At 63.4% G+C, this 125,234-nt stretch overlaps 1 protein-coding gene across 3 annotated transcripts; it reads right to left on the bottom strand.

Annotated features, from left to right (window-relative positions):
- Positions 1-5,098: 5,098 nt before the first annotated feature.
- On the bottom strand, positions 5,099-75,414 carry ADGRB1 (adhesion G protein-coupled receptor B1). Of its 3 annotated transcripts, none has more exons than XM_068525520.1 (30): positions 74,643-75,414; positions 63,960-64,121; positions 62,899-63,009; positions 62,394-62,558; positions 62,096-62,260; positions 61,568-61,732; positions 61,094-61,258; positions 60,779-60,880; positions 59,072-59,178; positions 58,666-58,860; positions 58,430-58,498; positions 57,641-57,749; positions 53,000-53,143; positions 52,484-52,559; positions 52,277-52,379; positions 51,347-51,390; positions 32,911-33,052; positions 26,690-26,793; positions 25,326-25,428; positions 24,507-24,657; positions 23,990-24,059; positions 22,479-22,545; positions 20,194-20,279; positions 14,866-15,037; positions 11,799-11,894; positions 10,118-10,157; positions 7,318-8,006; positions 6,149-6,184; positions 5,863-5,967; positions 5,099-5,296 (listed from the first exon to the last, which is right to left on the bottom strand). In XM_068525520.1, exons 1-30 carry the CDS (start codon positions 75,412-75,414, stop codon positions 5,099-5,101), a joined length of 4,713 nt encoding a protein of 1,570 aa, XP_068381621.1. The 3 variants fall into 3 exon arrangements, with proteins under 3 accessions (XP_068381621.1, XP_068381620.1, XP_068381622.1); XM_068525519.1 differs by having other exon boundaries at positions 61,568-61,743; positions 62,098-62,260; XM_068525521.1 differs by having other exon boundaries at positions 24,008-24,059; positions 61,568-61,743; positions 62,098-62,260.
- Positions 75,415-125,234: the final 49,820 nt, after the last annotated feature.

Genomic DNA, 125,234 nt, shown 5'->3' with positions numbered 1-125,234 from the left:
CTGAGCAGACCCGGCCAGGGGCACGGACGCCCCAGTGGGCAGGGGTGCAGCAAGCGGGGACATATCGGAGGAGGTCCTGCAAGGGCCAGAATCACCCCCACCATCTCCTGTGGGTCTGCAGGGAGGGGGCTGCGGAACCCCCACTCTGCAGGGCGTGAGAGACCTCCCCGGCCGCAGACGGCAGGTGGCAGAGCTGAATGTAGGCGGGGGGCCTGTGAGCCCTCCCTTCCCTGACTGGTGCACTCTGAGGTCTGCGGGCAGCTCCAGGCAGGGCCTTGATGCCCTCCCCAGGGCCTGGGAGTGAGAGGATAATGCCTTGAGGCAGGACACTTGTTGGGGCCTGGGGTGGATGGCAGGCAGCTCAGGCCCCCCAATTTTACATTTATCAGAAAGGGCGGCCTGGTCACCTCCCAGGGCAGCACGATGGCCGAGATGTGGCGCTTTCTGGGCTTCTTAAGTAGGACCCCAGCTGCCTTGTCACCTCGGGGTGTCACACAGCGAAGGTGCAGGGAGGTGGCAGCTCTCCCGGTCCTACGTTCTCCGACACAGGGCCTGGTTTCAGGAGGTCACAGTGAGCTGGGGGCGGATGGAGCAGGGCTGGGAAGGACACTCCCAGCTAGTGGAAGATTCTGGAACAAGTCCCGGAGCGTGAAGCACGTGGTGGATTTGCTGTGGGAAGCCTGGGGGTTCTGTCTTTCCTCTTGAAGGAGACCTAGAGGAGCCAGCAGAGGCTGCGGGGTGCCCTACTGGTGGTCACGGAGCAGCCCAGACGGCACTGAGGGAGTGGTTGCCAGGCTGGGGGGAGAGTGAGAACTGAGTGCATGTCATCTAACGGGGACAGGAAGCTTTCCCACTGCGGCATGAATTTAGACCACAGGAAGGACTTCCCGACAGAGAGCGTGTTTGCGACCGGGTTGGGGCCAGGAAGTAGGGTGGGAGAGGCGGTTGACCAGGCTTGGCCAGAAAATGCCTCTACCTGCCTGGAGGGAGGGCCGCCCCAGGGAAGGGTGGGGGACTTCTTGGGTCTCCCTCTGCTCCTGCACTGTTGGCCTTGGTGACAGGAAAGGGAGAGAGCAGGTGGAAGCCAGGTGAGGAGGAGCTGCCTCCCATCTCAGGAGTGTGGGTGCTGATGAAATGCCAGCACCTGGCAGCTGCCGCTCCTGGTGGCTCCACCCCCAGGTGACTCAGAGGCTCTAGTGGCTGTCCTTATGCAGCCCTCCTTCCCTCTATCAACCCGTTCACCCTCCACATGCTCCCAGTCTGTGAGCGCTGGGGACAAGGTGACCTGGTGAGATCCTGTTTTCAATCCCAGACGCCCCACCATCAGCAACATAGATCATGGTGGCTGCCGTCTTAGGCATAATCAGCACCAAAATTACTCTCCAGCACCATCACTACTTCCATCTGCAGCTCCACCAGCACCACCAGCATCAACACCATCACCACCACCACCATCACCACCATCACCACCACCACCACCACCGTCACCACCATCATCACCATCACCACCACTACCACCATCACCACCATCACCATCACCACCATCACCATCACCACCACCACCACCACCACCACCATCACCACCACCACCGTCACCACCATCACCACCATCACCGTCACCACCATCACCACCATCACCATCATCACCATCACCACCACCACCATCACCACCATCACCACCACCACCACCACCACCACCACCATCAACACCATCACCATCACCACCACTACCACCATCACCACCATCACCACCACCACCACCACCACCATCACCACCATCACCACCACCACCACCACCACCACCACCACCATCACCACCATCAACACCATCACCATCACCACCACTACCACCATAATCGCCATCACCACCACCACCTCCATCACCACCACTACCATCACCACCACCACCACCACCACCAACACCACCAACACCACCACCATCAACACCGTCACCACCATCACCATCACCACCACTACCACCATCAGCAGCATCACCACCACCATCATGACCACCTAGACCTCCAGCTCCGTCCACAAAACTGTTACCACCACCCTGGGCTGCCCATGTTCCTGCTCGTCATGGTAACCACCACCATACTCAGCCCCCCCCCCCCTTGGGCATGGTGGTGCTGCTGATGACAGATGAAAGGTAGCAGAGGAGGTGTTCTCAGCTTCACCAGTGACAGGTGGCATGGCTGCCCTTGGGTAATCTACCCATGGAGGGGAGGATCCAGGAATTAGAACCAAGAGAGCTGGGTTCAGACGCAGTCCCCCCCTCACTACACGTGAAGCATCCCTTCGCCACCATGAGTTTCAGTTTCCTCATCTGCAGATGCCACCAGGACCAATGCTCTTGTCCCGCGTCGGGAACCCAGCAGTCTGAACAGCTGGATGAATACAGAGGCAAACCTAAACCCGCAGTGGTCCCTGCCCCAGCTATGAGCACCTCACGGTCTCTGGCCCGAAACTCTGGCCAGCACAGGGCTCACCTCCAGAAGGCGATGGAGGACCCGAGGCAGGGCCCGAGGGTTTTGGCAAGTCTTGTGGGAACATCCCTGGCAGGCTTCTTGCAGTGAGAGCAAGGGAGCAGAGAGCAACTTCTGTGACTGGTCACCATGCCAGGCTGTCACAGAGCATCGAACCGCTGTGAACGTGGGGCCCAGGCAGAACAAGGTGTGTGGCCTATCTCAGAAAAACACAGCCTTCTTGGAAAGAGGACCTAGGATGGAGGGGAATTTGGAGTCTGGTCACAGGATGATTCTGACCTGGTCACACACTAAACCCTGACCCTGGTCACACCCTGAGCCCTGACCCCGGTCCCACTCTGAGCCCTGACCCTGGTCCCACTCTGAGCCCTGACCCTGGTCACATGCTGACCCTGACTTTTGTTACATGCTGAGCCCTGACCCTGGGCATATACTGAACCCTGAGCCTGGCCTCTCACTAAATCCTGACCCTGGTCCCACGCCAAGCCCTGACACCAGCGGTTCACACCACCTGAGTCACTCCTTTTGTATGCAGGGAGTGTGTGGTTTGGGTGCGTCTTGTCTTTTTTGTTTTTCTTTCAGTTTTTCTTTTGCATGTGGTGCTGGGCATGAACAGGACAAGGGAGGTCAGGGAGCTGGCAAGACCTCGCACGGGTCACTCCACAAGGACGGTGGTGAGCCCTCTGCAGAAACCCAGCCTTCCAGACCCTGGCCTGGTGCTCTGTGCTACCTTTAGCAGGGGGCGTCGCTGGGGGCTCGGGACTTTGTTCACCTGGACCCTCTGCTCCTCGGTACCCTCTGGCTTCCTTCTGTAACAGCCAGAGGATGAGGAAGCCAGCACAGGCCACGGCCCTCATCTGAATACCCCAGGCCAGATGGGCTTGGAATTCGGGACTCCCTGGGTTTAGAGCTAGTACAGTGCATGGGTGAGATTTCACTGAACACCCCAGGGGGAACGCGCTAAAATGTGCATACGTGCATTTAGTGGTTCAAATGAGCTATAACAAGCTTCAGTTTGGGTCAGGTCTTGCTGCCAAATCTCACCAGTTTTGGCTTTTTGAAGTGTTGAGAATTGGACTCAGACACTATGTGCCCTGGTGAGGCGCTGGTTCCCGAGCGCTGGCCGTGTGTGACCGGAGGGCTTAGTGCTACATCCTGATGCTGCTGCTGTGGCCACACTTCCCTCCCTCGCTGTTGTCCATTCATGTAGGGCCACTTGCGGTCACTCACGGTCACGGTCACTCAGCCCCTCCCAGCCATGCGTGGTCACCAGTGTCTCTCTCCATCCTCGGTCATTCGTGATCACCCATGGTCACTGCGGTCACTCACACAGAGGCAGCACCCACCAAGCCCCTCCCCCGTCCCATCTCCACCTGCTGGTGAGGACTCTGGATGGGGGGTGGGTCACAGGCACATCCACGCCCGGTGAGATTCCCACAAGCTGAGCCCTGAATGGGGAGAGCAAGGCCGCCATGGGAACCCCATGCCAGGCAGTGCCCCCGGCCTTTCAGCTGGGCCTGCCATTGTTTTCATCTTGGATCACATGGTTGGGGGCCCATAATCTCGGGGTGCTGGGGTCTCCAAATGGCCCACCTGCACACCTCCTCTTTGGACAGGCGACCTCTGTCTGTTGCCTCTCAGGGCCCAGGGGTTCTGTCTGGCGGCTGAGGTCCTGGGGCTCCCCGGGGTGGGGCGCACAGCCTGGGGGGAGGGGATCTGCATAGCCGCCCTCCACCCCCCAGCTTGGCAGTTCCCCAGCCAGCTCCCTGCGGCGGCTTCGGCTGCCCCCTGCTGGAAGCACGGAGGAGAGGCGGGACTCCGCACTTGCACTCTCTGGGCGAGCATTTCAGAGCTCAGGCTCAGAAACGGGCCTGACCGCAGGCGGGGCGCGGTGCCCACTAGGCCTCCCCAGCCCTCCCCGACCCAGGTGGACGGACCGAGGTCAGCAAAGACCACCCCCAGCCCGCCAGGGTGCTGGCTTGCGTGCTGCACAGAGGAGGGCCACACAGTGAGGACGTGGGTTTTTAATTCTTTTTATTGAAGAAAAGAAAAGGAGAGAAAAAATAGATTCCCCACCCCTGCTTCTTCCCGGAGTGGGCTTCTGGTCCTGCCCCTGGGGCGGCGTAGGTGGGAAGGCTGTGCTCTCCGCCTGGGTCTGGGGAGGGGCCCCTGGGCCCTGGGAGGGTGTGGGGGGCTGGCTGCTTCCCGAGGGGTGGGGGGGGGTCTAAAAAACGGTGCCAGGCTGGCCAGGCCAAGCAGGCTGGTCCTCTGCTGCAGCAGCTCAGGTGGGCATCCCAGGGATGCTGGCCACACCCGGCCTGGCCATTGTCCACGACTGCCTGCCCGCCCGCCGGGGCCGGGCCGGAGGAGGGCAGAGTCTGAGGCACCTTCGGGCCTCTGCAGCCCTGTGCCCACCGGGGCCGCTGCCTCCTGTCCCGTCTGGCTCTGGTCCCAGCACTGCGGGCCTCTGCCTGGCCGCCGTCCGAGCGCCCTGAGGCCGGGGCGCGGGCCTTGCCCGCCGCCCGTGAGCGTGTCTGTGCCCATCCTGTGGCGGGAGCGGGCAGAGCAGCATCCCTCCTCCGTGGCCCGGTGCGTGGCCGCCGCCCGCCCACTCAGACCTCGGTCTGGAGGTCGATGATGTCCTGACCCACCAGCGGGATGGTGGCGCCCGACTTCTCCCACTCCACGCTCCGCAGCTCTAGCGGCGATGGCGGCAGCGGCTCCAGCTCTTTCTTCACCCACGCGGGTGGCCCGTGCGCTTTTCGGAGGCTCTCCCAGGGCCGCTTGTTGGGCGTCTGCTGCTTTTCTGGCTGCTGGCCGGCGGGCAGTGGAGGGGGTGAGGGCCCCGACGTAGAGACACAGAGCAGAACAGATGGGGAGTGGAGAAAAGAAGGCGGACAGTGAGGAAGGGACCAGACAGGCAGGTGCGGGCGGCAAGGAGACCCGGCACAGACGGGTGAGCGTGGGCGCAGAGTTTTTCCTGGACCGCGCGAGGGTTGCGACCCCTGCCGTTGGGTGAGTCGGGGTGGCCTGCAGGGAAGGGCAGCTGGAGGCCCCTTCCCACCCAGCACCCCTCGCTTGGCTGCTGCCCGCCGCTGGGGGGCGGCCTTACCCAGGCTCCTCCAGCCCAGCCACAACCCAGCTTCTAGATGGCCCCCTGGGACAGACCCATCCACCTGCCCTGTCCCTCCAGGGTCTAGCATGGGCTGGGTCAGGCCAGTCCTTGGGAAAGGTTGAGTGAAGGAACAAACGAATGAATGAAGTAGGGCCGGAGGAAGGAGAGAAGAGCTTACCTAAGGGCTGTCCCACAGCCCCGCCCAGGCTCCGCCCCTGAGACCCTGCCCCCCCTCCCCCCCCTCAGCCCCGCCCTCCAGACCTTGCTGTCCGGGCCCGGCGCATCCTTGTCCTTCTCGGCGTGCTGCAACTTCCGGTTCAGGTCCTGGAACATGTCCTGGTGCCGCTTCCGGGTGTGCATGATTTTCTGCAGGGGGAGGAGGGGCAGTGGTCCTGAGCCAGGAGGGGGGCTGCCCTGCCCCGCCCCCACCCAGCGTAGGCTCTGGGGACTGGCCTCCCCGTCAGGACGGGGTCCTCCTCCCCAGCCCCTCCCTGCCTGTTGGAAGGCCTGGGCCCAGGTAATTGGGACAGGGGACACCAGGACCCACCTCAAAGTCCAGTTCCGCATAGCGCGATTTCCGCCGCTGTGGGGAGAAGGGGTTTGTGCACGTTCGCAAGCAGTTCCCCCAAATCCCCCAGACCACGAGTTCCTGCCTGAGGATTAGGGAGGCCAGGGACCCCCTCACCCCTGCCCAAGCCCTGGGAGACACACCTCTGACTACACTGAAGCTATCAGTCTCAGTGCCCAAGCCCCTTGGAGGCCACCCCTGCCCGGAGACACCGGGAGCCCAGCCGGGGGCCCTGGAGGAAGAGGGTGGATAGAAAGAAGGGCCACTGGACGTAAGGAAACAGAAGCCCAAGGACCCAGAAGGCAGGGGCAGGCTGTGGGTGAGCCCTCATTCACCTTCTGTGCCACCTTGAGGCCAGTGCCAGGGCTGGGCAAGGGTGTCCAGCTCAGGCGGCCCAGGACACGCTCCCAAGGACAAGGAGACCTGGACACAGGGCCATGGCACTGCTGGCTGGCCACAGAACTGGTACCCCGGGCTGCATTCATCAGAGGCCATGAGCCAGGAGGTGGGAGCCCGGCCTGGGGAGGGTGGGGCTCCCCGCGGGTGCTGGGCCTGGCTGCTCCCCACCCCTGCCGTCTCTGAGCCCCTGTGCTACAGGCTGAGCAGGGCTCGGGGGTCAACTGCAGGTTTTAGGTTGGTCTAAGGGGGCCTTGCTGCCTTGAGTGCCCAACCATGGAAGGAACTAGACTCAAGCCACTTCAAGTCCAGCTCCGTATCCAGGCCGAAAGCTCTCGAGCCCTTATGTGATGGGTGAGACCACCACCGAGGGCGACCACCTGACAAGTGGCCATTTCAGCACAAGCGCAAGCTCCCGGTCACGGTGGCCCAGCAGGCCCAGGGGTGCGGGGACCATGGCTGGAGGACAGGTAGATGCTGCCCCCTCCAGGCAGAGCCCTGCCACTCGCCCGCAGGGGCAGGGGCAGGGGCAGGGGAAGGGGAAGAGGAAGGCAAGCCCTCCCCCGCACAGGCCTCAGGTTCCCTTCCTGCCAACAGGACTCATTCCAACAGGGGTGATGCCGGCCCCCGGGCTTCCCAGGCCTGGGCTCCCTGAGGCTGGCTGCCAGCCCCACCTGTGGAGCCACCGCCCAAACCCGCAGTGCCCACAACGCACCTGTCGCTTGTCCGCTAGCCCCCCAGGCTGCCCTTACCTCCAGGGAGCTCACAGACAAGGTGGAGACGTTCTCATTCTTCGTCCCGGCCCCCGTGCTGGGCCCCGGGTGGGCAGCGGGCTCCCCGGGCTCCCCCAGGCTGGGGGGCGCCGACTCCAGGGTGGGGGGCGGGGGCAGGGGCTGCTGAGGGGGCGGGGGCGGCGGGGGCGGGGGCGGGGGGGGCTGGGCGGGGGGCGCCTCGGGGGGCTGGCGGGAGGGCGGGCTGCGGGCGGGGAGGCCGGCGTCGGGCGCCATGTTGAGGTGGATGAGGCGAGTCTGGGGCATCTGGTCGATGTGGATGCTGTACTTGGGCTCCTCCTGGGGCTTGGGCCGCAGCACGGCTGCAGCCGTGGGCAGGATCACGTAGCTCGTGTCCAGAGCCTTCTCCTGGGCTCGGCTCAGCTCCGAGTCCAGCTTCCTGAAGATGTCCCCGTCGCCGACGAAGGACGACTTGGGCGCCCTGTCCTTCTTGAGGGTCAGCGAGTGGTTGGGGAAGTCGGGCAGGGGGCCGCCCGGGCAGCGGGGCGAGCCGTGCAGGTGCAGCTTGGACACGTTGGCCGGCAGGCTGTTGAAATTGGGGGGCGCCTTGGCGTGGGCCAGCTTCAGCTTCTCTTCCTCGGGCAGCGACGGTCGCTTGAGCGTGCCCGTGATGGTAGCCGTGCGGCAGGCTGCAATGTCTTTGTTCAGCACTGCGGGGACAGGCGAGGGCGGTCAGGGCGGCCGGAGGCGGAGGGGGCTCCGGGTCCCGCTGGGTCTGACCGGCTGGCGGATCTGGGCACCCGCCCTGTGCTCGGTGCTGCAGCAGCTGGTGCTTCTCTGTCCTTTCAAACAAGGCTGGGACGCAGGGGTGCCTCTCTGTCCTCCCCACAAGAGGACAAATGACCTCCACCCACAGTAGCTGGGAAGGGCAAGTGAAAGGCGGCCCGGGCCGCCTGGAAGTGTGGGGACCCAGCCCCTCGCTGCGGGCGGGACAGCCGTTCCTGGGGGCCCAGCCTCTCTTCTGTTCAGCAATGGGGACCAGGCTGCCTGGACCTCCGACCTGGGCTCAGGCTTGCCCACCGCCCGGCTCGCCCCTGCCCGTCAGTTCAGCCTCCACTGGCCTGCAGAGGGCCCGGAGCTGCAGCCCACAGTCCACTCAGGGCTGATCCTCTGGAACCCCTCCCCACGCGGGCACTGCTGGGTGGACAGGCTCCCACGTCACAGCCTCGCCCGGCCTCCAGCGCTCATCAGCTGCTCCCCGCAGCCCACCTCCTCAGCACACACCCTCTGAGCTGCCCAGGCCGCTGGTCACTTGCCCGCCCTGGTCCTCCTCCTCCGCCTCCCCGATGGCCAGGGGTCTCGGGTCCCTTCTCTGCTCCACCCTCCGGATGCCAACACCAGCACCCAGGTCTGCAGTTCTGCTCTGCCCCCAGTCCCCGTGGCCCAACGAACCTACCATCTTCCCTGCCAAACCTGCTTCCCGCCCCTCGCATCAGGGTCAGGGTCAGGGTCAGGAAAGGCTGCCTCCCTCGCTGCCTCTCCCTTGTGTGTCCCTTCCCTCCGGCTGTCTACGTCAAAGCCAGCGTTGAGGACTGTGGGCCTTCCCTGCTCAGATCCAGCTGCAGGCCTCCTGTGCACTCGCCGGGGCCCCCAGCTGCCCTGTGCTGGTCCCTGCCCTCTGTCCACCCAGCACCTGGCTGTGTCTGTGGTCCCCACCCACAGCTGCCGGCCGCTCGCTCCTCTCGAGGCCAAGGGCCAGGCTGGGCCATGTTACTAATGAGGAAGGAACTGGAGGCTCAGAGAGGCCGGTACTACACAGGGCTGGGCCCAAGCCCCCAAAGGCCCCTAAGTCTTGGGGTCACCTCTCCTCTCAGGGAGGTTGGCTAGAGCACACAAGACTAAGATGGGGCAGAAAGGATGCTCTGTTCACCTCTTGTCCAGCCCAAGCCAGAGGTCACCTCCTCAAGGAAGGCTTCCTGGGGTCCACCTGGCAGCAGCAGACACTCCCCACCCAGGGCTGTAAGCCCCTCCCCGTGGTCATCTCTAGAAAAGATACTCCACAAATATCTGACAGACCAGAGGAACCAAAACCAGTTAGTCGTCCACAGCCCCAGACGCTGCCTTTCACTGCCCCAAACACCTGACTCATAAAAAAATGATGCCTGGACAGCTTCCTTTTATTAGGCAATTGATTCCCTTTTTGCACTTGCTTCCAGGAAGCTCATGGCTAGCCTAGGGCTCAGCAATGGGTCCTTCTCACTGTTTTCCTCCTGCTTCCACTAACGGCCCCCAATCTGAAAGCTCGACCAACCCCTCCTCCATGGTTGGAGTAACAGAGAAGAAAAGGAGGCAACACAGAACATGGGCCCTTGAAGGAGGGCAGGCAGGGTGGGGGAGGGGTGGAGGAGGGGCAGGGGGGCAGGGCAGCTCCGGGACTCACAGAGCTGGCCCAGCCTCACTGCCCCTACAAGGAGGCTGGAGGGCTGAGGGCTAGGGGCGCGCTGAGGGAGAGGAGCGGGCCAGGGCTGGGGCGGGGGAGGCCCCAGGTGGTTCCTTCCAGTGCTAAGGTCTCCACCACCACTGGATGTCCCGCGCACCTGCCAGGCCTGAGCCCCAGGACAGTCTTCTGGAGGCTTCTGCTCCTGCCCCACAGACCTGCCGGCAGCCTCAGGGGAGCGGCTGGGGGATGGGGGGCATGGAGGTGGTTGGCGGGGGTGGGATGAGGACGAACAAGCAGACAAGCAGACAGACGCACGGAGAAAAGAAAAGGCAGTGGGCCCGGGGAAGGGCCACCTGTCGCTCTCACCTGTCAGGCGCTCACCTGATCTACAGGCCAGATCCACGTCCTTCTCAAAGTCGGTCTGCAAGGCAGAGACGGGGCAGAGTGAGCCCGAAGGCGAGCGGGCAGGGCTGGGCTGCTGCCCCGCGCACCACGCTGCCTGCAGGCTGCGGGCAAGGGCCGCCCTGGAGCTGCAGCCACACCTCGGAGAGGCGCGTGTGATGCCGTGTGTGTGCGCACACGCGCACGCTCCTGAGGGCCAAGGGTGTCCACAGGCTCAAGGGTGCCCGTGGGCTGACGTGTTCACCCAAAGCGAACCCCTACGTGCCCCCGTGCGCCGCGTGTGCACAGCTGTGGGCATGTGAATGTGCACGCCCGTGTGAGCACGCTCTCCCTCCGGTGCATCCGTGGATTAGGCACAGCTCACTCATGCCCTTGGCCTCAAGTCCCTCCAATGGGACACACAGAGGGCCCCACGCCAGAGCCCCTGCTGCCCAGGCCACCACCCACTGATGTGCCGGGAGGGGGGCCTGTCCCACGTCACCCCTTTGGTCCTCACCACAGCCCTGGGGACGAGGAAATGGAGGCCAGCTGGCCCAGCAGAGGCAGAGTGGGGTCGGGACGCAGATGTTCAGTGCCAGGGCGGGACCAGCTGCCCCTGGAGCAGGGCCCGTGGTCCCTGCTGCAGCACCTGCCCTGTCCCAGGCTAGGAGCTGGGGGAGGCGGAAGTGGGTGACCTCGGCCCCGCCCTCAGGGAGCTCGGCCGGTTGGGGAACCCAGCTCGGGCCGCCCCAGGCTGGGCGGTGGCCTTCTCCAGGGACTGTGGGGCCTCAGGGGATGGCAGGGCCCTTAGTCAAGCCTGGAAGTTCCTTCCTGGCAAACGCAGACGTCAGGTTGTTGGGAAGATCGCAAGATCTTTGCCCAGAGGTCAGGGATCAGGCCAGGGTTAAGTGTCAGGAGGTCCAGAACCTGGCTTCCTCCCACCGTGGGCCCCTGCCTCACCCCTGAAAACGCTTCCCTGAGCCTGGCCGCTGGCTTCTGCCAAGGCCCTGCCTGTGACCCTTACAACCATCATGAGGTGGCCAGCACCCTAAAGACTGAAGGAGCACCTCCCACCTGCCAGGGGGCACCCAGCGGGCGGCAGGCACCAAATGACAGCACAGGGAATTCCCCCAGGAAGTTACCAAGATCTGAACAGGTGGCCTGATGGGGGTCAGGGAGGGCTGCCTGGAGGAGGTGACACCTACAAAGTGGGCAGCAGGAGCAGACAAGGGTGTGCAGTACCCGGGGCTGGACAGTGTGTGTAATGCCAGAAGACCAGGGAGTCAGGTCCTTAGAGGATCTGGTTGAGGACAAGACCACGGTGGGGTGGGGGGTGAGTGGACAGGCTAGGGCCCGTCCCAGGTGGAGGGCAATGAGAAGTGTGGAAGACATACAGAGGGGGGAAGGAGCCGAGATGAGGGCCGGACACCCAGAGAGTGGTGTCTGGCCAAAGGGCACAGCTGGTACCAGGGGGTAAGCTTGGGGTAGATGCCAGCCCCGTCCAGATCCCTTGTCAACTGGACCCTGTCCATCCCCAAACCCTGGACTGGGGACTTCACCTCGGCGAGCCTCCGTTTCCCCAACCTTAAACTGGGCTCGGAGGTCCTCCTAATTGGGCTGCTGGAGACACCCAGTGGGGGTGCCAAGCAGGGGCAGCCTGTGTCCCGGCCCCGAGCCCTACCATGAGCTGGGCGTGGCCATTCTGGAAGGAGCCCCCCGAGTCCCCGTTGCCCTCCTCCTGGCGATCCACCACGCGGCACTTCACAGCGTCCTGGACCTGGGGAGGGAGAGCAGAGGCGGTCGACGGCCAGCCCGCCCCCCATGACCGCGATGCCAGGAAGGTGAGGCCGAGTCCCACCAGGGCGGCATTTCAGCGAGGGGCAGCCCTGCCCCGGATGCACACGGGCCCACGTGCCGTGGGGAAGGGCCTGCAGTGGGGGAGGGGGTGCTCCCAAGGGCACAGGCTCATCTGCGAGCTGGAAAAGGGACAGCGGCTCGGGGCAGCCTTGTCAGCAGCCAGCCTTGGGGCCCAGCCTCTCCTCTGACCTCTGAGATCCTCTCTATGCCCGTTTTGGGTGAAAACTCAAAAACATGGAGCTCTGGGCCCCTGAGAATACACTGCAGGCCCTCCTGGCCGGAATCTGTCGTTAAGAGCCCGCCGTTGGCCTAAGTGGGTCACCTGGTGTCCAGACCTGTCCTGAGTCACCGTGACCTGCACATCCCTGAATGTCCGGGGCAAGCTGGGGTCAGGCCCCCACTCCCTTATCACTGAGAGCGGCGTGCTCCATCAAAGGGAAATGAACAATCATGGCCTCGGACTTTTCAGAGGGGACAGTAAGGGAGGCTCCAAGCGAGGGGCCAAGCGAGCAGCCAGCCCAGAGCTGGTCAACAGAAAGGAGCCGCCAGAGGAGGAGGAGGAGGAGGAGGAGGAGGAGGAGGAGGAGGAGGAGGAGGAGGAGGAGACCCGCTTATCCAGGGATGCTGCTGGTTAATGTGGGCAAGAGCCACGGGCGGCACCTCCACCTGCCATGGACAGCGCCAGGCACCGGGGGCAGCAGTGAGCAAAGTGCCTGTCCTTGGGGAGCCCATGCTTCAGAGGTCACCGAGGGAAGCAAAGGGAATAAACGAAGGTGCAGGCTGCTAAAGCATGGAGGGTGGGGTGGGCTGAGCACAGAGGGCTTCCTGGAGGAGGCGTCCTGAGTGAAGGTGGGGAGAGCTGAGAGGAGGGCTCCCAGTAGACCCACCATGGACCCCCGGACTTGTTCCCACTCACCCCGGCCACTGAGCCTGTGCTGCTGTGAGGGACTTGGTCAGAGGCAGGGCCAGGGTCTTGCTGGCCTCAGAGCCCCAGACACTCAGAGCACACCCACCACAGGCGTGCCTTCCTCCCATCCTTGCACTCGCTGACCCGGCCGGCAAACACCTGCTAAGCCCTGCCACGTACCCAGCAGGGGTGGGCCTCCACCCAGGGGACGGCAGACATGAAAGCACGTCCTCCGCTGGCCTGAACAGCAGCTGGGGTTCCCCGATGCCTAGTGTCCCCACTCTGCCCCCCTCAGGACATCCAGGCTCTTCTGGCGCAGACGAGGACCCTGCTTCTCCACCTGCTGGAATGGTCCGTGCCCACGGGGCCAGCTTCTGTCTGCCCCTCCTGGCCCATCTTCCCCAGCACGGCCGAGCCGGCCCAGGTGGCAGGGCCCCTGAGCGCGGCCCCTGTACACAGGACCCTGGAGCTCATAGAGGGCAGACGGAGAAGTCTGGCCCGCGTGTCCTCTGGCCCAGCCCCCGCGGGCGTGCTTGGGGTCTTTAGCCCAACCCCACCTTCTCGTTTCCCGATGGAGTGGCCCGGTGCTCCAGACACCCCCGCGTCCATGCTGGCGCCCGGCAAGCCCTCCCTCTGCACCTCCTGTTCTCGCTCGGGGCTCCTTCACCCGGCTCCACCTTCTAATCGCTTTCTGATTTCCACCTTCCCTCCTTTCAGGGACACGGCCTCTGTTTGCCCTGTCTACTGAGCATTTCCATTTCTGCTCTTGTAATTCCTACAGGCTCTCTTTCCGTTCTCGGGGTGTCCTTTTGTCCCAGCTACCGGTCTTGCTTCACAGAAGCGAGGCAGCCGAGAACCCCGAGCCTGGGTCAGCCCCCCTCCCGCCCCGTCTGTCCAAGGGGAGCAGGCAGTAGCTGCTTCGGGGGGCTGTCCTGAGACTCCCTAATGCGAGGAGGTCGGGGGCCGGGGGCACGAGGGTGCTGGGCCGGGGTCTTGACGGCGTCAACGTGGGTCTGTGAGGTCGCCTCCTCCTGGGTCGTCTCCGTGGCTCCGGTGCTGGCGGATCCGCGGCTTTCCCGGGGAGACTCTCCTCAGGTCCTCAGGACTTGAGAGTGGACGCTCGGGACCGACTGGACGTTTGCAGGTGGTGGAAACGCTGTTTCCACATGAGAAACGTCAGGTCTTCACTCCTCCTGTCCTTCCTGCAATGGGAGCCCCTGGAGAGGGGTGGCCCGTCTCGCCCAGGTGTGAGCCGGGGGGCCTCAGCTGTTCCCAGCGTGGCAGCCCCATCTCCAGCTGTGCAGGCCCCCCGGCCAGGGCCCTGGTGTCCACCCCCTGGACGGGAAGTTCCAGGTGGGGGAGGCTGGGTGGGCAGCGCCGCCTCAGCAGACAGATGACCAGTCGTCCACTCCAGACTCTCCCTCAGCACCCAGGGACGCTCCGGCCTCATGCCCCTCGGCTGCCCCGTGCTCCCCCCTGCTCTCCCCACGACCCTGAAGAGGGCTCCCACGCGCCAACATCCAGAGACATGGTTTTTCACATTCCCACCCGCCTCAGATAGGGGCCCATCCCGAGTCTCTGCTACCGGCCAGGGGGCAGTCGGGATGGTTTGGTAAAAACCTTCTCTTGCACCTCCTGGAGAAGCCCAGAAAACGCCAGAACGGGAGTCTCAGCTGCCCCGAGAGCTGTTCCCACCTCCGGCGGCTCCCATGCCCCTGGGCCCCGGGAGGACAGAGCCTACCCACTACCTCGGTCTGAGCCAGCGCGGGGCACCAGGGCGTCTTCTAGAAGCTGTCACCTAAACGAGTGACCATTCCCAGCAGCCCTGGCCGCGTGCTGGACCCCAGTCCAGCCTTGCGGAAGAGTCCCGGGCAAGGAAGCGGCCCCTCCCCGCTAGCCGGCCTCCTCCCAGAACCTTCCCGCCGCGGCACGTGGGGAGGTGGCGCCTGGAGCAGGCTGACTGCCCGCCCGCCCGCCGGCCCACCTCTCTCCGCAGGATGCAGTGCACCATCACGATGACGAAGCCCTCCAGCGAGTCGAAGACGGCGAAGAGGATCTGGAAGAGGGCGGATCGGCGGTCGGTGACAGCAAGCACGGCCGACATCCAGGTCAGTGCCAGCAGCGGCAGCACCACGCAGGAGCTCCACAGCGATGCCCTGCGGACGGGACGGCGGGCGGGCGGCATCAGGGCTGCCCTGGGCCCTGCCGCCCACGCCCTGCCCCTGGGAGGGGCCACCCAGGCCGGGACCTGGCCTCAGCCCAACTCCCTCACCGGGGCCGGGGCCAGGCTGCCCGTCCCACCTGGGGCGCGTCTCCCTTGGGGCCCCACGGGGCCTTCCCTGCCCTGGGCTGCATCCTCTCCTCCCCATCCCCTCAGAGACCTTCTCCCACTCAGCCCCGACGCCGCCTCTCCTGGGGAGCGGAGTTCCGCCCCAACACCCCCAGCCCGAGGGCTCCCAGGGCGGCTGGGGACTCAGGACGGCGGTCCCAGTGGGCTGGGCAACAGTGAGGGCGGGGGCAAGATCTCTGGAACACGAAGGTTCCTGACTGTCCAGGAGGCCCCAGGGAGCAAGGCACAGTGGAGGGAGGGGGAGAGCTGGGGGAAGGGGAAGAGGTTTCTCCTCCCAGAGCCCTCAGGCCCCCAGCCGGGGTCCAGGGCCAGACTGCAAGATGGCCCCAGGGGAGGGCGTTTGGTGAGGCCTCTGGACAGAGAGAAGGGGGGGGTGGGTGGGTGGGTGGGGGAAACCAGAGAACTCCTCAGGGAGAAGGAGGAAACCTGTGAGGAAAGAAGATAGATGACAGACAGACAGGGCCAGGCGGGGAGGGCATGGGGCGGACAGACAGACAGACAGGAACAGAGACGACAGGTGCTTCCTCCTCTTGGCGGGCCCTGCTCTGCCCTCCCCAGGGGAGGACCTGCCCTTGCTCCGAAGCCTTCGCCCCTTCTTCCAAGGAGTCCTCCAGGAGCACCCCCAAGGCAGGCATGGCCCTCTGCAGCCGGCCCCTCCCTGCACCACCTACACACGTGGCCACCCTGAGCCTGTCTCCTGGTCCGCACAGCAGGGACACTACGCCAGTCAAGGGGCTGCGTGGGGACAGAACGCAGCAGCAGGAGGCCTGGAGTACAGTGTCAGGAAACCTGCCTGACCCACCCCAACCCCGTCCCCGCCGCTACCACCACTCTCAGGGCCACTGCGGCCTGAGGACCGCAGCCAGGGTCAGCTCTGCCCCCCGGGCCAGTGACTGCCTGCAGGGGCTCCCGGCCTTCCTGCCACTACCACCAGGGGCGGGGGCATCAGGACCCCCTCCTCCCTCACGGATCACCCTGGTCACAAGGAGAGGCAGGAGCAGGCGGGGCAGAACCTCGGGGAGGCCACCAGGAAGGAGCTGGGGGCACCGGGGCTGGGGGGAGACAGGCTGGGGTCCGGCCAGATCAAGGAACCCCCCAAACCAGCGGGGCCTTGACGAGGTCCCCCCCCAGACAGTACACTCTGTTTCTCCACCCTCTCCGGCCTGGCTCAGCCACTGAAGCCACTCCACCCCTGCAACTGGACCTGCAAGGGGCCCAGCCCCGCGGGGAACTTCTGCCCTCGTGCCCCCTAGGCAGGGCCCTGGGCCTCACGTCCTCCTCCATCTCCTCCTCAGCTCGTCTCTGTGACCGGGGCCCCCCACCCCAGGGCCAGCCCCGTATCTCCTCCAGGACGCAGCCTCTAGCCCTGCCCCTCCCAAGGCCTGCCCCCGCTCAGGGGATGGCTCTCCGGCCCCCTGCCCGGCGGCTCAGGCCAGAGCCAAGGGTCACCCTGAAGCACCCACACGCCTCTTCCCTGGGCACAGCACGGGCTCCAGAACTAGACCTCGGACCGCTCTCCTCGCCTCCCCTCCCAGGGCCCTGCTGCCCCCCGGCACTGAGGACAGGTGAGCCAGGCGGAGGCCTCCTGGGGGGAGGGTACCTGCACCTGCGGGCGTTCTCCCCTCCATACCTGCTGTGCCGCAGCTGGCACAGGGCCTGAGAGGAGGGGGCCTTCCCGTGGCGGCAGCCCGGGCCTCAGTGCCCCCACCATGGCAGGTGGGGCGCTGCAGTCTGTCTCCTCCCTTCCAAAGCAGGCCTGCTCTGGCCAGAGCCCTGGACACAGCTCCCCATGTTCCGAGCAAGAGGCGCAGGCCTCCCCCAGCGCAACTTCTCATCCCGGCGTGAGGCACCTTCCCCTGGGCCGAGGCCTGGCATTTACTGCCTGATGCTGCAGCAGGCTGGCAGATGGCCGGGGCTTGGGGGCCCGCAAATTACTCAAATTCTTGCAGCCCAGCCTCTGCAGTTTCTGGAACATTTCTGCAGAGGGCCTCGTGGAGGGGTCACGCAGGTCCAGGCGTGACTGCTGGGGAGGACAGGAGGCGGGCGGGGGAGAGCCCGGCAGCTGCACCACCTGCCCCCCTTTGGAAACTCAGATGCCTCTGGGGGAGGGGCTTTGAGTGTGGATGGGGGCGGGGGGCGGGGGGCGGGCAGGGCCTCTGGGAGGCTGTGTCCTCCACCCCACAGGCCTGCGTGTGTAACAAAGGAGACCCAGGGCGTCTGGGCCGTGGACCCCAGCGTGGAGGAGCAGCCCGCCCTCCCGGAGGTTTCTGGCTCCACCGGACGAGTCCCCACCCCGGAACCGTGTCCACCTCTGCTCACTCGTTCCCCGCGGCCAGGAGTGCCCTCGCCACGGGGCTCCTGAATCCCAGGAAGCAAACAGGAGGGTCCCAGGGGATCTGTGTGTCTGGGTACAAGACGACCACTCGCAGGTCATCTGAGCCAAGGTCCCTCCGGATTTGGCATCCACCCTGGACCCCAGGCCGCACTGGCCCTGCCCCGCTCACAGACCCCTAGTGGCGGCCCGGGGTCAGCGAACAAGCCAGCTGCCCCAGCAGGTCCTGTTTCCAAGGCCGCGCCTGCCTCTCGCACTCACGTTCAAATTCATGACCGACACGCACACGCACACATGCCACACTCCTGCACGCTCACGCAGGGCGCTGAGACCCCAGCGTGACCACACGCTGACGACGGCCACCAGCTGACCGTGTTCTCGCGGCCCGAGGCCTGGCCCGGCTCCCTGCCCTCCGGTCAGTCTGGTACCGCAAGGCCCCGGAGGATGGAAGGGGGCAGCCTGGCCGGGGAGGGGTGGGGGCAGGGCAGGAAACGAGGTGCCAGAGCATGGGGAGGGCGGGCAGGGGCTGCCGAGGCCCCCCAGGGTGGATGGCAGAGATGACAGAAATGACAGAAAAAGCTCAAAACAAACAAAATTAACTGAGGCGAGCAGAGCCCGGCGGGCGGGTGGGCGGACGGGCGAGGAGCGGCACTAACATGGCGTTACTGGCGGCTTCGGAGGTGGCGTCGGCCGCAGAGAGGGCTCCACACTCGGCACATTTGAGGGCGCGCCCGAGGGGGGCCCGGGGCAGCTGACTGCAAGTGAAATTAAAAGACTGAAACGAAAGCAAAACTTCTCGCAGACACTCGGGGGAGGGGGGGGGGGCTGGGGGCGGGGACAGCAAAAGCAACCAGGTGGCCTCCAGCCCGAGCCTCCCCGGCCGGGGACGGGGTCCCGGGGCGCTGCGGGCGGGGACGGGGTCCTCGGGCCTCTTTGCACCTGACGCACCCGGAGCCCGGCGGGGGCAGGGGTGGAGAGCGGGGTGCCGGCTCTGTGGCTGGACGCGGCTGGCCTGAGGGCAGGGCAGGGCTGGGACCGTGTGCGTCCACGTCCAGCGGGAGGGTGGGGTGACACTATCCGCCCACATTCACACAAAAAAGCAGGACACCTCGGCGCAGCCACTGTCCCTTCCCTCTGGTCCGCCCACATCCGGTCTGACCAGGCACTGCCCCCGCCAAGGAGCGAGGGATTCGCCAGACGGTTAACAGGGGCGTCTGTGAGCTACCTGGGCAGTGGCCTCCCCGCCAGCCCTGAGCGTGTGTGCCCGTGCGTGTGGGCACAGAGAGCGCGGGGTGCCTCCTGTCTGGGTGGGGGCAGGGCTGCTGCAGCCTCACGGGCGGGTCCGCGCGAGCTTCCGAGCCGTGGCACCGCTGCACCTGGGGAAGGGGCCCGGCGGGGCAGGCGGCCGCCCGGACACACTGGGCTCTAATTCAGCAGCCCAGCCCTGCTCCACCAGCCACTCCCAGGCCTCAGCCTCGGTCTGCTCAGCTGTGAAGTGGGAACAAGACAGCAGGCCCTGCCTCAAGAGTTACTGCAGGGAGCAAATGAGACAGTGCTGCAGGGTGGGCGCACCACGCACCCCGGGGCCTCCTCCGTGTGTGACCCACTGTTCCGGGAGCACGTGTGGGTGGCAGTGTGTGCTGGGCTGGGCTGGGGGGGTGAGCCTGCCAATCCCCACTTCACAGACTCAGAGAAGAGGCCCAGAGAGTGTAGGACCCAGGCCCAGAGACGGCCAGGACAGGCTCCCAGCCACTGCAGGCTCTCCAGGGTCACACTCCTCCCACAGAGCAAGTTTCTAACCAGGACAGAACCCACCAGGGACCCAAGGGGAAGGATTCCAGAAGCTTTTGTTCAGGGGGGAAAGCAAGAGCAGGAAGGAGGGGGAGGGAGAGAGACAATGAGAGAGACAGAGACCGAGCAGGACTGGCACAGAGGGGAGGTGGAGGAGGGGGTGCGGACCCCCACGCAGACACCAGCCAGGGCAGAGGGACAGACAGAGCAGCGGGCAGAGGCGAGGTGAGGATGGCTCAGTGCTGGGGTAGGAGAGAGGGGGCCTGTCCCAGCCCACAGTTGGCCCCCATCCGTGATGGCAGGGCTGCCGAGACCAGGGGGCTCCTGTCCCCCGGCAGCCAGAGGAGAAGCACCCTTCCAAGCCTGCTCCTCCCCCAGGGCTGGGCACCCAGCCACTCAGGACCGCCCACCTGGTGCTGTGTGCCCTCTGGCCAGGCACTGCCCTCTCTGAGCTCAGGCTCCCAGGTAGGAGAAACATCCGGCCCGGCCCCTGCATTGTCCCCATGCTGAAGGCATCACAAGGATGGGCAGGCCACGTCCTGATTCAGGGTCACCCAACCCCACGGTGGGGAAGGGAGAAGCCCGGGGCACCCTCCCACCACTCTGGTGGGCCTGGGGTCTCCAAAAGCAATCAGTTTCACTGTTTCTCAGAACTTACGGAGTCCCTGCTCTGTCACGGGGCAGATGGGGAAACTGAGGCGCAGAGCAAGGCGGGGCTGGCCACGCAGCTCTCTGCGCCTCCATTTCCTACTTGCTTGGGAGGGGTGTGGGGCTCGAGGGTAGCTGGGCTCTGGGTCGTTTCGACCCCGGGTGGGGAGTGGCGTGGCGGCCGGTCCTACCCTGCCCGCTCCTTCAGCTTCTTGTCAGTGATGCCGTCCTTGGACACGAGCTTGTTAAACACCAGGATCCCGATGACCATGTTCACCTGCAGGGCAGGGAGGAGCGGCTGTGGGGGGGGGCCCCGGGTCAGGAGATGGGCTCCAGGGAGGAGGCAAAGCCCCTCGGGCGCTCTGCCGGCTGCCCTCACACTCGTCCCTTTACCCCGCCGTCTCCTTCCAGAGCCCCAGCCGCTAGGTGGGGTTCTCCGTGCCACACGGTCCCCCCACCACCCCGCCCAGGGCTGGGCACTGCGGCTCGAGCCTCCCACGTTGACGGGTCCCCAGGCCCATGGCCATCCCCACTGGGGTCGGCAGTTTATGAAGCTGGGATTCCATCTGGGATGGAGTCCAGAGGTCAGAGGCCGGGCTGGGGTCACCGTGAGCCTGCCCCTGCCCAGAGTGGGACTGACCAGGGCAGTCAAACACGCAAGCGGGCTGGCCGAGCCGCACTGCTGGGGCACTTGGCCCACTCAGACCACAGGAGGGACCTCAGGGGACCTCCAGTCCAGCCGCTGCCCACGCCCAGGCCCGCCCCGCGTCCCCTCCTTAGCGTCCCTGCGACTCGTGCACCTTCCGCACACGAGCTCGCCCAGCTCAAGCTGGACCTGACGCCACCTCAGGACACCTCCTGCCTGGCTCTGCCTGAACCACATGCTCTCCGCACCGCGCAGCCCTTTAGGGACCTTACTCAGGGCCGCCACCCCACAAGTGTCTTCCCTCAACCCCCCCCCCGCCCGCTGGGCACCTGCCCCTGGAAGTGCTTCTGGGTGTTGAGGCTAGTCTCCGGCTGCTCAGACTGCCGCCTCCGACAAAGAGAGGCTGTCCCCAGCGTCCCAGCCATCCACCTCCTCCACGGCCCGCAGGCGCTGGTCTCCCCTCCCCTCTGGCCTCCTCGCCTGGGCGGAGGCGGCTCCCAGCTCACATCCTCGCTCCCCTAGGGCTTCCACTCTGCAGAGAGGCTGCCTGACCCCCAGCCACGTTCCTGCGTTGCAGGCGGGGACTGGGACTCCATGGATCCCTGGACCCGGAGGTCTGGGGAGGCCAACTCCCCGCAGCCCCACAGAGCCAAGCTCGTGGCCGAACACACGCCCCAGCCCTGCCTCCCGCCGTCTGGGTGAAAGCAGCTTTCCCGGGTGACAGCGCTGGGGCGGGAGAGGGCAGGACACCAGTGGCCACCGCCCCGCCTGCAGCAGGCTCTGTGCCTGCCTTTCCCTGCGTGTCCCCATGTTACAGGAGGAGCCCCGGGCAGGAGCGCACGGCGGGTCAGGACCGGCCCTGCCCTCCAGATGCTTTGTGGGAAGGGACGTGGGGGGGCTCCTGCCTCTGACATCCCCCCTCCTGGGGCACCTGCCCTTAGAAGGCCCGGCCCACTGCCTAGTGGCCTTCAAATGCCTGGCACGCTGCTGCTTCCCTGCCCGCTGTCTTCTAGGAATAAAGGAGCTGGTTCTGGCTGGGGCTGGCCCACGGATTCTGCCCACTAACTCCACCCCCCCGCTGGCTCCCCCAACTCGTGCCCCCTGCAGGCTCAGCCTCCCCTGGGTGCCCTGGGCTTCACTTTCCTCTGCCCTGTCCAGCCTGCGCCTGAGCCTGGCTCGGATATGACAACAAGGAGGTGTGGCCCTGCCTGGAGAGCAGGACTCTGCAGACGCGATGCCCTTTCCTGGGGGCAGGCGGGAGGGGAGGGCGAGATGGGCTCCGAGCCAGGCCCGGCAGAAGCCACTGATCTCGGGATACCCCCTGAGCAGCCTCCCCCTGCTCATCCGTGACCGGGGGACAATAGCCCTGTGTGCATGTGGCACTGTCTCTCAACCCTCACCAAGCGGACGTGGGCACAGCAGAAAAAAAAAACACTGAGGGTCAAGCAAGGGGAGGTGCTTCCCTCCTCCAGGGGGTGACGGGCTGGCCCCATCGAGGGAAAAGCCCCAGGCCTAGCCACGCCCCCTGCTGCCCCGGTCATCCGTCTGTCTGCCTTCCCCGCCCTATGGTCACTCGCTCATCAAATCCACAAGACCTCCTGGCAGGTACACAGCCGGTGCCCAGCAATCAGGCAAAATGTGCTCAGAGAAACAAAAGGCCGCCAGCCCAGCCCCGCCTCTGCACCCCTGCGGCAGGTCAGGGGGCTGATCTGTGGACACCACCCACCCCTGGTGACCAGGGCAACCCTGATGGGGCAGCAGGTAAAACCCAAGTCCGACCCAGGAAGAGGCGAGGGGCTCAGCCTGGGATGTCGGGATGGGGGTCAGTACCAGCACGACGGCCGCGGCCGGTCCCACGAAGGCATACAGCAGTCCCCCCTCCAGGGAGAGCCAGCAGCTGGGGAGGGAGACAGGCTGGTTAGCGGCCAGGCGTGAGCCCCCATCCGGTCACACGCTGGGCACCACCAGCTTCCCAGGAGGGCAGTGTGACGCTGAGAAGTGGCAGAAGGAAGCCAGGTGACCGCACATTCTTTAGCTTCAGAACCCACGGGAGCCCCCAGGCAGCTGACAGACAAAAGTTTACGGATGAAGGAGCAGGTCCAGAGCAGGGGACCACACAGCAGAGGGCCAGGCCGCCAGAGGAAGGTACCCTGACTGTCCCCCTCCCCCGACTCTCCCCCCAGGGCTGGGCTCCCCGACTTGCCTCACAGACCCTCCCCAATCTCACGTGCAGACCCTCTTTCCTGACATGATGCCAAAATGTTGGGCTGGGTCCCCGGCCTGGACTTCTATCCACCCACTCAACCCAGGCCCTCTGCATCAGGCCCCCTGCTCACACGATGACCTGGGCCCTCCACCAAGCTCGGTCACCAGCCCCAGCCTTACTTCCCCAAATCTCCTGGACACCACCCAGGGCGGTCCACAGGAGCCCTGAGCCCAGTGAAGGCCGCTCTGCCTCCTGCACGTGCTGTGTCCTCTGCCCCGAGTTCTCTGTGCCATGCCACGTGCCAAACGCACAGCTTTCCAACCTTCAGAACCCCGCTGCGACACCCCATCTCCTCCTGATCCATCCCCGAGCCCGGCAGGCTGGGTGTTCCTTCCTCTCAGCTCTGGGGTTGGTGTTCATACTTCCTTCCCAGTACTCACCCCGCGGGTTCTCATTCGAGTGCAGGGCGGTGCCTCAGGGCCTGGTCACGTCCTGTCCCCCTGGGGCTCTGCAGTGAGCCAGGCCTGCACAGCCCCGTCAGCCCCTCCTCCTGCCTCTCGCTGCCCCGTTCTTCCCCACATCCACAGCCACGGCCCTCCAGGCCTTGGTTCCTCTCCCCCCACCTTGGGAAGCCACACGGCCTCCAGGATAACCCCGAGCTTCCTGGCTTGGCATTCAAGGCCCCTGGACCTGGCCCAGCCGACCCTTCAGGGCCTCAGTGACTTCATCTGTGAAATAGGCACCCCTACCTGCCCTGCCCTGCCCAGGGGCCATACAGCCCCCCTTATCCCCACACTGGCGCAGGGGTGCATCCCCTATCGTGCGGATGGGGAAACTGAGGCTCTGAGAGGCTAAGGCACCTGTCCAAGGCCACGGAAGGAGGAAGTGAGGGCTCCAACCGCCCCAAGCCCTGTTTCTCTCGACCCCGCTGCCCACTGCTGGGAGGAGCTGGCTGATGGGAGGCAGGGCGCCTCCCCAGGGCCCGGCCTCCAGCTCCCGGGGCCCTCAGTCTCGCCCAGCCTTGACTTTCTCATCTGTGAGATGGGTGCCCAGCCAGCCCTCACCTTCTAGGGCAGTGGGAGGGTCTGGGGGAGCCGTGCGGCCTCCACCACTTCCCCACCCCACCCCGACTCACTAGTTCATGGTGCTGTACCCTCTGGCCTTGGTAAATCCCACAGAAATGGCCACGACCAGCGCAGGGAGCCCTAGGGGAGGAGCAGAAAGAAAGGGCGTCGGTCCCCCCACCGTCCAAGGCCCCACCCGTCTCAGGAGGGGGACCAAAACGCACCTCTGAAGCCCCTGAACAGAGGGCGACACTGAGCGTGTGAGAAAGGGGACAGGAGGTGGACGAGGATGAGGACCCACAGAAATGGGGGGCGGCGCCGGAGCAGCACGTAACACGGGACGCCCAGCCACGGCTGAACTCCAGGTAAAGGAAGGAAGAACTTTCTATCGTGAGTATAGCCCAAATACTGGATGGGACGTCCTCATACCACAGAGTTACTCCCTCACTTCACATTCAAACACAATGAGGCAACCCCCTGGGGTGGAGGCCTGGAGGGAATCTCAGAGGAGAGAGAGCTGCCAGGGGCCAGGAGGAGGGCCGGGTCACAGAGGGGTGCCCCGCCGCCCGCCGGCCCCGTGGCGCTCACCCCAGCCCAGGCACAGGAAGCGCTTGCGGACGAGGCGGTTCCGGAGGCGGCCCGTCACAGCCATGTAGGACTGCCAGGCCTCGGTGAGCACCCAGCAGAAGGACGACAGGAAGAAGAAGTGCAGGAAGGCGGCCACCAGCGTGCACACCACCTGCGCGGGCGGGAGAGGCGGAGAGGCGCTCGCTCCCCGGACCCCGCCTGCCCCCCAGACCCCGCCTGCCCCGGCGAGGGCCCGAGCCCAGCGTCCCCGCAGTGACCAGATCAACTCCCCAGGCAGGACACCGGCCAGCGCCCACCCGCTCCACCACCCTGAGACGGGCTGTGGTACATCGCGGCCCTGGTGGGTGCTTGCGCGACTCCACCCACAAACTGCCAGGGACAGACACCCCTCTCCCCGGCTTCCTCCCCCACTCACACGTGCACCAAACGCCGCAGGAGCCCACCCAAAAGCCCCGGCCTGAGCCCACCCGCTCAGCAGCTGGTCACCGGAGGCCACACGGCGAGGTACAGACAAGCTCAGCCAGCCCGGTACCAATGGTGGGCCAGGGCCGGGGCTTGAGCTGGTTCATCTCAAAGCACCAGTCCAGCTGGAGACGCCAGACACCAAGCCCCCATGCCCTGGCCAGGTGACAGCCCCCTCCAGACTGAGCCACGTGGCTGCCGCGGCCAAAGGGCGGCAAAGGGGTCTGCACAGCTCTGGCACCCTCCTCCCTAAGCTTCCCAGGGTCGAGCCTTCTGCCACGGGCCTTCACCACCACCGCCATCAGCGCCCCCCAACCTGGACGCTGGGACGCGCGCGGCACAGCGCAGGCCGCTTACCTTATTGCGGGTCTGGGTCTGCCCAATGAGGATGAGGGCGTTGGAGGAGATGATGGACAGACAGAAGTTGATGAGGATGACGGACCGCTCTGAGCGGATGTACCTGCGGGAGAGGGTGGGCGGCTGCGATCAGCGCCCAAAAGGGTCTCAGCTTCACAAGACCCGGGGTGCTGTGGCCGCTAAGGCCAGCGCCACCTCCGCCCTGCAGGCACCGCGGCCGGCACCAGCACCGTCGTCATCCCCACCATCTCCAGCTCCATCACCACCACGTTCCCTCTCTGGGTCGCCAGCTCCATGGGGTCCTGAACACAGCTCACAGGGAAGGAGGTGCTTTGAAGACCGTGGGCCAAAACCTCAGAACCACAGCGGCCTCGGGGGAGGGCCTGGGCCAGGGGGCCAAGCACGCCTCCAGGGGATTCAGGACAGATGGTCTGGGCGGGGGCTGGTGGGAGGGGCACTGGATGTTTCCGGGTCGCTGACCCTCCGGTGCCTCTGCCCTTGGGCAGGATGGGGTGGTGGGGGGCAGGAAAGCACGGGCGTCCCTCCCCCGATGGCCACATCGACCCCTCCGCGCTGGCCTCTGGCTGACATCGTGCTGCCCTTGGAGCTGACGCACTAGGAATCTGGCTGGGCCCAGCGGGTGCTGCTGGGCAGGTGACCTTGGCTTGACCCTCCCTGTCCTACTGTCCCAAACCCCTGCTCCTCCGGGCCCAAAGAGGGACGCTGGGGGAAGGGAGTCTATGCACACGTGTCCCTCGCCCCAGGGCTGGTGACCGGCCGGGACGGGGTCGCCCCACATCCCAGGGGCCAACACTGGTCAGACCGCACACAGGGCACAGGGGTCTGTGAAGACGCCTTGTGGCCTGGGGGAGGGGGTGGGGGGCAGGCGGCCCAGCAGAGGCCCCCATCCTGACACTTGACCCCAGGCTTGGGGAGTGACCTTGCACGTCCACGTGACAGAACAGACAACAGGCAGGGAAGTCGTGATCTTGGGGCCCCCGTGGTCACGGGCCAGGGTGCTCAGCTGGGGAGTGGGCTCGGGGCGCACCTGCCAGCACCTGTGAGCGGCGGTGCGGGCACAGCGCCAGGCAGGAGCAGGCAGGCCTGGCATCCCTGGCCTGCACCTGTGCCCCCACCATCAGTGCCACGCAGCGTCCACGGAACGGCCGCCGGGGAGGGCGGGGTGGTGGTGACGACGGAGTGACAGGTGCTGCTGAGGGGGAAGCTGGGGAGGAAGGATGCTGGGTCCCCGCCCCCCACGGCTGCCCTCGATGGGAGAAGGGATAAGGCTCGACCCCAGTCACCCCCTTCCCGGGAGCTGTGTGCACCGTCCGCTCCCGCCCCGGCCCCGCCGGAAGCAGCACCTCCACACGGAGACGTAGATGATGATGAGCATGAGCAGGGTCAGGGACGACACGCCGCAGCCCACGACGAGCGTCACCGACGGCACGGCTGCCTTCTCCATGTTCTGGCGGGTTCCGGGGCGGGGGACAGAGAACAGGGTGAGGGGGCCCAGCCAGACGTGCAGACTGAGGGCCCTGCAGGCTGCGGGGGGCGCCGGGGGAGCCTTCCCTCTCCCCCCCTGCATCCTCCGTAGGCGCCCCTGCCCCGCAGCCCTCGGCTGCCCTCCTGCAGCGCTCTGAGCAGCCCCCAACGCCAGCACCTTCCGGCCTGGGCTGTGCCCGGTGAGGGGTGTCATCTCCTGCTGAGGGCAGGGTCTCTGTCTGTGCCCCGCCCCGGCCCCACTGGTAGAATTAGAGTCGTGTGCCCAGCCTGGCAATACGCCCCCCACCAATCCCAGGGAAGGACTCCCCCACCCTGAGTCACAGGTGAGGTCACGGAGGCAGCAGGCCCAGCGCCCCGCCACGGACAGCTCTCCCTGGCTCCGTGGCTCTGCAGTTCCAGCCGCGGGCAGAAGCCATCGCTCTCTGAAAGGGGCCCAAAGCTCCAGCTGCATCTAACGGGGCACTCAGCGCCCACCCCCCCAAGACCTGGCCCCTCCCTGACACCCGCTCCACCCACAGCCTGCACCAGGCGCTCGACCACCTCCTCCCTCCGCCAGGCCCCTTCCATCTGGGCTGGCCCTCTGCCCTCCACGCCCCCAGGCCAGCCCCCGGGCTCTTCCCCAAGCAGCGGCCACTCTCAGAGTCTCCCATGCCACCCCACCACGGCCCAAGCTGTGTCTGAAGGCCCCAAAGGCCACCAGGCCTGGCCCTGCCCCCCTTCAGCTCGTGAGACCACCCCCCCCCGCACTGGGCTGTCCCCTCGTTCCCACTCAGCGCCTGGCTCAGCCATTCCCTCTGCCAGGATGCCCTGCCCAGCCGTCACGTGGCAGTGCCTCGGGCCATTCTGGTCTTCACTTGTCCCCTCTCAGAGGGGCCAACGGACCCCACCGCTCCCCACCACGTGGCCCAGCGCAGCCCTAAGCACCGGCTGGTCCTTGCTTACGCATCCCTGTGTGTCCCCCGACGTGACCGCGCGAACCACGGCCACACCACAGCCCAGTGCCCAGCACACACGGCAGGCAGACCGCGTGTACTTGCTGAGGAACGACCCAGGTCCCTCTGCATCCAAAACCCAAAGACAAATGGAGGGACTGGAGAGAGTGAGCACCCACGGCTTCCAGGGCTGGAGAGGACAGGAAAGCTCGGCCAGGGGACGAGGGGCTTCTCATGGGCTCCCCATCCCAGAGCTGGCACCCTCCTGCCCGTCCCAAGTCTAACTCGGCCGACACCCTTCAGACCCCTGCTGACCCCAGCACGTGGCAGAACGAGACTCCCACCCACTTCCTAAAGCCACGGTGGCCCTTTCCGCCCTCAGATGGGACCTTCCACCTTCCCTGGGAGCCTAAGGTCCCGGGGCCCCTGCACAGGGCACCCCAGGGCCCACCCCACTTGACACAGCTGCCCCCCCACCCCCACGGTGACCGTGCTGTGCTCTCCATCCGAGGCCTGGACTGCCCTTCCCCACACTGAAGGCACCACCTCCCGCCCCCAGGCCCCTCTGCTGTCCCTCTGTCCCACCCAGCCCTGTCCCATGGCTGGGGGTGCCTGTCTGTCCCTGCAGCCCAGTCTCCTCGTGTCTGTGAGCCCCCTCGGCCCGGCCTAGCATGGACGCTTGGTCAATGTGACTGGCTGGATGAACGGAGACCAGGAAGGCAGGTTCTGGAAAAATCGAGAAAGTCGTTCAAGGTCACCCAGGCAGTCAGCGATCCCTGGGGGCCTGGCCCGGGTGAGGCTCCAGCAGAAACTTCTGTGTTTCCATACAGGCAGTTGGAGGGCCCCGGGGAAGGAGGGGGACTCCGGGCTGCGGCCAGCACCCCTGAACTCACCAGGTAACCTCGGAGCCCCGGCCAGCCACGCAAGTCATGGGTGGCCGAGTAAGTGGCTCAGGCCTGCTTCGTGGCTGGCTCCGGCCCCGACCTCCGTGGCCATCTGCCTCCATCTGCCCTCATTAGGCCTGGCAGCCACATGCCCGCCAGCTCGCCCACCTGCCCTCCCGTGCCCTCCTCCTCCTCTCCGCCTGGCTCATCCGTCACTTCTGACAGCCCTAGCCCTGCAGGTTCTCAACAATGTGGGGAGGGAACAGGTAACAGAACTGTGGGCAGGGGTGTCAGGGATCTCAAGGTCTTGTTGGGAGGGCTGGACCGGAGACCTTAAGGGTGAGAGACTGGGCCCAATCTACACAGAGAGCAGGCAGAAGCAGGCCAGCCTCCTGCTGGAGACTGGCTCCCCAGCCAGGCTCCGTGCCACCCCAGGGCCTTTGCACATGCTGGTCCTGCCACCCAGTGCTCTTCCCCTGACCTTCACACGGCTGGCTCTTCTCTCGGCTTGGCTGTCTCCTCCGCACAGAGGCTCTCGCTGGACATTCAATCTGAGCCAGCCCCTCATCTCTCTGCCCGTCACCTTGTCTTGAGTCTCTTCAGGGCACCGGCCCCTCCCCCCCCACCTTTACTTGTCATTTACGTGGTTGTTGTTAGTTTCCACCACGTGAACACCCTACCTGCAATCTTCTCCCAACTCTTACACGTCTCATGCGCCCTCAACACTGATTTCCTTGCTATGGCACTGTCTTTATCCCGTCTCCGCTCCAACACCACACGTGGCTCACAGCTACCCACGCGAACGAGCCCTACTCCAACGTTGCCTGATCCCTGATCCCGGTCACACGCTGAGCCTTGATTCTGGTCAGATCAGTAGTCCAGTTTCGGGCACATCACCGAAGCGACGCCACCAACAACGACGCCTTACAGACTGTTTACTACACGCCAGGCTGTGTGGATGCTGTAAATACCTCACCAGGTTCAGTCCCCACCAGGCTCTGAGGCAGGTGGCCTCGCCCCCTCAGATGTGACTCAGAGCAGTTACTCAACCCTCCGTGGTCACAGGCCTGCAGCGGCACAGCCAGGACCTGACACTCTGGCTGCACGCAAGGGGGAGGGTGACTGGGTCTCATCTTCCTTCACTCCATGCCCCCCGGGATCTAACCCCTCCCTGGCTCCTGGGGTGTGACCACAGCACCCCTTCTCTTCCGTCCCCTCTGGGGGCCTTGCTCTGGACTCCGGTCCCGAGACCACGCCATACCCCGAGATGCCAGCAGCCTCTGCCCGCTCAGACCGAATCCCCACGCCCCACGCACACACCCAACTCCGCGGGTGGAGACAGGCAGCCTCCACCCCCACCCTCAGCCCAGCTCTCCGCTGCCACCACCCCACCTGCTGGTGGGTTATTCCGCCCTCACACCTGCTGGGATCCCTCCAGGACCCAAGCCCACCACCTCCCAGCCACCCAGCTCCACTGACCTCGGGCTGAAGCTCTAGCTCGCCCGGGCCCCGGCCTCGCTGCAGCGCCCGCGCCCCAGCCCTGCCTGCCCTCTGAGCTCCACCCGATCTCCCGCTTGCTTCTTGCCTTTCTCACCCTCCCTGGGGCGACCATCACTCCTCCCCACCGAGCCTGCTGGGAACTCCTGCTCACCCCTCAGGGCCCTACTCCACACCTCCTCCTTGTGCCCGTCTCCCAAGCTACCCCTGGAAGGAAGGAGGCTGGTGCTGAGCCCCCAGAGCGCCTCCTCCCTCCAGCCTGGGCTTGTCTCCCCGTCAGACCCCGTGTCCCTCGAGGGCCCAGCTGCAGGCACTCAGAGGGGTCGGCACAGCGTGATGGGGGGCAGGACAGCAGTCTCCCTCTCCCTCTCGGCCCTTGCCCACTCAGCATCTCTGGGGCCAGAGCTGGCTGGGAAAAGGGAGGAAGGTGGCGATAGATCTGAGAGCAGGTGAGCACAGGGGAGCAACCAAGCACAGGCCAAGCCCCCCTCCTCGACCCCGCGCCCTCCCAGCCTGCTCCTCTGAGCCACGCCCAGGCCTTCAGGGGGTCACAGGATCAGCCAGAGCCCACTACTATGCCATCTGACAGAGGAGGAAACTGGGGCTCCCAGCGGCCAGGCAACCTGCCCTTGGTCCCACGGCCACTGACAGCTCCCGAACCCTCGGACTCAGCTGCCTCCTCTGGGATGTGGGGATGGGGTGCCCCGACCTGCCAGCCTGCGTCTCACCCTCCTGTGCAGATCAGGCTGACACCAGATGCTCCTCTGACTGCAGCTGCTGACCCCCCCTCCTAAACAAAGCCTTGAACCCTTCAGAGACCAAAGCTCTGCCTGCCGAGCCTGGCACAGGGCTCCCGTCCGCTCACCCTCAGAGGCACCAGTACAGGTCAGCTCTTCCTAGAAAGGCCCCCTGGGCATCCCACTCCTCCGCCCCCGGAGTTCCACCGGCGTCAGCTGCCCACCCCTCACCCAACACGCTCTCCATGCCAGGTGGCCCAGGGCTCAGCCCCTGAGCGGGATGCCACGTTTCGTGGATGCAGTGGCCCTGCCACGCTCCAGGCCCCGTCCAGGAGGGTCCCTGTCAACCGGCAAGCCCTCGCAGCCACCTGGAGCAGCACGCGGCCATTTCCGTTTTACAGGTGAAAAAACCGAGGCTCAGAGAGACTGAAGGCCAGTCTAGGGTCACCGTGTGTAAGGGACAAGCCTGCATTTCAAGATTCCACTGGCACTGACCTCCTACAGGCCAGACCCTGGGCTGGGAGAGGGGATCTGGGCATGTGTCCCGCTCTGGAGCCCCCCCCTGCCCCCCAAGGAAGGGCAGCCCCCAAGGTGGGCCCTGCCCTGCTTGCTCCGGCCTCGCAGGGGACCCAGGAAGTCCCAGCCCCATTGGTTTCTCGCCTGTACAGAAAGCCATTTCTTCCGGGGAGCCCCCAGCATGGCCCCGGCTGCTGCCTTCAGGGGCCTGCCCCCAGAATCAGCAACACCAACAGTCCTGTCACAGGGACAGCCTGAGGGGGAGGGCACACTGGGATCAGGGCCAAGACCACAGATCCCTGTCCAGCAGAGTCACCCCAAGACTTTGAGCAAGCCCCCCACCCCAAGCCTCGATTTCCCTGTTGATAGAAGGGTTAGTGGCAATGACCTCGAAGGTCCTGTCCAGCTCTGACCCTCCAGGGGATCCTGGCTGACAATATCGCTCTCTCTCCCCACGTCTCAGAGGACAAAGGAGGGGGGCAGACTGTTCTCAGAGAGGCCTGGAACCATCTTCCACATGGAAACTGGGGTTCCATGAGCAGAGAGCTGCGCCACCCCCATCTGACGAGGGCCAGCCACCCCAAACGCCCCCACATCGGTGTCCCGCTCCCGGTCCGTCCTCCATATCTGCTGCCTGAGGACCCTTTCACACCAGGCCGGGGCCAGGGGGCTCAGTGAGCAAAGACCCCTACCCTTTCCCTCCTCAGGGGGCCTAGTGACCCAGCTGGGGGATCCGGCTTTCCTAGGTCCAGCGAGTGCAGCTTGGCCCTGGGCAAGAGCGCCCACCAGCCCCAGTTGGCCGGCCCCAGCCAGCAAGCTGGCCCCAGCCAGCAAGCTGGCCCCAGATGCTGTCGCCATAGAAACTGGCAGCCCCCACAAGAATCACGAGAACAAAAAGGAGGCCCCTGAGATGATGGGGCCTTCCTGGGGAGGGCTGCCAACCTGGGCCAAGCCCAGCACCCTCTCCACCCCCGGGACCCCTACTTGGGGACGCAGCTGCCTCCAGAGACCACCGTCCACTTGGGGTGGGTGGGGAAGGACTCCAAGGAAGGTGGCAGCTCCTCCCCCTCCCTCTCCCAGGCAGGCCAGGAGCCTGCCGCCGGCTGGGGAAAGGAACCCCACCAAGTGAAGGTGTCTACCCGGCTCTGCCAGGCCAAGCCTTCCTACAGCCCCTAGGGCCCGGGGCCCAGACTGCCCGGCTCCCCTGAGGACCGGCTCCCTCCAGGGTCCTAGGCCCCCAAAGAGAGTGGAGGGGGACTCACTCACCCATCAGTCACTCTCGGGGCCCCGGCCCGGCTCCTCCCAGGTCAGTCCCCAACTCCACACCGCCACCCACTCAGCTCCCACCCGCCCTCTCTAGAGGCCCGGGCCCCGCCGGCCAGGCCACGGGGGACGGCGGGGCGCAGCCCCCCTTCCCCGAGCCGGCCCGGAGGCGACAGTCGGCCCCGGAAGCCCCCGCCCCGCGCGCCCCCGCCCGCCCGCCCGCCCGCCGCGCGCCCGGCTGGGGTCTCACCGCGTCGGCGCTGAGCTGGGCTAAGATGGCGAAGGTGGAGAGCCGGTCACAGAGGCAGCGCGTCCGGAGGGCGTCGAGGGGCACCGTGCGGCAGCCGCGCCACGACCAGGGCCCGAGCTGCGGGGGGGCGGGGGAGGAGGGTCTGGGGGGCGGGACACACGGGGGGAGGGGAGACAGGGGCGGCGTGAGCGGCTGCCGGCCGCGCCCGGGCCCCGCGTCCCCGGCCCGCGCCCGCACCTGCGCCCGCCGCCGCGCGCGCCCCGCCGGCCCCCGGAGCCCCGCGCCCCATGGCCGCCGCCGAGCCACGGGAGAGCGACTCGCGGGAGCGCGGGCCTGCGGGGCCGGCGGGGTGCCGAGCCCTGGCCTCGCGCCCGGAGAGCGCCCCGCCCCAGCGCCGGGCCGGGAGGGGCGCGTGGGCGCACGTGGAGCCGGGCGCCAGCTGGGGGGCGCGGCGGCCTGCGGTGCGCGCGCGGGCCGGGGCGGGATGAGGGGCGCCTCTGCGCCTTCGCCCCCGGACCCCGCGTCGCGCTGGTGACCTTGGGACCGCCCCGCTCCTACAGCCACCTCCCCCGGCCCCGGCCCCGATAGGCCTTCCCCACGGGGTCGGGGTCGGGGAAGCAGCCTGAGCGTGCGCCCTGCCATCTGACCCAGGGCCCTCTTGCTGTCTGCCGCTCGGGTGGCTCTGGTTCCCTTGAAACCAGCGCTTGTTAGGGCCTCAGTGCGCCGGACTGAACTACTCTGCGAACCAGTCGCTGTTGATCTAAGTCCCCCACCCCCATGCCGGCCCACTTGTCTGGCAGCGTCCAGCCAGGCACGCCCGCAAAAGGTGCCCATGGAGTGCCCTCCCCAGGGCCCTGGACCTGGAGGCTGGAGGGCTCCAGGCTGAAGAGTCGAGACTGAAACCGCCGTTAGGGAGCCCCAGCTGGGAGTGGTCTCCTTCTGACCCCCAGGGCCGAAAAAGCCCCCTCGCCCCCCAGATAACTCGGACCCGGTGTCTGCCCCGGGACTTTGGGGGGGAAATTCCAGGTCTCTGCGGCAAGGGTCCACCCCCGGCCCACCCTAGATCCCTCAGCCCCAGCCCCAGAAGGAGGGAGCGGCAAGGTGCCTTCCAAAGCCTTCAGCCTGTCTCCCCCATCCCAGCCCCTCTGTATGGAAGGCGGGCTGGGGGCTGAGTGGCTCCCACCCTGTGCACTCCCAGGGGATCCCTGAGCCCCACGCACTGAGCAGACGTCTGCTTAACACCTGGATTTGCAAGCAACCATCCTGGGCTACCTCCTGGCTGTGTCACCTGGGAAGTCAGCTACCAGCCCTAGCTTCAGTTTCCTCATCTCTAAAACGGGGAGGAGACGGTCGGGAGGATGACGTGGGACACCGTCAAGGCCCCCCCCTCCCCGCCCCAGCCCAGCCCAGCAAGAACGTCTTTAGGAAAGCTTAGGGTCTCAGCTTCGGGCATCCCAGAACCCAGAGCTGCTTCTGTTGAATTTGAGATGTTATACAATCTCCTTTCTGAGCTTCAGGCCCCAGGGGAGAAGGGACACACTCTGGGCCCGCTGGATGCCCTCGAGTCTGCTTTTCTCTCTTCATTTTCCCCCCATGGGGAAGGGCCTGCCCCTGTTTTACAGAGGAGGAGAACTGAGGCCCAAGGTGACAGCTAGGCAGAGGCTAGGCCCTGGCTCCGCGGGGTGCATCAGGGCTCTGTGGCCTCAGAAGACCCCGTCCCCCACGCCTGTCTGCTACTCTCTGAAGTGCAGCAAGAGGAGGGGACAGCCCTCTCACTAGCACTGGCCCCTGAGCCCATGGGGGCCAGGGTTTGGGGGGCCCAAAGCTCATCCATCTTAGGGGCCCTCATAAAGAATGCCTGGGAGGGCCCCCGGATGACCACGCCTCCACCTGAGCCTTCCCAGCTTGGCCCACCTGAACCCGTGCTGGCCCGGGAGGAGCCGAGGTGTGCCTGACGACACAGCACAGCAGGGCCCAGGCAGGGCCAGGGCCAAGGCCACAGCCTTGACCGCAGCCCCTGGGATGGAGGCCAGGGGCTCGGCTGCCTGTGTGGTCCCACCTCCCGGGCCGCCATCCCGCACACCCGGCGTCCCTGGCGTGGAGTGGAGCAGAAGTCAAGACCTATTAAGGCCCTGGTAGAGACCTCTTCTCCCCTTCCTTCCTCTAGAAAAGAAGACCCCGATAACCACAGAACCAGAAACAAGACCTGGGGGATGGAAGGATCAGGAAAGGGAGTGCGGGGCCCTGGAGAGGCCTGGGAGATCCAGCCTGGTCCTCCCGCACCCTCAGCGGGGGTTTATCAAGGCCTCACTCAGCCGTGCTGGGCACGTCACACTCCTCTATCTCCCCTCATCCCCCAGCACCACGCAGAATGGGCACAGAGTGCTGAGCCCCAGCTGCCCTCAGTCCCTCCCAGCCCCAGAGCACCCCATCCTCACGCCTGGGGTGCGCGTGCAAGTCACGGACCAGACGCCGAGACGGCCAAGGAAGTGCAGGCCAGAAGTCCCCAAGACCCAGGACCTGCGGGGAGGAGGCCGGCGGGCTGTTCCGGCCTGGAGACAGCGCCTGCCTCTCGCTCAGGCTTGCCCACGACGCTGGCTGCGTGCCCGCTCCTAAGCGCAGGAGTCTGTGGCCGGCCGGTCCTGGGTTCAAGTCTCAGCTCTAGTTTTCACAGATCAAGGCACGGACGCTGCCTCAGCCCTCCTGCTCTGAGTCGGGGGGGGGACCCCGAACCCATCTTTTCCGCCTGCTGAAGGCTGCTGGGAGGGTTGGGAAGGGACAGCACCCCGAGGCCCGGGGTGAGGGGAGCCAGGCTGGCTGGGGCCGGCAGGCTGGCAGGTTCCCAGGCAGTGCTGGCGGGTCTGCAGGGCGCCAGGCTGACAGCGGCTGGCCACCTCCTGGGAGAAGGCCAGCCCAGGCTGCTGGTTAGCCCCACAGGACTCCTGCTATGGGCACTAATTAGCTTATCAGCCTCCCAGAGGAGGGGACGACGAGGAGCACTGCCCACTCTGCTGATGGGTCCGGCCAGGGCTTGCCCCTGCAGCCTCAGGCCACGGAGGGCACGAGGAGGCCTCCGCCCCTGGTCCAGAGAACCAGCTGCTGGGGCTGGCAGCCTGGGAGGTGGGCAGCTTCTGGGCTCACCCAGACCCTGCACGACCTCAGTGCAGGCTCCCTGGCCTTGGCCTCTCCCCACTCCACTGTCCCCATGGCTCTGGCAGGCCACTGACAGGCGACACAGGGACAGGGACCCTCTCCTCGTCCCCTCCCCCACCTCAATATTAATAGCTTCCTGTGCATTTTATCATTTAATCTTTGCAATAATCCTCAACTCAGCTGTGTAGATGTAGAAACTGAGGCTCAGAGGAGTGGTATGATTGCCCGAGGCCACACAGCAAGACAGCAGGAGGGCCAGGATTCCAGTTTTTTATCTGTCTGACCAACCTACAAGGCCTACAGTATTTGAGCCACTGAACTCCGAGGAGCAAATCTGAAAGGGACCCTCAAGGATGGCCCAAGGCCCAGACCAGGCGGAGGGCGGCCTGCCTAAGGCCCGTCCCACACCAGGGCAGAGCTCGGTCAGTGGAGGTTTCCCAGGCCATTAGCTGAGCTTCCTGTGTTGCGCTGGACATCAGTTGAGGGCTGGCTGGAGCAGGACAGGGGGGCGGTGGTCCCTAACAGGTGGACCCTCGCTTGCATCTTAGGCACACCCTGAACTGGGAAAGGTCAGGGGACCCTCAGCCCTCTTTCTTCAACAAAACCTCCAGGACGTATCCTCTTATACCCACAACATCTGGAAGTTCTTCACCATGTCTGACCGAAATCCTTCCTGCTGCAGGTGACACCTGTTACCATCTCTGCAACACAGGCAGGTCGTTCCCTCCTCACACACACTCCCACATGTGGGAGACCATTGGTCGCCTCCTGACTGAGCTTCAGAAACTTGGAATATCTGGGTCACAGAGCCACGCCCCCCCTCCCAGGCCCAGGCCCGAGGAATCTGGGTCAGTGACACCCACCTGCGCCTCCCCATCCCCCAGGTCCAGGGCGAGAGGAGGAGCTGGAGCCGGGGCCCCTGCCAGCACCAGGAGGGCGGGAGCCCCTCCCTGCCTGAGTTGAGGGGAGGTTGCAGGGGGCCCTGGGCCCCTCAGATCAGAGCTCCCAGAGAAAGGCTGTGCCTCCCCCATCGACCAGGGCCCCCAGGAAGGTCCAGCCACTGCCCACCCCTCTGCAGGCCACCGGTCCCTCACCACAGGCTCCTCCCACCCTGCTCCTACCAAAGCCCCCAAGTCACCAAACCCAAGGGACAATTTCCCGTCCCTTTTACTCCACTTCTGAGCTCTGAGCCGGCACCCCTCCACACGGGCCCCCACTGTGCGTCCTGACCCTGAGCTGAGACCTGAGTCTCCTCTGCCGCCCCCACCCCTTGGACGCCTTGGGGTCGGCCCTGAGTACACCGTGTGTCCTCCATTCACCACCACGCCACCCTCATCCACCCCCTCGCTCCCTGGGCAGCTGCCTCCTGCTCCCGCCTCCCCGGCCCCAGGTGCTCCTTGAGAAAGTGTTAGGCCAGTCCCTGCCACGGTGAACGCGGCCCCTCCGGTGGCTGTCGTGCCCTGCACACCGACCAGCTGGGCCCGGCCTGGACAGCTCTGCCTCCACGGCCACAGCCACGGGCCAGCCAGCGCCCTGGCTCTCACGGCGAGGCCGTCCCTGACCCGTGGCCTCCATCCGCGGGTCCTCCCGCCTCGGCCCGGTTCTCCCGCCACATGTGATGGCCTGATGCTCCCACCTGCGTCCTCCTCTGGGAGGGCAGGACCGGGGCCTGGCTGGCTCACCCCGCTGCCCGCACCCCAGTGGGGTCGGAGTGCTCAGCCAGGACTTGCTATGGGTGGACAAGCAAGGCCCCTCTTTGCCACTCCAACCTGGTGGCGGCGGCCTCCAGGACCCTCCCTCCCTCCTTCCTTCTCATACCTACAGACCCATCAGCAACTGACCTTCCTTGCAAAATGCACTGAGAGTCTCACTTCTGCTCCCCACGCTGTGGCTACCACCCTGGTGGGACCCACCACTGCCAGCCTCCGCCCTGCCCTCCACCGCCTGTCCCCGCGCCACCAGCTGAAATATGCCAGGACATATCATCCTCTGCTCAAGACCTTCCCCGGCTCCCTCCTCACTCAGGGACCCACAGCCCCTGGGGACTGGCCACCCCCTCCCTGAGCCTCCCCGCTCTCCCCCTTGAGCCTCCCCTCCAGCCACACTCAGACCGTGAGCCCCGGCTCCGCGCAACTCCCGCCCGGTGCAGACCCGCCTCACTCAGCACCTGTGCCAGAGCCACAACCTTATCCCGGTGCCCAGGTGAGGTGGCTCAGAGAAGGCAGCCTGGCCCCCACCCAGCTCAGGAGACCCCGCAGGGGACCTCCCCCGGGGCCCAGGGTGGGTGGGAGCCACGGCATGTCGGAGGCCCTGGGAGGAGGCTCGGCCTATGGCACCCCTCCGTCCCAGTCCCTGCCGTGCCCGGACGTGCTCGTCCGTCCCCGCCCCGGGAGGAGGAACTGGGCACCCGAGGCCTGTTCCCACCTCTGGGCCAATTCCTTATCGGCCACTCAGAGCTGAGCTGCCTGCCTTATGAAGTGGGCATAAATCCTCCCCGACATGCTGTGGGGAGACCATAGGGACACAATGCCCAGCACAGGTCCCGGCACACTCGTGGGACATCAGGGGACAGTAACAGAGGGTGCGTGGAGAGCCCCCCGCCGGCCCGCTGAGCCAGGGCCTTCGCTGCATTCAGGATGCCTCCTGCCGGCCCACGAAGCAGGTGCTATTATGGGACGGTGTGCATCAGGGTCCCCTGGGGTTTGATGGGCTAATTCACAGTGGAGTGTGAATGACTCACAGGTGTCCCCCCACACAGCAGAGAGAAGCCAGAGTGGGCACAGCTCACCCCAATGAGGGAACAGGGAGTGGGCAAGGTGTCTCTGCAGGCAGGGGCTTCTAGGAGCCCCTGAAAACTCCTCAGACTGGCCGTCGTGCTCCCCAAACCATGCATTCCAGGCACAAGCCCTGCTGAATCACGCTTCACACATCCAGGGTGCCTACCTCCCACCTCCGCCTACTGACCTCTGACCCACAGACCAAGGCTTGTGCTGAGCCTCCTCTTCCAGGGAGCCTGCCTGGATAAGCCGTGAGTTCCTGAGCGTTGCACCTGGCTCCTCCAACAGGTCCTACCCTGCTGCCGTGCTGGGGCTCCGTTCTTGGGTCCTACCTCACCCAGCGGCTGGAGCTCATCATGACTCCCAAGCACCCCGTCACCCCCACTATCCCAGCCCTGGCAGCCCTGCCTGCATGTGCCAGCCCAGAGGAACCACCGGTGACTCAGAACACAGGCGCCCTCTCCTGCCTCCAGGCCTTGATCTTGACCAGTCCCTCTGACCACACACCCGCCTGTACCCTGGCTGACTCAGCCTCGTCCTTCAGGGCTCCCCCGAGGCACTGTCATCTCCAGGAAGCCTCCTCAACCTCCTGCTCTGTGCCCAACCCCCATCTGGTCACTGGCCTGTGAGAACCCCCAGGGCAAGCCCAGGTCAGCTCCATCCCCTCTTGGCTCAGGGCCTGGGGGCAATGCTTGTGGCCCTGGGGACCCTGGGGGATGGATATCTGCCTGACCTGGGTCTTGCTGAGTGCATCGCCAGGTGAGACCCATGCCCCCTCAGGCCTGCGTCCCTGCCCGCGTGGGGCTGGCTCTCGCGGCACTGATAGTGTCTCAGGCTGGCTCAGCACCCGTGGGGCTGTGACCAGGGCCTCCAGGGCTTCTCACATTCCCCACGATGCCACGATGCCAATCTCCTGGCTCCCACCTGGCACCAGCCACGCTCTGAGTCAGGGCTTCCGGCCGCAGGCCTGCCCCCAGGCTAGAAACCTGGCCATCCTCAGGGCTCAGCAGCTCTTCGCCTGACCCACCCCACCCACCTGCGCAAGGCCACCGGGGCCCCTGGAGAGGCTGGGACCCTGAGCTCCCCGCCTCGCAAGGAAGTCATCTGGCCTGGGAGCGCCAGGGTCCCGCTAAACCCCAGCCTACCTGCCAACTCCTCCCATCTCAGAGCCCTGCACCCCAGGAACCCTACCTGAGCCCTTTGCCCCTCACTCAGACCTTCGCCTGGTGCACCTCTGGCCCAGCTCTGTCCAGCCTGTCACCTACCCCTACCAGCTGAGGGGCCAGCGCCTCGACACCCCACCCCCTCACGCTCCAGCCGCTGGTGCACCTGGGGGTCAGGCTGGTCCATCACTCACTCATTCAGCAAGCACGTCCCTCGCCCGCCTGCTCAGGCCCTGTGCTGGGCACTGGGCACCTCCACAGGCACTTCCCTGGCTCCAGGAGATCCCAAACCTCACCACCCTCAGCTGGCCCAGCTCTGTTTCCTCCAAGACACCCTCCCAGACTGCGTGGCCTCGTGAGCGCTCCCCTCTGCCCTCCACCCCACCCTCTCATCTCCTCGGGCTGGCGTCTGACCCTGTCTGCTGCAGTCTACCTCCAAAACTGTGCCATGGGAGCGTCCTGGTTCCCATGGGGGGGGGCTTCAAATCCCCCAAAGAGCTGAGACCACCACCACCTTAACTGTCACCACAGCCTCCACCCTCATGGCTCTCACTGAAACTACCACCAACATCAATAACATCACCATCACCATCACCACCAACACCATCAACAGCAATACCAGCACTACGTATCAGAGAAATACAAATCGAAACTACAGTGAGGTATCACCTCACACCAGTCCGAATGGCCATCATCAAAAAATCTATAAACAATAAATGCTGGAGAGGGTGTGGAGAAAAGGGAACCCTCTTGCACTGTTGGTGGGAATGTAAATTGATACAGCCACTATGGAGAACAGTATAGAGGGTCCTTAAAAAACTAAAAATAGAACTACCATATGACACAGCAATCCCACTCCTGGGCACATACCTGGAGAAAACCATAATTCAAAAAGACACATGCACCCCAATGTTCACTGCAGCATGATTTACAATAGCCAGGACATGGAAGCAACCTAAATGTCCATCAACAGAGGAATGGATAAAGAAGATGTGGCACATATATACAATGGAATATTACTTAACCATAGAAAGGAACAAAATAGGGCCGTTTGCAGAGATGTGGATAGACCGAGAGACTGTCATACAGAGTGAAGTAAGTCAGAAAGAAAAAAACAAATATCATATAATATTGCTTATATGTGGAATCTAGAAAAATGGTCCAGATGAACTTACTTGCAAAAACAGAAGTAGAGACACAGGTGTCCAGAACAAACTTATGGGAACCAAGGGGGAAAGAGGGGGTGGGATGAATTGGGAGATTGGGATTGACATATACACACTACTATGTCTAAAATAGATAACTAATGAGAACCTACTGTATAGCACAGGGAACTCTACTCAGTGCTCTGTGGTGACCTAAATGGGAAGGAAATCTAAAAAAGAGGGGATATATGTACATATAACTGATTCACTTTGCTGTACAGCAGAAACTAACACAACAGTATAAAGCAACTATACTCCGATAAAAATTAATACAAAAATACAATTACTACATTGAAAAAGAAACAGCATTACATTATCAACAGCCCCACCACCAGCATCAAGAATGACACAATAATACCACCACCAACATCATCAGACCATCATTACCACTACATCACCACCATTGCCACCACCAACACCACCAATATCATCAATACCACTACCATTTCCACTCCATCGCCACCATCCCCACTACCAACACCACCACCGTCACCACCACCAACACCATCAACACCATCAGCACCACCATTACCACCCTGTCACCATCATCAGCAACATCAACAGCACAATCATTACTACCACCATCACCACCAACATCATCAGTACTGTCATTACCACCACATCACTGCCATCACCACTACCAACACAATCAACTTCAACACCACTATTATATTATCAACAGCACCACCATCGTCAGCATCAAGAATGACACAATCATACTACCACCATCACCATCATCACCACCACCACCACCATCACCACATCCCCGTCATCACCAACATTAATACCACCACCATCATCACTAACACAGTCATTACTCCCACCATCACCACTACCAACACCATCAATATCATCATAAATACCACTACCATTTCCACTCCATCACCACTATCCCCACTACCAGCAACACCGTCAACACCACCACCACCACCACCACCATTATGTTATCAACAGCGTCATCATTACTACCACCCTCACCATCATCTCCACTACCAACGCCATCACCATTACCAACACTAACAGCAGCAACAATAACACGACCATTATTACCACCATTGCCACCACCACCAACAATCACACCATCAGCAGCAACACGACCATTGCACCAACATTATCATCACCACCACCATCACCATCATCACTACCATCAACAACACATCATTTCCAATGCTATCACTCTCACCACCAATACTACCACCATCAACAGCACAATCATCACTACCATGTCACCACCATTTCTCCATCTTTTTGGTCACCACAATTACATGATCACCATGGTCACCAGCATCACCTCCGCTGTTAGCAATATCACCATGACTGCCATCACCTCTGAGCCAGCACCATGTCTGTGGACCGACACTAGCTGGTAACTCTCATCACCAACATTCAACTCGCCATGTCCAGGACACTGTGTAGGCGGAACCCGTCTTGCAGGAGGCCTCACCACCAACCCCATCAACCATGATGGGCTGAACCCAGGCAACCACGCCATCACCATTATCCATCACACCCCTGACCACACCCCACCCTCCAGGCATCTCCTAGTTCACCTGCCTCCCAAGATGAACCTCAAGTTTGTTTCATCATCCCCCATTTCCAGGTGCCTCTGCACCAAGGCCAAGAAAGGATAATGGACACCCACGGTCACCCTGCCCTCCCTGCCAAGTTTTCCTGTATCTACCCCACATCTTGCCCTCCCGCATTCCTAGTCAGCTTCCTGCAGAGATGAGGACATTAGTCCCTGCCCTCCCAATACCATACCAGCAAACCACTGAGCCGCCTGGCAAGCTGGGGTTTTGATTAAGACTTTTCTGCCTCAGGAAACTAGCAACTGCACACCCCGAGCGGAGGGAAGCAAGTGTCTTGAGGGAGGAGGGTCACCGTGCGCCCTCCAGGCCCACCCCAGTGGCAGGGACCCCACAATCCCCCAGCCCTGTCCTCACCAAGCCTCTTCAAGATCACTGGGGCCATCCAAGTTCAGGGCTTTGCAGGGTCAGGACCCGCGAGCTGGCTGTGTGACCCGCGCAAGCCTCTCCACCACTCTGAGCCTCAGGCTTCTTGTATGAGGTCTGGGGCCTGGTCTGAACTTGGAATGAGCTTTTGGCAGAAGGACCAGGCCCAGAGCAGGTGCCCAGGAAGTGTCGCTCTGTCCTTCCAAAACCCAGTCCCATTCTGCCTGTGCTTGATTACCTCAAGGCCAGAGAGCTCACCCCTCTCTGCTCCTAAAAAGAGGAGCTGGCGGAGGCCCCCAGCCCACCTCTCACCCCTTGTACCCCAGCACCCCAAATGCCTTGGTGCCTTTGCACATACTGTGCCTTGGGCTTGGGGGGCCTCTACTACCCTCCTGCCCCAGGACTCCAGCTCCCCCTCCCCAGGAAGCCCACTCCTAGAGGTGGTCCCTTATTCCCAGCACGTGGGGCAGCCGTGCCCCATCCCCCTGCCCCCCGAGGGCACGTGCTTTGCCTGAGCGGCTCACTGCTGTCCCCCCGCAGGCTTCTTGGAACAGGGTAGGGGGAGGTAATGATGGCGTCTACTTGCTGAGCATTTCCTGGTCCAGCTCCTTAACACATCATCTTGTCAAGGAATCACAGCCGCCCCTTGGACAGATGAGGAAACTGAGGCTCAGGGAGGCTAAAGGGCTTGCCCACAGTCACCCGTCAGTGAGAACAGGGCCAGGATTGGCATCCAGGCTGGAGGTCAGAGCTCTGCTCCGCCCCCCATGTCACACAGGGCCCGGAACATGTGCCAGGTGAAGCACCTCCCCATTTGACACGACCGTGCAGGGCGCAGATGGAACGACGCTGTGACACTGTGGGAAGAGCGGGGGCAAAGGCCTGGCAGCCCGGGGCGTGCGGGCCTGGGGAGCGGCGAGCGGGACTCCGGGAGCATGCGAGGCAGACGGGGGCCCTGCGGGGGTGGCAGGGCCTGGGCAGGGGCAGCCCCCGCACTGACCCCTCCTCCTGGGAGGACGAAGGGGGCCCAAGTGCTGGGCGTGGGTGAGTGCTCAACCGAGGGCTGACGTCACTATGAAGACACAGAGCTCGGGAACATCGAAAACAGAAGGACAGACAGACAGATGAAATCCCTGTCAGGAGTGGCCTGAAGTACCTCTGTCTCCAGCCAGGCCTGGTCCTTCCCGGAGAGCCCCTGCTCTGTCCTCACCTGCGCCCTCCCTGCACCAAGTGGCCCCACGAAGCAGCTGTCCCCCTCCCCCTAGGCGGCCCCTCTTGGAGCCCCCAGGTCTCAGTGGAGGAGGGAAGTGAGTACCCTCCCCCCTTCCTGGCACTGCCCCGTGTGCTCAGGGCCCGGCACTGACCTCGCCGTGGGCGCCCCCTCCTCCCTGAGGGCAACTCTAGGCTCTCCTCCTTGTCCCCCCCCAATGCCGCCATCACCAGCGCGGGCACAGGAGGCAAGGAGGAGGCGAGGCCTTGAAGGGGCCCCGCCCAGCCCCAGGCCCCGGCGGTGCCACACTCCGCTGACCCCTCGGCCACTTGACCAGGGACAGACAACATGGTTGACTCAACCTGCCCCCGCCCGCAGCTGCCCTGCGCACCCCTGGCACCCTCCCAACACTGAGCCGCCCAGCACTGCCCGGCGTGGCCCCCGCTCCCATCCAGCAGCCCCCGGGGGCTCAGGGCTGCCCACGTCCTGTGCCTCCCCTGACCCGTCAGCCCCGGACCCTCACCCTCGAGTCTCCATGGACACCACACTCATAAGGGCGCACACCCACACCACTGACACAGGGGCACCCAGACACACGGGGCCCCGCAGAGGTGGGAAAGCACCGGGACGGGATGCAGCTGGACACACCCAGCGGGAGACTCGTGGGCCCTGACTCCGCCCCAGAAAGCCCCCCACGCTCAGGCACCCCCCAGACCCTCGAGCACATGTCTGTGACGCCCCCAGCCTGCTCCTGGCACCGAACCCTGCCCCCTTCCCCAGACGCGCCTCACTGGGGCGCCACTGGCCAAGCAGTGCTCTTTCCAGCAGGAAGAAAAAGAGGGCGAGAGGGCAGGGGCCATTAGAATAAGCCCTCCTGAGGGCTTCCTGTGTACCCGGCGTGGGGGGAGGTGGCACGCTGGATGAGGAGACCCAGGCCCTGCGCACGGCGGGCCTCACACTCTGCTGGGGGAACAAACATGCGGATACACGGAGTTGCTGCAAATGGGGGTCAGAGCTGGGAGGAAGGGGACAGGGTTGGGGATGTAGAAAAACAGGCAGAAAGGCCTCCAGGAGCAGGTGGCTTTTGAGGCTGGAGAAGAGGGCATGGGGACCATGGACAAAGGCGCCAAGTGTTCCAGCTGGCACCAAAGAGGGGAGTGGCGAGGGGGCCCACGGGGCGGCCGGCAGTGGCTGCGGGAGCTGGGCTGCCAGCAGGGCAGTGGGGACGCTCACTGCCCCAGGTTCAGAGCACAGCTGCTGCCCCTGGGCCATGACCTCATGGCTGTCTGTCCCTTCCAGCTCCCAAACCCGGCAGGGGACAGGCAGGCCCGGGGCTCAGGCGCCCCTGGAAGAGAGGGCAGGCCCACCGTGGGCCTCTGCCAGACCCCTGCTCCCCAAGGACGAAGTAGGGGGCGGCTCAGAGAAGGGACGGGCGCTGGGGAAGGGGCTGGGCTGAGTCCAGAGCAGAGGCTAGGACGGGTGGGTGGTCTCGCCTCTGAGAGCAGCTCTGCACCCCTCCCCCAGCCCCAGCCCCCATCCAGGTGGGGGGAGCAGAGCATGTCCCCCCACCTCCCTCCCGTGCTCACTGATGACGTGGATCCCGAGGCCCTACCCCGGCCACCAGGGAGGCCTTCTGTGTCTAGCCCGTCTCCTACCCCATCCCCCTCCTTGTCCCCCTCAGCCGGCCTCCTCTGCCCCCATCAGGAACCAGCCGGCGGCGTGGGAGAAATTGGGCTGGCAACCGGTCGCTGACAGCGACCTGGGGACCCTGCCAAGACTCCCTTCCTCTTGCCCCCCTCGGCCTGGCCCCTCACTGCCCTCTCCAAGGAAACCAAGGATGGGGGAGGGGCAAGGCTCTTAAAGGGACCAGGACACGTACTTGGGCAAGGACCCCAGAGAGGGGGCTGGCCCTGGGTCCTCAGCGTCCCCCAGGACAGCTGCACCCAGCAGGGCTGGGGGTCGGCACGGGCAGGGAGAGAGCGCAGACTCGCACGACCCACAGGGCGACCCTGGGCTTGTCACTCTGGGCCCCGGTCCTCAGCCGGACTGAGGAAGCTTGTGTGAGTGAATCAGAGGGTTCTAAAGGTGCCTGGAGCGGGCTCAGGCTTCGGGAAAGGACCCCACAGACTCTGCGGGAACATCACGCCCTCCACCAGCCTGTCCCAGCTTCTGCTCTGCCGGCTCAAGTTACAGAGTAAGGGTGCCAAGTGCCCCAACCCGACTGAAGGGGAGGCTGCTGCAGGACTTCTCAGAGCCTTTATAGCTGACTCGAGTGTGGACGCAGGAGCACAAGACACAGTGCGCATAGAACCCTGCCCTCCCTGGAGCCCACGTGGGACTGGTATCGGGCAAAACACCTCCCAAAAGAAACGCTGGCGTAGCAGGACGAGCACCATGGAGCGCGTCTGGCCCAGGCCTGGCCTGTCCTGACGTCCCCACACTGGGCCTCAGCTGCACCATTTTCAAGTGAGGGCAGAGCAAATGATTTCTGAGGATCTTGCCAGCTCTGACTTTTATGCTCTATGTAATTCTTGTTTGTTTTTAAAAAGGAAACCGCAAAACATTTGCAGCTTCTACGAGTGAAAGATCCAGGGAGCTGTCCTTTCAGAACCACAGAACTTAACTCCAGGGATGTGCTCCTGGCCTTCATCAACCCCCGTCACCCACCAGCCCATCCTCCCTGCACCCATCCTCCACCCACCCACCCATCCACCCTCCATCCATCCATCCACCTACCGACCCACCCATCCTCCACCCCCCCGTCTACCCACCCATCCTCCATCCCCCTAAACATTTGAGAATTCTGCAAAGTCCCCCTTTCCCTCCTTAACAGCCCTGCTCCCAAGGCCCTCACTGCCACTGGTCAGGCTGGCGTAGGTGTGCGGGGGTGAGGGGGGGCGGCCTTGAGCCTCGCTGTGAGCAGTCGCCTCAGCTGTAGATGTTGAGTCCGTGTGTGCGTATAACTGGGGGCGAGGCAGTAGAGGGTCTGCCCTGTGGGTGGAAGCCTCTGACTCAGACTTTCCAAGACGACTGTGTCACATGGTTGACTGTTACGTGTGGCTGGAAGAGGAGGCAGCCCTCCACGCACATGACACGTGCACGACTACATGTGAACATGCACGAGTGACTCCAGATGAGACACGGGGTAGGGCTCAGCGTGGGACCAGGCTCAGGGCTGAGACTGTGACCAGGGTCAGGGCTCAGTGTGTGACCAGGCTCAGGGCTCAGACTGTGACCAGGGTCAGGGCTCAGTGTGTGACCAGGGTCAGGGCTGACACTGTGACCAGAGTCAGGGCTGAGAGTGGGACCAGGCTCAGGGCTGAGAGTGTGACCAGAGTCAGGGCTGAGAGTGTGACCAGGGTCAGGGCTCATCATGTAACCAGGGTCAGGGCTCAGCATGGGACCACGACAAGGGCTCAGTCTGGGATCGGGAATCTAGGCTCCTTCAGTGACCAGGGCCCAGTTATGGGTCAGAAGGTCACTACTTCTCAGCTGATGGTCACTGATGGCTCTCACCCCCCACTGGCACCTCCCCCCCACACACACAATTCTGCAGACACGTGAGACCCTTTCTCATCCAAACACACACAAACACAAGCCCACACCAGCACAGACCTGATCTCTGGGCACACTGGTGGAAACAGACCTGGGGCCCTGTCCCTGGTCCCCATTTCAGGTCACCTGGGAAACCCTTGGCTCCTCTGAGCCCATTTATGTGAGACGTGGCCCCGCCCTGCGGTGGAAGGAGGTGCTGTCCCGCACAGAGCAGAGGGGGGAGGGTGGGGGAGGGGACAGAGCCAGCCACCTTCTCCCCGTGGCCCCCCTCCCCCAGTGTCAGCCTCTGGGTCCCAGGCTGTCCAGCTCTGGATCAGATGCCTCAGTCCCCACTCTGAGCTGGACCACAGTCCTTCTGGAGCCTCAGATTCCCCAGAGGTAATAGGCACAGTCAGCAGGGCTCCCAGGGCTGCACCCAGGACTGCACAGGGAGCTTGCGGGCAAAATGCGTTTCAGGGGGCTTCAAACAGCACAGCTGTTGTCACCTTCCCACTGTCCTCGGGGCCCTGAACCGAGGTGCAGAGACCGTAACGATCCCATCTATCCAGAGGTGACCGGCGGTGGGCAAAGCAGGCCTGGGGCGGTGGGTGGGCTCCCCACACCTGAGAGCGGAAGGGCAAGTGGAGGCCACGGCCAGGGGTTAGCACCCGTGGACCTGGCCGCTGTCCTTTCCCCACTCTGCTCTCACACGCAAGCAGGCAGACTCCGCCACGGGGATGGAAGGCTGAGGCTTCTGGAGGGTGGAATCTGCCCCAGACCATCAGCCCCAAAGGACAGTGAACTTGACACTGGGCTGGCCAGACCTCTCACAACCTGCTGCCCTGGGAGAGCAAAGGGGATGGGTCCACCTCTCTGGAAAGCAATTCACTACCAAGACCTCGGAACGGTCTGGGGGACTCAAAGCCAAGGGCACGACCAGAAATGTGAGCAGCGCTGTCCAAGCGAGGATGCTGGGCCGCTGCGTGAACCGGGCACCGCCAGGGAGCTGCGGGCAGCCTTTGAACAGCCTGTTGGGAGGGTTTCTGGGCTGTGGGGAGGGGCTTGTGCTGACATCAGGGATGGACTGCAGCCGCTGCACAACCTCTCACGATGGCCAGGGGGGCCAGCCTGGGTACTGTGAGAACATGGGCCCTCTTTCTTGTTTTTTCTCTTTTCACCCTTTTCTGATACCCCGTTTTGTACAAAGAGTTTATGCCGCTTGCGAAATCCAGAGAAAAACAGTCGACAGCAACCAAAGCCAGAGGGCCAGTTTCCCAGGGTTACAGGGTCCGCCCCAGCTCTCCCCCAGCCCAGCTCCCGGCCCCAGACCCTGTCCTCACACCCTCAGAGCCAGAGTGGGAAAGGGCAGTGCAGTCTGCCCTACGGCCCTGCACACTCCCTGCACACACGGGGCCTTTGCACTGCCTGTTCCTTCTGCCAAAATGCTTGTCCCCAGACACCCACGTGTACAGTGCCGTGTCAGGCCTCTGCTCAAACACCACCCTAGAGAGGCTTCTGTGAACCTGCTCTGAAAGGCACCTCGCCCCACCTGCCACTAGATCCACTGCCTCCACTTCTTGGCATGTGGCACGCCCTGACAGTTTCACAGGGATCTATACGTTCCTAATTTCCTGTTCCTACTCATCAGGCATAGGAGGAGGCTGAGGGCCAGGACCTTGTAGAGGAGTGCCTTGTCAGTGGTCAGTAATCACTGGGGGATAGGTGGGTGGGCAGGTAGGTAGATGGGTAGATTGGTGGGTGGGTGGGTGGATGGATGGGTGGATGGATGGATGGATGGCGGGGTGGATGGGTGGATGAGTGAGTAGGTGGGTAGATAGGTGGGTGGGTGGATGGATGGATGGACGGGTGGGTGGATGGATGGGGGGATGAGTGAGTGGGTGGGTAGATAGGTGGGTGGGTGGATGGATGGATGGATAGTTGGATGGATGGGGGGGTGGATGGGTGGATGAGTGAATGGATAGGTAGGTAAGTGGGTAGATAGACGGATAGAAGGGTGGGTGGGTGGGTGGATGGATAGATGATTGGGGGATGGATGGATGGATGGGTGGATGGATGAGGGGGTGAATGGGTGGATGAGTGAATGGGTGGGTAGATAGGTGGGTGGGTGGATGGATAGATGGATGGATGGATGGGTGGTGTGGATGGGTGGATGAGTGAATGGATAGGTAGATAGGTGGGTGGGAGGATAGGTAAGTGGGTAGATAGACGGATAGAAGGGTGGGTGGGTGGATGGATAGATGAATGGGGGATGGATGGATGGATGGATACACGATGATCACGTCCCTCCCCAGGTTCCCATGGTTCCTGGCACACTGCCCCTACAAACTGGCCCCATGGCCCCTGCAGCCTCCCCGCACCCCTGCGCCTCTCTAGCTACCTGCTCTTCCTGGCCACGCCTCATGTTCCTCCTGTACCTTCCGGCCTCCACACTTTTGCTCAAACGGTGCTTCTGCCCGAGACCCCTCCCTCACGTTCTCTGCAGGGAAAACGTGTCCTCCTTGAGTGTCAGCCACTCCGGGAGCCTCCCCTGATCTCCCAGGATGCACCTCCATCACTGCACTGCCCATAGTATGAGGGACTCGCCGCATGTACCCCCTGGCCCGGGTGCTGGCCTGGGGACTGGCGGTGCCAGGGCTGAGCGAGGCGGGTGGTAACAATGACACGCAGCTCTCTGACCACCCCCTCCTCAACGGATACCAAACCCCTTGCGGGGAAGGCCCAGCCCTCCCCAGGCCCACCTGGCCCATCAGGATCCAGACATTAAGCTCTCTCCTGCCCAGTCTCCCCAGATTCTGACCCTCCTCACCGCTGAGGGCCGCCCCCACTTTAGGGCCTTTGCACAAACTCTTCCCTGTGACTACACGAGACCCCACCCACCTTTCCCTTCGCCTCCTTGGGTCTGGGAGGACACCCTGCTCTGGGTGCCCACACGGCCCTGTGACCCCGAATCACAGCCCGGCCAGTCCAGACCAATGCCCCGCGCCCACCTGTACTCGCCGCGCTGCGGCTCAGGCTGGCGTCACGTGCTGGACAGGGAACTGGGCCCGGGGCCCCAGAAGCCCCCGCCTCTGCTTCCTCTCTGATCCCTCTGGGTCTCACCCAGCTGCCCCAGCCCGTGGCGGTGCTGCTGCCTGTCACCTGGCCCAGGGGACCCCCACGCCCCTCGGGACCTCCACACCCCTCGGGACCCCTGACGGTGGACTTCCCTGGGAGGAGTGCGAGGCCGGCTGGGTGCGCGCCCTGCTGCCTCAGAGCCTGAACTAGGCAGGGAGAGACCGTCCTTGACAGACGGGGTCGGGGGGACGGTCGGAGGCCCTGAACCCGAAGCCCATGTCCCTCCCCTACTGGGTCAGCCTCCTCCCCCATCCCCCCACCAAGTCAGCCCCGAGGGCCCGAGGCCACAAAGCCCAGATGAACTTACACATCCGTCTCATCCCACAGGATACAGGTCTGGTTGGTGGTGCCCTGGAGAGAGGGGAGGGGTCAGGCCACCTGCCGCCCTATGAGCCGCACCCGAGGGTCACTGTGGGGTCCACCCGTGGGCGTGCCAGGCGCCCTCCCTCCGCTGTTCCCCAGAGACAGAGTTTGAGGAGGAGGAACTTAGGCCCAGAGCAGGGGGGGACTGGCTCGGCCCCTACCCCTGCTGTGTGGCTTTGGGTATCTTCTGTCCCCTCTCTGAGCAGGGCCGGACAGCAGCGGCCGAAGCCCAACTCTAGATGCCCAGGTGACCAGTGCAGCTGGACGCAAAATGGGCTAACACGGAAAGCCTGGGGTCAGGGGGCACAGGTGGGGCTCAGCAGACACCCCTGTCCCGAGGGCTGCGGTGTCGTAACAGCAGCGTTCCCACTTGGTAAGGGAGGGAGCCAAGGCAGAGAGAGGCTGAGCAAGGCCCAAGGCCTCACAGCGGGAAAGGAAGGCCCGGCTCTTCCCACAGCCTGGCCTGGCGCTGCCCTGTCCTGGCTGGGTAACCGGGGCGGCTCCTGGCTCTCGGCTGGTCGGAGGGCTTCGTGGCGCCGGCTGCTCTGAGGCCCGAGGGAAAGCGCCAAGGAGCAGGGTGTAGAGGGTCCGCGAGGCCGGGGCAGATGCGTTTCTCATAAGAGCATGGCTCTCTCTTCCCCGAGGGAACAGCCAGGCCGACGGGGCGGGGTTGAGCCTCAGCTCCCACACGGCCCTGCTGGGTGACCCTGGGCAAGTCCCCGCAGCTCTGCCAGCCTGTATCCCCACCTGTCACTCGGGAGTAAGGGAGCTCTCTCTCAAGGCTGACGCGAGGTGGAGACGTGTGAGCACACACCACACGTGGGATCAGGCAGAGGGGCACGCGCACGCAGACGTGCACACGGAGGGCACTCACGTTGTACATGTGGGCGAACTCGATCTCCAAGGGTGTGAGCAGGGAGCGGGGAGGGGGCTTCACGGTCACCGAGATGACCTTGGAGTTCAGGACGGTCGTGTTCCTGGGGGAGAGCCGGCGGGCCGTGTCGGGGTCGGGAGCTCTGCGCCCTCACCTCCCCCAGGCCTGGCCTCCCTGACCCCCACCCCGTGTGCCCGCGGCACCCACCTCTGCAGGGCCAGGAAGCTGCCCAGGTTTCTGTAGAGCACGGTGCCCACCACGAACACGGACGAGTCATCAGCCTCTGGAAGACAGCACTGCGGTCACCCTCCTCCCGGCCACCCACAAACCGGGACCCTGCTTGGGCAAGGGGAGTGTATGTCCCCCCCGACTGCGGACGCAGCACTGCCTGGGTCCCCCTGAGTGACTCCTGAGACCCGGGGACTGGCAGGGCACTGTTCATCTTCCTGGGAACCAGAGTCACCTGCTGTGTGACTCCAGGCAAGACCCTCTCCCTCCCTGCGGTGAGGGGGTGCATTGGTCCATTCAGCCAAGATTGCCTGGGAGCCTCCCAACACAGGGAGGGCAGGGAGGGCTTCCTGGAGGAGGGGGCAACCCGGGGAACACTGAGAAGAGACGGATGCCACCCTAGCCCTTGAAGCAGCAGGCCAGACTCCAGAAGGAACTTCCTGGGGGGGAGCCTCAGACTCTGGGGGGCCCCTCCCACACCCCGAGGCTCCTCACCTGCCAGCCCCGTGGAGAAGACGCTCTTGGACACAGTGACCCTGTCCTCTGGCACCTTGGCCCAGTCGCCCGTGGCCCGCCAGCCCTTCATAGGGAAGCTGATGTCCGTGGCTCCACTGGCCGGGAGCTTATGGATGCTGAGGACTGGGGTTCGGGAGGCAGCAAGAGGCGACAGAGACAAAGGGAGACAGAGACGGTGAGACGCAAAGCCGGCTCACGAGAGGAGCCTTGGCCCTGGGACGGGGAGTGGGCCCCGGAGCCCAGGACCACGACACGGGGGTGCTCCTGGCTCAGAGTGGGTGCAGCGCGCACGGGGCCACCCAGCCAGGCGGGAGCCTGACACCAGCCTCCCCATGAGGTCCAGGGCCCGGGCGACTTCCTGGTACCTTCCAAGCCCTCAAATGACACTCCCACCCCAGCAGGAGCCCCATGGCCCTTATGAGGACCCAGGCCTGGACCCAGTCCCCGTGGCCCCAGAGGTGCCAGAGACGGGTTCTGCGGGCAGGTCTGCGGCCACAGAGGGACCCACAGGGCGTGGTGTCCACCTTGGTGCCCCTCCCTGGGACACTGGAGCCCAGCCCTCCCCCTTTGGGCTCTGCTCTGTAACAGGGACAGGGACAGATCCCTCCTCACAGGGCCGGGACTGTAAAGGGGCCAACGGATGGACCAAGGTGGAGAGGGGACCCGGGAAGGAAGGTGCTGGGTGTGGGGAAGGGCTCCACTCAGGGTGGAGGGGGATGGGCTGCGGGGACACAGCACATTCGGGGAGAGGCCAGGGCAGGGAGAGCTGGCAGCCTGTAGCCGTTTCTCCTGAGCTCTCCCTGTGGGCGCCTGGCAGGCCTCCTGAAGACACCAGCCCTGGTGGGCTCCGTCCAGCCCCGCCCCAGGCTTCCCAGAGATGAAGCGGCAGATGGGCCTGGGAGGACAGGAAGGGGCGGAGTGGGGTCCCATCGTCTCTGAGTCCCTTCATTCCAGGCCCACCCACTCCAGGCAGACACTGCTCCCCTCACCCAGCACCCACGGCCTGGGTTGGGGTCTGCACCGGGGTGGCCTTAGGTGTAGGGGGAAGGGGTAGGGGCTTAGGAACCAACAGCCTCGCCTGCCCGGCTCTCACCTGGCCTTCCCCCACCCCTGGGGTCTCTTCCCCAGCAAAACCCCACTGACCAGCTGATGCCCACCTCCATAACTTTGCTGGTGCAGCGCCTGCCTGCACTCTTGTGCCCCTCCAGGCCTGGCTTACCCGGCCGTGCCCCCCTCCCCCACCGGCCGTGCCCTCCCTGCACCTGTGTGGTCAGCTCTGGGGCCCAGGGCACCTTCCCTGCAAGAGGGACGGGCGCCCCTGTCTGGGTGCCCAGCCCAGCACACGGCTGGCCCTCTGTGGCTGAGGCCCTCCCCAAGGACAGAACGAATAAGCAAATTCATCCGCGCCACACGCTTCCGAACCCCAACCATGTGCCTGGGACTGTTCTAACGCTGAGGATGCAGAGGAAAGCAAGACCCTCTCCCAGAGCCGACAGGGAGCGGGGGAGACAGACAGTGGCCCAAGCAGAGAAGAAACAGGTGGACTGTGGCCTGCTGGGCAGCGCTGACCCCTGGGCGGGGCACCTCCAAGCAGGGTGGCCAGGAAGCCCTCCCTGAGGAGGTGGCCTCTGGATAAAGACCTGGAGGGGGTCAGGCTGTTTGGATTCCTGGGGCGAGTGTTCCAGCAGCAGGGCGTAGGGAGTGTATGATGTGTAGGCTGCGTGGGGTGTACAGGGCGTATGGGTGCACAGGGTACATGGGGTGTGTGAGTATATGCGTGGGGTATAGGGGGTGAATGGGGGTGCATGGGTGCATGGAGTGCACGGTGTGCGGGGTGCATGGGGCACACAGGGTGTAGGGTACATGGGTGTGTGAGTATATGCGTGGGGTATAGGGGGTGAATGGGGGTGCATGGGTGCATGGGGCGCATGGGGTATAGGGTACATGGGTGTGTGAGTATATGCGTGGGGTATAGGGGGTGAATGGGGGTGCATGGGTGCATGGGGCACACAGGGTGTAGGGTACATGGGTGTGTGAGTATATGCGTGGGGTATAGGGGGTGAATGGGGGTGTATGGGTGCATGGGGCACACAGGGTGTAGGGTACATGGGTGTGTGAGTGTATGTGTGGGGTATAGGGGGTGAATGGGGGTGTATGGGTGCATGGGGCGCACGGGGTGTAGGGTACATGGGTGTGTGAGCATATGCGTGGGGTATAGGGGGTGAATGGGGGTGCATGGGTGCATGGAGTGCACGGTGTGCGGGGTGCATGGGGCACACAGGGTGTAGGGTACATGGGTGTGTGAGTATATGCGTGGGGTATAGGGGGTGAATGGGGGTGCATGGGTGCATGGGGCGCACGGGGTGTAGGATACATGGGTGTGTGAGTATATGTGTGGGGTATAGGGGGTGCATGGGGGTGCATGGGTGCATGGGGCACACAGGGTGTGGGGTACATGGGTGTGTGAGTATATGCGTGGGGTATAGGGGGTGCATGGGGGTGTATGGGTGCATGGGGCGCACGGGGTGTAGGGTACATGGGTGTGTGAGTGTATGTGTGGGGTATAGGGGGTGAATGGGGGTGTATGGGTGCATGGGGCGCACGGGGTGTAGGGTACATGGGTGTGTGAGTGTATGTGTGGGGTATAGGGGGTGAATGGGGGTGTATGGGTGCATGGGGCGCACGGGGTGTAGGGTACATGGATGTGTGAGTATACGCGTGGGGTATAGGGGGTGAATGGGGGTGTATGGGTGCATGGGGCGCACGGGGTGTAGGGTACATGGATGTGTGAGTATACGCGTGGGGTATAGGGGGTGAATGGGGGTGTATGGGTGCATGGGGCGCATGGGGTGTAGGGTACATGGGTGTGTGAGTATATGCGTGGGGTATAGGGGGTGAATGGGGGTGTATGGGTGCATGGGGCGCACGGGGTGTAGGGTACATGGGTGTGTGAGTATACGCGTGGGGTATAGGGGGTGAATGGGGGTGTATGGGTGCATGGGGCGCACGGGGTGTAGGGTACATGGGTGTGTGAGTATATGCGTGGGGTATAGGGGGTGAATGGGGGTGTATGGGTGCATGGGGCGCACGGGGTGTAGGGTACATGGGTATGTGAGTGTATGAGGGGTGTAGGGGGTGAATTGGGGGTCTAGGGTGCACAGGGTGCATGGGGTGTATGGGTGCATGGGGCACACAGCGTGTAGGGTGTGTAGGCGTGTAGGGTACACGGGTGTGTGAGTATATGGGGGGCTAGGGGGTGACTGGGGGTGTGAGGGTGCGTGGGGTGGGATGGCTAATGAGGACTAATGGGAAGGAGTCCAGGGCCTCCTTTGGTGACAAAGGGTGGGCCCTGAGCGCCCCTCCAGGGGCCATGGGCGGGGTTAGGCAGCTGGGGAACCAGCCTCCACAGTGAGGTCCTGGGCCAGGGGGGCTGAGAGCTGCAGCAGCTACCCGGTCCCATGCCCGCTCACGCACGGCTGCATAAAAGCTCTCCCCTCTCTGGGCCACTCCCATCTCACCGTGAAGAAAGGCCCAGTCAGCCCAGCGAGGAAGGGAAGGAAGGCCCAGCCGGCCTGGTGCCACCACTGATCTCACCTGCCAGGTGACCTCCATTAGCACCTGACCCCCAGGCCCGAGTCTCCCCACCTGTGAGATGACGGCTGTCCCCGATCCCCTGGCCTCAGAGGTCTCCCCAGCTCTGGGGTCCTGAGCTCTAAGGCAGAAAGGCAGGGCCAGCCAGTACTCTGGGAACCTCCAGCTTAGCGAACGTTTGTCCCGGCCCAGGCAGGTCCCCAGGTTGTGCTAACGCAGCACAGCTGACCTAGGATATGTCACTAGAGGCCCGAGTGTCTCTGCAAGGGATGTGACAATCTCCCTCCTTGGTGCTGTTAGGACCACAGCCGGGTCCAGCGCCCACTCCTGGGTTCCCCACTGTGAGGAGGAACCCTGACAATGGAGATTATCTGGGGAGGTGCCCCAAAACAGGGAGGACTTGACAAATGTGGCCCAAGAGAGCTATTTAAGGGGACGTTGATGACAATCGTTAAATGTAACTGTGTAGTATTTGTGCTGACAGTCACCACTGAGCTCTCAGGTCCCAGGCCCATCTACTGCTCCTCCTGACCCCACAAGGCCAGCGCTCCTGCCTTCCCATTTTAGAGAGTCGGTCAACACCATGGAGCTGGGTGGAGCCAGGCCCCTCTGACAAGCCACTTCTGGGAGCGGAGGACTACGTAGTCCTGCCTTCAAGGTCCCTGCACAGAGAGGGCACCGGGGGGGTGAGGACAAGTCCAGGTGGGCCCCCAGCCCCAGGGAGGTGGAAGCAAGGGGCTGGCTGTGGCTGGGACTTCCTGGTGTGCCCCACGATTCAGGGTCTCCAGGACCTTGTCTGGGTCTGAAAGCCCCTACGCCGACCCCCTCCCGGGGTCACATCAGACCATCGTCAGAAGACTCGGGTCTGTGCACCTGAGGATACAGAGATCATCTTAGAACCCGGCCCGGGGGTCCTGCAGGAGGCATCTGGCGCTGCTTGTTTATAGACAAGGAAACTGAGGCCGAAGCACCCTGCCCAGGGCTGCGGGGCAGGGGCCTGGAGGTCGGCGCAGCGAGGGCTGGGCTTACCCAGGTTGTCTGTCACCTGGTACGCGTCCCGCAAGTCCTTCATGCGGAAGCCGATGACGTCCACGAAGTCCTCCACCAGCCGGAACAGCTCCTTGGCGTTGGGGCCCATCTGGAGGGGAGGCGGGGGTCAGGAGATGGTGGGGAGCAGCCCCGCCGAGAACACCGACCACCGGAGCTCAGGGTCCCCGAAGGGACCCTCCGCCGGCCTCCTTCCCTCATCTGTTCCCTCCTTATCAGGGTCCTGTCGGTCACTCCCTAGCCCCACAGGGCTCTGGACCTGACTTGGGAAGCAGATGGGGACCTGAGTCTCCATCGCCACTGTGTGGACGAGAACACTGAGCCCAGAGGGGCTGCTGCGCTCCAGCCCGGTGGCCAGGGGTCCAGCTGGGAGGAGAGCAGAGGGTCTCTGGCCGCTGCAGTCCCCACTCCGGGTGCTGCCCTGGGCACAGGAGTGTTGGCAGGTTCCAGGTCAGCCTGGGAGGAAGGGAGGCGGGCCAATTTCTCCAGATGAGAAAGAACCGCCACGTCCTGGTGTGTACCCCACGGCCAACACGTTTTCTCACACCCCTCCCTGAGCACCACGTGGTGAGCCACTGCCCTCCGACGGGCGGGGAAGCCGAGGTTCAGAAGGATAAGTGACTTCCTCAAAGCCACGAGACTGGCAGAGGCTGTGCTGGGATTTGAACCCAAGATCCCACCCTGAGCTGGCCTGGGGCTCAGGGAGCCACCAGAGACGCCCGCGCCCATCCTGCTGCTCTGACCGCAAGGGTCCCAGGCTGGCGTCCCTACCAGCTGGGCCTCCTCCCACTTGTCCCGGTTCTCCTCCGCCAGCAGGTTGCTGATGATCTGGACAAAGTTCTGAAAGGAAGAGGAAGAGAGGCCAGTGAGCAGAGAATAAGGCACCAGAATCACGGCTCAGAATGTGACCAGGGTCAGGGCTCAGCGTGGGACCAGGGTCAGAGCTCTATCTGAGGTCAGGGCTCCGTCTAAGGCTGGGGTGGAGGACAGCCCTCCTGGGCGCCCACCTGTACATCCCCTGGGGTGGGGCTGTAGTACGCCCTCCGGAAGATCTCTGTCATGTTCCTCAGGACATCGATGGTGGAGAGCAGGTCCCCGCTGTAGCTGGTCCCATCCTGGGAGATCTCTACCAGTGTCTGGATGACCTCGGAGACCCCCTCTCCGGGCAGCCCGCGCTGAGCCTTTGCCAGGTGCTCCCGGGTCTGGGGAGGTGGAGGGTGTGGGTGCCATGATTCTGCAGGTACCAAGGACCTCCCACGCCCAGAGGGTCCTCTGCAGCCCGCAGCCAGTGGCCATGGCTGACTCACGTCCACAGAGTGTGCCACTGGGGACACAGGGTTATGTCTGAGGACGGAGGGCAGAGGTGAGCCCTGGAGTGATGGGTGGGGCGGGAGACCCCGGGGCCGGCCTCACCATCATCTGGATGTTTCGGTAGTCGATGGAGACACAGCGGATGTAGGTGGGGGGCTCCCAGTAGGCGATGCCCTCCTCGTCCAGCTCACAGCGTCGCAGGATGAGGCCTGGGGACACGGTGGGTCAGCTCTGTCTCCCACTTCTCTGGTAGATGCCCACGTCCGGGGTGGGAGTCCCATCCCCGGCTCCCAGGCACAAGCCCCTCTGGATGAGACCCTACAGCCCTAGAAGCAGGCACTCGCCTGTGGCCTCATTCCAAGAGCAGAGCTGGCGTGGGGGCCAGGCCTCCCTTGGTTTCTTTCACTCAAAACATTTCTTTTGTTTTATGTTTGTTTGTTTGTTGCTTTTGTTTTGTTTTGTTTTGTTTGGCCGCGTGGCTTGTGGGATTTTAGTTCCCCAAGCAGGGATTGAACCCTGGCCCTCATCAATGAGAGCTCGGAGTCCTAACCGTTGGACCGCCAGGGAATTCCCTCACTCAAAGCATTTCTGCGCAGACGCCACAGGCCAAGCACTGGAACCTGGCAGGAGCCAAACCTGCAGGCAGCCCGCCGGCGTGGAGGCAGAGCCCTGGGCCGAGTGAGGGGCTTCAGTGTTCAGCCCGGGGCCTCTCCTGGAGCCCCTTCCTATCCAGAGCCCTGGGGAGAACCAACGGCCTGGCCCCTGCCTAGCTCCACCCCTGGGATCAGGGGCCCCCGATGGCCCGGGTGTGCTGCGGACACTGGGCAGCCTTGGGGCTGACTGGCATCAGGTGTCGACGGCCTGGAACACGGGCACAGCCTATGACTCAGAACTTACTCCCAGGGAGCCAGCCACAGCTGTGCACACACACAGCGGTGGTGACCCCAGGGAACTGCCACAACCCTGTCGTCCAACAGGAGCCACGGGGCAGGACAGCACACCTGCTCCACAGCTTGGTGCAGCATTGAAATGAGAGGTCATACAGGCAGACAAAAGGCCAGAGAAGTCACACCGTTCTGTGACTTGTATTTTATTCAAGTATTGGCTTCCCTGTATTTGTAAGACGCTACCCAGAACATGTATTATTCTGGGTAGGGGGGCTACAACCACAGCTGGAAATATACAGCCTCCACCACGTGGACCAGCCCTGTCGGGTGGTGCGGAACTCACAACACACTTGTTTTACAGAAGGAAAACCAAAGTTCAGAGAGGTTAGGTCACTTCCTGGGTGTCACACAGCAAACAGGGGTAAAAAACTGCATGCACTCCTCAGGTAAGAGGGGCGAAGAAAACCAAGCCAACCAAAACCAAGCTGTCTGCCCGAGCCCCTTCTGGGAGCCCACCCTGCTTTTTCCACACCTCCCATCACTCCACAGGGCTGCACGGGGATTAAGGTGACGGTGTTCAAAGCCGACTTCCCACTTAAGGGCCCCCAAGCCCAGGGCAAGTGTGTTAACTCCTCTGTGCCTCAGTTTCCCACGTGTAAATGGGTGACTTTGTGGGACATCGCACTAAAGGGCTTCATGCTGGCGTTGGCTCCTGGTGAGCTCTCAGGACGCGGTGGCCCCGGGCCCCCGCCTGTACTGCACCAGCCTCTGTGTGCACAGGGCTGCCTGGGCAGGGTCTGGGCCACGTGCCCTGAGCTGACAGCTCCGTGGGCGGGCCTGTAGGGGCATCTCCGTGCCTTCCATGCATCTCTGTGAGGAAGGGACAGGAGCCCCGCACAACACCTGCCCCATCGGCCCTCACCTGTGGCGTTGCGAGGACACCGGACTGCAGCCACCTCTCCCGCCGGGGTCTCCTTCCAGATCACAGCGCCCAAGTTGTCCTCATCACAGATCTCATGGGGCTCTGCCAAGGGGCTAGAAATGTGAGTGGCGGCGGGGTACGGGGGGTGGGCCGAGACCTGGCAGCAGGGTCAGGAAGACCAAGACCCCTGCAGGACATCTATCCTCACGAGGGGGAGTCTTTCCCCAGTAGAGCTAAGCTCCAAGCTCCCTCCCCCGTCACTCAGAAGGCCCCTCCCCAGAGTCCAGCTGTGGGGTGGGTGTGTGGGACACTCACCGGGACACCGCTGGGCACTGCACTGCCGGTATTCATCTTGTGGGCCCCGGCAGGCTGCTCCCCCAAAGAAGGGCCCCAAGCAGGCGCGTTCCCGCCGCTGTGTGCCACCTCCACATGTGACACTGCAGCCGCCCCACGACGTCCAGACCTGCCACTTCCCATCCACTGTGGGACACGGCCATGCACAGAGCCAAGAGGATGGGGATGAGGAGGGTGCAGACACAGGGACGTAGGGGCAGGAAGCCACGAGGAGAAAGAAGTCGAGACCCAGGGAGGGGAAGCCAGAGCTCAGACTGACACAGCATAAGACAAACGCCTCACGTGCACTGGTCCCTCACGGTCACCCCCCCGGCCCCCCACATCCCCGGGGCCGTGTACAAGGGCCCACCATGAGCCCCCCGGGGTCTCACCCCTCCCGAGTGGCTCACGCCCGCCAGATCCCCCCACCCGCAGGCCCCGGAGCACGGCCCTGACCTGGACACTGCTGCAGGAAGCAGTCTCGCGTTTCCACCCAGTGGCCCTGGCACTCGGCGCCCCCGTACGAAGGCCCGTTGCACTCGCGCGTGCGCTGCTGCCGGCCCTGAGAACAGCTGGCGGAGCACGAGCTCCAGCTTGACCACTCATTCCAGTTTCCATCCACTGCCCGGCCCAGGGGAGGAAGGGGACGGGAGGGCAGCGTGAACAGCCAGGGCCCACACCCAGCCTGGGGCACAGGCGTGAACACCCCACAGGTGTGGCCACCACACCCCCACGAAGTCTGAGGCACGGGTGTGACACCCAAGAGGGCCCATCACCCCAACGCCCACGGGACGCGAGTGAGAACGCCCCAAGGTCTCCAACCTTCAGCCTGATCACAGCCTGAGGTTCCAACCTCTGAGCCCCCTAGCAGGTGGGTCTGAGCAGGCAAAGCGGGGCTCCCGGGGCTGGCCGGTGGCCCACTGGGTCCTTCCCTTCTCTTCCCGCCCCTGTCCCACCTCACCCAGCGCCCTCCCTCTCGCCTACCAGGGCACAGAGCGATGTTGCAGAACTTGGTTTGCTTCTCCGGGCCCTCACAGGGGTTGCCTCCAAACTGGGGTGGCCTGCAGGTGCGCGTGCGGTCACGGAAGCCGCGGCCGCAGGTGCTGGAGCACAGGCTCCAAGGCGACCACTCGTCCCAGGCGCCATGCACTGCGGAAGGAACAGAACACTCTGCGACCCCTGTCTGCCCGCGCCCGCAGCCCGGTCACCCGCCCCTGACGCCCCGCCCCCCGCCCCGCCCCCTGCTCCTGTTATCCCCGCCCCCCCACGGCGCACCGCCCACCTGGACACACGGCGGAGTTGTTGCACAGGCGCTGCTCCCGCAGGGGCCCGCTGCACTGCGTGCTGTAGGAGGACGACACGCAGAAGCGCGTGCGGGTCTGCCAGCCCTCGCCGCAGGTGCTGGAGCACACGCTCCACGGGGACCACTCCTCGGCCGCGGGGTCACCTGTGGGCCCAGACCTACAGCATCACAGGCCTGCTGCTAGCCCCTGCACCCGAGCTACGGCGCAGCAAAGCCCTTGAGCACCCCACCCCTTTTTTTTTTTCTCGACAGTCCCCTTCTCCTCACACCACTTCCCCTAAATCCAGTGTGCCTGGAGACGCGCGCCTGGCACCTGAGAGATTAGTCTAATTATGGAAAATTATTACAGTCATTACTTAGAAGCAACGGCAATTAATAACGTATAGTACTTGCCCAAAGACCTAGTCCCCTGAAACCAACTTTCCCCACTTCCCAGGGTTTTAGTGCATTTGCGTGTCAGCCCCGCCCAGCCGCTGCCACTCACCTGTCTGCGGGGCCGGAAACCCAAACTGCTGCAGCTCGTCGCCCAGCTCCTCGCGCCGCCGGGCATCCGTGGACCGTAGGGACTGGCTCCGGGAGTTGGTGCGCCCGGCGGCTGCAGGGCGGGTTCAGGTAAGCGTCCAGGCCGTGGCCTGCAGCCCCCGCCCTGCAGCTCTAGAGGGGCGCTCTCGGCCCTTGGTCCCTCGGTCCCTCGGTCCCTCGGTCCCCAGCCGCAGCAGGGCCCGGGCTTGTCAGCACCAGGGCCACTTGGCCGCACTGGACAGGTGGGAAACTCGGGACCAGGCCACCCTGGCCTGGCGCCAATCCCTGTCTGGTCCAGTCTCCCCTGCCCTGCGCCCCTCCCTCTCTTCCTCCGAGGCCCGCAGGAGTCACCTGCGGGGCAGCACGTCTGAACGGCTACTGCCCCACGCGGCCCAGCCCCGACACCCCAGGGCCCTCTCCAGGCTTCTGAGATGAGCTCCTCTCCCCAGGAAAGTTCGTCGGGGAAAAAACAACCCGAAGAATGACAATCTCATTATAACTTGATTTAACTTTATGGAAGCAGCTAAAATATGCATGAGGTCATTAGAGAGCCTTATTAGAGAAATACATCCTGGAGGCAGCATCCGGCTGGGACAGTCGGGTCTGGCCAGGGCTAGGGATGGCGGTGGCGGGACAAGACCCACAGCCGGCTTCCCACTTGCACCCCAGAATTCCCAATCCGCAGGTGCTAAGAAAGGCCCATCCAGTCCTAACACCGGGTCCCACCCCTCCTCCTGGGCCCTTACTTCTACTGGTCCCGCCCCTGGAAGGCTCCACCCTCTGACCCCGCCCCTGCCCCAGATCCCGCCCCTCGTAGCCCAGGCCTTGCCTGGCCCGGACCCGCCCCGAGCGCCCTCCCTCCCTCCCTCCCTCACCCGGCCAGGCCCTGCCCGCCCCCCGCCCCGCGCCAAGCCCTTTTCTCCGCCCGGCCCGGCCCAGTCCGGGTTCCTGCCTTCACCTGGCCCCGCCCCGAGCCCCTCCCTCCCCCGGCTCCGCCCGGGACCCGCCAGTCCGCGCACTCACGGCCGCAGGCCTTGCGGTTGCACAGGCGGCCCTCCTCCAGCACCCCCTCGCAGCCGCCGCCTTCAATGCCCGGCGCGGGCAGGCAGGTGCGCGTCCGCGTCTGCAGGCCTCCCCCGCAGTCCCGCGTGCACTCGCCCCACAGGGACCACAGCTTCCAGCCGCCTGGTGGGGACCAGAGGGCAGGGGTCAGGGCCAGGGGCAAAGGGCTGCGGTGTCTTTCGGGGAGTGACCTCTAGGGGTCTCCCAGGCAGGGATCTGGGGCACAGCGGGCCCTGCGAAGAGGCCTCCGCGTCGGAACCAGCACCAGCACCCTGGAGGGTCAGCTAGGAGGCGAGTGTGGGCCTGGACGGGGTTGGTGATGGGGTGTGAAGCAGAGGCCGACAGGGCAGGGAGGGGCAGAGGTGCCGGGCAAGGTGGGGTCCGGGGCCCACCCCACTTCTCTCTGGAGTCTCTGTGCTTTCCTGCTCTGTCTACAGGCACCTGGGCCTGGGTCTCCACTGCCTTTGAATCCAGGTCCCCAGTGTGGGGCTGGACACAGAGCTGGAGCCCCAGGTGGGTCTGGAGAATGGATGAATGAATGAATGAATGACACCCCTGCCCACCCCAACGGCTACCTTATACCCAGGGCCGGGCGATGGGCTGGGGGCAGAGGGTCTCTCCTGCCTGGCACCGAGCCTCACGCCCTGCCGAACCCCCTCCCCGTGGTCCTCAGTCCAGTCTCCTCTGAGCCCCAGTTTGCTCACCCCCCCCATGACCCATGTGCTCATTCCCCCACCACACGCAGGGACACCAGAGGTGACCGAGGTCCCAGCCCTGGTAGCCGAGTGGGGTCTCACACCCAGGGCCCCGCCAGGCGGAGCCTCCCCCAGACCCAGCAGAGACTGGCTGCTGAGGGCCTCCAGGCCCCTACGGCCACCCTCCTTCAGCCCTCTCAAGGGTCTTCTCCATCCCAGCCCCGGCCCCCCATCATGACCTCGTGACCCCGAAGTTCTGAGCCCCTTGGTGGCCCCAGTGCCACCAAGGACACTAAGAGGGACAGCCTCAAAGTACTGGGGAGCCACTGAGGGGTGAGGAGCAGGGAGGCCACACATCTTGGGCCAGAGCCGGAGGCTGCACTGATTCGCTCAGGAAGCGGCTGCTCCATCCAGGCTTTCTGTTCAAAGGCCACGCTTAAGGTGCCCAGATCACCCCCGCCTCGAGGGACTCTGGTGCCGCCACCCCATTTGTCCTGGGGAACCCCAGGGCCCCTACACTCCCAGCACAGCAGGGTCAGGGCAGACTCAACAAGGGCACGCAGCCTCACCAAGCGCCTACTTTGGGCTGGGCACCCTGCACACAGCCCCCTGACAGGGCACCCATGTATGAGGAGGCGAGGAGATGGCATTGCCAAGGCCCAGCACTGGGAGCTGCACTAGAGCTAGGCCACTGCCCCATGCTGCCTGCTCACCCGGGGCTGGAGCAGGGGAGCCAGGCTGGCCAGGGGCAGGTCATACCTGGCCCGGCAGGAGCGTCCCTGATGCCTCCTGGAGCCTGGCTTATCTGGGGAGCACATAGGGTGAGAATGAGGCCTGTGCGGATCCTGGAGGGTGGGCGCTGGAGCCGAAAGACCAGGTGCACATGGTGGCCCCAGCACCCACGGCCATGGGGTGGTTAAGTCCACCCTGCCCTGGCCTCACACCCCTCACCAGAGGATGAGGGCACTACTTCCTAGGACTGACGCCTGTGACGGTAAATGGCAAGAAATGGCTAGGAGACGACAGGTGTGGGCGTCACTGGGGTCGGAGTCGATCCCAGAGAACTCACTTTCATTTGCAAGTTGGGCGTCCAGGTGCTCTGTTCTGTGGAGGGCCGCTTGAAAGGTGCCAGAGCCCCTCCCAGTGGTCCCTGCGCCTGTGCTGGGAACTGACCAGCAGGGGGCGCCAGAAGCAAATGAATGGTAGGCGGGGGAAGGAGCCCAGTTCCCCCAGTTTGGAAGGCGGGGCTCATTTCTCCCTCCACGCCCCCAAGCCCTTGAGGAATCTTCTCTCCCCTTGCAGAACCCACCCTCCCCTACGCCTCACTTCCCCCTGAGCCCAGAGAGGCAGAGCATCAAGGGGCCAAGGGCACACAGAAGTCAGGCCTCCTGTCCTCCAGACTTGCCATGCTGGTGGGTCACGCAGGTGGGTGGGGCAGGTGGGCGGGCCGACGCACCCAGACAAGGGACCTGTAGGGGGGGCCGGCTCGGACCTTAATCGCTGTCGTCTGTGGGTGGGCGTGGACCCGGCTCTGCCCCTCGCGCACGCGCAGTAACACTTGGTTCCTAGCCTTGCAGCGGCGGCCCAGGGAGGAGCTTCTCACTCTGTGGGAGCCCGGCTGAGCTTTGCAGGGACCCTCGCTTCAGGGGGCCGAGGGGCCTGGTTCTGAGCCCCTTCCTGGGTCTGGGCGTGACGCCCTGTGCTCCCACAAGGGAGGCCTCTCTGCTGCCATCGTTCAGATGGGAAGACCGAGGCTTGCCCTAGTGACGGGATGCCCGTGCTCCCCCAGTTACGAGGGGGCCGAGCAGGAATCACCCAGGTTGTCGGACCCGGCCCACCCATACACCCTTCAAGGACGGTTGCTTCCCTCAAGGCCGGCTCTCAGGGCGGCATCCTGGGCAGGCGAGTCCTGACTCCCCCACCCCCGTCTCCCCTCACTCCGTGCCAGACGCCTCAGGAACCGCGAGTCCAAGTCCACCCAGGAACCAAACGTTCACCCCACTTACAGCAGAGCAAACTGAGGCTCAAAGAGGGGTGGTCCAGACAGTCAGGGGCTGGTGACTCCCCCCCGCACCTGCAGGAGGATCTGCCCTGGAGTTGAGGAGGCATGGAGGCCCGAGCCTCAGAAGGCAGGCGCCAGGGTCCCCAGGGCTGAGTAAGAACCAGAAGTATGGAGGACGCTACACAAATACGACTTCGTTGTGGACAGAAATGTCCGTGCTCTGGGGGGGAGAGACAAGCAGGCCAGGGCCCCGGGGGAGGGGGGGGGGAGCCCCCAGGGCAGCCTCCAGGTGCACACGGCAGGACTGGTGAGCGGCTGGGCTCTGAGGGTGTGACGGGGCGAGGCTGCGCAGATATAGGGCCCTCACTGCCGCCACTCTAGGCGCCTTCACTCTGGGGACCGTCACAGCCCCGCAACCACGCCCATTTGGCAGATGCAGACAGGGAGGCCAAGTTATCCACCGGGCTGACACGGAGAGGAGCTGGGACTGGACTCATGGTCAGATTCCAAGCGCTCCCCCTACACCGCCCCCCAGGCAGAGGCTGCCCACCAGGACCACCCCCAGCCTGGCGCCGCAGGCCTCAGTGGTCTCACCTGCTGAAGCCCCCTGTCCCGTCATACTGAGACAAAGGAACAGGGAGGCCTGGAGTCCAGGGAGACAGGCCTGGCGGCGGGGACAACGTGGGCACGTCCTGCCTTGTCCCCCCTTGCTGCCCCAGCCCAGCCCCCGCGCGGAAGCCTGAGTGACGTGGAAGCTGGAAGTGGGTGGGAGAGAGAGGGTGTCCAAGCCGGCTAATCGGAGGATGCCACTTGGTTTCCATGGCAACTGCCGCAGAGCTCAGTCTTTCAGGATAGACTCAGGTTAGGCCTCCGCTGCCAAAACACCCACAATTTCAGGGCTGGTTACCTTGGTGACCCAGGTGGTGGGGATGTGGTGGGGGGAGGGGGAGGAGAGGAGGGGTCATATCAGGAGAGGCCAGGCAGGGGGTCCACTGGCTCAGAGCACAGACTGCCCCCCAGGCCTAGCCCTGACCCCGGTCACATGCTGATTCCTGACCCTGATCACACATTGGGCCTTGATCCTCTTCACAGACTGACTTCTGATCCTGGACACAGGATCCCTGATCCCCCATCACATACTGAGCCCTGATCCCACTCACAGACTGATCCCCGACCTTGGCCACACTCCCACCACTGATGAACACTCAGTTAATGGTAGCTGCTATTTTTGTTATCATTTTTATTTTTAACGTGTGTCCCCCCCCACGGCTGACACCTGATAAATGTTTGTCAAGCAAATGCATCCACGACCAGGGAGTTACCCAGGCAGGGCTCCTGGGGCCCGCAGAGCTGCGCACAGAGGAACTCAGGCCACCCTTTCCTGGGTGGCCACGGTGCTCCTGGGCTGGGTGGGCTTTGAGGGGGCAGCAGAGGAGTGGGCAAGGCTGGGGGGTGGGCTGCCCCTCCAGGCCCGGAAAGAAGCCGCCATTCTTCCCGGGCTCAATGCCCCCTCTGTCTGGAAGCCTCATTTCCATCTCATTAAGGGATGAATAGAGCCAATTAATGGCCGCCAGGCAGCCTTGGCCGCCCAGGAGAGAGAGCACACGGAGAGGGGGGCTCCTGTCCCCCTTCCCACCCTGGCGCCCCAGCCTGCAGGCCATGGCCTCCCTGGTCCCTGCGCCCCCAGTCGGCTGGGATGAGGGCGCTGGGGGAGGCCCTCTTCCCGCTGGGCCTTCCTGCCTCCTGGGTCTCCTTCGGAGGAGGGGAGCGGTGCACTTCCCGTCTCCTCCAGCAGAGGTCTCCCCAGTCTAGCAGGTCAGGCAGCACCCGGCTGGGGGGTCAGCCCCTGCCCATTCCCGCCCCGCCCCCGACGGTCAGGCCGGGTTCCGTACACATCCACCTCGCGAAGTCCAGCCCCTGTGCGGACCCCTGCCTGCCACCGAGTTAAGGTCTGTACTGCGGCACGCAGGATCCTCCTCTCAGCCCCCTGCATGGATGTGCAAATGAGGACCACAGGGAACTGGACAGCTCCTTGAAGCCCCTCTCCCACCCAATCCCCAGTCCACAGCGCCCCTGGCTCCACAGGTTCAGACTTGGTGCATCCTTCACCAAGGCCTGCAGCACCCACTGTCGGGGCCCGAGTGACCAGCAGTCCGCCCAGCTGCCGCAGGCACCCCTGGATCTCAGGACGGGCTGAGAGCCGTGCCCACTGCCCATGGGGCCACTTGCCAGAGAAGGAGGACAAGGAGGGCTCCTCCAAGCATGGTAGAGGCGCCAAGACCCTACGAGCAGGGTACTGTCCCATCCCCATTTCACAGAAGGGAAACTGAGGGGCGACTTGGCCCCGTCTGCAGGGTTACTCACTTTCTCAATGCTGCTTTTCCTCAGTCAGGCAGGTGCCCCCTAAGAAGGGTGCCCGTTACAAGCTCGAAGGCCTGGGTCCCACCCGGCTTTGCCCTGCCACGCTGGATGACCTGGGCGGGTCTCTTCTCCTCCCTGAGCCTTGGCTATACGACCGACAGCCCTTCTCCCCATCTTTTAGGGAAATGGGACCCCAGCAGGGCCACAACTCCCAGCCTCCCTCGCTACCGGGTGGCGTGGGGTGAGCTCTGGCCTCTCGTGGCAGTTCCTCTGTGGGTGATCCCCGTGCGTACTTATTGTTTTCATGGGGTCATATCTTGCTATTTCCATCTGGAATGGGGGCTGTCTACAATGGAGCCTGAAACCTTGTTTTCCAGATTTTTCTAAATTGGCCCCTGTGCAAAAGCGCAGCTCCCCTGGCTGGGATGACAAACCCAGTCCTGGCAGGGAGGCCCTAACCCTTCCTACTCCCGCCCCGCCCCTGCTCCCCACCCCCATGCTCCCAGTCGCCCCCAAACTCCAGAGACACGCCCTTCCCCCTGGAATTCCCCACTCGTCCCTCCCCCCAGCCCAGCCCCTCTGCACACCCTGCGGGCCCCAGAGAGGGCTGGCAGCCTCCTCCTGAGGCAAGCTGTGGGGCATTTAGGGTTGGAATGACTCCAAAGCCCTTGCGGGGGGGGGGGGGGGGGGGAGGGGGGGGGCGTGTCAGGGCAGGGGGCGCCCCAGCTGAGAGGCGACGGGCCTGGAGGAGGGGGTGTGGCCTTGGGCAGGTCACGGCCCCCCAGGCCGGCATCGCAGCCCAGCACACGCCCGGGATGTCACACTCACACGCTCAGGCTCCAGCCCCCCCCCACCAACCCCGTGCAGGCATATGGAGGGGGCACACGGGCACACACAGGGTCATGTACACACACACACAGGGACACACACACAAGGAGACACACGCACACTCGCCCCCCAGCCCTCAGGATGCCGCTTTTCCATTATCTTACATGTCGCTTCTGCAATAAAATTCTTTAATTAAAACATGAATATTTAAAACAACCCTTGAGAGAAATGGCACCATCTCACCAGAGGCAGAAAAACGCAGAGAGGCTCTGGGAGGGGGAAGGAGGGACAGCCCGAGAGCGGGTGGGAGCGGGCAGGCAGCGCAGAGGGGCAGCCGGCGGGGCAGGGGAGAGGGAACAGTTGCTCTGGCCTGAGTAACGCTTGCCAGTCGGGCGCGTGACGTGGCCATGTGGCATTTGGACAGGCCGGGCGGGGGCAGGGCTGAAAATGGGCCACGGGCTGGCCTGGGCCTCCTGCTCGCTCCGGCTCCGGCTCCGCGGCTATGGAGTGACGCTCCTGACCCAGCCTCCACTGGCATGCGTGAGGGGACGCAGCTCCCTGGGCACAGGCTCGGCAGGCAAGATATGGGGTCTGGATCTGCTGTGTGTCTTCTGAATTACTGCTGGACCTTTCTGGTCCATATGCCACCCCGCCCCTACACACACATGAACACACACACACCCTCCCCACAGAGCTCTTGCAGGAGAAGCCCCAGGCAGGACCACCAGGTGACCAAGAGCTGACTCTGCTCTCTGTCTCCCCCTTGCACGCTGTGTGACCCTGGCCACTGCCTTAACGTCTCTGTGCCTCCTTCCACTCAACAAGGATTCATCAAGGGCCTGCTGTGTGCCAGGTACTGGCCCACACACGGGGCTTCGTCAGAGAGCAGGGCAAACTCCCCTGCCCTGTGGTGGGTACATCCTGGCAGGGACAGAGAATAAGGACACAGGAAATTCTCCAGTGTTCACAGGCGATACCGTGTGGGAAGAGAGAGAAAGAGGGAGAGAGAGAGTGTGAGGCGACAGCAGGGCTGGGGCTGCTGCCACTTTCTGCAGCAGGGCCAGGGCGTCTTGAGAAGGTGCCATCTGGGCAAGCACTCAAGGGACGGAGCCCTGTGGGCACGTGGGGAGAGTGTTCCAGGCCAGGGAACGGCCCATGCAAAGGCCTTGGGCAGGGAGGTAGGTGCCTCGCTGGGGAGCCATCTCTGGGCAACTGGCAAGAGTTAACTGGTTAAGATGTGGGTGCTTCCTGCACAAAGGAAACACGCAGAACGCGGCTATTGCCACTACTAAGATGAGGTTTACTCCCAAGGTCTCAGGAGCATTAGGACCTTCCGAGTCCAGGGCACGGGCACGGGGTCTGAGCTGCCTGTGGGCCTGGCGACCATGTCCTGTGCCCCCCGCCCCGCGGAGTCGAGCTCCTCGCTTCATGGCGGCAGCCCCAGCCCTCGTGCCCTCCCAACTGCCTTCCACGACGCTGCCAGCCCTGACACATAGCCTTGACTTGCGCTCTGTCAGGACTGCTGAAATCGGCTTGCACAGAGCCAGCCTAAACACACACACACACACACACAGCAAGTACATACCACAAGTGCACATCTGCACATGCTCACATGCACACGTGTGCACAAACACGATGCACACAGATGCCCGATGCACTGCACACAGGCACACACACATATATACACCAGCCATACACGCATGCACATACTCACACACATGCCCGATGCACTGCACACACGCGCACACATACCATGCATGCACGGCACACATACTGGCAACGTGCATGTGAACACACATATACATGCCGTGTATACACATACACGCACACACACATGCATACTTGTACACGTGGATGCATGAACACACCCATGCTCACGTAACACACTGCACACATACATGCACATGGATGCATGAACACAAGCATATGCACAAGCATGCACACACACACGCACGCCTGCCCACCCCCTTCCAGCACCAGTTCCAAACATTCCCATTCTCAGAATCTCTGCGCAAGCCCGAAGCACCCAGCCTTGGTCTCCAAACAGCTCCACTCCTCCGATCTGTCTCTTTGCCCCCCAAGCCCTCTAGATTCTCTACCTCATAGTAAACACAGATATTGACATTTCATCACTGATGTTGCTTCTGCTTAGAAACACTTTCACCCCAGTTCTCATTCCTCATAACAATCAAGAAAAGAAGACGTTTTTACTCTTTCCATTTTAAAGACAAGGGGCCTGAGGGGATTGGCCCAGGGACACAGCGAGTGTGGGGCGGGCTGGGATTTGAACCTGATCTGGTCCTATCCTGGGGCGCCAGGTCCCAGAGCTCCCTCTCAAACGACATTCCCACCAGATGACCCACGGGCCTCGCACAGTCAGGTCCCACTCTGCCCTCTGGATCTTCCTCCCCAGCCCGAGCCTCCCCGCCACTTCCCCACCTCGGCTGAGGTCCTCACTCCTGGCCAGAAACCTGGGAGCGGTCCAGCCGTCTCCTTCCTCCACGCCCACATCCTCTGCATTAGCAAGTCCATCACCCCAACCACCGCCCCCCCCAAGATCCTCCCCCTTCCTCCCACCCAGGCCAGCGTCAGCCCCCTCCTGGATGCCTGCAGTGCCCTGTCCCTGCCCCGGATTCCCCCTCTGAGCCAGACACTGCATTTACAGCCCCAGCGATGTCACCCTTCTGCTTAAAGCCCCCCATGGCCCTTCAGCTCTCATGATAACATGCAAACTCCGGCCAGGAGGCCTGTCCACCATCGCATCCGACTCCAGCAGCGGGGCCTGCTCCCTCCAGCACCGACGTCACAGCCCCACAAACTCCTGCCACTTGCCGCACATGTATCACACCAGCCCCGTCCCCTTGACCTTCTCCCGCAAGCTCCACACGGCTCCAGCTATGCCAGGTATCCACCCGGCACGGTCACCGCCCCGAGATGCCAACGGAGATCAGCTCTTGCGCTTTGGCTTCCAGTGTGGGCCAGGCCCCGGGGCAATCAGGTCTGAGGTGACTGAATAGTCCCTCCAAGCAGTCAGCACTTTGCCAGCGAAGACGCTGAGGCTCAGGGGCAGGTGACCACTGGGGAGTGGCTGAGCGACATGTCCGGCCGGGCCCCTGCCCCCCTGGTCCTCCTGCATCCGCCCACCTCCCAAACCAGCCGCCGGCCCGGCATCTCTGCTCCATTCTCCTCCTCCCCATCCCCCGAGGACCACTCCCACCACCCCGCTGCGGGGCCTGCCCACGCCAAGGTCACAGTGACCTCTACCTTGCCCAGCCCGAAGGTCAGCTCTCCCAGCCTCCCATGCCATTGCTGGGGGCCCTGACACAACTGATGGAAGATGGGGGTTTTCTGATGGTTTCCTGGACACCACACCGCCTCCACCTCCCGGGGCTCTGCCCGCCTCTTCCCTCCTCTCCTTATCCTCTCCAGCTACGCTCACCGCTCCACGGAGGTTTCTAATCTGGGATCCACGGCCCGGGGCCCATGAATAGAACCATGTTCCGGGATAGCTGGTTTCCTCTGTAACCCCACGTAGCTTCTTTTATGCCTTTACAGACGTTATTCGGAGGAATCCATCGGCCTCACTGGCTCCGGAGACACCGAGAGCCCTGGACCACGTCACCTGGTCCCACGGTGACCTGCCCGCATGAACGCCCAGCCCAGCCTGGCCCCCGGACGCCCGGCACGCTGTCTGGTGTCTCAAACTCCGCGTTCGGTGAAGAGCTGTCCCGGGCCCGCAGCCCCAGCCTCCCGAGACACCCTGGGCGCCCCGCTCCGAGCCCACGCAGGGTCTCCCTCCTGCCCCGATGCCAGGGAGCCCGCTCAGCGTCCCATCCCACTGGTGGCGCCCTCCTGTGCAGGTGCCCGCCTCACCGAGGAACCCACACTGCTAAGAAGGTGGGACCAGCCGAGCACACGCCCACGCCCACCTTTGCCCTGCCCTGCCCTCTGACCCGCATGGGGCTCACCCGCACCCCTCCCGGAACCTCGAACACAGCCCCCTGACCAAGTGACCCCCTGACCTCCAGGTGACACGCAGCCCCGCCACCAGGGTCCCTCCCCCTGCGACGTCTTCATCACCACCTGACATGCCTGTTTCTTGTGCTTTGCCGTTTAACACCGCCCAGACCCAGAAGGCAGCTCCACGAGAGCGGGGCTTTTGTTGTTTTGTTTTTGTTGTTTCTCGTTGTCTTCACTGCGTGTCCCAGGCGCCCAGGACGCCTCACAGGCGCTGGGTAACTAACTGCTGCGTGATGGTTCGCATGGCTGTAACCACCTGCAATCCCCACATTGCATCTCCTTGACCACATGAGTCCACTCTGCTCACTTTTTCTCCCATGTCCCAGAAGGCCCCTGCAGACCCCGGCCACAGGCCACAGCAGCCTGCTGGCCCATGAGAATGGTCCTGCCTGAGAAAAGGGAGGGACCCTCCGGAGGGACCCTCCCCAGCCAGGAATCTCAAACTCCCTCATCCTGGGAGAAATCAGACCCGTTCTTCCTTCCTTCCTTCCATCCCTCCCTTCCCTGATCACTTAGCAAGCACCACCCATGAGGCAGGCACCCCAGCACCCTGGGGGCCAGAGGCAAGCACCCCAGCCTGCCCATTCTCAGCAAGCCTGCAGAGAACTTCTCTCTTTGCACTTGGCTTCCCCGAAGTGCTCGGGGGATGGGTGGCCAGGGCAGCCCTGCAGGGAAGACCCTTCCCACCCACCGTATGCCCAGAGAGCCACCCCAGGGCCTCTCCTAGCCGTCACTCACCTGGATCGCCATCCCCGCCCCGGTCCTGGGTCAGGCTGGTGAGGCAGTTCTCGGGGCCACCAGCCATGCCGTCCCTCAGGCAGACATCCCCGCGAGGCACCAGGGAGCCCGAGGCAGGGTCGCCGGTGTCCCCGCCTAGGCAGGCACAGGGGGTCTGCATGATGCCACAGGGGTGTGAGCTGCGGCTGCCAGCCAGACAGGCGTCCAGCCAGCGGCACAGCATCTGGCAGGCGGCCCGGCTGGGGCTGCGGTTGCCCACGACCAGGTACTCCACGGAGAAGTCGTCGCTGGGACCGGGGGGCCCGTCCTGGGGCGCGGGGCCGTCGTCCTGGGGTGGCCGCTGCCGCTGCATCTGCAGAAACTGCTTGCTGGCCTGCAGGAAGGCCAGGGGCGCCGAGGGGTCGCAGAGCCTCAGCACCTCGTCGAAGCTCTCCACGCCCAGGTAGGTGCGCGTGGACTCCAGGAAGGAGTCGAACTGGTAGGTGCGCACGCGGGCGGGGCCACCGCAGGAGGGCGCCTTGGCCACCTTCACGTAGAGCGTGTAGCGGCGCGGGTCCGGGTTGCGCAGGGTCCAGGAGCAGCGCGAGGCGTTGGCCGGGAACACGGCGGCTGCCGAGAAGTACCCGAAGAACTTGCCCTGCACCAGCGTGGCGCACGGCTCGGCCCCGGGCCCCACGTCCGTCCCCGCGGCCGTGCCCGCCTGGTGCCCCAGCAGCAGCAGCAGTGGCCCGAGGATCCAGAGGGCGCCCGGGGCGGCGGCCTGGCCCCTCATCCTAGCTCGCGGGGCCGCCAGGGTTCCGCCGGCTGGGCAGGCAGGCGCGGGCCAGGCCTTGACATGCCAGGGTCCGGCAGCGAGCGGAGCGGGCCGGGGCCGGGGGGCAGGGGCTTCAAGCGAGGACAGGAGGAGGAGGTGGCTTCAGGCGACCGAGTGGGCAGGGGCGGCTCCTAACGTCCGGGGCCCCAGTGCCCGCCTGTGGCCGCCAGCAGCAGCTGGAAGAGAAAGAGCGGAGAGGGGACGCATGAGCCCCCTGGGGAGGCTGGGACTTGGCACGCTGGGGGCATTGCCCGCCCCGGGCTCTGGGCCTCCGACACAGGCCCTGGCCTCGCTCTCAGGCACCTGCTCTGCCCACCTGTCTGTTTGCCACCTGCCAGCATGTCCACCTGCAGGGGCAGGAGCCAGGGGCCGGGGCCCTTCCTCCCCCAACAAGCCTGAGCGGGAAGCGGTGGGCCGCCCCGGCCGGGGCCGCAGGCCACAGGGGCCTCGGCTGTGCCCGTCTGGCTGGGCAGCCTGGCGTGGCTCCACGGGCTCTGGGCCCGCCCACCAGCCCTGGGGCGGCCACGGAGGCCATTCCGTCCCTGGGCCTCTGTGGCCTCTCTGACCATACCCTTCTCCAGCCCTCATTCAGGGAAGAATCTGCAAACCCAGCCAGAAGGGAAGCAGGGCAGGGGAGTAGAGGAGACAGGTCATTCCGGCCATCGCCCAGCTTCCCTGCAGCCCCGCCCCTCTGGGCCTTGCCGGGTGCGGGTGCAGAGACCCCTCCCACTTCTGTTTCGTCACAGCAGGAGTGACCGGTTTTTGGGGGGTGAGGGTAGGGTTGGTGCCCCGTCTCTGGGTCTCTGGCTGTGACTATGACATCCACCCACGTCCTATTGCCCCCCTTCCTGCTCACACAGCCACTCAGGTGCCCCTTTGGCCTCGCAGCCATGTTCCTGCCAGGGACCCTCCCTCTCCCCGCCCCCGGAGTCACCTGACGCCTGCCCGGGTCCCACTTAGCCAGCCTGCTCCCCGCCTCCCATCTCACAATGAGGAAATCGAGGCTCTGACGGCGTCACAGGGAGGGGGCGGGAGCAGGGGGTTCACACTTGAACCCCCCCAGATTGACCCCAACCTTGTGGCCCTGGGGTCACCTGCCCTGCACCAGGAGTGGGCGCTGGCTGTGTGCCGCCGGCTCACACCTGGGCAGGGGGGGCGGGCAGCTCCCGGCCCAGGTCAGCAGGGACACAGCAGAGCCGTCCTGGGCCCGGGAAGCCAACGCTGCCCACCCTGGCCCGCCTCCACGCGGACCCGGCCAAGTTCCTTCTGCCTAAACCTCAGCTTCCCCACCCTCCCTCCCCAAAGCCCCTGCTGGGCGTCGTCCCGGCAGCAGCTGAGCGGGTGGGCAAAGGAGGGCGAGCCACAGCAGCCCCCCGCAGCCCGCCTGGCCTGGTGCCGGCGCCTCGGCTCTGCCGACCGTGCACACGCCGGCCGCCTGCCCACAGGGACTCGCTGCTTCTTGCTGCCTGGGCCCAGCTGGCCGGCGACACAAGGTCGGTCACTGCTCTGCAGTCCCCTCCTGGCGTCCTTCCTGGCAGGCCTTGTAGGCAGGGCAGGGAGCTGGGCGTGGGCGGCCTCGGGCTGGCCAGGATGGCTGGACACGGGCTGCCCCGCTCATGGCTGTGTGGACTCGGCCAAGGCCCTCACTTCCCAGCCTCAGCCTCCCCACCTGTAAAGTGGGGGCTGAAGCCTCCCTCTCCCAGCATAAGGTCAGCGCTGGACCTGCGGGTTTACCCAGAGGTGGAGCAGGAGGCAACCGCGGTAGGGGCTCTGGATCACCAGGGGCGGCCCTGTGGGGCTCTTTAGTGGCCAACGCTCAGGCCCCCTGAGGAAAGAACTTGCAGACCCCTCATGCAGACCCTGCACTTGGCCCCTGCTTCCAGGAAGCCCCTCTTCCGGTCGTGCCTCTGGGCCAGGCTTGGACGCCAGCATAGCAGAGCTGCCTGCCCTGGCCACCCACTGCCATATGTGGGAACCGAGAGGCCGGGGCCAGGGTCCCACAGTCGATCCCAGACCTAGGAGGCTGCCCGCAGGGGCGGCCATGGCATCCGAAACCTCACCTGAGCCCCAGCCCCAGCTGCAGCGCCCCCTTCTTTGGTCCCAGGCTGGGACCTAATGCCCCCAGCTGGGGCCCCAGCCTGGGGACAAACCCTCTCCGATGCCCCGGAGAATCCCAGGTGGAAGTCGGCAAAGCCCAGCAGAAACTCGGATCGTAGTCGAGCGTTTCCCCCAACACCACCCTGATCCCTGCCACGCGACAGCCGACTCACTCTGACTCATCCCCCTTGACCCGGGGTCAAGGCCACGCCAAAACCCAGCACCTTCCCCCAGAGGGGCATGCCCGGTCCTGAGATGGCCCAGGCTGGGCCCACACTCTCTCCTCCCCACCCCAGCCCCTGGCGGCCGACGCCACAGCCCTCCCGTCTGGAAAGCGGGTACAGCCTGGCGCAGACACCGGGGCTCAGGTGTCTCAGACACTCAGCCCCAAGGCTGCACAGCTGCCTCCACCACCCTGCGGGCTCGCAGGCCTGGAGGGGCGTCCCAGCCAGGCCCAGCGCGGAGGGAAAGCACAGGAGAAGCAGGGCTCATGGCGGGGAGGGGACCAACGTTGGGCTCCATCCTGTGCGGGGCACTCCGTCTCCGCAGGAGCAATCCTGGGGCCCCTGCTATGGCGCGGTTGTGCAGATGGGCACATGGGGGCCACAGACGAACAACCTTGGTGGGGGCTTGCAGGTGCTGGGCGCCTGAGGCAGGATCCGGGCCCAGGTCTGCAGCACAAAGCCCCTGCCCTCTGAGAGCTGGCACTGCCCTAGGCCAGGCAGAACGGGCCCTAATCCTGCCCCTGTCCCAGGGCCCGTGGGAGCTGGGCCGAGCCGGGGCCCTCCTAGCATCCCTGCCGGCTGGCCCTCATCCACACCAGCTCACTCCGCTCCTGGAGGGCCTGTCAGGGGAGCGAGGCCCACCCCAGTGTCCCGCACAGCGGGCAAGAGGGAGAAGTGAGGGTCAGATGCAGGACAGCGCCCCATTCAGAACTGCCCCTTAGAAGGGTGGCAACGCGGGGGGGTGGGGCAGGGGGGCGGTGAGGAAGGAGGCAGGGCCAGGACGCTCAGGACACAGAAGAGAGCGGCCCCAGCCCCGGTCCCGGCTGGGCGGTGGGATGTGGAGGGGACACTGCTGGCCTGGACCCTGGGGAGGCGGGAGGTGCCTATGGGGACGGGGGATAAGTGGCAGGTCAGGACGCCACACCCCCGGGACTGAGGCTCTGGGGTGAGCCTTCAACAGGCTCTTGGGGCCGGAAGATGGCCTAGAAAAGCCCACCCATGGGGTTTTCACACAGGGTTCCACAGCGCAGACCACTAGGGCCACCAGGGGGCCAGGCATCCTCTACACCTTGAACAGCTCCACACCCTGGGCCTTGGGAAAGGCTCTGCTGGCCAGAACGCTGTCCCAGCTCTGAGTGTGAGTGCCACAGAACCGGCCTGGCCCTGCCTCTTCTGGCTGGGTCTTGGGGCAGAGCTGGGCAGGAGGCCCAGGCCGTCAGCATGGACAGCTCCTGTGCGTGCCAGCGGCCACTCACCCTCCACCTGCCCACACCCCACACCCTGCCCTCTGCCCCGCCCCCAACACACCCACAGATGCTTTCCAGAGGCTGAGGCCTCTGCATCCCCATTAACTGCCTGCCTGAAACGCTCCAGCAAGGCCTTGGATAAATGGCTCAGAGGTCCCCTCTAGCCTTGGTCTGGGGCACACCCGTGTCAGGCCCCAGGTCACACAGCCGTGGTGGAGGCCGACCGGTTGAATCCAGCCCAGGCCCGGGCAAGCAGAGCTGAGATGGGGTGGGGCGTGCAGGGGAGCCCCTGACCCCACCTGGCACCCAGGGATAGTGTCCTGGAGGGGGCAATGCCGGGGAAGGGTCCCGGGATGAGGGGGACAGCATCGATCTTCACTGGGGGGATCCCTCTGACGGGGGAGGGGGCACAGGCAGGGAGAGCCGGGGGGAGGCTTACGTGGTGTCTGGGCTGGGAGGGTGGTCAGAGGACAAACAGGGTCATGGAGGTGACCAGGCTTCCAGCTTGAGCATGTGGGCGATGGGTGGTGGGGACCCTCGCTGAGCTGGGGGGAGCAGACGTGTGCCCGTACATGTGCGTGCACGTGCATGTGCCAACACCTATGTCTCTGTGTGCGCACATGTGTGTGCGTGCCTGCACCGTGTCTGCACACATGCACACGTGTAGTAGCACGCGTGTACAAGGCTCCCAGCAGGAGGAGGGCTCAGCGTGTAATCACGGGATGTGCAGGGCAGTGGGAGAGGGACTGGGGCTGGGAGAGGAGTGCTTGCCTGGAGGGGGAGCCCGTGGCCAGGATGGAGCCCCACGGAGGCCAGGCCAGGGCCTCAGAGGAGGGCCAGGCCAGCAGAAGGCTGGCTCCACGCTGGGTGCAGGTGACTGGCGCTGTGGTTCCCCTGGGCTGACTCACGCCCCCTCCCCTCAGCCACACCCAGCGCCCAGGCCTCCGCTGGGGGTCAAACTCTACAAGCCTGGCGACCACAGGTGAGGGGGGTGGGAGAGGCTCCTGGCCTCGGTGCCGGGGTCCAGCGAGGTTGCTGGTCGCTCCTCTCCAGAGGTGCTCACGGGGGGACTGTCTCCCTGGGGCTGCAGGCCCCCTGTCTGGTCCTTGGGTTCCCATATCCCAACCTGGGTCATTGCAGCGTCCATCGCCCCCTGCCCATCTTGGGTTCCCAAGGACGGTGGCCAATTAGCACCCAAGCCCCCTCAGGCCCCCGCCTCTCCCATCACCTTCTCAGGACCAAACTGCCCTGCTGCAGGAAACTCTCCTGGTGTCTGGCCCCCATCCCTTTGGCCAGCCTCTGGCCCGAACCTACCACGCGGCCTCTCAGAGCCTGCAGGGTGGCCTCGGGGTGAGGGGCGGGGGACCCCAGAGAGCCAGCCACAGCAGGCGGAGGACGAGGATCTGGAGTCATGGCGACGAGAGAGGGAGACGATGACTGGTTTACTGAGCGCTGACCGCACACAGGACCAGTCTCAGATCTCACGGGACCCCAGGAGGCGGGGGCAGTAGCAGCCCCACTCCGCAGCTGGCAGGGTCGCCACCCGCTGCGGGGTGACGCGCCCTCCTCCCACCACCGTCCCAGACGTATCTGCGCACGGGGGGGACCGTCCAGCCCCTGGCCTCGATCAGAAGCCCTGGGTGCCTCGGGATCGCTGCCACACAGGGGCGTGGGCTGGATGCCCACCCACCAGCCTCCAGAAGTCTCCAGCCTCACCTTAGTCCGTGGGATCCCCCCCCCAAACTGTCCAACACACAGGCCGGACCCAGGCCCTGCCTCCATCCCTCCCCACCCACCCCAGGCCGCCAATGGCATCCCCTGACACCAGCCACAAAAGGCACTCTGTTGTCCTGCCCGGCCCTCTGAACAGTGCCCGCCTGTGTGTCCTGGGGAAGGCTGTACTGGGGGAGGGGCGGGTGGGCATCCGCGGCGCGGAGGGCAGCCCAAGGGGCCGGCGGCCGGGTGGGGCTGGGAGAGCATGCAGGAGGGGCCCCCCGGGGCCACCTGCCCGCCCTGCTCACGGCAGCCTGCCCGCCCGACGTGGGCAGCCCTCCTGGGCCGTGGCAGGTCAGGCGGCCAGGCAGGCCTCTGTTCATGAGCAGAGCTGGGGGCGCCGCTAGCAGATCCTGCCCCCAGCCCGCCTGACTGACATGTGGCGCATCCCAGGCCTGCCCCAAGGCGGCCCCGGCCATGTTCCACTCACAGCAGAGAGGTGGGAGCACGCCAGTGAGGTATCCCCGCGGGGCTGGGAGGGGCCGCCTGGGCGGGGCGGGGCGGGGCGGGGCTGCCGGCAGGGAGGCCTCTTTCCCCTGCCTGCCTGGGCACAGGGGCTGCCAGGGGAATCTGGCCGGAGGCCAGGCAGAGCTCCCCAGGAGGAAAAAGAAAGGTGCCCCAGAAGGTCCACTGCTGGGGGGTGGAGGGAGGGCCCTCTGGCTCTGCTCCAGGCCTCCCCGTACACACCCTCACCCTCATCACACCTCTTCTTGCCCAGGAGCCTGTTACCCCAAACCACCTGTAGGCCTTGAAGACACCCCGTGCCCTCAAGCCCCCGGGCTGCCCCCGCTGCCCTCGCCCCTGCCCAGCAGACACCCACCTGTCCTTCAGGACATGGGTCAGGTGGCTGCCCTAGAAGCCTTACCTGAGCCTGCCGGACCCCTCCCCCTCTGAGCGCCCACTGCGTCCTGCGCCCCGGGCACGCACACACATGGTCGCATACACACGCACACGATGCCCCTGCGTGCACACAGACACGCTCTCCGGAGAGTCCCAGGCGGGGACAGGGAGAGCGTCTGCCCCATCAGCTGGGGCATCCCACCGGAGCGGGGAACTCTCCTGAGGAGGGGAGGCTCCTGAAATTCTGGGTGTGACGTACGTCACTGCCCTCTCCTCTCTGTGTCCCCCTGCTCAGTACCCAGATTAAGCCCCTGCTCCCGGAGAGGGAGACACAGCTTCCATGCCCGCTCAGCGGCTGGCCTATGGGTGACACCCACCCACACCGCACGCCAGGATCCATTCCCAGGAAGAGGGTCTCATCCAAGGTCACCTGTCCAAGGCCACATGGGGAGGGTGTGAGGATGGTGACAAGCTCGGAAGAGGCGGTCAGGAAGGGCCCTGGCGGCCGGCAGACAACACTGAGGTCCCAGGGACGTCCCGGATAGGCCTGGCCAGGTGGGGACGCAGAGGTCCTGACAGCATGGAGTGGGGAGGGGGGGGATGACAACAGAGGAAGGGGGTGCTTAGCCTGGACGTGCTTCAGGAAACCCAGGTCTCCTGGCTCCCGACGCCCCCTGTACCCACCCTAATGGTGCCAGCAGCTGTGGCAGGACTGGCCGTCCCAAGAGGTACCTTGGTACCTGGTGCCCAGAGGTATCAAGGCTCCGGACCTGGGCCTCCCCGAGACCCACGGGGCGCCCTCTCCCCTCTCTCCAGGACGGCCGAGGTGAGCGAGGGTGGCAGAGGGTGGGCCGGGAGGAGACAGGGCAAGCCAACCTGCGGCCCAGGGTGAGCGTCAGGGAGGAGGCGGACCCCGAGACCGGGGACAGGGCTGTGGAGGGGACCAGCGTGCGTGCGCAGGGGAGCCTATGCACACGCGTGTGCAGTGCGTGAGGGAGCGTGTGCGCGGCAGCGGGGAGGGTCGCCGTGTACAGAGTGAATGTGCGCGGGTGTGCACGTGTGTGAGTGGAAGGCTTTCCGGAGGCGCCCCTGGGCGCTGGGACCCCGGCGCCCGCTCCGCCCCTCTCTGGGGCGGGACTCCCTACCCTAAGTCTCTGAGCCTCAGACAAGTGCTGTCCGAAGTCCCCAGGCCACGTAGGAGGGAGGTCCGGTGACTCGGCCAGGTCACCTGGGTCGCCCGCAGAGCTCTGAGGTCCTGCTCACCAGCACTTCAGCTCCTCTTCCTGCAGCCGTGCCTCCACCTCTCCTCCCACCTCAGGGACCCCTCAGCCCACGTCTCAGCTGAGGGTCAGGACCCCCAAAACCGAACACAGCATGAGGGGATGGGGACAGCCTGGGTCTCATCTCGCTGTCCACCTCGGCCCCTGAGCCCCTGGAAACCCCCTGCCCTGCAGGCCTCTCCCGGTCCCACAGTCACCCAGCAGGGCCCAGCGGACCTTGGGGACCCCATCTACGCCCCCTCCAAGTGAGCCCTCGAGGATGCCCACAGACCCCAACGGACAGGGACGCGGGCGGTGGGATCAGCATGAACACGGTGCAGATCCGAAGGAAGGTGAGGGCGGGGGAGCTGGGGGGGACGGGGCGCAGTGGTGGGGAGTGGGGGGGATGAGACGGCGGGGGGTGACGGCGGGTGGTGAGCCAGGTGCCCCTGCGCACGCAGACCGCCTCCATTTGTCCAAAGCACTTACAGGACAAACGCAGTTAAGCTTGTGGAGCCACAGAACATTGTAGAAGGATAACACGGACCCATTAACAGGAGGACCTGGGGTCTGGGGAGGGAAGGAGACTCCCTTTGCGCTCTAGCCCTTTGGTGCTGCCCCCATCGCGGTTCACTTTCCAATGAGTAGAAATGAATTAAGAGAAAGAGGAGGGGGCGGGGGCTGCAGCCGGGAAGGAGCCTCCCGCCTGCTGTGTGCCTTCCCGGCGAGCGCCAGTCCTCCCCTACCCTGGGAGCCAGGAGGACACCGGGGCGCAGGGACCGCTCCCTACGAGATCTGAACCCAGGGGTTTACACTCAGCTGAGGCCACAGGTCCTGGGGTCTCCCTGCGAAGTCCCGCCCTGCAGGGGGAGGGGCTGGTGCCTCTGTCACCTGCAGCTGCGGCCGAGGCAAAGGCCTGGAATCAAAGTTCCAATGGGAAGCTCTTCCCCTCTCTGGCCTTACTTTTCCAACAACTGTAAATGGGCAGTGGGCGGGAAGAGGGGCTCTCCCTGTGCCCTGCGGCCCCAGGGTCCTCGGAGCGACGCCATGTCCCCGGACATGAATGTCCACCTCAGGGCCCAGATTCCAGGGTAGCGCACGCTCGCATTCTGTGCTGTGTTGTGGGTCGGTGCACACTGATGGGGCTCTTGGGTGGTGTCAGGGTGATGGCCGTTCTGTGGTGACAAGTGAAGTCTGGAGTCCAGTGCAGTTGTGGGCGGGGCAGCCCCATGCAACCTGGCTGCCCCTAGGAGCATCCGCCATCTCTTTGGCGTGTCCATCAGGCCAAGTCATCACCTCTGTTTACCCCCACCCCCCCGTGCCCCCCACCACTCCCAGGACATAGCCCGAGGCCTACAGGGATCTGCGGTCTGGCCCCGCTCCCTCTGAAGCCCCAGTCCTGCCATTCACCTCTTTTCCAGCTCCTGTCTACGCCTCACACCTGCCACAGGGCCTTTGCATGGCTGGTCCCATACTGAGACCCTCCTCATCTTCACCACCACCACCGCTCTTCTCCCAGCTTAGCTGCCACTTCCCCGTGGAGGGCTCTCGGGGAGCCCACCTCTGGCTCCTGCAGGCTGCTGTCTTCCACCCCAGGGCCCATTCACTGAGCCGAGCAGGGTCTCTTTCCTCCTGTATTCCCACCAGCCTTCACACCAGGTGGGGGGCATGCCCTCTGCCTCGTCCACGCTGCACCACTAGTGCGAGTGTGTACACGTGGGAACCCACATGTTCAGTATGTGTGTGCACGCAGGCTGTGCACAAGGGTATCCGGGCCGTGTGTGTTCACACAGAAATCACAGCTCTGACCGATGGCGCAGCTGCAGCCACGGAGGCTGGAGGCCAGAGGGTTCCAGAGGACAATGGGATAGTGTGGGTTTGCTGGCTCGGATGGAGTTAACAAAACCCTCCAGGTTTGGGGTTTGGGGGGCGGGGTTAGAGCTTTACTCCCAGGGGTCCACCTCTTGCACACAGCCAGTTACAGGACCTGCCACAGGTAAAATGTGGTTCGGTTAAATACCGCCATCCAGGGCGCACATTCACACAGACCTGCTCCGCGCCATACACACACGTGTGGCAGTTTGCATGCCCGACCACACATGCCGCCAGGCTGCCGGCCGGACACGCACATGCACGCGTGGCACACGTATACAAACATGCTCCTCACGCCCGTGCACAGGGCACGGAGGTACGGGGGCCAGGCGAGTGTGGGGAGACACAGGTGACAGCGCTCCCTGCGAGAGGCCGGGGGGCGGCCAGGGCTGCCCAGGATGGGGCGGGCGCCTGGGCCGCGGAGGAGACGGAAGGGGCGGGCAGGCGGCCGGCGGCGCGGGCGCCCTCTCTTGGCCGAACGCGACAGCGCGCCGCCCTCCGCCACCGCCACCGCAGCCCCGCGCCCGCCGCCCCTGCCTAAGCGGGAGGCGTCCCCAGGGGGCGGGCTTGGGCCCCAGGACTCGTTCCGGAGGCGGGGCCGGGCCGGGCGGGCCGGCCAGGGGGCGAGGACTCCACGGGAGGTCGCTCGCGCCCCGCTGCTCGTCTGGCCTTGCCGGGTCCGCCTCGTGCCCGTCGCCGCGGCCGCGCGTCCGCAGGCGCCCAGCTGCCTCCGGACCCGGCCGGTCGGGACGCCGCAGACCCAGCACGCTGCGGGCCCAGCACGCTGGACATCGGGACGAGCTCCGAGGGCCTGAGCCGGAAGGGCTCCGAGACCCCCACCCTCGCCCCCATTTCACGGACGCGGCCACAGAGGCCCGAGAGGGGCCGGAGCCTGCGGACAAGGGAGGGCTCGACAACTTGGCTGCGTCCCCTCCCGGCCCAGGGTCTGGAGGAGAGCGGCGTGACGCCGAGGGCGACGAATCGTCTTTTCCGCCCCCGCGCGGGAGCGTGGCGGGGACAAGCGCCCTTCTCCGGGATCGGAGGCGGCAAACTCCCTGCTCGAGCCTCAGCGCCGCGCCCGCCCGCGGAGCCGCGCGCCGCCCTGGCGCATTCCCGCCGGCCTCGCGCTCGGCCCCCCGCCGCCCGGGCTCCGGGGCTCCCAGGCCGGCCCCCCCCCCGCCCCCCGCATCCAGGCGCAACAAGTCTGAAAGCAGCGCCGAGCGCCAGCAAGCTAGCCGGGAGGAAGGGCGCCGGGCCGGGCGCGGGGCGCTCCGGGATCCCGGAACGCGCGCAACGTCCGCCTCCGGGGACCGGGCGCGGGCGGCGGGCGCTCGGGGCTGACTCGGTGGGCGGCCCACACCCCCTCCCAAGGCCCCGACTCTGCACGGGCGGGGGCGCGCCCAGGAGCCCCCGCCCCCTCCTTCGCCTGCTTGACCTTGCTCGGGTACTCAAAGCCGGACCCGGCGGCACCCGGGCGTCCGGACGCAGAGTTTCGCTGCCGCCTGCGGTGGTGAGGGAGCGGCTCTCTCCCTCGACCTCCCTCGCTGCCTCCGCGGCGGCGGGGGTCGCCGAGAAATGGAAGGCTTCGGGTTCTAGGAGACGCTCTGGCCGCCTCCTCAGACCCCAGATACACCGTATGCCACCTCCGGATGTGAAAAGGGACCCCAGCCTCCCGTTTGCCCTCTCCACCCCGCCCGCGCGGCCGCTGCTCGTAGGGGGCGTGTGTCTGTGTCGTGGCGGAAGGCACTGGGCGTCCCCTTAGGTCCCGAGGGTGGGTTGGGAGGGCAGACCTCCCGGCCCCCTCCCCAACACGTTCGGCAATCCGCTCCTCTGGGGCGTGGGTGCGCGCCCCCTGCCCACCCACACACCTGCACACCTTTCAACTCCTCGGGAGTTGCCGCTAAGGAATCCTCGACGCAGACCCGGGGGAATGGGACGTGTTGGGGAGCGCGCGGAGGGAAAGGGTGCTGAAGGAGGGGCGGGTTAGGACTCGTCCGGTCCCATCCTGGCTCCCTGCGCTCCAGGAAACTTGGAAGCCGAAAATAAAAGTGGGAAGGGTAAGGTGCCTAGCGGGCCGGGGTTTGGGTGCCCGAACGTGCGCTCTCTCTAGGCTGCCTGGGAAGTGACCCCAGCAGGAGCCGCCGCGGCCCGGCAGAGGTACTGGGGCTGGGAGCCGCATCCTCTGACGAGCCTTCCGGGCCACCTTGCTTCGCGGCGATTTTCAGCTCCGCCGCCCCCTCCCGAGGCAGGCCCGAGACGCGCTCTGCCCTGCCCAGGGGGCCGCGGAGACTAGTGGGAGAGAGCACCCGGCCGGGCCCAGAGCCCCAGCCTGCCCGGGAGGGGGCGGGGGCCAGGCTCATCCCTCGAGGCAGCTCCGCGCGGCTCCAAGCGAGCGCGGCAGCCGCGGAGGGCCGGCGGCCTCGGCCCGCTGGGAATGGGGACCGAGGAGTGCCCGGCGCCTGGCCTCCCCGCTTCGCGCGGAGAGGGCGCAGGGCCGACCCAAAGTTCGGAGCGGCTTATCCGCGCGGCCTGTGCGAGCGAGCGGAAAAGAAGCCGAGAACGGAAGGAGCCAGGGCGTTCGTGTGTGTGGAGGGGGGCGGACGGGCGCTAGGGTAGCCCTCCGCCCGATCTGGGGATAAGAGAACCGCCGGGGAGTGTCCACCGCCAGTGCCGGGTCTACCGTGAGGCTTCGAGGGAGGCACTGTGCGTGGGGGAGGACATCTCGGGCCCCTACAATGTCTGTAGGGGCTCCGGCTGTGATGAGGGGAAGGGGGACACACTGGGGTGTCCCTCCTGAACCTACCTGGGTCTGCGTGTGGCTGTGGGGACATCTGGGGCTCCCTGAGGCCCCTGCCAGCGTCCGTATGTGGTGAGGACACAACGGGAACGCCTTCCCCAGCCTGCCCTGGGTCTGTGCCTGTGACGGGGAGGGGGTGTCTTCCCCCAGCCCGGCCTGCCACCCGGGCCAGGCTGCGTGTGTGTGGACTGGGGGGAGGTGAGCAGCGCCGAGGAGCCTCTCCTACGTCCAGGTCGCCCCCTCCTCAGCCCCCCAGTGCGGGCGCGCGGAGACCTGCCAGATTCCGTCGCGGCCGCTGGAGGAGGCAGGGGGCGGGGGGATGGGGGGGTCCAAACTCCCGAGCTCCGAGCGCAAACCTCGGAGCTGCGAAGCTCCAAACGGCGAAGTTAAGAAGTCCGGGCGTCCGCCCCTCCCCCGGCCCCCTCCCAACCTCGCTGCGCCCCCCCTCTCGCCGCGCCCCCAACCCCCAGCCGCCCGCCGGAGCCTTCCTTACCTTCCCGGCAGCAGCGGCCCCGCTGGCGAAGACTTGATCCGGCGAGTTGCAAATACCCAGGAGCGCCCCGCGTCGCCGGCGGCCGAGCCGGGCGTCCGGGCGGAGGGGGGGATCCTCCTGCCTCCGCCGCCCCCGGCCCGCTCCAGGCCTAGCAGCGACGCCCCCGGGAGCGCACCCGCCGGCGCGCGCAGGCCCCCTCCCCTCCCCCCGCCTGCCGGCGCCCCCCGGGCGCCGGGGAGGTCCGGATGCCCGGGCTGCGGGCGATGCGGAGCGCGCGGGCCCGGGCCCGGCCAGGACGCGGCGCGGCCGCCTGTGCTCCTGGCTCGCCGGCTCCACGCTCGCTCCGCCGGGGCCGCCGCCAACGCCGCGCCCGCCGCCGCCTGCGCCCGCCGCTCCCTCTCCGGCCGCCGCCGCCGCTCCGCTCCTCTCGCCTGCCCCGCTCCTCTCGCCTTTTTTCCCCTTCCTGAGGGGGGGGGGGGGCGAGCCGAGCCGAGCCGAGCCGGGGGCGGGGCGGCGCGGGCAGGAGGAGGAGGAGGCCGAGGACGGGGAGAAGGAGGAGGAGAGAGGCGAGCTGCTTCCCCCCACCGGGCTGCCGGCGCTCCCCAATCTCTCCCTCTCTGAAACTGGATCCCGAATCGGGAGCCAGAGACTGCATTACGGATTACATCAGGCTTTATAGAGCTTCCAGATCACACATTAGAGGGGAGCGAGAGCAGGGGGCGGGGTGTGGGGGAGGGGAGAGAGATAACGGGGTGGGGGGCACGGGTAAAACGCACACAAGCGCGCACACCGAGGAAAGCCCAGCTCCTGCCCCATGCAGCAGGAAAACCAAGAGTTGGGTCTCAGCTCTCTGCCCCTTCCAGGAGCCGAGGAGTGGCTGCCGCTGGCCGGCTGGATAAATGGATGGGTGGATGGGGGGACAGGGGGATGGATGGATAGACAGAGGGCAGATGGATGGAGGGAAGGAGTTATATGGGGTTGTGCGTGAACAATGCACAAAGGTCCATGAGAGGATGGGATGTGTGGAAGGGTGGATGAGGTAAGTGGGCGTAGATTGAGGAGGTGCTCTGGAGGATGGGTGGATGGACAGATGCCTAGAGAGATGGGTGGGACGGTAGATAGAAGGGTGGAGGGTGGGTGGATGGATGGAGGAAGAGGCGGGTGAGGATGGGCAGGATAGGTGGGTGCATAAATGGATGGATGGCACATGAGTGGAGGGCTGAAGAGATGGGGTGGGCCGTGCAGTTGGAAGGATGATGCATGGATAGGTGGATGAGAGTGGGTGGGCGGGTTGGATGGAGGATGGAATGAGTGATGGGCAGGAGGCAGAGTCAGAGGCACAGACTCTGGACCCCATCCAAGAAGATCAGAGGTTGGCGGACGTGGGAAGGGCCAGTTTGAACTGCCCAGGTTGGATTTGTCGAGTCTTTCCTCAGGGGTACTCTGTTCTGAGAGATGCTGCGGGAGGGGCTTGGGAGAAGAGCCAAGGGTTTGAAAGTGAGGTCCAGGCCACCACTTACCCTGTGGGGCTGTCCTCAGCCATTCCATCCACATTCACATCCTCCATGCATCCTCCTTTGACTTGGTGACAGTGAGGACATCCCAGTCCCATATTTAGATTTTGTTTTCCATAAGCTGATGGAGATGGCCCCTTTAGCTGCTTCATCTCCCATCTTAAAGTGACAACAGTTCCTCTTCTTCTGAGACCTTTGGCCAGATACCCATAGGGGGCCTCCCTAAAATGAAATACAGAATCTTGGAGGAATGACCTCAGGGAAATTACTTCCGGGTCCTTCTCTACCAGGATGTTTATGCCTCCCAGCCCCTTGCGGCTTTTTCATAACTTGTGGTCCACTCTGAATGCAAAATCTTCTTCGGGTCTGCCTGAATAGCCAATAACAATACACATTTATCATCTTAGCAGTCCACTAATGCCTTTGCTGCCCAAGCCCAGCATCTGGTCCAACTGTCTGCTTTTCTCAGCTTCTTCCCAGGAGGCTCCATCAGGGTGTCATCATTGTCACCATCAAACATTAATTCGCAATCATTGTCACCATTCTCAACCTGAATGTCAGCAGCCACTCCCACACTATTCTCCCAATGACCATTGCCATAACCCCCAAACAGTGCCACTACATCACCATCACTAGTCACTGCACATTGCTCCCCTCATCAGGTGGAGCTCCGTCCGAACCAGTCCCTCTCGAAAGGCCAGCCTGTGGCCTAAGCCTCTAGGGGTGTCCTGAGGGGCTGGTCGGAAGAGCTAGGGAGACACAGATCCCAAGGCAATTGGGAGGGCAGGGGAGGCCCCTTTCCCAGTCAACCTCCAGGGCAGCCTTATTCCTCCCCCTCCCTCCCGGGGAAAGGACCTTCTTCCCAAAGTCTTTGAACTGGGGGAAGAGACGGAGGTGGTGCCCCCGGCGGGGTGGGGGTGAGGGGCTGCCCCATCTGCGCCTCCCACCCTTCCTAGCCCAGATCCTCTCCGCCGCTGCCCTTGCTTCCATCTCCTCCCTGCACTAGCGGCTCGTGGCCACCAGGGGTCCTCCGGTATTAGGCCACAAGGCCCCGCCAAGGGTGCCGGTAGCTCTGAGTCAGGATTTCAGCTGCCGCTTTGCCACCAACCCTTCTCCCGTGGATGGGGGAGGGTAGCAGCCAGCACACTCCTCTGCTTTGGGACCCCCGCCTGGGGTTCCCAGGGCAAGGCTGGGGCCCGCTCCACCCAGGCCATCCAGCGCAAGGTGGTGTCCCCTCAGATGGGGCTTCTCAGCAGGGCCATGCCTCCCCCTCCCTGCTCCGGGACTCCTTGCCTCCCTCCATTACTTGCCCCTTTTAGAAAAGTGTCCCCTTGCCCCAGTTCCTGATCCAGACCCCAGACAGCTCCCCCTCCTAGAAGCAGAGCTGCCTGGCTGCCCCCGTGCTCCTCCTTGAGGAGGGAGCAAAGTCAGCACGGCCCCTGAAATTCCAGGGCAGGGATTCTATCCACTGCCCCAGGCCCGCACCCAGCTGAGTGCCCTGAAATAAACAGAGTCACACTGGCCCCACTGCAGCCTCAGTGTCCCTATGGGTACATGAGTACCGTGACAGAAGGGTTTTGAAGGTTTCTGGCAGCCCAGACACCCCAGGATTCTAGAACTCTAAGCCAATGGCCACTCTTCCAGAGATTTGCTATCAGTTTACATCCAGCACCCTCCACCAAAGCTTGTGCAAACCCCTGACCATCTCACAGCCACCTGAGGGCGGGGCCACAGCTTGAAGAAACCCAGGGTCGGCTTAGCACAGGAGGTTGAAACTGATGATCCCCTGCCAGGTCAACACTACCCAGGTTCTAGAACTTCTTCACCCAGCTGCAGAGAGAGCATGGCATTAAAAGCCCTCTTCGTGGCCATAAACCAATCCCTGACCACAGCCATTGACTCACTCATCACTGACCCTGGTCACACATTGAGCCCTGACCCTGGTCACATGTTGAGGGCCGACCCTGGTCCCACTCTGAGCCCCGATCCTGGTCACACACTGAGCCCTGACTGACCCTGCTCACATGCTGAGCCCTGACCCTGGTCCCACGCTGAACCCTGACCCTGGTCCCACTCTGAGCCCTGACCCTGGTCCCACGCTGAGCTCTGACCCTGGTCCCACGCTGAGCCCTGATCCTGGTCCCACTCTGAGCCCTGACCCTGGTCCCACTCTGAGCCCTGACCCTGGTCCCACTCTGAGCCCTGACCCTGGTCACACGCTGAGCCCTGATCCTGGTCCCACGCTGAGCCCTGATCCTGGTCCCACACTGAGCTCTGACCCTGGTCCCACGCTGAGCCCTGATCCTCGTCCCACTCTGAGCCCTGACCCTGGTCCCACGCTGAGCCCTGATCCTGGTCCCACGCTGAGCCCTGATCCTGGTCCCATGCTGAGCTCTGACCCTGGTCCCACTCTGAGCCCTGATCCTGGTCACACTCTGAGCCCTGACCCTGGTTCCACTCTGAGCCCTGACCCTGGTCACACACTGAGCCCTGATCCTGGTCCCACTCTGAGCCCTGATCCTGGTCCCACGCTGAGCCCTGACCCTGGTCCCACGCTGAGCTCTGACCTCATGGCAGTCTTACCCATCCAGTTCTTTATTCCCAGGCCCGAGTGTACACACTAAGGCATCCCTGAGGGATGAGAAACAGGAACTTTGTGGGGGGCTGGGAGGACCCCCAGTGGAGCAGCAGGAAGCATACCTCGGGGCCCTGTCTATTTCCAAGCATTTTCATATAGGACAGTCCTCTCCTCAGGGGAGAAGGGGGTCTACCTGCGGTCGTGTGCGGAGCGAGGTGGTCTAGAACTAAGCTCCCTGACTCCTGGCTCCTGGGACAGAGGTGGAGCGAGAGCCCTTAGCATCTGGCAACCCTTCTCCGGGCCTTCAGAGGCCACCTGGGGGCTGGGCAGGAGGGGACTGCACAGGATTCCCAGCCTGGGGACATTCGTGGTCCTCTCCAACCACTCCGTGAACTTTGCCAGCCAGAGTTGGAGGGGGCGCGCTGAGCATGGTGAGTAATTAGCTGATTCACATGCACATAATTAGTTGTGGATGCAACATGCCATGATTAGCCTCCCAGCCAGGACACGAAGGACCTGCACTGCCACTCTGCAGAAGCGAGGCCCCGCCCTGCGGTAGCTCTGCCTTCTGGGTCCCCCCTCCTTCCCACCCCACTCAACCCTGGTCCCTTCAGGCTGTGCAACTGTGAGGGGAGGAAAAAGAAGAGGGATGCTTGGGGAGGAAGGACAGCAAGGCCAGGGGCTCCCAGCTCCTCCGGTTAACCACGGGTTCTAAAGGATGAAGCTCAGAAGGGCCCCTCCTCCAGGAAGTCCTCCATCCTCCCCGTTGATCTCCTCATTGGAAGGGCATGGCCCTTCGCTGTATCCCGGGAACACACCAGACACATCTCAGCCCATCCACAAAGTCAGACAGTCCGAGACCCTCCCTGGGCCCAGTGACAGTGACGGGACCCTCCACTAGGGGCTCTGCACCCCAGGGCCAGCCCAGAGCTGGGTGACTGGGCCAGCACACAGAGGGTCTTGGGCAGATGTGCAGCCAGCTTCCATTCCGTGAAGTCCACAGTCCTGCGTGGACCATCACCCTTCACCAGCCCAGGCCAGGTCTGGACACACAGCAGCGACCCAGTTGTGGTCCGCGTTCCAGCAGACTAGGTTCAGGGCCAGCGTCAGGGTGAGTTACCCGGAGGCGGGCAGTGAGGGGGCCCAGGGAGGCCAGACTCCCCTCCCACCCTCCCCTTGCCCCTCTCCCCAGGCTGCCCACCCCAGGGCCAGGGGGCGGGAGTGGCAAAGGGCACAGAAGGCCGGTCTCCAAAGATGGCCCTACAGAGCTGTCCAATAGAATGGATGGTGGCCATGTTCCGTGTTGCACCGTCCAACACGTCCACCACTGGCCACGTGTGGCTCCTGAGCACTTGAAATGTGGCTTGTGTGCCTGAGGAACTGAATTTGTAACTTTACTTACTTTAGACTAATTTCACTTTAAACAGCCACGTGTGCCTGTGGCTGCCCTGTTGCTGGTGTGGCCGGCCACCCCGCGGGGTCTGGCGTCCAGGAGTCCTGAGGCTCCCCTGGGAGGGCTCCGGGCTGGAGGGGGCCTGAGATTTGTCATTAACTGCACTCTGGCGAGCGCACGACCTGCAGCTCCAGGCTCGGCCGCAGAGCTGGTGAGCCACCCAGCACCTCTCCCCTCCACACATCGGGGCTCCAGGTGAGAGTGGGGTGTCCTCAGGGCGCGTTGGTGCAGTGGCTGCAGCCAGACCGGAGGCTGGCTTGTGTCCTGACTGCTCCACTTTCTAGCTGTGCGACCTCAGGCAACTTACCCACTCTGTGCCTGCTTCATCTGTAATGGGGACAATAATAGTACCACCTATGTGGTCTTTGTCAGGATTAAATGAGTAAATCAAGGAGGGCCTGGCACAGATGGCGAATACCAATGGAGGTGTGGGCTCCACGCCAGAACCCCAATTTTCCTGCTCTCTGGTGCCAAGCTTCCTGGCTGGGGCCCAGCTCCTGCCCCACTCCTGCTTGCCTCCTTGCACTGACTCAACCCAGCCCACAGGACAGGACCCCCTCCCACCAGCCCCTTGGGGTCAGGCGGCATGACGGCAGCAGGTGGCAGTTGGCTGCCCACGGCTTTGTTCCCTGTCTGGCCCTGATGCCTTGAGCTCCTGCCACCCGCCCCCAGTGCCAAGGAACGAGTTTCCCGTGGACCACTGTGCACACCCTCAGTGTGGCCCTGGCCCCAGGGGCCCTCCGGGGCCACCACCCACGCCCGGGCTGGCTAGCTGAGTGATGGGCCTCGGGAGTGGAAGGGCAGGAGACAGGAGGGAAGAGCTGCCCCACGATTCCAGCTGTTACAACCCTCGCCCCTTGGAAGTTCCTCCTACGCCTGACCTTAAGCTCTCTTGCTGCAGCATGGGCCCCGGCCCTCCATCTGATCCCTGCTCACCACCTCCGCCTAAGGCCCTGGAGAACACCAGGCCTGCCTGACGCAGAAATCTCAGGTTGAGGGTCACTCGGTGGGACACCAGGCCTGGAAAGACAGTGTTCCCTTCAGCCAGGCAGGGCGCTTGCTTCTGTGGATGGCGTCGAAGCCATGGGGGTACTGGGGTGTGGGTACCCAGGAGAGGGACATGCCTCCTGAGAGGGGGAGCAGGTGGGCAGAGGTGAGGGGCAGATCGGCCAGTCTTACTCTGGACTCTGCCGAGCCCGCCTCTGCGGCCGAGGCCGCCCTTGTCGGCTGGGCAGCGTTATTTCTTTGAGCTCTCCGGGAAAGGCTCAGAGAGGCGAAGGCGCTGGCGGGTCTCCATCGGGCGGGACTCAGGTGGGCTTCTGGGAGGAGGAGGAGGAATGGGGCACTTGTTTGGGGGACTCAGGACCAAGTGCTTGGAGAGTTTCGTCCACCTGGTCCTCAGGCCCGGGAAAGTCTGCGCGGCCAGCCGTCCCCCGCAGCTTCTGCCGGGCCCACAGCCCATGCCCTGCCCGCACGACCCATCCACAGGCCCAGGACGCCTGGCTTCCCGGCCATGGGGCTGAGTCCTCTGCCTTCTCCCGGGGAGCCCGGGGCGCCCAGGGCACCAAGCTTATTAACCCGAGCGCGCTGCCCACTCCTCGGCACCCCTCGCCTGCCCTGCCCTCCCTGGGGAGGAGGAGGCCGAGGTAGTTTCAGACTATTTTCAACCACTCGTTGTCACAACTCTTGGGTGAGAACCAGGCGCGAATGGCGGGTTCCCCCCTCCCCGCCCCCGCAGGGGGCCCGGCAGAGGAAATGCAGGTCAGGGAGAGGCACGGTGGCACCAGCCCACAGCTGGCACTGTTGCTGCTGCTCTGGGGGTCCGGGGCGGGGCCGACTGGGGACCCCCAAGGGCCTTCACGGCCCTGCAAGTGGGCAGCCCGAAGGGCATCTTCCTGACACGTCCTCAGCAGCCGTGCTGGCCAGCCCACTGCGTGCCCCCTCTCCATCTGTAACCTCCAGAGGCTGCAAGGCATGGTGCCATCCTGGAGCTGGGAATCTCGTGGTTCAGAATGGTGATGCGACTTGCCCAAGCTCACACAGCCGGGGACTAGGGTTGACACCAAAGCCTTCACTCCGACCAGGTGCGACCGAGAGTCATGGACTTGTTCTTCAAAGGGGGTCTTCAAGATGGACAGGGCAGAAAGGGAAGGGGGGGTCGTTACACGTAGTTCCTGCCTCGGGCCCTGGACCCTTCTGAAGCGCCACTTCCAGTCCTCACAACGCCCCGACTGAGCCCTGACCCTCCCCAGTCACCCCTGAGGAGGACTATCAACTGCAGCCGTTTCCCCGGTCTCCTTGGGCGCCTCCCATGAGCCTGGCACCTGCTGACACCGGGCCGGTCCCCACCCCACCCCTGCCGCCCCGGTTCCCAGAGCAGAGGCCGTGGGGACTCAGGGCCCGTGCCAGTCGCCGCCCGGCTTCCGTCAGGCCTTCCCCTGGGCTTAGCAGGCCCTTGGGAGTGAGGACGCCGCTCTGCTCTGGGAGCTTTCCGTGGAGGGAGATTAAGCATTGAATAAACCGTGCAGTGAAAATCAATACAGACAATCGCAGGGATCACAGAGCCGAGGGAGCTGAGGCTCGAGAAGGCCCAGCCGGCTTTGCACACTTGCCCACCACACCTGGCGCCCAGCGGGCTCCAAGTGGCGTGGATGAGGCATTGGCTCCCTTGCGGGCGCAGGCCGAGTTCTCCCCCGCGTGCCGGTGCCCTGCCCAGGCCCCTGAGACAGGCGCATGACCCCACTCTCACCACCTCTGAGTGCCAAAGAGGCCCCAGGTGTCCACAGGGACCCTGGTCACCACCTCGGCCTCCACATGGGTCCTCCCCCGCCCCCCGGGCTCTGATGTCCCATCCCCATGGCCCCAGCAGGGGGTCTCACTAGCTCCTGCTGCCACTGGGCAGGGGCCCTGGTGTGGGCACCCAGGACACAGCCCAGCCTGGGTGGCGGGTGGCCGGGCAGACAGATGTGTGGAGGGCGGTAGACACACAGCTCTACGCCAGGGTTTCTCAAGGAGTGGCCTCGGACCCCCGGGGGTCCATAGGGTGACGCTCTGGACTGTAAGCTGGGACTGCGGGGCCATGGCCTCTGGTAAGTCTCTCCCGGAGCCCAAGTGCCGGTGCTGGGCACCAAGTCCAGAGCCTGCGAGGGCCCCCAGGGAAAGTTGGAGGAAGGACGGAAGGGAAGAGAGAGAGGAGGGCGGACTGACGGGGACAGATGCCACGTTTGAGACGAGGGAGGGAAGCTTGCAGCTCCGGAAGACACGTGGATATTTTGTGGAGCAGAGACAGGGCGAGAACATTGACCTGCCGGGTGCTCTGTCACGTGTGGTGTTTCCAAGCCTCTCCTTCCGCCTGGACCCCCGCAGCCCTGTCCCTCCACTGCGGAGCGCGCTGGTGGTGTCCTGAACAGGAGCCGGGGCAGGGCAGCCCAACCAGGACCAGGGAGGGCTCTCCCAAAGGAGGAGAGGGAATTCGCTTGTTCATTTGCATGTTGTTTGCATTCCAGTCAAAGGTGGCGTCAATCTTCCAGCTCCTGGGGTTGGTTCCTGGAACCACACACTCCCAGGACCCGCAAGTGTGTGGCTGCTGGGAGGGGGTGCAGAGAGAAGGGCTCAGCTGGGAATGGACTCTACATGCTGAGAAGAATGCATAGCATTTGCTCACCACTTTCAAATTTGCATAACACCTTCAAATAGTTTAGTTTATTTCACTCTCAAAACAACATCGAAAAGTAGAGGGGCCATGGAGCATAATTCTGCTCTTAAAGGGGGGGAAACTGAGGCTCAAAATGACAAGTCAGTTGTGCACGGTCACATGACAAGCAAGGACACCGGCAAGGATCTGGATCCTGCAAATCCTCTCCTGTTCTTCCCAGCTGACTCCTCAATAGCCCTGGCTATTCAGCTGCCTGCTCTGACTTACACAGTCCTCTACCCAGAACCTAATGCGGGAGGAGGATGGTGGTGATGGTGGTGGAGATGGTTCTGGTGGTGCTGGTGGTGGTGGTGATGTTGATGGTGGTGATAGTGACAGTGGTGGTGATGATGGTGATGGTGGTGATGTTGGTGGTGGTGATGGTGGTGGTGGTGATGGTGGTGGTGGTGATGGTGATGGTGGTGATGGTGGTGATGGTGGTGGTGGTGGTGGTGATGTTGATGGTAATAGTGACGGTGGTGGTGATGATGGTGATGGTGGCGGTGGTGATGGTGGTGATGTTGATGGTGGTGATGGTGGTGATAGTGACGGTGATGGTGATGATGGTGATGGTGATGACGGTGATGGTGGTGGTGGTGGTGACGGTGATGGTGGTGATGGTGGTGGTGGTGATGGTGGTGGTAGTGCTGGTGGTGATGGTGATGGTGGTGATGGTGGTGGTGATGGTGGTGATGGTGATGGTGATGGTGGTGGTGGTGGTGATGGTGGTGGTGATGGTGATGGTGGTGGTGATGGTGATGGTGGTGGTGGTGGTGATGGTGGTGGTGGTGATGATGGTGGTGGTGATGGTGGTGGTGGTGGTGGTGATGGTGATGGTGGTGGTGGTGGTGGTGGTGATGATGGTGTTGATGGTGGTGGTGATGGTGATCATAATGGTGATGGTAAGGACAGTGGTGATTCTGATGATGTTGAAGAGAATGGGTCTGCCTGGTGTGGATGACTCATGAAGCCAAAGTCAGGAATCTGTGTGCCTCTTTCCTCGAAGATTCTGGAGCCAGTGGCTGGCTTATTTAATGCATCTGTCCTTCTGCCTGTGGCTAGTCCACCATCCTCTCCTAATCGGGAGCTCTGGGAGGGTGGGGAATTGCTCCCTTCTCAGTGCTCTCCCCATATCCTGTTCTCCCAGGCAGCCCCCTCAGGCTGTGCTGTCTCTCTCAGCACTCGGGTGGCATGGCCTGGGCATCCTTATTTCTTCGTCCATCTTGGCCCCTACCTCGAGGAGCGGCCTTACTTGGCCAATGTGTGATGAGTCGATGCCTGAATGAGTCCAGATGTGGAGATACAATAAGACAAGGGAGCAACTCCTTAGACCCCAAGAGCCCCCACCACTCTGCGGCCCTCTTCCCTACCCTGCATATCACCATGTCCGGGGCCAGGCAGGCACCTGCTCCTGCCCCTCTCTGCCCTCATCCTAGAACCTGGCTCCACAGGGCCCTCAGGGCTCTGTTGGTCCCAGGTTCACTGCTGGTCTCAGCCTTGTGCACACACACACTGCAGACACCAACCCCCCTCCCCCCACTCACACACGATCACACACACCCACATCCACACACGACCCAGCACGCAGGCCCAGATCACGCTGCCAGGCGGAGCAGAGCCAGCCCGGGGGTCTGTTCTCCTGACACCAGGATGTGCTCACCCTGCTGCACCCCGTGTGGCCTTGGATGCCACCCCCGAGCCTCCACAGGGTCCAGCCACTCTCCTTATGGGTGTCACCCAGCCGGACTTGTACATTCCCAGGGAGGGAGCTGTGGCTGCAAAGGATCCTTTCTGAGAATCAACCAACTTGAGTGCCCCTGGGAGCTGGCGGGGTCAGTACCTCATGGAGAGAGAAAGGGGGGCCCATTCTCCCTGAGCAGGTTGGGGTTGGTCCCTAAACTCTTAAGAGGGGCTTAGATGCAGGCTCTGCCACCTTGGGAACCAGCCAGCTGAGATGTTTGCAGAGGGTCCAGGAGGAGCTCCACTCTGAGCCTGCCACCCTTGATGGTCAGGAGCGCCATGTCCCCCCATGTGCCCCTGTTCCCTTTAGGGAACGCTGCACTTGCCCAGAGCTTCCAGGGCTGCTGGGTCGCCAGCATTTTACACCTTCATGGTGAGGAGTTAATAGATGCATTTTTCTCCTTTGAAACTTATATAACTTTTTTTTAAAAAATTGTTTATTTATGTATTTGGCTGCGCCGGGTCTTAGCTGCGGCACGTGGGATCTAGTTCCCTGACCAGGGATTGAACCTTGGGCCCCCTGCATTGGGAACGCGGAGTCTTAGCCACTGGACCACCAGGGAAGTCCCTATATAACGTTTCAAGTATGCTGATAAGTATGGGGGGACAATAATTATGGGGGAACCCTGGTCCAGGACCCAGCTTCGACAGGGCTTAGTGTTTGGCCTGAGATCTTTCTGGTTTTAAGGGGAGGAAACCTCGCCAACGTGGACAGGTTCTCTGTGACTTTCCTGGCACACATGGCCCCTCTTCTGCCCGTGTTTGAGCCAATCACGCCTCTGCCTCGTTCTTCACATCTCCGGGCCGTACGCACTGACCCAAGCAGTGCACTGAGGCGGTCTATGGGCCCCTGAGACGTGGGTGAGTGGTGTCCCAAGCTAACTCCTTTCAGCAATTAACTCAACTCTGTGGGGTGAATGCACGTGCAGGTTGTAGCCCTGTGCTTCCTCATCCTCCCGGCCGCGAGGTGCTCCATCCTGGATGGGGCCACAGTCCTTTCATCCGTCCTTTATCCCACTCCCGGAACTTCCGTTTCCCCAGGTGCGGCTGTGCGGACGAGCTTCCGGCAGTGCCTGGCTGCTGTCCCCACATCAAGCAGGGTGGGACATCCTGCTGGTGACCCCTTGGGTGCACGGGGTGGACTTTCTCTGGTATGTGCATCCAGGAACAGAAGCGCTGGGTCAAAGGGCACGCGAAGCTTGAACTGTCCAGTGTGGATGTGCCGTGGGGCGCACACACCCTGGGGGAGCTGGCCGTCACCTCCCCTGTCCTTGTAGCGGGTCCTGCCTAGGGGCACGAATGAAATCTCACATGGTTTCCATTCCTGTCATTCCCTGTCACTCAGGTATTCCCGTCGGCCTTGGAAGCTGAGTGGGAAGGGACAAGAGATGGGCAGGCTGGAGCAGGTCATCGGTGAGGACCTGGAGAGGCCTCAGACCCGCTGCCCGGAGGCCCCGGGAGTGGCAGAAAGGCCCAGGCCAGCGCAGGCCAGGCCCTGGTCCAGGTGGAGCCCAGATTCAGGTTCCTGCTCTGAGCACCGGTGGGAGTGGCAGCCGTGACCTGTGAGAGAGACCCCAGGGCCCGGGAGCTTGTCTTCACCCCCACTGCCTCAGCCTTAAGCACACAGCCTTCCTGACTTCAGAACCCCGTCTTCCAACACAGCTCATTTCTGAATCCCTGGAGCCCCTCCTTCCTGGCCAGCCAGACACTTTTTGGACCAATGAATGAGCAAATGACCCAATGAATGCATGAAGGAATGAATGAAAGAACAGACTAGCTGGAGAAGACTTCACTTGGGAGGCAAGATGTCCACGGACTTAGGGACGTTAAGTCACCTCCAGCCAACTGCTTAAGGTAATGGGTTCCAACAGGTCTTTGGGCGAGTGGGGGTCTGAGGTCCCCTTGGGTGAGCCCTCCAGCCTCATCAGAGCCAGGCCTGGCCAGGGGACACAGGGCTGGGGCTCTGGCTTCCCGTCCTCTCAGGCACCCTTGCCTCAAGCAGGCCAGGTGCCACCCCTCACCTGTCAACTCCTGGGCCCGCCTGTGGAACGTACGGCCAGGCCCTGCAGCTTGGTGGGCAGGGGAGAGAGAGCAGAGTGGCAGGCCCCAGGCCAGGGTCAAGGATGGTAATGCAGTCGGGTGTCGGTGGTCTCCAGGGAGGTGACAATGGCCTCTGAGTGGTCTGAGAGGAGCCACCCAGAATGAGGTCCACCTTGCTGACCAAGCCCTGCAAAGGGGAGGAGGGGCCAGAAATATGCCCATGGAGACCAGGAAGGGGCAACTGCCACCTGCCTGGGGGCTTCTACCTGCTCACCTGCCGACAGGCCCTCCTGCATACCTGGCCCGGCCCTGGAGGGAGGAAGGTGAGTGACGCTGGAACCCTCGGGCTGGCTTTTCGGGGCCAGTGCTTGGGGCCAGGAGCCGCCTATGGGATTCCTTGGCGGTGTCCTGTGGCCTCTCCAGGAAAGGACACCACTGGGGGAGGGCACTGCCGCCTGTCCCGGGCCTGCCTGCTGGGAACATGGCCCCGAGCCCTCTCCCCACGCAGCCCCTGGCAGGGTGGGCGGGGGCCGGTGTGCCTGGTGAGCTGGAATGTGACTCAGCCGGAGGTGCGTGCCAGTGAGTGGCGGAACGTTGCCTGCCAGATTAAATTAGGTGCCTCAGAATTAAAGCTACATATTTATTTTAACCGGTCGAGGTGTTCGGAGGGAGATGAAAGGGAGGGGAGATGAAATATTACAAACTAGATGATTAAGACCGCAGAGAGGTGCGTGTGCTGGGATGGGAACCGGGAGGGGGAATTGTGAATTCCCCTCTCCGTGCCAATTTAGAGGGAGAAAAGGGAGATAAGAGGAAAAAGAGGAAAAAATAAACAGGAAACCAACACCCAGCCCAGCCAGCCAGAGGGTTCGTTAGTGCTCATTCTGGGAAGGGGAGCGGCGGCCAGCTGAGCGGGCCTGGGTGGGGCTCAGCAGAGCCCACACAAGGCCCGGGCACCGGGCGGGGGGAGTGGGAGCCCGGACAGCTACGGGCGAGGCTCACCTGGCACCTGGAGCAGGGCCCGGCCGCAGGCTCCTAAGAGTATGATCATGTACTGGGGGTCCCGGCGCCCCGAGGGAGAGCTCGCCATCCATGGGGAGGGGAGGGCAGGAGGGTGATGCCACCTACGGGCCTGGTGAAGGTGGAGCTGGCGGGACAGGTGTGCCGCGGGCCGCGTGTGCCCTTCTCCCCGGTGCTGCTGCCACAATGTGTGACGCGACAGAAATAAAGCCGGGGGTGGTGGGGCTGGTTACGAGGGGGAGGGCATGGCGCCAAGGAGATGGACGTCAAGGTGGCTGGTGGATTGGGGGGCTGGGTGGTGTTGCTGTCAGGCGGGTGGTGGGAGTCCCCAACCCGGGGGGGCTTAGATCCTGGCTCTGACCCCAAAAGGTCGTGAGACCTGGGGCCGATCACTTCATTTCTTGGTCGTCTGTGTTGCTCGACCTCCGACTTCCTGTTTTCCTGTTTCTGCAGCCAGACTCTTCCCCGACAGTGGGGGTGGGAGGGAACGTGGCAGGCGGGGCAGGGTGGCTGGTGGAGTTGATGGACACAGGGCGGCGGAGGGAATGAAATGGAGGCTCCGCCCTGGCCCAGGATCACCCCGGGGCCTGGCATGAGGGGCTGCCTGGTCCAGCTCCTGCCCAGGACAGACCCAGAGACCAGCTCCTCGGATGGGGTGTGGGGAGGGAGGGACCTAGGGGACACGCCCAGGGGCCATCTATAAGGACAGGAGGCCAGTGCGTGTGCGTGTGTGCACGTGCATGTGCGTGTGCATGTGCATGTGTGTGCGTGTGTGTGCATTGCGTGTGTACGCGCGCGCGTGTGCGTGCGTGTGCATGTGTGTGTAAGGAGTGATGGTCTCAGCACGCCCCCACCCCCATCCCCAGAATCACACTGCACCCCAGGGGTGGCATCCCGAGTGCCATGGGCAGGCGATATGGGTCACAAACAGGGCCAGGGCTGTGCAGCTTGTCCCTCCTGGGCTGACCTCCTTAGTGCCCTTGGCGCCCACAACCTGCTGGCCCCAGATTTAGACACGTGAAGATCAGCAGCTCCCCAAACCCTGAGAAGGTGGGGAAGGCCATTTCCCAACTGATAAAAGGAGAAAAGACACAGGACTTCTCCCCGTCCCGCCCCCTCCCTGCCCTTGGAGCCAGAGCGCTGACCTGAAGGTGGGTGGCACCTTCACCTACGTGCCCGACCCCCCAAAGCACGGCACCCCCGCCTCCTGGAGCAGCCAGCGCGGCCTGGACCCACCCGGCCAAGAGCAGAATCCAGGTTTCCTAGGGGAGGAGGGGCTCGGCTCCTGGGACCCCCACTGGCGCCAAGGTCCCCTGGGTCCTGGGAAGGAGCCGTCTGGCCTCTCCCAGAGCCGAGATCAGGGCCACAGCAGAGAGCTCTGGGGCTTCAGTGCCGCCATCCCAAGTCTACGTGCCAACCTCCTGACCTGCGGAAGTCTCGCTTCAGAAGGCGAGGGCAGTGGGCAGCGTCCCAGCATCGGGCAAGGTGGGGAAGGGCCGCCCTGACCGGAGGGCTTCTTGGTGTGTCCACAGCCCACGTGTCCTGCTTTCCTCAGGGCCCGCGAGGGAGACGGGACGCCCATTTTGCAGACGCGTGGTGAGTGGTGACGCGGGCTGAGGACCTGGACTGAGCTCAGGCATCGCCTGGAGGGTAGGCGCTCAGCTGGATTCCCTGACATCTGCCCCTGGCCGCAGCTGCGCCAAGAGCCTGGTCAGAGACCCCTACGGCTCTGCCACAGTGGGGACCTGAGTGGGGCGGGCAGGACACGCCTCAGTCCAGGGCGGGCCCACCCTGTGCCACCCGCAGTGCTCGTGTCACGGCTGACTCTGGAGGGAAAGCAGGTGTATTGGCACGTGCTTGTGTGTGCAACCCACGTGTGCATGCACGTATGCTGGTGTGAACACACACGATATGCAGTGCAGGTGCGCATGCACAGAGGCACAGGCATACACACGTACACCACACCCATGCATATGTGTGCACCCACGTGTATGCACACGGGGCAAGGCCACAGGTATGGTGCACTGCACAAACACAGCTGGCGTGCACACATGTCACACACGCAGACACTCATGCATGTGAATGTAAACACAAATACACGAGGTCTGTGCAGACCTCACGGGTATAGGAGCAAGGGCACGTGGGTTTGTCACATGTATGAGTGCCTGCTTGGCATGTGCTGTGGCCGGACGAGGGAGGAGTGGCAAATCCGTCTGCCCTGGAGAAGCTGGGTGGCCCGATGAATAAACCGCTTGGATTGTATAATAGTCGTGTTGTGCTTTTCACAGTTGAAGGTGTGAGGTGCTACCTGCGAATTTTAAATTGGGCCAAATGGAGACTGGCAGTGTCCTGGGCTTGGCAACCAGGGGCTGCCACGTTCTTGGCTCCAGGAGGGACACCAGCCCCTCCCGGTCTGAGGGACTGCCCACACCATGCCCAGCCCCCCACACCCTGGCCCCACTGTGGCGTGCCCTTATCCGCCCCCCGCCAGTGCTCCTCCTCTTCCAGGGAGCCTGCCCTGTGTGCCCCAGGCTCCTTTTCTTCCTCAGGACCCTGTCCACAGAGGACGGCTGAGCCGCATGCCTCTCTCACAGCACATGCCTCCCCCACAGTATCTTTCAGTGGCCTGTAACAGAAAACCCAACTCAAGCTGGCTTAAACCGTAAAGGGAATGGATTGACTCCTATAAATGAAAGTCTGGACAGTGTGGGTTTCAGGCAAAGTGTGATCAGGGTTCCAGCTCTGCTTCTCTGCAATTCTCCTTGCTTTGCCTTGTCCTCATGTGTCAACTTTGTCTTCATGATGGCTCCCTTCACAGAGCAGGATGAAACAGCATCCTTAGCCCTCACCTGCACCCCACACAGTCTTCCTCATCGTGCGTCTTTTACCTCATGGTACAAGATAACCGCTCAAGCTCCAGTTGTCACGTCTGTCTTCTGGTCAGCAGGAAGAAGAAGGGGAGAAGAAAGGTCTGCTCTGCTCTTTATGGGCACTTCCCAGAGGTTGCTCACATCACTCCCCATGAATCCCACTGGTCAGAATGTAGACTCAGGCTGCCTCGCAGTGAAGTCTATTCTGGCAGCTGCTCACCCAGCTGAAGACCCAGGGTCTATTCCAGAGGAAGGAGGAGCACTGGGGAATGGGGCCGTTGGCAAGTGGCTATAGACGCCACCCCCTGGGAGTGCTAGGACAATCCCAGCATGGGGCCTGCCCTCACCGTCCTGGCTCAGCCCCATCAGCAAGCAGAGCCGTGCCCCGCTCCAGGAGCCATGGCTCGGGGGTGACTCAGACGCTGACTTACCCTTGGTCACCCACAGACCTGTGGAGAGATAAGCCTCGGATCCAGGACAGGGGTGGCGAGGGACACAAAGATGGTCAGACAGATGCCGCCGAGGAAGGGATCCCTTTGTACGCTCTGGGCAGGGTGGTCCAGGGCGGGGAAGACCCCACGGTTGGGCGTGGGGCAGAGCGCCCACTGGCCACAGGCAGCGGCAGCCCAGAGGTGGACCATCCAGCTGGGGAAACGGGCTGGCCTGCCGCGGAGCAGGGGGCAGGTGAAGCGCGCAGGATGGCGCTGGGCCCTGGTGCCTGTGCCTGCCTGGCGTCCTTGGGCTGCTTGTGGCCACGGGACCTGCCCAGCGAGACCCCCTGGCGGCCTGACCCGCTGCCCACGCTGCCCGCCTCCGGCCCTCCTGCCTCTCCCCAGAGCCTCGAGCCGCGGGGGCCGTCCTCACTCACTGGCCATGCAGGGAGCCAAAGTGTCATTTAACGAATTAACAAGCCCTCTCCAGCAGCGGGAGGCACCTTTTAGCACAACCCAGTTTGACTGCTGCGAGTGGGGCCCTTGGCAGCAGGGCGCCCGAGGGCCGGCCCCCACCCAGAGGTCCGCGGGTGTCCTGCCCCCGGTCACCCCTGTGCCGGGGGCCCTGCTGAGCCCGCGGGAATCCCTGCACAGGTTTCCAGCTCCCTCCCAGCATTGCCGCTGTCCCCCCCCACCCCGCCGACCCTGCTCGACAGGTGCCCTTAGATGGAGGACAGAGTCACTGCAGAGTGACCTGAGGGCAAAGCAGAAGCAGAGGAACGACCAGCGGCATGCTGGGAGGGGCGTCCCTGGCTTCAGGCAGTCCTGGCTCCAAATCCCAGCCTCTCCTGTGCCTACCGGCCCCCTGCGGCTGGGCCTCTGATGCTTCCTGAAAAGTGGGGCAAAGGTCTCCCTGTCGAGGGAGTGGCGTGTGCAGGGCCCGGCAGGGGCCAGCACACAGTAGGCGCCCAATAAATACCATTCTCCATCTCTTGTTTCCAGTCTAACGGGGAGGGGCGCCGCTGCCCTCAGAGAGCCAGACGGGGAGACGGGGACACGGAACACCCTGAGGGAGGACAGGTGCAAGTGTGGAGGGAGGGACCGAGGGCCACCGACCGCCTGTCTCAGCATCATAACAAGGACGGAAGCCTGTGAGCTGCTGTCCCACCCAACGCTCCCGCCGGAAGTGCTCCTGAAGCCCGGCCGGGTCCGAGGCCCTCACCCCAGACATTAAACTAATTAATTCACACGTGGAGCTCTGTGACTTTTAACATATTTTATATTTGTTTGTCCACACAACTATCAGGGTACGAACAGTCTCGATCCTGCCAAAACTCCCCCAGGCTGCCCGTCTGTGGGCACACCTTCCCCTGACCCCTCATCCCTGGCCACCACGTGTGTGTCCTCCATCACTACAGTTTTGTTCTGTTGAGGCTGTCCTGTCCGCGGAATCACACAGCAGGCCGAATTTTGAGGCTGGCCTCTTCTGCTCAGCATAAAGCTGTTGCGATTCACCTGCACTGTTGCATGTATCTAGCTGTTTTCTTTTTCCTGCTGGGGACCGCTCCACTGCATGCAGGTACCACAGCTGGTTTAACCATCATCCTTTGAAGGACATCCAGTTATTTCCAATTTGGGGTTATTACAAATAAAGGTGCTATGAACACTTGTGTACAGGTTTTTGCGAACATGAGTCTTTGTTTCACTTGGGTAAATTCCTAGGATGGGTATCCACTTACCAGGAATCTTATGGGCCCCGCATTATGTGTATGTCTAACTGTGTTTCAGAGTGGCTGTCCTATTTTACATCCTCACCGGCAGTGAACGTTCCTGTTGCTCGACGTTGTCAGGTATGGTTGATATTCTTTATTTCAGCTGTTCTAATAGGTATGAATTGGTATCTCATCACGGTTTGAATTTGCATTTCCCTAATCACTAGTGATGTTGAATATTTTTCCATATGCCTATTTATAATCTGAATATCTTCTTCGGTGGTGTGCCTTTTCAAATCTTTTGCCCTTTTTATTCCCTTAACTTTTTATTTCAAAACAATGATAGACCCACAGGAGGTTATGAAATTTCCACAGAGAGAGAAATCCTTCATTTGGGAATGTCTTCATTTCACCTTCATGCCTGAAAGGTATTTTCCCTGGACATAGAAGTCTGAACTTCAGTTCTTTCTTTCAGCACTTGGAAAATATTGTTCTACTTCTGTCTGGCCTCCATGATTTCTGATGAGACAGCCAAAGTCATCTGGATAGTTTTCCCCTTATAAATAATTCGTTGTTTTTCTTTCTGCTTTCATTTGTCTTTAGTTTTTAGCAGTTTGATCTTGATGTGTCTGAGAATGAATTTCTTTGGTTCGTGGATCTTCCTGAATCTGTAGGTTTATGTATTTTACTAAATTTGGGGAATTTTCAGCCATTCTTTCTTCAAATATTTTTTCTGCATCACAATTTTTTTTTTTTTTTTTTTAGCCAGAAAGTGCAAAGAAGTTTATTAACTATGATGATCTCAAGAGTTACACGTCTGTGTGCATGACCCAATAGTGCATACCCTCCTACAAAAACAAACAAACAAACAAAAAACACAGTGAAATGTAGCAGTTAACAGTCCAACATTGGAGTCAAAGGGTTGGAGCTGCCTCGTCTTGCAGCAAAGTTTTAAATTGTGCAATTAAATGAGAGTCTTGGTCCATGTCTTCTTACAGGTCCCCTTTGGACACATAACTGAGTGACACACAAGAATATTCAGATTCAGATTCAGAGGGTCTCCCTCTGAGACCCCAAGTTTGTGAATATTAGACCTTCTGATATTATCCCACAGGTCCTAGAGCTCTATTTTTCTTCTTTTAATCTATCTTCCCCTCCTGCTCATGTCAGATACTTTCTATTGATCTGTGTTCATGTTCACTAGTAATTTCTTCTGTCATCTCCATTCTGCTATTGAATTCATACCCTGAGTATTTTTACTTTGGTTATGTATTTTTCAGTTGTCATGTTTCCATTTGGTTCTTCTTTATGTCTTTTTTTTTTTTTTTGCTAAGTCTTTCTATATTTCTGTCTATTTCAAGACTGTTTGCCCTTACTTGTTGGAACATTTTTATAATGGCTGCTTTTAAGTCTTTGTTTGATAATCCTAACATCTGTGATATCTCAAGTTGGCTGCTGTTTATCATTTTGTTCCATGAAAAATGCAAGTTGTGATTTTCCTGTTTCTTCATATGCCAAATCATTTTGGATTGTATCCTAGAAATTTTGAATATTATTTTATAAGACTCTGGATATGTTCTAAGTCCTGTGGAGATGTATCAAATAGACGCTTAGACTTTAGCAGGCAATCAACACAGTTGCTTCCAGGCTGCAAGTTCTGACCAGTCTTCAGGGGTTGTGATTCCTACCTCAGGTCAGAGTTTAGAGCATTTCAGTGCTATTCAGATCCGTCCTGTGTGAGAATCCAGTGGACATTCTGGGGTTGGACAGTATCTACCCTGTAGCTAATTTCTCAGAATTTTTGGCACACCATTTAGGGTCCACGCCTGCTTAGCTTGGGGCTGATCCTCAGCAGTCATAAACAAGTAAGGGGTCACTTTTCCGAGCCCCCTCTCTGTGTTCTCCTGATCGTTTGTTTCCTGGGATGCCTCCCTTTGGTCTTCTGGCCAAAGGATGGGGTTTTCATTAGGACACTCTGCTATGTACTTCCTATGACTGTGTCCACATCCAGGACCAAGTGGAGTGAGGAGGGAGTGAGAGAGAAAAAAAGTGGGTCCACCTGGCCTTCTTGAGAGCACAGCTCCTGATTAGGGAGGGAATCTCCCCTCCTTTACACACTTAATGCCCTCGGGCCTACTGCTGTTGCCATTGCCAAGCTGGCCACTGCAAGGACTGCCTGGGTGCTGGGCGTGGGATGACAGAGAAAAGAAAAATAAACGGGGCATCTCTCCCACTCTCTTTCAGTGTTCGGAGTCCTCTTCTTTGAGCCATAAGTAGAGGGATTTTCTTTGAACTCTCTCTGGTGGCACTGAGGCCCATTCCAGACTTCAGGCAGCCTTGATCTAAGCTGGAGGACATGAGGGAAAAGGGGGGGAACTGGCCAGTGAGTTGAGGGCGCTTCAAAGTCCAGTTTTCTTCCCAAGCACCTGCTAACCTTTACTTGCGAGAGCCCCTCGCACTGCTCTGGGCACTCCGTCTGGGTTTGCAGCCACGATCAATGAGGGGGTGTGTGTGCCTGCACCGTCCTACCTGCAACCGAGCCCCCAGAGACTTCAACACCAACCTCCCTTCCCCACGGCCTCAGCCTCTGGGGCCCCCCACCTGTCTCCAAACGGGAGGAGAAGGCAAAAGGGGATGGGGTCCCCCCATTTAATTATCTGTCTTTCCAACACAGAGGAGTCCTAGACCCTCCATCTGGGACACTAGGGAGGGTCTAGGCTTGACCCGCCAAGCCAAGCATCACCCCACGTGCAGAAGGCTGGGGTGAAGCGAGCCAGGCCACACGACGGGGTAGGCAAGGTCCAAAGCCATCGCGGACCACTCGGCCTGAGCATGGCTCCCAGAGTCGTCCGGAATTCAGGAAGGACAGGTGGAAGGAACGTCATCGTCTGACCTCCTGAAGGTGCTTGGACTCTCCCTGCACCGCCTAAACCTAAACTTCCCTCCTCGACCCTTAAGAAAAGCCTTTATCTTCTCACGAGATGCTGGCTCTCTGGGCCATTAGACGTTTGTTCCAAAGTTCTCATCCTTTTCTGTCATCAAAGGGGTGAAAAACCAAACGTCCATTAGATGAAGGACAGAATTCCCAGGCCTGAGAGCTGGTGGGCCTCGGGGTAGGGGGGGACGATGGGGCCGAGTGTTGGTGACTGCACCATGATGGCAGCAGAGGGGACGTGAGGTGGCACCACACACAGCAGTGACCGTGGGGACGGCGGAGATGTCGGTGGTCCCACGGTGACGGCAGGGATGGAGCCAGTGGTGAAGTGAAGGCAATGGCTGACGGTGGTGTGGACATTTGGCCCCGTGCCCAGCAGCAGGAAACCCCGCCATCACAGTCACCGCACGCCTGGTGCGTGAGCCCAGCCTGACATCAGACGGCGGAGGCTGGACGGTGGCCACGTCTGCCTTGTGGGATCCGGACAGGAGTTTGGCCTAAAGCTGCCGGGGGTGTCGGTTGGGGGGTACGGTCTTCTGCCCGCTGCATCCCTCCTCCGGCTCCTCCGCCCCTGCCTGACTCAGGAGTGGGGATGGGCCGTCGCCCAAGAGGATCCCTTCACAGTCCGGGGTGGGGGACAGGGAGGTGGTGGTCCACAGCCAAGGTCCCGTCTCTGGGTCCTGAGAGATTTGCCCGCTGGAAGTTTACTGTGGAAAGCAGATGGGAACAGCTCCTGGGGCGGTGGGGGGAGGCTGGGCTGAGGGAGAGACTGCACTAGGTGCCCTCGACCCAGAGACCCCAGCTGGCCTCACAGGAGGGGGGGACGACCCTGTAGAACTGTCCCAAACTGGGCCTCTGCAGAGTCTATGCACCAGTCCTGGGCTGTGGGCTGCCCTGCGGTGGACGGCGAGGAGGCCCCTTCCAGCCAGGCCGGTCCCACAGAGGGAACCGGATGGGGTTGGCAGCACCCCAGCGCTGGAGAGCCGGTGCCTGGCCTGAAGGAGAATCAGGGGGTGTCCCCGGAAGCCACCGCAAGCCCCATGGCCCGGGGTGGGGTCATTGCTGACCTCGCTCCTCCCCAATGTGGTGACTTCATGGGGCTGAATTCAAAGCAAAAATAGCTGGTGGGATGGAGCTGGAGAGGAAGCTTTACCCCTGGAGGACAGGGCTGGGGGCCTTAGACGGGGAGGGCCGGCAGGGTGCCCACCTTCCACACAGAACTGCCCTGGTTGCTTGTGAGGGACTCGCCAGGAGAGTGACTCGGAGGGGATCCAGACCCAGCGATGCTTGATGGGGACACTTTCAAAGGCACCCAGGTTCCCAGACAGGACCTGAGCACTGTTCCTCCTGGGGTTCCAGGACCGTGGGAGACCTCCCGCCTTGGGGCCAGACTGAGACCCAACCTCGGTGCATGTTGAGCCCTGAACCTGGTCACAGGCTGACCCTGGTCCCAGTCCGAGCCCTTACCTCACTGGACAGCCCAGTGGCACAGTCCTTGGCCACAGGGAAGCCTGGGTAGCAGAAGCAGAGGGGCAGTGGTTATGGGGACCCCACTCTGAGCTGGGCACGTGGCTCTACTGACACCCACCAGCAGGTCCACACCTTGTCCTGGGCCCACGTGCCCCTACTCCCTCCCCACTGCCCCCGAGACCCCGACTTCTGGCGGGAGAGGCAGGGACCACGCACGCCCGCAGTGCTGCACAGTGACTCCTGCAATGCTCCCTCACTTTATTTTTATCCCCATCAAGCCCTATAAATACAGCAGTGATCACCAAACACAGTCAACGTGCCCAACGCCTCCTGCCCGCGGTGTTGCACACCCACACAGCCGGGGACCCGGGGCAGAGGGACTGACACACGAGGCTCTAGGGGAGGTGCGGCAGATCCTCAGCTTGGAGCCCTGGGACAGACCCCATCTCCCCCCCAGTGGACATGCGGGCACCTCTCATCTTTCTTCTCAGTTGTGATGCCAAGTTAATAGGACATTTTCTTTCCCTGGGGTCTCTGGATCTCAGTTTTCCCATTAGAGAAATGGGGGTGACAACCTGGGTGGACCTCATATGTGGTCATTTCCCCGCGCCCAACGCCCACTCCTGGAGGGGACAGGGGCTTTGCTGGTTTCGGTCTCTTCTGTCCCCTGTGCTTGGTCAAGACCCTCTGTGAATGTTCGTTGAGTGAGTGGATGGATGGATGGATGGATGGAAGGAAGGAGGGATGGGTGGGTGGGCGGGTAGATGGATGGAGGACATGAAATCATGGCCCCGCTGAGCCCATGAGGGGCTCAGTGCGGGGCGAGGGCGATACCACCGTGCTTTATCCGGGCAGCCGCCCCACCTTCACCTCCAGGCAGCCCCTCCTCATGGATGGGGATCTGTCAAGGCATGGAGGGAGGAGGGGCTCCATAGCTCACCTGCGGGACTGCTGGGAGGCCCCCAGGCAGGGGCAGGAGGAGGGGCCATAAATCCAGAAAACCCACGTGGGTGGTGCTCCCCAGCCAGGAGGCTCTGCTCTGTCCCCCAAGGTGATGGTGCCCCCAGGTGAGACTCGGAATCAAGGCCAATGTCTTCTTTTTCCAGATGGGAAAGGAATGTCCGGAAATGCTGATGTGGCTCAGGACACGGGGAGTCAAGGTCAGGCTGGGGCCTTGGTCTTCCCTGATCTCACCCCACTGACCACCGTTCCTGGGCCTGGCTGGCCCTGCAGGGGCCTGGGCACTTGTCCCTGGGGCCCCGCTCAGGGCTCAGCCTGAGCCGGGCACAGGGGAGCCGCTCTGGCACCGTGTGCCGACCCCTCCCCCAGACTCCCCCATTACACGGGGACTGTGCTGGAGCCCCACGGGCTGGTCTCTGTAATCATGCCTTGTTAAACACCCACGCTGATGGAAACAGGGGAGACGCCTGGGCTGTCTGCTCCATGGTCAACATCAGGATAACTCCACCCAGTAACTGTGCACTGCCCAGGGGGCTCCAAGGCCCTCATCCCATGGCCTCATAGGCCCTGGGAGCTCCCTGCAGACAGGCTGAGGAAGCAGCCCACCGTGGTCCAGCCTGGATTCCCTTCCTCTAGGCCTCCTTGACTTCTGAGGGGCCAGAGACGCTGTTCGTTCTGGTGTCGGACACCTCCGAAGATGAAGGCGCGCAGGGCCCACTGGCCCCAGGGAGAAGCCCCCAGCCATGCCCTCAAGCCCCCAGTCCACCTGTTTTCAGACCCCACAGCTCGGCCAGGGGGCAGGTATCCGAGAGGGAGGAGGGATAGTCACAGGTCTGGGCTGAGAGAGAGCTGATGGAGCTTGAGGTTCGTGGGGACCCCAGGGAAGGGGACAGACCATCGTAGCGAGGGCAGAGCCCCCAGCCCTGGGGACGTCAGCAGTCAGAGGAGGAGGGAAGGGCATTGGACAGGCAGGCAGGAGCTCAGGCTCCAGGCCCAGTTCTGCCCCATTGCTAGGCAGCCTTGGGGGGCCACCTCCCTGCTCTGGGGCTCAGTTTCCCCCAGAACATTCCACATGATCTCCAAGACCTCTTCAGCTCGGCCATTCCATCTACCACTCATTCACTCACTCATTCATTCCTTCTATTAACACACAGTGAAAAGCAGCCACGTGACAGGTGCTGCCGACAGGTCGCTCTCGGTATGCTGGGGTTGGGGGCGGGGGTGGAGGCGTGGACAGTGTGATCAGTGCTGTGAAAGAGGCAAGCCCGGGGCCCGGGAGCTTGGAGGATACCCCAGCCCCAGGTCAAGGTGCAGGTGTGTGGGAGGGACAGCTTGAAGGATGGGGACGTCACCTTCCAGGCAGAGGGACCCGGCTGGGCACAGGTGAGAGGATGCACCTGGAGAGTTAGTGGCCGTGGGCTTGCGGCAGCGTCCGGCAGGGCCTGGGGCCTGCGCTCCCACTCTGCCACCTCGCAGACCCCTCCTACTTCATCAACAACCCGGGAGGTGGGGCTGTCGGGTGCTTTCTGCCCACACACAGCGCTGTCGTGAGGTTTGGCAGCTTGCTTGCCAGGAGGGGGCCCTGGAAGCACAAAGTGTTTTGATTTTGTAAAATGCCGTTCTCTCTGAGCTTTACCTTTGCTCATTAGCATCTCGTTACTGCAGTTCCCTGCGCGTGGCGGGTGGGGATGGGGAGGAACACACTGAAATCAGTTCTTGACTCTGTGAGTGTGAGAATGTGTGTGACTGTGTATGAGTGTGTGGGACTGTGTTTGTGTCAATGTCAATGTGTGCAGGGAGGAGAGGAGGGGGAAGCAGGGGGGAAACCAGGCAAACCCCTACGTGTTAGGTTTGGGATAGGAGTTTGGGCAGAATCCGACACAGGAGGTGGACATGGCGACCTTCTTCAGCAGCCATGTTAAATTCATACCGTTCCTGCTGGCAAACTCCTACTCATCCTTCAGCACCCAATCCAAATGCCCCTTCTCTGGGAAACCTTTCCAACACCCTGTTTTCTCATACAACCTTCTAACAACAGACTTACAGCCCAGTAGGTGATTCTTTGGGCCTGTCTGTCCCCTTCTGCTCCTCTGAGACACCCTGAGGGCAGCCTCCACATGCTCTTGGCCCTGGTATTTGGCACTGGTGCTCAGCACCCACCCAAGAGATCAATGACAAGTCAGACAGGCCATGTGCTCACACGTGCCCAGGGTCTCCAGCGGGCCAGGCCTGGGCTAAGGGCTGTGAAGGCTTCACGGGCGTTGGCCCACACAAGCCTCACGTCAGCTCCACGGAGCAGGGGACACTGTGGTCCATGCTGCAGATCTGAGGAAGCCAAGGCTCAGGGCAGGTGCCGACGTGCCGCCCCTGCTGGCCAGTGGTAGAGCCAGGGGGAGGCGCTGCAGGGCTGGTGGGCCACTGTGGCCAGAGATCTGGCGGTCCAGCTGGAGGGAGAAGAGGGACAGGGAGAGGAGAAGGAGTCTGCCTGTCCTTAAACAGAGACTTGGTACCAAAAGAACAAGGTGCCATGTGTGCAGAGCACCTCAGAGGAAATCAAGGCAGGGTGCAGGCAGAAGCCACGTTGGTCCCGGCATGGGGACGCCTTGGGCCGAGAGAACTCACCACACTCCTCCCAGAAGAGCCCAAAGCGCAGGCCCAGCTCCCACCGCCCTACCTGGGGGTGAGCCAGACCCACGCAGGGTGCGGCAGTGGCCCCCTGCTCCCTTCCCCCTCCCCCAACACCCCCTGCTCTTTTGTTCTCTTCCTCCCCCACTTGCCAGCTCCTCACGCCAACTCCCTGAGCCCCTGGGAAACAGTGCTGGGCTGACGCACCCCCTTCCCCAAACCCCAAGTGCTGTCTGGGGCTCAGATAGCGGTCCAGGCCCTGCAGAGGCGGTGCCTTTTCCTCTGTCCGCTTCCTGTAGCCCAACCTTTGTCCTCTCCTCTCACACTCAGCCGCCCATGGATGAGAGAGCCCCTTGGCCTGGGGCCCTTCCCTCTTGGGGCTTGTCTGGCGTCAGCTGGAGGCCCTCAAGCCGGCAGAGCTCCTCTATGTCCTGGTGGCAAGGGGGATGCACGCAGGACAGTGGGGCAGGCTTGGCACAGCTGGAAAGAGGCGCCCCTCACTGCTGCTCCCGGTCCTGTGTCTGGGGCCAGCCATGGGGCCGCCAAACTGCCCGGGAGGCCACAGAATGCGGGTGTGTCCTGGGCAGAGAAATAAGCGCCAGTGAGCTCTGGCTGCCTCGGTTGGCCCCCAAGGTGTCCCCTTCAGTGTCTGTCTTCCCATCCCTTCTGCTCTCGCCCCCCACGTGAGTACTGCAGGCTGCCCAGGGGCTGGGGGTGTGGCCAGCATGCTTACGGCCCTCATGGGGTCCCAGTGTCACCTGGGCGCAGGTGTACTGCGCATCAGTGCACACACCGGGCACAGGTAATCAGGCCAAATTGTGTGTGGTGGACCTTAGAGGGAGAAGTAGACGAGACCCTCCCTAAAGTCCACTGGGCTGGTCTTCGAGCCCACGGCCCATGATCTGAAGGCCACTACATGCCCATGATCTTAAGCCCCGAGGGGCACGGGCTGTGATGTAGAGGTAGAGCTCTGGCCTGGGCGTCAGAGACAGGCCTGGGGCCTCAGCAGCACTGGGCCTGTGTGTGCCCCTCGCTGCCAGGGCCAGGTTCACCTGGTGCCAGGTGCCAGGGCCACCTGTGGCTGAGGGAGCAGAAGGGGTGGTCTGAGCGGCAGGGGCTCTGAGGCCATCAGTGGCTGGAGAGGTCAGGACGCCTCCACAGAGGAGGTGTGACAGCGGCACACGGATGTCCGCAGTCTCCTTGCCTTCCTGCTGGACACTCCCAACTCACCTCCTGGAAGCGCTACCCCTCAACACTCCCCTTGTGCCAGGCCTCCTTGTCAAGGGGAACTTCCCTGACCCCCAGCCCCCCTTTGGATCCCCCACACCCCCGTTCTGCTCCTGTACAGCCTTCACCCAGGTTCCCAGTGCACATTTGTGCGTTTTGTGGCCTGCCTGCTAAACAGCAAGCACTGTGACAAGGGCTGTGTCTTGGTGGAGACTATTAGATGGGCCCCATCCTCCCCTTCTTACTTGGTACAAGAGGCCAGATGGCCACTGGGAACATAGTCCTCGGGGAGAAGACATTTCCTAGCCTCCTTTGCAACTAAAAGTACCCAAGGGACCCAGTTTTGGCAAGTGGGGGGGGTGGTGGTGGTGGGGGGTGTAAGCAGATATGGGGTGTACAGTATCTAGGAATTGTACTTAAAAGGATGGGATTGGGGGTGCGTGCATTCCCACTATCCAGTTCTCCTCCCTGCTGTTGGAAAGCAGACGTGATGGCTGGCACTTATACAGCCATTTTGTGCCATGAGGCAGAGGGGCCCATTAGAGGGTCAGAGAAACAACAAGATTAAAGGAGTCCAGGGTACTGATGATTGCGAGGCCCACCCTCCCAGCCCTATGGCCTATTTGGACTTGAATGTGTACCACTGAAAGTAAACGTTGATCTTATTTAAGCCACTGTTATTGGGATTTTCTGGCATTAGCAACCAAATCTAATTGTGTGGCATCCCCAAGGTCTAGCATGTTGCCTGACATCGGAAGGTTGTTGAATGAATAAATGATGGCAAACAGGATAAGATTTGGCAAGAGGAGAGGGGGACGCTGTGCCAGGTAGCAAGCCTGGGTGGTGGGTGAGGGACAGACAGACTGGCTCCTTGGGGTGTGGAGATGCCTCCTCCCATGGGGGTGGGGAATAAGCAGGTTCTGCTACTTCCCAGGAGGGGCGGCAAACTCCTCCTTCACAGAGGATGCGATTAGCAAAGACAACACTCAAGTGCTCCTGTCATGGAGTTTCTTTTTTTTTTTTGCCACTCCTGCTTGGTGATAAATACCTTGGTAGGCTGCTAGGAGTCTCACGTGGAGTCACTTTTCTAAGCGCCTGAGACTGGTCTCGAACAGCTGGGGTTGAGGTGCTTGTCTTGGTCAAGCCCCCGCTAGGTGCTGGGCCTGCGCCAGCCCTTCCCCAGCACGTGTCCCCCAGTGACACTGCCCTGTACGGGTGACAGGTGACAGGGTAGCGGTGCGCCACCCTGCCACTCCCATGCCTGCTCTCCAGCCAGCTCCCACATCACCGCTTTGACCACGCCCAGAGAAGGTGTCACTGCTCAACATCACACAGCAACACAGGGATAGGTTTGGTGTTAGAAGAGAGTAGGCTCTGTGGGGACACAGAGTGAACACTAGGCCCCCGTGAGTGCAGCTTGTGTGCTCACTGACTTGTCATCACTCCCTGAGGCCACACCACGTGCAGGGTGCCCTGCTGAGCGCCAAGATGCAAATTCAACCACATGGGCCTGCCCTCAAGAGGCCTGTTGCACGGTGGGCAGGTCACAAGCCTACCAGGGTGGTCGTCATGCCGGATGCGGTCGTACGGGCTAGGAGTGGTGCCAGCAGCAGTGTGGAGGAAGCAGGGGCTAGTCTCCTCTCTGATGAGAAGGTGCAGCTGGGGCGGAGGCTCCACCACGCAGCTGCTCCCTGTCCACAGCTTGGGACCCACCCCTCTGCTCCCCAAATGGCTGCTCTCCTTGGGACACCATGCCCGCGTTCCAGGCTGGAACAAGAGAAGGCAGAGGGCTAGCTGGCTACATCGGTCCCTTCTGGGTCTGAAGACTCACCGTGTCCTCTGCCGTCGTCCTCCGGGCCAGCACTACCTTGCTGCCTTGAACAAAATGGGTTCTGTTGGTAAGGGACAAAGGGGGACTGGGCCGCAGGGATGACCTGCTCACAGGATTTGATGGAGGAGGGTCTGTGGTGGGTGAGTGAGGGCTGCCACGTGCTGGGTCGGGGCGGGGGGGGGGGCGCAGCGTGGAAGTGTAAACACCTTCTTCCCCTGGACGGGGCTGGGTGGGCTGATTTCCCAGAGAAGCTGACCTGGGAGCCGGTCTTCAGGGGATGGACAGGAAGGGTGGGGGAGGGGAACTCGCTGCAGACCCCAGGTTGACAGTGTTTGACCCAGGGATCTGGTACAACCACGCAGAAGCCCAGGTGGCTTCTCCTGTTACAGCGAGCGTTTCTGGGGTCGGCTTTGGCGGGCGCTACACGGAGGCTCCTTCTGAAGACCCCGCGGGCACAGTGAGGCTGCAGTGCAGCGGACGGATGCCCCGTGGGGGCTGCGGCAGCTTCTTCCCTCCGCTCTTCCTCTGGGGGTCTCTTGGCCATCCCCTTAACCCTCAACCGTCCGGGTCCTGGTTCTCCCAGAGGAAGGTCCTGATGGAGGGGGCCGTCTCTCCTGCTTCTCCGGGGGGCGCTAGGGGGCCTCGTCCCAGACTGGGGAGGAGGCAGCAGGTACTGAGCACCCGCCCTGGGCGGCCCTGCTCGCGCTAGACCACCCGGTCCGCAGCCCCGGGGCACCCGCTCGGCCCGCTGGGTTGGCGGGAAGCACACTCCGCAGGTGGTCGTCCTGGAGGAGGTGTACTTCGCTTTCCCCTCCTTTCCTCCACACCCGCGCCCGCTGAGGGTGGGGCGTGGCCGGAGCACCCTCAGACCCCGCTCTCTGGAGACCCGTCCCCCGAAGGCCCTCCGAGGACAGGCTTTGGTGTGTGGTGACGATCCCGTCTACTCCCCCGCAGGCACGGACCAAGGCGTGGGGTCCGCAGGGCACGGCCCCTCCCGGCAGTGCTCAGCGGCCGCCCTAGACCCGGGCGCTGGCCCTTGTGCCCTCCAGACCCGAGTCCGGGGCCCGCACGGCCACTGCGCCGCCGCGGCTCTGCCTCTCAGACCCGTGAGATCCGGTCGGGCCTCTGAGGCGGGGACCGCGCACTCCGCGTCTGTCACCCCCGTTCCACAGATGGGGGGACTGAGGCTCGGGGGTGCGAGTGAGCCGGCCACCTACAGGCCCGGGAAGGCGGCGGGAACGGCTCGACCCAGCCCGGCAGGCTGGGACGGCGCATCCTCGGTGGCCCTCGAGGGCCCCGGCCCTGGGTGCCCGCGGGTGATCCCGCCGGGCGCAGGCTTTCTGGCCCAGCCGGCCGCCGTCCCAGGCCGTTTCCGCCGCCCGCGCGGGGTACTCTGGGACTTGTAGTCCTCGGGCTCACGCCGTCCGCGGCTCGGCGGCCATTGGCTGGCGCGAGGCGTCGGGGCCGACGGGACGGACGGGGGGCGGCCTCGCGGCCCTCGCCGGCGCGAGAGGGGCCGTCACGTGATGTTTGGGTGCCGGCTCCGCCCCCCCGTACCGCCCCTCCCGCCGAGAGCGTACGGAGCGCGCCCGCGAGCCACCGAGGCCCAGGTGAGGCAGCGGCGCTTGGTGGCGCCGGGCCGGCGGGGGTGGGCCGGCAAGGGTAGGCTGGCTCGGCTGGGAGGGCGCGAGGCCGGAGGCGGAGGCGGTGGAGGCCGGGGCCGGGAGGGGCGCGCGCGGCCAGGGGTGGTCGGGGGCGGGGTGGGGCGGGGCCCGCGCGGCGGGAGGGCCTCCGGGAGGGGCGGGACCGCCATGGGAGGGGCGGGGTCTAGGGGGCGGGGTCGCGGGAGGGGCAGGGTCTCGGGGGCGGAGCGCTCGCACCGAGGCCCGGGTGCCCACCTGTTGGGCGCCAGGGACGCTGCTCATCACCAGCGAGCGGGAGGCAGCCCTTGAGGGAGAGCCGGACACGATGCGCCTCCCCTCTGCTCCTTTCTGCCTTTCCTCTACGTTTGGCTTAAAACGTGCCTCTGGGGCACGGAGGGCAGGGGCCCTCCCGCCCGTCCAGCTTCCAGGTGACTCTGATCTGTGCTGCCCCCGCGGGAGCCCTCCAGGGGCTTCCTGTTGGGAGACTCACGTTTCACTCCTCCTTTGCCCTCTGGGCTCTTTGTGCGCCGTCCAGTGTGGCGGCCACTAGCCAGCGCGGCGCAGGCATGGGACACTGCGGTCATGGCAGAAAATTCTGTGGGTCGAGCTGCTGGACTAGATGGGCCTGCTGCCATTGTAGCCACACCTGGCCCCTTCCTCACCCACCCTCTTCCTGCCCTTGTCTTAGTTCCTGGTGGGATGGCAGCTCACCATCTTTCCGGCGGGTCATAGCCCACTTTCCTGACCGCCCTCTCTTACCAGTACCCTGATTCAGGTCCTTTCTCTTTTCCTTCCCAGCACTTCATGTTTTGTCACTGTCGCTTGTTTGCTTGTTTTCCGCTTTATCTTGGGTCCCCAGGAGGCAGGGATTGGGATTGTTCCTCACTATAGCCCCAGGGTGGACAGAGTGTCAGGGTGAGGTCCAGGTGAAGTTTGTCAGTATTGGAGTGCTTCAGCCTATTAAAATGGTACTTCTGAGTGGTCAACCTCATATGTTGTAGGTCCTCGGTAGAAACCCGGTGCAGCCTGACCAGGATAGTGCAGGAGCCCAGTTGTGACTGCAGTGGCTGTGGGAGAGTGGCAGTCCGAGAAGGCTTCCTGGAGGGGGTGGAGCTTCCTGGGCCACCTGCACATTTCTCTCCTCCTTTGTTTGCTCTGACTGTATCCAGGCTACCTTCTCCGGGCGCTCCTCTGCAGGGCCCTGAGGTGGGCACCTAGACACGGGCACTGCCGTCTAGGGGTTTGGGGGCTCATGGGCAGACAGGAGTCCGTAAGTCTCCTCCTGCAAGGTGAAGGTCGGGACCCTGTTCCTGCCTCCTGCTCCAGCCACATCTTCCACCACTTGCTTCGTGTGCCCTGCCAGTGCACGAGCCCTTGTTTCCTGCACAGCCCATGTCTTTTCTCATGTCTGTGCCTTCCACTTGGAATGCCTTGTACTCCGGTTCTCGTTGGACGCTTTCCTGTCCCCTTCCTCCCCTGGGTCGGTTCACCCACGTTTGTGACCATGGCTCACAGCACACAGCACCCGTCTGTGTTACTGAGAGTTTCGTTGCTCTCCGACTAGTATTTGGACTAGTGTTTGGGAGAAACAAACTGTTGGCCAAGGCTTAGATTTTTTTTAACGCGCACAGGCATATCTGTGGCTGCTGGGTTTGTTTTGATTATGTTATTTGCTACAAATGGAATTTAACCTGGGTGGCTCAGTCCAGCCGTAATCCTTTCTGTTCTCTGAATTGTGATCTGTGCCATGTCAGTAATGACGGACTTGCTGGGCTGTGAAGGTAGGCCGCCTCTCGGATTCCTCTGTTTTCTGCCAGAACATTCAGCACCGCGTGGCTGCTAAGTGTTTGCTGGATCCCTGAATGGAGGAGTGGGTGACAAAAGACTAAAGTGAAGGGAGAATGAACAGCGGCAGACCCGAGGGAGGCAGGTGAGGCCCGGATTGGGTGCTGATCCCAGGAGGGCCAGCCTGTGCCGCGCTGCGAGTCGCTTGAAGAGCACCCGAGACAGGGCTGTGGGGAGCAGGGACCAGGGGTCTGAGGTCTGGGCTCTGGGCCGGATCACACGAGGGGCCTGTGGCTAGAGATGTGTGCCCCCTCCCAGCCCGCAGAGTCCAGGCTGTCGGCCCCTGGGCTCGGTATCGTGTGGCTGGGTGCACGATGGTGGTAGCAGTGCCGTGGACCTTTCCCCGGAGTGATTGCTGGCGGGGAAGAGCGGGGTCTTCCCGGGAACCGGCGCGGTAGGCTGCTCACGGTCCCAGCAGCCCTGCGCTCCTGCCTCCCGGAGAGGGCAGCCCGCCCCGAGGTGGACGCAGGAGAGCAGGCCAGGCAGTCGTGCTGACCCTGCGAGCCCCCAGCTCGGAGCTCCCAGTCAATAAAGTTTTATTGTTTCCTTTACGTGGGTTGATGGAAGACTGTCTCGTTTTCTGCCTCTTGATGTCCCCCGAGGGAAGGATGGGGACCCAGCCCTGCGTCAGCATCCTGGTACGAACGGTGAAGCCCCGCGGACACAGCGTGGCAGAGTCTCAGCTGTGGGGTCCTGAGCCACGCTGCTCATGAGCACGTCCCCGCCCTCTGTCCTTTCTGGTCCCGCGGCCACCGGGAGGTGGTGGCGTCCGCGCCATCGCAGAGACACAGGCACTGAAGCTGTGGGAGGGGCTGTGGAGTCAGGGAGTGCCCGGGAGGCTGGTGCAGCTGCCCCTCTTCTGAGCAGCGTTCCGGCTCCAGAGGGTGCCCTCTGGCCTGCGTTTGAGGTGGATGAGTGGGAACACAGGAGAACTGGCCATCGTCACCCTCTTTGTATCACCATCGTGATAGTCAGCACCGTTCATGGACCTAGCACCTGCTAGGTTGCTCATATTCCTAAGATCAGGACGCTTCCCAGGGCTGAGTAACTTACCTGGAGTCACAGGCCCATAAGTGAGCGGCCAGGATTTGCCTCCAGCACTCTGGCTCCAGAGCCCGCTCACCGCTCTGCTGCCCCGCCCGCCCAGCCTTCCTGCTCTGCTGCTTCCTGGGAGGACCAGATCGGAAGATGCCACCGCCCCAGAGGATGCTTTCTGAGTTGGAGAACGTCTTTGGTAGTGGTGATGATTATACTAATAAAGACTTAATCCTGACTTTCCCTCCATATTGAATTGATGTTCTAAAGGAGAGCCTGGCAAGGGTCGAGGGCGTTAGGGAGTCCAGGTCTGGAAGTGTGGTATCTCTCATGGGGGGGGTCGCGGCTGGGCTGGAACTTGGAATTCTTGTTCCCAGTGTGGCCGGATGAAAGGGGGTTAGAGTGAGCCCACTATTGGCCATAGCTGCTCTCTGGGACCTGTGGAAAGGAGTCAGGTCCTTAGGGCTTTGGGACCAGGTGCCATGCTCGGGCACCTGTCTGTCCACGTCTGTCCTACTGTTGCCCGAGCCAGACCCTGGACGTGGTCGCAGGGTCACAGGCTGCGCCTGCACCAACTAGGAAGCCGGATGTTAGGGGTGCGGGGTGGTGGGGAAGGAGGGGGGTGGGATGTTGTCTGGGGAAGATGGGGGGCAGGCACCCTGGGGGATGGCAGGGGCATCAGAGCTCTGTTCAGGGAGTTGACGCCAGACAGAGCCGGCCGGGGGCAGCCCCCCCGCCTTCCGCCCCAGACACTTCTGGCTGGCTGCCCTCCACCGGGAGCCATAATCTATTCCTGCCAAGTATTTGGAAAGGGACACAGTTTTACACCGGCAGCCCGGAATCACTCTCTCCCACGTGAACACGGCACAACAGCCCCTTCCCGGGCCTGGCTGCCCTCTCAGCACAGGCTTTCAGTGGCGGTGCCAATGAGGAGTTGGATCCCTGCCTCGGGTCTGCCCTCCTTCCCCGCTACGGCCTCACCCACAGCCAGGGTGCTAATGAGCCTGGGCAGGTGGGAGGCGGGCCTGGGCTTGGGCGCTGAGTCGGTTCTGTGTTTTCCGGGTCCAGGGTCCGGAAAGCCTTCAGTCGCAGGGCGGACATTCTCGCTGGTCCGCAACCTCCAGCCTGGACCCCGTAATTCCTCTCTCAGTGTCCTGGCTCTTCTTGCCCGGGGGCCGCTCTGGCGTGTTTCCCCGGCTGACATCTCTCAGGGCGCCCATCTGCAGCATCAGGCCGCCTCCGCACTTGGCCTCTGCAGCTCTCACAATGTGACCTGAATGTCTTTCCAGCCTCTGGTCAACCTGCTGGGCCGATTTCTCGGCTGCCCAAGCCTGCCCTCTGGGGTCAGCTTGGCTGCCCCTCTGGCTGGAATGGCCGGGCGCCAGCGCCCCCGGGGACGTCCTCCGACCGGTCAAGGCTCAGGTCTGCGCTGCCGTGTGGAAGCCTGGCCTGTCCTCGGGGACCTGGCACAGGGCAGGGCAGGGGCTGCAGACCGATGGAGAGCCTTGCGTGGCTGCTTCCTCGTTTCCTTGTGGTCATTTGTTTGGTGTTGGGCTCCCCATGTGCTCTCCAGGGCCAGGACCCTGTCTGTCTCTGTGGCCCCAGCACAGGAGGAGCACACAGTAGGTGCTTGATAAATGCTCATGTAAGCACAAGCTAGCTATTTCTCAGCTCTTTCAGCTGGTTTCTGGGCACCTGCTGTGCCGGGGGCCACCCGCATCTCCAGGAGGGCCAGCCGTGAGCAGGTGCTTCACACGTGCGCCCCGGCTCCTCAGAGCAGACGGGAGACGGCAGCTTGCAGGGGGCGGAGCTGTGTGGGGATGAGTCTTCCAGGGCCCTGCAGGTGGGTGGCACGTGGAACATGCTGTAGGGACCCTGAGGAGCGTGGCCGCAGCTCCGAGTGGAGGGTGTGGTGGTTTTAGTGCCACTGGTCAGAGCAGGGAAGCGGGGCAGTCATTTCCTCTTAGACCTCAGGAGGTGATGCCTGTTTGCCCAAGGCCACGAAGTGCAGAGCAGGCTGGGCGTAGGACCTGGAGTGTCCAGCCCTAGAACCTGGGCTTTCCCACTCTGCCCCACAGCGTTACCGACCCAGGGTTGTGGAGAGCTGCTGGACCAGTGGCTTGAGGGGGTCCCCGGAACTGGAGGGGCTCTAGTCACCCCAGCTGGCAGCATCCTCTTCCTTCAGCCAGAGCAGCTCCGATCTCATCCATTTCGCCTGGACCTTCTGAGGATGATTGTGTTTGAAGAAAGGATTCTGTAGCTGGGAAAAGCTCTAAAGCTGGTTCAGCCCTCATTTTACACCTGGGGAGGCAGGGGCCAGAGCCGCCTGCTGCTGTGGGGTGTAGCCTTGCCCTGCCTCTTCCGTCTGGCAGTGTGTGCCGCTGCCCACCTGCAGGAGGGGTTGGAGGCCCGTGGAGGGGGTGCCCCACAGGCAGCAGGTGGGGTTCTGTCTTATGGGCTAGGAGAGCCAGCTGGGCAGGAGTGAAGTCAGGCAGCAGGTGCAGGCACAGATGTGATTGGATGGACAGAAGTCTTAATGGTGTAGGGTAGGTC

The sequence above is a fragment of the Eschrichtius robustus genome, chromosome 17, assembly GCF_028021215.1.
Source record: "Eschrichtius robustus isolate mEscRob2 chromosome 17, mEscRob2.pri, whole genome shotgun sequence".
Classification (NCBI taxonomy): Eukaryota; Metazoa; Chordata; class Mammalia; order Artiodactyla; family Eschrichtiidae; genus Eschrichtius; species Eschrichtius robustus.
Note: the sequence above shows the minus strand (reverse complement) of the source record. Positions and strands in the feature narration are given on the sequence as shown.

Coding starts and splice junctions, on each gene's coding strand:
- ADGRB1 (XM_068525519.1), bottom strand. CDS start 75,414: ATGAGGGGCCAGGCCGCCGCCCCGGGCGCCCTCTGGATCCTCGGGCCA. Junction 63,010..63,959: donor CAACCGCAAGGCCTGCGGCC/GTGAGTGCGCGG, acceptor CCCGCCCTGCAG/CCGCCGGGCGCACCAACTCC. Junction 52,380..52,483: donor AGCTTCCTGGCCCTGCAGAG/GTGGGTGCCGCG, acceptor GCTCTCCCCCAG/GAACACGACCGTCCTGAACT.